Raw genomic sequence first — 115228 nt, 5'->3', positions numbered from 1 at the left:
ATGGAAGAAGCAATTCTTAAAGATGGAAATAGGAGAGAAAAGGCTGAGCTGTGCCAAATGACACAAGAAGTGGACTGAAAATCAGTGGCGACAGGTCTGATGGAGGGATGAATCCTCCCCAGAGCCCGGACCTCAACATTGTTCAAGCAGTCTGAATCGTCTTAAGAGAGAACAGAATAAAAGCAGCCAACATCCAAAAGAAGAGTCCTTCGAGAAGCCTGTGGAGAACTATGACAAGAAATAAAGAAATGACAAGAAAACTTGTCTAAGAGGGTTCAGACTGTGATTAAGAATAATGGTTTCAAGCTCACTGGGATTGAACAAACTCTGTTTTTTATACAAAATTTCCATCTATGCTTGCAATAAGCATTTCAATTCATCGCTGCCGCTGTGCAGTCAGTTAGCATTTCAAATACATCATAAGATTTGCTCTGTTTGACATTGTAGTATTCTTTTTTTTTTCAGGGTGAACAAAAGGTGATTGTTAGAAGGAGGACAGGAAAACAACATTTTCAAGCTTAAGTGTTCCTGGAAGACTCTTCCTGCTATTTCAAGGCAAGGAGCCAATATTTGTACTGTCCCATTACAGGCAGGAAAGTGTGACCCAAGTATGGTTCGTGTTGTATTTTATATGAAAGCAGTGTCCTATTGGGTCAGTTTATAAAATAAAATGCACCATGCTATAACCTATGTGGTTATATTTGTTGTTTAAGTGTGTGTGTGCAGTGTGTGTACAACCTTAACTATCCCTTAAACATAATCTCAAAAGTCCGAGCAGCCGTCAGTCAGGTCTGGTGAGGACTTCCCCTCAGCTGTCAAATGGTGGGTGGGGTAGGAGTGTGCAAAGAACAGGTAGACTGCTACTTCATCACATCCATTTTTGTCAAAACCTTCCTACCGACTTAAAGGTCCGACATACACGCGCAGAGGGGGTGTGTACAGTGAGCATCGCCAGGCTGCTCTCGGACGCACGTACACACCAGCAGGGACCGCGCTCCATCAGAAAAGCGCCCATGATGCGAGGCTGCTCCAGCCGACCTAAGATCCCACAGAACCAGGGCAAGGCGGGTAAGACGCGTCGCTTTCTCTGCTCTGCAGTCCCGAGCGATTTACGAGTCGAAACTGTGCTCATTTCAACCGGATGATAGGAAGCGAGAGGGGCAGGTAGTGCAGCCCATTTAAAGGCACAAACAAGACTCCGTGTGCTCACCTTTACCCCACAAAACAACCAGAGACGACAGCCGTCGCTGTTTATAGTAAGCAGCATCATTCCCAGCAGCAACTCAGTGCTGTAACACAGAGGATGAAGGGGCGGGCGGATGTTTTGGCCGCTCGGTGACAGTAATCAACAGTTAAACTGGATGAAATCTCGGGGTGTGGAGTGCAGCTGACCGCTGTTTATATTGTAATCATCCAAACAAAGATCCCGATGGACGTGTTGCAGGCTTTAATGGGTTGTGGTTTTTTTAGGGCTGTTTTATGGCTGTAACAGCTCACACTGAGCTGCTGTGATGTGATACCCAACAGTTGTGTCTTATTGAACACCGATCTTGTGATTCGTTGCCAAAACGGGTCTTTCATCGTTGTAAATGCCGATTTTAAAAGCGAAGAATAATGCTATCATAGACTTCTATATTGGGAAGTGACTTTTCCGGCTAAAGGCAGCTAGCTGCAATCAGAGCCAGGCAGGCAGCTGTTGGTGGGAGGAGGAGGAGCTCTGTCCTGTTTCCTGTTCGTGTTCTGGTGTAAAGTATTTAAGACATTTAATGTAGCCTGCTTTGTATGAAATCAGACATCTGACTCACGCCACACTGAGCAGATAAGCTTAGCTGTCTGTAGGTGTCCTGTTTTTTTTTTGGCCAGACCAGTTTTATTCAGGTTACTCTGATTAGGTCATCAAATGGCAGGATATCAACCAAACAACTTGTAGGCTACAGCTGGGACACAGGATCAGCAAAGTCTGCACTGCAGTGTGCTGACATTTCCCTGCTAAAAATCTGAAAATGTATCCTAAGTATGAGTTACTAGGCCTGTGTGTGTGTGTGTGTGTGTGTGTGTGTGTGTGTGTGTGTGTGTGTGTGTGTGTGTGTGTGTGTGTGTGTGTGTGTGTGTGTGTGAGAGAGTGGACCTGATGAACCTGACATGTATAACAGTCTACGAGCAGTGTGGGAATTTGAGAGTGGAAGCTATTAAATTAGAAAACCTCCATCTCACCAAATTTAGGTCATGGGCCTTGTCGCTCCATCACCAAGACGGACTCCGAGCTTAATATAATCTGTGCTTCAGAAAGTGAATCAACAGATGAACAGATAGGCCGACTAACCTGAATATGTGTGTGTGGCTTTTAAAATTCTGCCTACAACGTTCGGAACTGGACATAACGTGTTACGGACAGCTTTGCAGTAAGTGCCTCGTTGTTCAGGTTAAAATCTTCCGTTTTATGGTCACTCTGGTGTGTATTAATCTGTGCAGTTGTCTCAGTTGACGACGTTACACTGAAAGATATTGCCTGAGATGGACAGAATGTGAGAACCACTACTTAAAACAAACTCTCTGACACCATACGAACAACAAAAAAGGGATCATAGTTACTGCATGTGTACGAAATACCTAACTTACTGCAAGGTTGTTGAGGTACATTGCAATACCATGTTTCATGCAGTGATGGTTCGCAAGTCCGAGGTCAACTGACCTGCAGAGAATAGGAAAGACGGGGTGCAATGCTGCCATCTCATGGACATGGTCAGTGCTTAAAGTGGTAAAAAATGTTAACGCCATTCAAAAACTACCTTACAAAATGCTGCTCGATATCACCTCTATCGTTTATAGTGGAACAATAAGTGTTTTTCACTTAATCATCCATCTTCCTGCGAACAGTCATCACAGTTTCAGTCAAGTTTCTCAATTCTAATGAAACGGTGAGTCGGCGTACACAATAAAAAGGGAGGTGAAGTCATAATTCTTGTCAATATTTACCTCTCTGCTATTCTTCTGCTCTGTGATAATGCCTGTTGTTTTGGGCTGATTTTGAAACCGGCAGAAACCCTGAAAAGAAGCATGTTTGTACGTATTCTTTTCACACTTAACACTTATCTTCTTAACCAGCGCCACATCTTTAAGGAGTTGTTGACAAAGAGCTGTTTGCAGTAATTCAGCCAGGGTATCTGAACTTTTTTTTTTTTTTAGGTTAAAAACCACAAACTCATTGTGGCATCAGGCCTTAAGCAATACCAGGAAACCACAGTGCTAAGATAACATTATGTCAAACATGATGCAGGGTTTCTGCAATCCAGAAAACGTAGTTTCTTAAAAAGGCCGTGCCCACAATCACTGATGTTTTGAGTTGCTGATTGGACCTGTCCTGGCGTTAAGGGTGGGTAAAGCAAAGTCAAAAACAGCACTTTTACCAAGTTCAGTCAACCCTAAAGATTCTTTAAGATTCCTCCAAACCCCCCGCCATCTTAACAGAACTTCCCACTCCTTACAGCACATCAAGGGTTGCTCCACCTCTGAATGGCAACATTTTTAGAGAAAAGGAGAACTCAATAGAGCTTGAAAGTCCCGCCCCCTTTTTTGCTTTTTTTTCCTACTTCCGTCGTCCCCATGGGACCTCATGCCTGGATCTATTGACATGGGCAGGATGATGTCTTCTGTTCCCAGTCATTATATGCCTTTTTACAGTACACGCATGATGTTCTGGGGTTAAATATGGATGAGTTCATGCAAAAACATTGCCGATTTGTCGTAGGAGTGCCTGGTTAAACGTTGTAAAAAAAAGTTAGGGTAAAAAGACTACATTGCGTCGCATATGCTACGTCACTGATCATATTTCCCACCATGGACGAAGCCAGACATATCACCACCAGCATAGCAGAAGCTCTCCACGTGCCCCGACTGGTAGTGGTTCTCTCCTCGGCTCACAAGTTTTCGTTCGCCCTCGAAAAACTGAGTGAAACTGGCCAACGACAGCGCCATGATTGCTCTTCTTCTTCCACTCCTCCGCGCGCCCAAACGTGATGACGTTTATTTTCCGTGCCAAACGCTACATGCTGTAGTTCGAGAAATGCTCAGAAAAATAACTTGACAATGAAGCACTTATGCCCGCTAAACTGTTACGCTACTGGTATGAAAAAATATTAAAAAATGTCCTACACAACATATGTGAAATGCAAGACTCAATTCCATCAAGCGCAAAAAATAGTTTTATTCCGTCATGGCTCCGTCATTGACTTGAATGTCAAATTATTACACTTCCGTGGTCCCGAGGGGAGGAAGTTGAATGACGTCAAGGAGGCGGGACTTTCAAGCTCTATACTTCAACATACTTTACTCCGAGATGGGAAGGTGCTTACTGCTCATTCAAAGTAATCTGCAGAGTGCACTTGAGAGGACCAAAATGATATGGTTTGACATGAAAGCTGTGGATTTAGTGTGCAAATGTCTGCTGTGCAATCTCCATATTTATATGCATGTTTTTTTCCTCCTCTCTTGTCTGATGCTACAGGTGTTTTACAGTCATGTGTACAAGGAAAGTACCTACGGTTTAAATGAAAAGCTTTTACATATCAGGACATATTTAAAAAATCATTGACAACACACAACATATTACGCTATTTCATTATGTATTGAAATAAATGTAAGCCATAATGCAGAAGCAGTGTGTTAAAAGCTAAGTCCACCCTTCCTGCTTCCATAGGAATTAAGAATATATGTCGGCAACACACGTGTACATATACATGAACGATTAATGAACAAGGAAGCTATTAAAATGATAAACGCTACAAACTAAAGAGTAGACATCAAGGCATTACACTGTTTACTTGTCAAATCCTTGTAACAGTCGTGAACAGGTGTAGCAATGGGGTGGACATCCCAGCAGGTTCATTCCAAGGTCAGACTCATAGAAACTGAAAAAATACCAAAGAGCTACATCTGACAGTCTACAGGCCTCAGTTAGCATGTAAAAAGTTACAGTCCATGACAAGATAAAGAGGAAAAAAGTATGGCTTTGTAAGGTGCTGACAGCAAAAAGATTTTATAGTTGAATCCGGGCAATCCACAAGTCTTCTGTCAAAATGTACAGCAGCTATAGACCCTTGCTGCAATCGGCCTGGTCCTTTAAAAAAGAGACCTCAAGACCGATGAGACCAAAGTGGACATATTTGGTCAAAATCAAGGTCATCATATCAGCACAAACTGTACCAACTGTGAAATACTTTGGTGTATCGCTGATGATTTGGGTTTGTTTTGTCAATCACACGACCTGGAGACTCGCAAACTCCTCTGTATACTAAAGTGTTTTAGAGCCAAATGTGAGGCCATCTGTCCGACAGGACAATGATCCCAAACACAGCAGCAAATCTACAACAGAATGGCAGGTGTTGCAGTGACCCAGTTAAAGTCAGGACCTTAACCTGATTAAAAGTGTTAAGACCTGAAGTGAACTGTGCATATATAAATGCATAAACAATCGCCAACATACCTCATTGAACTGTAGCAGCATTGTAAAGAAGAACAGGCAAAAATTCTTCCACAGCAATATAAGAGATTGATTATGTCATTCAGAAAATACAGTGGTTTGCAACTCCCCCGTCCCCTCCGGCATCTTTCCTATTTTTTTGCTTTGCAACCTGTAATTTAAATGGATTCTTAAGAGGATTTTATAATAAAAAAAAAACAACAATGTCCAAACAAAGTTAAATGTAAGGAATGTACCAATAAAAAGGTCAGAGACAGAGTTGTGGGAAAGTATAAATAGGGTTGGGTTTTAAAAAAATATATCCCAAACTTGTGAAATCCCACAGAGCAATGATGCATCCATCATTACAAAATTAAACGAATGTGTCAACTTTCTTTGAACAGCAACAAAATTGCAATGTTTGAGGCAAATCCAACACATCTCATCACCCCAAGATAACCACCCCCACAGGGAAGCATAGTAGTTGCAGCATCATGCTGTGTGGATGTTTTTCCCTGGCAGGGAGAGGGAAACTGGTCAGAACTGAGGGACTTTTGAATGTTGCTAAATACAAGGAAGTTCTTTAGGAAAACCCGTTGTAGTCTTCCAGAGGTTTGAGTCACCTTCAGCAGAGCAATGACCCTAAGCACGATGCCAAAGCAACACTCAAATGATTTGAAGGGAAACGTTAAAACGTGTTGGAATGGCCTACACCAAGTCCAGACCTCAATTTTCATGAGAATCTGTGGCATGACTTAAAGGTTGTTGTACTGTATTGCTGTGCGCTGGCTGTACACCAGGAGAATACTGACCAGAGCCGGCCCAAGGCATATGCCAACTACGCGGTCGCTTAGGGCCCCCACGCCACCAGGGGGCCCGAGAGCAATTTTGAATTTAATTTTGATTACAACTTTATTTTTCTGTAAGATAATGTGAATGTCATTTGATTCTATTTTGTATTTGGATTTTGAACATTTTGCACATCATTGCACATCTGAAAGGAATTAAACTATTTAACGTGTTTACTATAAATGCAGTCTCCAGCCTGCTGATGTTACTTTCAAATAGTTAAATTAATGAGTCATACTTATACATCACTCTTTATGTAGAAGTTAATTAAACCATATTTATGAGTTTGCTGACACCTGTATAATGTAAGATGATTACAAATAATGCTAATGATTGTGGGTCCGTTACACACATAACAGTGTAGCCTATGGAATAATGAGGCATCTGGAGCTGAGGTGATGGTAGGGGGCCCCCAAATGAAATTCTGCTTAAGGCCCCATAAAGGCTTGGGCCGGCCCTGATACTGACTAATAATTGCCTGCTGCGACATTTCTGAGTCCATTAAAATTGCACGTCGCTGTTTATTTTAGATGAACCAACGCCTACTTTTAAGGGGGTAATTATCTGGGGCTTTCGGGTTAGGTTCTCTGTCACATTTACCGGGGTTTTTATGAACCTTATTCATTGCGGAGCGACGAATACGTTCCCAGCTGTCGAGCAGAAAACGTGTTGCGCCTCTACTGCGGACGTTACGCTCGCTCGTTGGTTTCCATCGTGGCCGGAGCAGAGCACGTGACAAAGGCACGAAGAGACAAGAGACAGCGAGCACGAGCTCGAGCGGCCAGTGAGCGGGCCAGCTGTCTCCGCGCAGATGAAACACCGGTCACCTTCAGAGCAGCATCACGGGAAACTTCCCCGTGTCGGTGTCCCCGCTGCGGCTGCCTCCACCTCGCAGCGAGACGGAATGGAGGAGAAAACACCGTCAAATCTGCGGGAACTCACCCAAAACCCTCTGAAGAAGATATGGATGCCGTACAAAAATGGCCTTCCCGAAAAACACATTTCTCAAAGAAAGGGTGCGTACAACGACATGGCAACGGTTGCTAGCGTCGGTTTGTTGCTGTGTCATACCTGTTGTTAAGGAAGTATTGCTTTTATTGAATGACTTCATCTGAGTTTATTGGCCAGCCCTAAGACAACCTGTTATTTGACTTGAATAATTAAGGCGACGTTGATCCGTGTTTGATGTTGCTAGCTTACGTTTCTGCGGTTGAAAGCGCAGGGTGCCCAGTTGGCAGAGTTTAGATGTCTTGCTGCTGCTGCTGCCATCAGGTTCGCGCGATTACGTAAGCATTCACATGACGAGTGCGTTGCAGATGAAGGCTTCTCGCATCGGGGAGAAAAGACTGGCATCAGGCTGCCTATCTCGTTGTTACTTTATGCCAAGTCAAACACCATTTGTAGGTAAACATGAATTGTGTCCCTGCAGTCATGCGACTGATTCACAGCGCTGACGCTTTTCCACCTGTCTCCTCACTGTGTCCTGACGGGCATATGGCTAAACACCTGTAGGGTGGAGTGACGCACTGAACAGGTTTGGACGACTGTTTGACAAAAACAAAAGCAAGATTTCAGGGAAGCAGTTCGAGAAGAATTCCTCTCAACACGGTGTCATCAGGTGAACAGATGCACAAACCCTGGCAGCTGTCCTGCTCTCTGACCGTTTTTATGTCTGCGCATGTGTGTGGAAACATGTCTGATTACTCGGTTTCACAACTCCTCTCTGACACTTTCTGAAATCGCGGTGACCTCTGCTCCTCAATCTGCTCTGATAAGGATAATCTAGGGCTAACATTAGATCTTTTATTTTAGTCGTGTCAAATAAAGTGGAGATGGAGTCCCTTTTTCTTTTAACAGCGGTGAAGAAAATGATCGAAAACTGACTCTTTGCAAAAAAAGAGGCTTTTTTTTGCTCTTTTTTTTCCCCCTTTTCATTCCAGTATGTATGACCAACTGCCCCACCCTGATCGTGACGGTGGGCCTTCCTGCCAGAGGAAAGACTTACATCTCCAAGAAGCTGACTCGCTATCTCAACTGGATCGGAGTGCCCACCAGAGGTATAACTCCTCAGGATCGGCGGCCTGTGTAGACTTCCTTACCGAACAGTTCAAGAGAAAGGAGGTGATTTGAAGTCTTTTTTTTCTGTCCTACAGAGTTCAACGTGGGACAGTACAGAAGAGAATTTGTGAAGATTTACAAGTCCTTTGAGTTCTTCAGTCCAGACAACGAGGAGGGGTTAAAGATCAGACGGTATGAGCGAGTTGACGCCGTGAGAATTGATCTAGAAAGCAACTATGTGATATTAACGGAGGTCATTTGCAATTTGTGCAGGCAGTGTGCTTCAGCAGCGCTGAACGATGTGCGACAGTACCTCACAGAGGAAGGCGGCCAAGTTGCTGTAGGTTGAGTCTTTCCGTTGGCAAAAAATGTTTCATGCAGTTCAAACGTGGTGTGAAATTCCTCAAGGCTTGTCCGTCGTTGTTTATGTAGGTGTTTGATGCCACAAACACCACCAGAGAAAGAAGGGAGACCATCATCCAGTTTGCTGAGCAGAATGGTTTCAAGGTAACGTGTTGGGTCACAGTTCTGAGGACGCCGCCGTTGTTTGGCGCCACACGGAGTCTGAGTCGTTCTCTTTGTGCCGTCTCTCAGGTGTTCTTTGTGGAGTCTGTGTGTGAAGACCCTGATGTCATACAGGAAAATATAGTGGTGAGTTGCTGTGTTGTTGTTGTTGTTGTTGTTTTTTCTTAAAGGGATATTTCGCCTCTTTTGACATGAAGCTGTATGACATCCCATATTAGCAACATCATTTATGAACATTGACTTACCCCCTGCTGCGTCCTGTGAGCAGAGTTCCAGCCTCGTTTTGGTGTTGATGAAGGTAGTCCGGCTAGTTGGAGGGGGTTTAAAAAATAAAGCGTCTTGCTTCTCAAAACAATATGTGTTCAAAAGAGTAATACATTTGCATCACAAAATCGTTAGCCAGAAAAAGTCAGTCCTCACGATCGCTTGGCGCTATTTTTGCCTCCCTTCTTATCACTGCGTTCAGCCACCTAGCGATAGCTGCACCTGTTACGGTGTTTACTGCTCGGAAGCAGGGGACTGCTCGGTCTGCACTTCGGTCTGCACAGCCCGTAGTGATACCAAGGGAGAGAGAAATAGCGCCAACCGATTGTGAGGTCCGACTTTTTTTCTTGAACGATTTTGTGACGCAAATGTATTACTCTTTTGAACGCATATTGTTTTGATAAGCAAGACGCTTTATTTTTTAAACCCCAGCCAACTAGCCGGACTACCTTCGTCAACGCCAAAACTCAGCTGGAACTCGGCTCACAGGACGCAGCGGGGGGTAAGTCAATGTTCATAAATGATATTGCTAATATGGGATGTCATACAGCTTCATGTCAAAAGAGGCGAACTATCCCTTTAAGTTGTTTTGTGTCAGGGGGAAGTTTAACCTTTGCCAGCGTTGTGCTCACTCTTTGGCCTGTTTCCGTGTTTAGCAAGTGAAGCTGTGCAGCCCCGACTACACGAACTGTAACACAGAAGAGGCAGTGGAGGATTTCATGAAGAGGATCAAGTGTTATGAAAACTCCTACGAGACGCTGGATGAGGTTCTGGACAGGTGGGGCTGAAATTGGTGTGGTGGGTTAAATCCTCAGCTGTGAAAGGGGTTATGACATTTTCTTTGCCCTGCTTACAAGATGTTGAACCCGGGTCTTACTGCATGTATCGTCTACTCTCAGGGACCTTTCCTACATTAAAATCATGGACGTGGGTCAGCGCTACTTGGTCAATAGAGTGTTGGACCACATCCAGAGCCGGATTGTCTATTACCTCATGAACATCCACATCACGCCGCGGTCAATTTACCTGTGTCGTCATGGAGAGAGCGAGCTTAATGTCAAGGGTCGAATCGGAGGAGACTCTGGTCTCACGCCGAGGGGCAAAGAGGTGCAACAAACTGCCAAAAAACAAACAAATGATGCGTCTGCAGAACGTAAAAAGACAACTTAACTCCTTTTTTCCTCCGTGCAGTTTGGTAAGAAACTAAACCAGTTCATCGAGACGCAGGAAATTAGTGACCTAAAGGTGTGGACGAGTCAGATGAAGAGAACCATCCAGACAGCCGAGGCTCTGAATGTCCCCTACGAACAGTGGAAAGTCCTCAATGAGATCGATGCTGTGAGCAGTGTTTGTTGGCTTCCAGTTCCTTGTGTTTACCATTTCTTTGTGCGGCGTTAACAGTTTGACCAGTGAATGTGATGTCTTTCAGGGTGACTGTGAAGAGATGATGTATGAGGAGATCCAGGGAAATTATCCTCTGGAGTTTGCCCTCAGGGACCAGGACAAATACCGCTATCGGTACCCCAAAGGAGAGGTCAGTGGCAAAACGTTGTCCTCACTGCATGTGTCGTTTAATGATGTGATGTTGTTAATATTCTTTGGTGAATATGATGACCCGTTCTGTCATTTTTCTCATGTACATGACCACAAACCCGCTATTTAACTGAATCCAGATGGCCGCTGGCCACTCATTCTGCTAATGAGACTCTCTCAGGCAGCTTTGGCCGAACACTAGATCTCGGTAAACAAAGGCATCACTTTAGTTTTTATGTCTGTGTACGTGCCAAGTATATAGGCTCAGGCTGTTTACTGTGGGCCTGAAAGCCCGCTGGTGTGCTCTCACCTTTCCTTCATCCCATTACGACTCCATTCATTTCACACAGGAAGATGGATTTGGGCATTAGTCGGCTGCCCGGTCGGCCAGTGCTGATGTGACGCTTTGGGGCGTGTACTTAAAATCTAGACAACCTGAACGGATTTTTCCCATTTGCCAAAATGTCGTTCTGTTTACCTGTGAACAAAAGTTAAGGTAGCATTTTACAGACTGTATTAATCTATTTACTTATCGTAGCACTCTGCTTGCCATCTGTCTGATTTTCGTCGTCTTGTCGCACTCAGTCGTATGAGGACCTGGTGCAGCGGTTGGAGCCGGTCATCATGGAGTTGGAGAGGCAAGAAAACGTGCTGGTCATCTGTCACCAAGCTGTCATGCGCTGTCTGTTGGCTTACTTTTTGGACAAAACAGCAGGTCGGTGCTTTCAGTGAACGTTGAGAAACCTAAGTTACAGAAGGCACAATGCCCCTTAGGACACATGCAGAGATCCACACAGACATACAATAAATAGTATTGTGGGAAATGAGCTCAATTCATTTGGTACAGGGAATAAGTTGTGGGACAACGGCAGTTTTCTTGGAGATTAAACAGTGATTTACCCCAAATTAACAGTTCATTATAAATCGCTGCTCAAACGTTTTAGGAAAAAAGACCCATCCTACAAGCATCTGCTCAGTCTCGCATTTATTTTTATTAAAACCTGAATCATTATATTATGATGGATTGAATGCTGGTCAGCATTCACCTCTGATCATTATCTGAAACATGATACGCAATCTCATGATACGCAATTTCAGGGCAGGGTGCCAGGTAGTGACATAGGGTGTCAGGGTAATAAAGTATTTACGCCTTTTTTTCACTGCGTGGCCCTAACGACAGCTCCAGAAATCTCTGTCTGTGAACACAGTCCACCGTGCGGTCCACACAGGCAGGTTAAAGCCCTAAGGCTCTTTCACTGTGTAAAGAAAAAAACTACATTTGGCGCGACATTAAACGTAAAACATGATAAAGAAGCCCCAGGACTGTTGAGCAGCTAGAATCCTTTATGACAGCAGTCCTCTCCCAAACGAGCAGCAACTGGTCTCCTCAGTTCCCAGAAGTTTACAGGCTGGTGTTAAAAGAAGAAGGGGTGCTGCACAATGGGAAACGGGGCCCTGTTTTAACTGTCCCATTCCTTTATCCACACAGTGGAGCTGCCGTACCTGAAGTGCCCGCTTCACACGGTGCTGAAGCTAACGCCGGTGGCCTACGGTAGGACCAATCCTTCAGTCGCTGTTTTAATGTGAAAATTAACTCTACATCTGTTTAAAAAAAAAGATTTAAAAAAAATAACTCTCCGGCCTGACGAACAATTGAAACAAACATGTCTCAACAGGCTGTAAAGTGGAGTCCATCAGCCTAGACGTGGTTGCAGTCAACACACACAGAGAAAAACCAGAGGTGGGTACGAGCGGTCGTGTTGAGGTTGGGTGCAGGTGCTGAACTATTCTGAAGGCCAGGTTTTCAGACATGGCTTAAACAGCAACAGTTGCTTCACACAGTCATTAAACATTGGATACGTGTACTGTTCATGATCAACACAACGTGATGTTGACTCACCATTATCGTAAAACCTCTTAGCTTATAAATCAAAGGCTATAAATGATGATTAGAAATATGCATGCAATGGTTTCTGCTAACACACAACTAGCTTGCGACTGAGATAAAGCCCTCAAACCGTGCGAGAAACACACTTTAAGAAACTTGAGAAAGTCTTTGTGTTTGTGCCGTGGCTTTCATGTCTCCCTTGTGTTTTGATTCCTCCTCCTCTTTGTCTGTTTTTCATCGAACAGAACGTAGAAGTGACACGGATGTCAGAGGAGGCTTTGCTTACTGTGCCAGCTCACCAATGAGGCAGTTACTCCTCCCCAACACTCTCTCTCCCCTGTCTTAACCTTCATTACACACTAAGAACCCTTCAGACGCACAATGTACATCGAAATTCTTTAAATCTCTCCCCACTCTTCTTGTCTGTTGTATTTCTTCCACGTGTATCTTAAGGCATGCTGATGGTGGTAATTGACTGGAATCCAGTTTCTTAATATTGATTATTAATCCTGTTACGGATCTTGTCGCGCACGTTCTTCCATTTTTGGAGAACGAATGAAATGCAAATGAAGGTCTTTTTAAGCTGATGATGCACTCCCGACTGTGAAGCAATGAAGCTCCAGCACTTTTTCTGCACAAGCATTGATCAACTCTTGATTTCTTAGCAATATTGTCTTTAGAACCGATTTTAACCGTGTTCATTTTTACCAGTGTCTCATCACGTACTGTTTTCATTGGTAGGAGTCAGGACACTCTAATCTGAACTTCACAGCACTGCACAGCAGATCAGAGTTGTGCTTTGCCCCCCCTCCCACTAAATCAACTGTTTAGTTTTTTTAGGATGTGCACCACTGTTTAATGGTGACCCCTTGAGGTACAGTTATACGCTGTTTTGTTTTTGTTTGTCACAGTGTGAAGGCTGACGGTTCATGTCAATGCTAAAGAGTTCAAAGAAACATATTTCTGTTCACTGTTTCTAAATAAACTCCACTCAAACACTTCACGAATCCTCACCACACTCTCTTTGTGCTTCATTTTAGAAAGTTTGGCATGAGCGTTGCTAATAATGACATACGTTTGCAAACCTTGAAATCTGTCTGAAAGCTCGTGGAGATCTGGGAAAGTCGTATCTTTAGATCAAATGTTCTGGGCTGTGCCCTTCCTGCTTTACTCTGCTGTGCAAACTGAAGACTCCGATATTTCATGTTCATTCATATGCAAAGATTTGACTGGGATGAATGCAGCCATTCATCAGCGTGGACAAACTGTTCACTTGTGTCTGGCACAGATTCCTGTCTGCCTCCAGGGAAAGTGATCACAAAGTTTATGCTTCTTACAAGCTGGGAGCTTGGTGAGAAAGTGTAAATAATTGGACTGGAAGCGATGACGATTTAAAAATAAGTTACAAAGGCCTTTTGTAACAAGTGTGCTGTAAGCAGTTGGGGACATTTTTCTATGGATCAAACACACTTCCACAAAGATGGATCGTAATTGACTTACTGGCAGTTAGTTCATTCATTAATTTTTTATTATTTTTTGACTCCTTACAAATGCAAAAGCCATCTGACAGCTGCGTTCCTCCTTCCAGAACGTGAACATCCATCGTACGGCTGAAGACGCGCTGCAGACCGTCCCTCCTCACCTCTGATGCCTGCGTTGGAGCTCGGTGACCCTGAACTTTGGACCTGCAACTTCGGCCTCCCGCACGTGACGGACTCCCGTGGATTTCAACCCTCGTCAGTCTTCACCTGCCTGATCGCACCCGTGACCGTGTGGGGGACGTGCCCATCTTTTCTAAAGGATTTCAAGGAGCTGAGCCCGAACACGGACGTCTGGGCCTTGGTGTTCACGCCTGAAAAGCTTCACACTGCGATACCCAGCTTAGCTGGTCCACATTATCTTTGATTCAAACCGTTCTCTTGCACAGAGGGGGTTTAAAACACTTGGCTCACGGTGGATTTGTGTTTAATTATTATTTTTACTCATTGTGGTTTCATTGTGTCATTACTGTGCAGCAGCAGGATTAAGGCTACTGTAATACGTTCTGTGGCTCAAATAATCGGGATTTTTCTGCTGCATTGTACAATCATTTCACGTGAAGGTGTCTCCAGTAATAATGTGCAATTAGTAGGTTTCAAACCTGCTCTGAAAGCAAAGCTCACCATTGTAACTATGGTGACTGAGTGGATGGACTGGGCAATTATTAATAGCTGTTCCACAGTGAGCAGTCGCTAAAACGTTAAACAGTTTGTTCTCTCCAGCTTCTGTGCAGTATGTGGTGGGTGTATGTACTGTTGTTGTTGCCCCTGTCAGTATAAACACAGACCGCACCATTTTGTGAAGCAATACGTTAGAAATCCAAAAATAAGGAGCATTAACTCAGAGTTGATTGTGTCGCTTGTGACTTAAAAATGTATGTTTCAGCTCTACTGTAATAAAGATGTTATTTTTCTAAACCCATCCAGTCATTGCCACTATCTCACTCATTTTTCCACAGTTGATTAAATCTGACAATTATTTCCTCAGTTATTCAACAGTTGGGTGTAAAAAAAGAAAAAAAAGGAAGCACTTTCCTTTACTTCCTTTCCTCAGCTGACATCCATAAATCTTGTTTAACCAACTGCTGAACAAATAATTTAGCGCATATATATATATATATATAAATAAAAATAAAAGCACACTTCGGAACAGAGAGAGTGTATTTAAGGCAGTTTTGTTAAAAAAAAAAGAGAACAGTAATTTCAATGAGATGCAGTGGCTCTAATATACTTGAGGTGGGTAAGCTTAAATCAGGCTGCCTGCTTGACTGTAGATGGTTTCTAGGAGCCTTTTTTTTGAAGCCTTAATTATACAGAGTTCCCAGAAATGAAGACGTCCAGGTGACTAAGATGAAAATATGGTAAATATTTAACATATTTATATTTCTGAGAAGAGGCTGATCAAACTAAAAAGGAAAAATTTAAAAAAAGACAGGAGTTACCGTATGTGTTTAACCTGAGAGTTTGTAATCCTGTGGCAAAACGCTGATTATAAAAAAATAAAATAAAACAAATCACACTGCATTCAAAAATATGTGATATTATCAAATAAAGTCTTTCCCCCGCAGATGAGTTTTCATACGAATCATTCGATTGGCTTTGAAAATCTGAGAGCTCAGTGTTCACACGCTGTCTACCACACTTCCCCTTCCTCAAATCAACTACGTGACGAGAGGTAATGACCTAAGTGCCGTCTAAAACCAACTTCCTCACAAAGAGCAAATCCATATATAGGTGCAGCAGCGCTCCGCGGCGGCACCATAAATGGTGCTTCTTCTTTTAATCCCAACACTCGAGTATAAACAAGTGACTTTTATTCTCTTTCACCATTTTTTTTTCTTACATGTGTTACTGTGGCGCCTTTACAGACAGCTCCTGCTCCACGTGATTTAATGCCACACAGATTACTTCCTCAAACAATGTACGTCCTGGACAGACAAATTGTGGAGACGAATTTGAAACAGTGACAGAACATACAGACTCACGTACACGAAATACAAAAAAAAAAGAAATCTGGTCATTTTATTTGCAACACACCCCTCAGTGCCCCTGTATTCATGGATATCAACTTGATTAATACTTTAAGGACCCGCCTTTGTTTGGGGATTTGTTCAGAGTGGCTGAAAATGAAACTGGTAAATATTTCATTATATACATGACTTGATATTCATGAGTACAGGGAAATACTTGAGATCGGGCGCAAAGGGGCTTCAGATTGGTCAGTTGCCTCTCATCTCCTTGCTGATTGGCTGCTCACTCCTTTAGTTCTCCACTTACACGCCGTTTGGCCCTCAGAGTTTTCCAAGGCTTGTACGAGACCAAGGACGCCGCCATCATCAGAACTGCGGAGAGGACGGGAACAAATTATTATCAGCCCATCAATTTGCACACAATCAGGTGAAATCCTACCGCCAAACAGCATTCGAGCAGCGAAGGCGTCGCTTACGTTCTTGAGGAATTCTTCGGCAACGATACGGGCCCTGGCGTTAACAGACAGTTTCATCTCGCTGATCTCCTTGTCGATCTCCTCCATGAAGTGGATGACGAAGTCCACCAGCTTGTGTTTGTACATCTGCTCCGTGTGGAAGTTGGTGATCAAGAAGCTAATATCGTATCCCTGCACAGACAAAGCATCACTTGTGTAATCACATTCAAGGGAATGCATGTTGTAATTGTTCCGGTGTTTTGTGTTTGTATCCGATTTCCAGAACATTTACACGTTAACATCCTTATTAGCCACTTAAAAAAAGGTTGCACTGTTCTTCATTTGCTGATCAATTCCCCCCCTGTTGCCAGCTGCTTATATATATATATATATATATATATATATATATATATATATAATATATATATATAGTATATATACTACAACCCAGATGACCTCGCCCCACGACATTCCTCACCTCTACTGGTTTCCTCCTCAGAATGAAGAAGTTCTCTGCCCTCATCATCATGAAGCGCATGAACTTGTGGCAAAGGATCTTCTCGATCTCATCGGCCTACGGTCAGTCGCCAACAACAGAAGTTTTTTTTTTTTAATGTGTATGAGATTGGATATGAAATTGTGAACAGAAAAAAGAAACCACGGTGCGCTTACTGACCTGCTTGACTGCAATGCTGACTCTGACAGAGTTGATGGACCCCTCGATGAGAACCTTCTCCTTGTCATTACGGCTGATCACCACTGGCTGAAGCAGCAGCTCCTTACTGCTCCTGTAACCACAAACAGCAACCCCGGATGAGTTCGGCTTACTCCCGACATTCTCACTGCATTGGGCAGACACCTGCAGACAGGCTACAGCGAGCCCCCTCCAGCGAATTTGAGAGCTTTGCCCGTGCTTGTGTCATTTTTCTTCCCTCCCATACTTTCTTGTGCAGGTCTGCGCAGGCCCCAACTTGTGCAAGAGCAGCAGACGATAAACAGGAGGAAGGAAAGAATGCTGACAGCCACCGAGGCTGGTAAGGGTCCAGTGCCACTGAGACATACCTGACCTCCACCTCTGGCTTGTTGTGACGCTCCACCACCTGAGAGGAAAAGTTCTCCAGACAGACGGCCGCCTGCAAGGTGGCCCTCACAGCATTCAAGTAGGGGCGCAGAGTCGCTGTCTGAGGACAAATGACAGGAGATCAGTGTTTTTGGGTGAACCCTTCTGCGGGCAGGGTTACAGGGTGTTGAGATTTGTGATGTAGATCAGGGCGCAAACAAAGTGAACCTGCCAGCTTAGGGAGGGTGACCTATGAGGTCAGGTTTGACAAGTATCCAAAACCAGCTGTAAGCTTGCTGTTGCTCATATTGCAGATAAATCACATACTCGTCTTTACTAAGTCAATTGACTATTTCTCCAACAAAGCAAATTATCAGTAATTTCAAACACATTCATTTAGCTACGAGTTCATTCCGGTTTGAATTCACTACTTTTGTTTGAAACAGAGACTGGAGCTTGTCAAAAAAATTAATAATAATCACCGATGCTAAGCCTCGTCACAGTGTCAAAAATATACGGTGCTTTTCCGCCGACAAATGCCCGAGTTTTTGGTGGGGTTACATGGGACAGTAATAAGCAGAAAGGGGTCGACAGGAAAAGACAGCTCAGCCCAAATCACTCTACTTTCTGCATACCGTTTCAATGATGCGCGCTGCCTCATTTAACTGCAGCCAACCGTCAACACACTCAAAAGCTCGGCGCTAGCTAGCTAGCTAATCTTGCCTCGAGTAAATTCATACTTCGTTAGGATAAATAGTTAAATGATAAAACATAAAAAATACATTTAGTGCAGGAGACTTACCATTTTGTGCTGTACAAGACGGAAGTTCCTCAGCCACGCCTGGGACGACTCTTCCGTAAATCCTACATAGTCTACAACAGCTAGGGTGTGTTTGTTTTTCTTACCTCTTCCTTTCACGATATTGGTACGTTTAGAACGCGCACCTCATTCTTGCGATTGTTCATATGACTCCGCCCGGGTGGAAATTATATTCAACAAAACGAGTGCATCCCTGGGCGCGCCCATTCCTCTTTGCTAAGAGGGGACATGTTGCACAGTGGCCGTCCGATCAGCTGTTATTTTGAGTTTTTAAAATCTTTATTCGAGCTCAAATGTAACTTATAAGTTTGTGACAGGTGTATGATATTCTATATGGTTAAAAACAAATCTAGAGGAAAATTATGAGGGTATTTGATACAAACCTTGATTAAAAAAATGGTTTGTTCCGACTATACCACTGTAGCCTCAACTGTCGATAACGTAATACTTGCTACGTTTATATTGTTGTGTTTTACCTTGCAATATAACCTATTAATGTTTCAAATGGACTTATAGAAAAAGTTACGCCCATTATATATTTGTTGTCCCAAAGAGGTGATAACATAATTTAAAGGTGCTACAGATATTCCTCTCAGCACAATGGTTTTTTCCATCATGGATACCTTTCACTGACGGTAAATATAGCTGCTTTTAAACGTTAAAATTAAGGTTTAAATGCCCAGAGTGTGTTACTTTGAGCCCTCGGAGCTTTTTCTTAATAAAAACCTGTATGTACAATGTTAATACTCAAGTGGCTGCTGTCAGAAATAAAGAGTAATTTGAGGCAGTTCGGGCCCAGCGCCGCTTGAACGTGAGTCGAGTGCGTGCGCTCGTGCGTCTGTACGTGCTCCGGATTGATCTTTTTAATGTGTGTGATCTACAGCTGGACTCCCCTGCATGCAAGTCTGATGATCTCTAAACAGTTACTCTGTCTATCCATTAGTATCGGTTTAATCAGGTGCTCACAGCTGCCCGGCTCAGAGCATCATGAGCGAGCTAAAGGACTGCCCCCCGCTTAAATACTACGACTTCAAGCCCGTCGAGCATGTCAAGCTGTGTCCCCGCTACACTGCTGTGCTGGGCCGCTCAGAAGACGATGGCATCGGCATCGAAGAGCTGGACACCCTTCAGCTGGAGCTGGAGACACTCCTGTCTTCAGCCAGCCGGCGCCTCCGAGCCCTGGAGGAGCAGAGGCAGGTAGGAGAAAGTCTCTACTTATTTAATTTCCAATCTGTGGAATCGGGTGTCAGATTAGATCAGCTGATTAGAATTTAGTGAATACTAAATTAAAACACTTGCTTGAAAAAAAGCGACCAGTGCTGCTTACTGCCTTGCCGACTTTCTTCTGTCCTCCATCTCAGATCCTCACAGATTGGCAAGACAAGAAGGGAGACAAGCGCTTCTTGAAACTTGGTAAAGACCCAGACCCTGCCGCCTCATCCCGTCATAAGCAAAAGAAGCCAAAATTGGATAGCAAGGGAGGACACAGGCCAGGCCCAGGTCCCGGGAGACCAAAACCCCAAAACCTGCCACCAAAAGTTCAAGAGTATGAATTTACAGATGATCCCCAAGATATTCCCCGGACTCCGAAAAACGATGCTCCCAACAGGTCAGCAACAACCGCTCCACATGACAGCATCACTTTGTTGTTGTTGTTGTTGTTTCTGCTGTAATTAAGTGATGCGCTATTCATGCAATCATCTTTAGTCAGGCTGCTCTGAGACGTGCTGTAATGGGAAATATAACACGACGTGCCTCAGCCTCCTTTTTGTGCTTCATTAACGTATTCAAAATGTTTTCAGATTCTGGGCATCAGTGGAACCGTATTGTGCTGATATCACAAATGAAGAGATACGACTCCTTGAGGAGCTTCTGAAACCTCCAGAGGATGAAGCCGAGTATTTCAAAGTATGGCCTTCAAAGTCATGTACTCCTGGTTCACTCAGGCCAACTGCAGAGTCGATTGAAGAGGTGGAGCGGGATGCATCTCTCAGTGCTGTTTGTGTTAACTTTAGATTCCGGCGTTGGGGAAACACTACTCACAGCGGTGGGCTCAAGAGGATCTCCTGGAGGAGCAGAGGGAGGGAGCTCGAGCCAACGACAAAAAGAAGAGCCTCATGGGAGGACCGCTGTCAGAGCTGGATGCAAAAGGTGAGGGAAAGACAACACCCTGCAGCTGGAAATGACTGCGCATGAACTTGTCTGCCTTTGGTCTCACCGTGCCAGACTGGAGACGCAACAGAATCGTGAACCTATTTTGATTTATATGTTGCATGTAGATGTGGACTCGCTGCTGAAGAAGTCAGAATCCCAACATGAATCCCCTGAAGATGGCTGTCCCTTTGGTCCTCTCACGCAGCGTCTGCTGCAGGCCCTCGTCGAGGTCGGGCTCACATTTTTTTTTTTAAGTGGCTTCTAATATAAATATTCATATATGATGAGATTTTTTTTATTTCTGTTTTCTTCCAGGAGAACATTATATCCCCCATGGAGGATTCTCCTATACCAGACATTTCAGGAAAGGATGCTAATGATGGTGCTGGGACCTCTCCTCGAAGCCAAGGAAAAGCTTTTAGGTGTAGTATGTTTTTCACGTCGAATAGATTTGTAGGATATCCAAAAAAAAGCAACACCAGTTCTCTGTATAGGATGGCAAACTGCTATTCTCAGACATTTGTTTAAAACAAACTCCAACTTCCATGCGGACCACAGTGTCTGTGTCAGGATGACAGCCAGAACTATTCAGTCTGTGTTTGGGTTATTGAGGGTTATTGCCTGTTCACTGTTCATGTGGTGACAGTGTGGATGTCTGGTTTAGCAGGAAGAGGGACAGAAAAACTAAACAAGATGGCAAATGAAAAGTCCCAGTATGTAGTGTGGATTCAGTTCTGCTAAGAGAAACACAAGTTGATGACAACAATAATGTCATATTTACATGGAGAGTTAAAGAGAGCACAGTGAGGAAAGGTGCATCATGGACCTATAGCAGCATAACTAAGGGATGTTTCATGATCACCTGAGCCATTCTCTAACTATAAGCTCTATCAAATAGGAAGGTTTTGAGCCTTATCTTAATGGTAGAGATAATGTCTGCATCCTGAACCCAAACTAGCTGATGGTTCCAGAGAGAGGGGCCTGATGAATGAAGGCTGTGCCTCCCATTCTACTTTTAGAAACTCTGGGAACCACAAGTAAACCTGCAGTCTAAGTGCTCTGTTGGAAAAATATCCAACTATGAGATCTAAGATATGATGGAGCCTGTTCCTGAAGAGCTTTATTTGTGAAGAGAAGGATTTAAAATTCTGTGCTGAATTCATTAGGAAGCCAATGAAGAGAAGCTAAAAGAGGAGAAAAATGATCTCTCCTGTTAGATCTCATCAGAACTCTGGCTGCAGCATTTTGGATCAACTGAAGGCTTTTCAGAGTATTTGTGGGACAGCCCAATAGTAAAGAATTCCAGTAGTCCAATCTTGACATAACAAATGCACGGAGCAGTTTTTCTGCATCACTCTGAGACAAGATGTTCCTAATTTTGGCAATATTACAAAGGTGAAAGAATGCAGTCCCAGAAACCTGTTTTGTATGCGAGTCAAAGAACGACGTCAACACTGCTGAGTGTTAAAGGAATTCATGGCTCAACAGAGCTCGGATTGCTATTGCGTGTTTCCACTAGCCCGCCGTACCTGCAACCGGGTAGATTTTCCGTATCACCTCAGCCCTGGTTCCAAGCGGGCCGAAGCGTTCCTAAAACGTGACGTCAGCCGACTGCCTTCCACTGATTGGCCGATGAGTGTCGTCACTTTTCAATACTGTTTTGTCTGGCGGCCAGGAGTCTTCTCTGGCTCTCTTCTCTTGCCCTCTGTGCGACAAAAAGCCACAGGGTGAGCAGCAACACGAGCGCCTCCATGTCCTCCATGCTATCCTCCTCGTATGTTGTTGTTGTTCTGGTCGCGCAGCCGTGTTACGACGACCCCGCCCACGTCGAAGAGGCACGAAGTTGTAAATGGAAACGCAACCAAACCGAGCCGTGCCGAGCCGTGCCGAGCTAGTGGAAAAGCGCCTTTAGTCAGCGTGGGTACAGTGCCGAAAAGAAACCCGGGATTGTTCGTATTCTCTCATTCTGGATGTTGACCCTTGCAGGGTTGGTTGTTTTAACATTTTGTCCTGATTTGCTGACAAGGCAGTTCAAAACCGCTGAGATTGGATCTAAAACAGATCAACTTAATCAGTCTACATATCAGAATGTATTTAACCAGTAAAACAAATTTCATTTTGATTTGACCTGATATTGAGATGATTCCTACATTATTATGCTACAGCGTCAGAACTACGAGATCCTCTTGAATATCAAGTTAAAGCCATAATGTGTAATATTTCACGTTGTCTATTAACAAATTTGAGTCTTATCATTCACAAGTATTACCTCAATCGTTATTAATTACCTCCATCACAAAAGTGCAGTGTTCTTATATTCTTTATATTCAGCATGCGAATGTACATAAGAGTGTTACACCCCAATGGATGTCGCCATGTTTCTCCGCCATTTTTAAACTACGGGATTTGTAGAAGGACATGTCATCAGCTTCGCATTTTCCGTTTACACATTGGAAACGGAAAATGCGAAGCTGATGACATGTCCTTCTACAAATCCCGTAGTTTTAAAATGGCGGAGCGACATGGAGACATTCATTGTCTGTGAAATATTACACATTATAGCTTTAAACGTTTAAAAGCTTAGTGCTCAGAGCCTGATGAGGACAGCCTGGCTTAACAAAGAAAGATCATAACCATCACCGTGGTGCTCGTTATCTGATGGAGGTTTAAGTTTCATCAAGCCAGCCAACACTAAGAAGGCCTGGCTGCGTTAAACTTGGTTCGAAATGAACCCTTCTGGGTGGCACATTTTGTTGTTGATAAAATTGCAATCCAGAACCTTCCAAGATTCTCCCAGAGGAGGCACAGCTGGACAAAAATTGCAAGCAATCATCAAAATGCTCAATTATCAAATCAACCATTTATAACCTCTGTCAAGGCATCACAACGGACACCTTGTCTGCCCGACACAGTGGGGAGTTGTTTGTAGATTGTCGGCCTCTTCCCTTTGACTTTATTACACAACTGGAACCTCACGCAGCAGCAGCAGGAATAATGCAGTCTCCAACGACGCTGCAGCAGCATCTTAATGTATTATTTACACCTTCTGAAAGGTCATCTGGATTTTCTGCAGCCAAATTAAAATGTGTTTCTGTGAAGAAAAAAAAAACCGGTTACAGTTTTACAGTGAAAAATAAATGTAAACAGAACACTCGCACTCAGGATGACTCCAGCACCTACTGAATTTTCTGATATTTCAAATGGATTATTACAGAAAATCTTCCATTTTGCTGCGTGAATGATATTGGTGGCGCTCGCATCACTTTGCTCATCTAAACTTGCATGTTACTGTTTGCTCATATTTGATTTTAGACACCATCCACATACTTTTTTTCTTCTTTCCATCCCCAGTGTTCCTCACACGCGCTCCTTGGAGGCACGGATCAAAGAGGAGCTGATAGCTCAGGGGCTGCTGGATTCTGAGGAGCGACCTGGACAAGGAGGAGACTCTGAGGACGAGGTCCTTGCTGAGCTGCAGAAACGACAAGCAGAACTCAAAGCCTTGAGTGCCCACAACAGAGCCAGGAAGCAGGAGCTGCTCCGGTGAGGACTCACGTTTACGGCCACAGTAAACTCTGTCTGTGGAAGTTTCTTGAAAAGCAAATTACACGAAACTAATGGCGTGCTGTTCTCTCACAGATTGGCAAAGGAAGAAATGCGCAAGCAGGAATTAAGGCAGAGAGTGAGGGTGGCTGACAATGAGGTGATGGAGGGATTTCGGCGGATCATGGCTGCCAGGCAGAAGAAACGCACTCCAACTAAGAAGGAGAAAGATCAGGCGTGGAAAGCTCTGAAGGAGAGGGAAAGCATCCTCAAGTTATTAGATGGATAAAGGACAAAGGTCTCCGCAAGGGTCTTTTTCCACATTTTAATCCTAAAAAAAAAAAAAAAATTGTTGGAAGAATGACTCTTTCCCCACACTCTGACAGCGACTGTCCTGCAGTCAGGGCAGGAGTTTATGTGTCGTAGTTTATGTGGCTTGTACAGTAAAGACTCATTTGATCAGTAACCAGTAACCAGTGTGCATTTCTTTCTTCTTTTTTTTTACTCCTTTAGTTTTTTTTTTTTTTTATCTCTGTTGAATTTTGATGTTGATCTTTTTATTTGTTTACCATTCGTAATGTCATGACAACAATGTATAGCTGTTGGAATAAATCAGTACAACTTAATATTTTCTTGTTGATGGGCAAATTAGAGGAGTATGCATTTGCTGCGGTCTACAGTGCTCACAACGAGTCCGCCTGGAGAAACACAGGCAGACTGATGCTACTTATTCAAGTGTAATAAAAGCAATCTTTGTCGCTCTTTTTACGGGGTTATTGTTTATTTCCCACATCGGCATCTGCAGGAAAACATCTTTGTTTCATTTTACTCAAATCGGCAGCCCATTTAGGTGAATGGCTTTTCTTTAAGTTGGGAGCAGTGCTCAACCAGCCGCAGTCACCATGGTAATGTTGCACCAAATGTGTCGGCTTCCCATTCGGGAATTGTTTACAACCATGACAACCATGAGTGAAGAGGTGCTACGTGCATAGGCGCTCATAACACCAGGAGCACTGAAAATGAGTTATTACAGTGTTATATCTTGAACATTTATATCTCAAACAGAAAGAAACAAAAGCTTCCTTAACGTTGTCTATGTGTATGTTTTTTTGGTTGGAATTCAACAAAGGATTCAAAATCTCCAATATGATGAGCCACAAACAAGCGTGCAAAAAAAACTTAAACCTGACAGTGGACTAAAATGGGTCAAGTTCTTCTGATTAAACGACGGTCAACCAATTTCACTTTTCATTTATAGGCAGTACACTTGTGTTATAATGTCACTAATGTTACATCAAAAGGAGTCCATTTCAAGAGAGACGACCCCTTGTGACACATTTTACACCCATTTTATCTGTTTGATCATCTACTTTCTTTTTCCTTATTCAGTTGCATCGCCTGTTTCCGTTTCCCAAAATCTGGATGGAGGCTTTTTTTCACCGTCTCTTGCAGGGAAATAAGAAAAATTAATCTGTAGAAAGCATCCCAACTCCTGTCACAGCTTCCTCCTTTAACACTAGGTGGCAGGCATCGCATTCAGACCGACCAGGCAGACAAAAGTTTGCATTGCTGATGGCCTGTGGTTGACATTATCCTGACACAATGTCTGTCATTGTGGCGTGTGCGGTGTGTGTCCAGTCTTCACTTGAAGATATCTTGACTGATATCCTGATCCCAGGATAAAGCCAGAGACTCTGTGTCTCAATGTGAGCAGCTGTGTATCAGGGGTCACTAGGTTCATCTCGTGGAGTGACAGAGCGGCGCAGTAATCCAGGGGGGTTTTCACAACAGACAATAGTCAGAGACGGTGCTTCCTGACCAAACTGTAACATGGGCACAGCAGCAACTAGGGTCCCACAAATGACTTGATGGGATAGAGAACTGAGCAGATATGGCCAGTCTATGTTGAAGTTTTATCAACCTTCTATTAGGCCTGAGAGTAGTTACATAAGGCTTTCCCAGGACTTGTAAGTGATAACTTTTATAACTTGTTCCATTGTTCATAGTTGCCCTCTTTGTGCCAATAAAAAAAAGAAAAATGAATGAAGATAAAAATAACTTTTTGTGACTCAGTCAGAAGGATTTGTCATCAAAGAAATGTTTTCAAACTGCAATGTACAGGGAGGGTGCCACAGGATCGTCATTACTTAGAAAATATCCATCATACGTCCTACTTTGGTAGTTATTCGCTTTTTCTTTACTCAGCTACTAGTGAGATGTGACTACTGTCCTGTAGAAACCACATTTACTTGCTTGGTCTGTCCAGTCCTAATCATGTCAGTTTCTTCTGACTCAGCTGACACTACAGCATTGAAACTGTCCTTAAAATCGTTTTAAAATGATCATCAATATGTTCAAAGTTGATGTCAAACATTATTGACACAATATATTTCATGTCTTGGGGCCACAACGAGTCCAGCTTCTTGTTTGTATTTTAAACAGAGGAGTGTACACAGTCAACAGGTTTCTCAGGGGCGTGCCAGCTTTTCATTGTGCTACGTTTACATGCAAGGGGGTTGGAGTTTTGCCATTTTTTTTCCTTCTATTTCATGATTTCATTCAGCAGCTTATGACAAAGACAAGTATCGACAAAAATTGTCGGTCTCATTATTTGCATGTTTGGTATAATGGTGTGTGTGTGTGTGTGTGTGCATGTGTGTATGTCTTGTTGGTGAAATGGCAAGGCCCTTGGTGGAACATGACTGAATCCGCAATAATACAGAGCCATGTTTTCAGAGAAATGGTACGCAGATAAAATACAAAAGCTCACGTTCTGGGTCCTTGAGCACAGCTCACAGTTTGCAGCCAGGCTGGAGGCACCAACAAAGGCCCGATCATCATTTAAAACTGCCCCTTAGCTTGAGCCGGTGTCCTTTACGCAAATTCATAATGCTATCAGCCCATGTGTATGAAAGCTTTTAATAACATGCAGACCTATTGAGGCCTTCTCACAGGTGAACAAGAGGCTGAATAGACGGCTGTGGCGGCCCCTCGAGGCTGGGTGTATCTCTCAGGGCTTTTGTTGCATTTGTTGTCATTAGACCTAAACTGAAGGGCAGGTGGGTTTTGTGTTGATACACAGCTCATACATGCTCAATGATGCTTGCCAGCTGTTTGCGCATCTCATATTGAGCTGTCTTTTTAAAGGCGGGCCACACTCCCTTTTGACAACCAGGGTGGTGCGTCCCCGAGGCTCTGGGCATGTGTGAGGCTTCCAGCTTCACTTGGTCACGTAACTCTCTCCTCTCCCTGTGTGAAATTCAGCTACATGGTGAGCTTCTTCACCCCTCTCTGTCATGGCCTGTAAACCTTTATGGCTGTTTGAAGAAGAGGGCTCTCCACCGGAGGGTTTGGGTAAATAGATTGAGTATTCTGGCGCAAGCTGCTCAGTTGCTCCGTGTCACACAAATAGAGTGTAAATACAGTGCTGTCATGTAAAGAGACTGTGTTTATGTGCACACATGCTCACTTATCCGTGCTATCTGTCCAGATCAGTGGGGGGGCTCTCTGTCCATTGCTTCTTTGTTTTGCCACTGTGAACGAGAAATGTTTCTTTCTCTGGGGCTCTCCTACTCCACCTCCGTCCCTGCGTTCCTGAGCTAGAAATGAGCCTGGAAAGAGTGTCTCACACACGCACTCAAACACACAGAGACACAAGGAGACACACATCAGGGCAAAGGGATTTAACATAAATCTGTTCAAGCTTTCATGCTGAATTGGAAATGCGTGTGTATTCGAGATACAGACAGAGGTTGAGACAGCTGCTGCGCCCCGCCAGTCCACTGAGAAGAGCCTCTGTCCTGCCAGGCCACGCCTCGGCTCTCCTCCTGCACAGAGGACTATTGTCTTCAGAGCTGCTTGCACCGCTCTGATGTCATGGTTTGTCCTTCTCCAGTGGGCTGCCGCTGCTGTTGTGGTAGAACTAGACAGACCTTTTAGCCAAAAGTCAGAAACACAAACAACTGGATGGGTGTATGGTGCAGCAGTGTCGAGCACCACGCAGAGCACAAAACACCCCAGTACTCTCACCTTTTTGACCCATCCTTCAGCTTTGCCTGGTTTGAATCTTATTTGATTCCCATTTGCATGGCAGTTGATGTGTTTCTTGTGCAGCTTCTGAATTTGACAGCTCATATGCAAAGCGACCTCTCCTGGCTCATTCAGCTCCACCTGTCTGGGCTTTGCTCATTGGTGAGGTACACATGGAGGTTCCTTTTTCAACCTTTTCATGGCTCCCTCAGACTCTTTCATATATGATACTCTCAATGAGATACAGTCAACCTATTCAATTACAGTATAGGACTCAACAATTCCAATCAGACAAGACTTTTACATAAATTATTCATCATTACGAGTCACAAGGAAAATTTCTGACAGTGAGGAAAAGGTTTTGATTAGAACCGTATATTAATTGATAAGGTGAGTGATACCTGAGACTCAATTCTAACCTTCAGTTTTTATTTGTGACACAAACCACCTTGGTGCAAGTTAAAATGTCTCCAAATATCTAAACAAGTATTACCATGGATGACTGTTTCTCGCTAAATGTATGGATCTGTTGACTTGTTTTTGTGGCATATTGTCAACAACTGCTGATTTGGTGGCTTTTGCCAACAACTTTTATTTATTTAGATGCTCTGATTATAAACTGTAATGACTGTAGTGATTCCCTGATCTTACACCGTCAGTTTTTCAAACAGATTTTTTTTTCAGATTTCCTAATTTCACTTTCAGTCATTTCAGATCTTTCATTAAAAGACTGAAAATGTTGGAGGCCCAAGGTGGTGGACCTAGTTGAATAATTACAGCAAAAGATTAGATTGTTAGCACAGTCACATCAGCTTTTATCTTAATGGACTGCGGTGCCTAAAAGTAGACTCAAAGAGATGCTCCCATGACCGGGGTTGGATCAAATTACTTTGAGGCTTAGTCACTCACTGAAAACATATTACATCGCAACTTTTGCAATTCATAAAGTGAATTATCAAATTAGAAAGATGGTAATCTAATTTGGAATACTTTCTCACTTTGCACTACGAAAACTGACACAGACACCGTGAAACAATTCAGACACCAACGGCATTTTACACATTCAGCATTTACATGTGGTTCAATCAAATTACTCTCACAAAAAAAGTGAAGGCCTGGCACAAACTGCGCTGATGTTTTACTGTGTGTCTTTCTTTTCTGTAAATTTTTATTGCTGGCCACATGGAGAAATGTGCGTCCAACACAAGAGCAATGAAAATAAGTAGGAATGAATCTTTTTCCTCCCAAAACATCATTAAAAAAAGAACAAGTTAACTAAATAACAATACCGACTACATGAAATACTGAAATGTATACAGACAAGAGTTTATATGGAAAGAATGAGAATGGGCAAAAATATCAGCAGGTGGACTTTATTATTCTTTTTGTGGTAAATTGCACTTTTTTAAACATGTAATTAGTCTGAATATTGTTGCTTATTTTTTGTAATCTGATTACGCCATCCTCATTACATGTAATTCATTATTACCAGAGTGACATATTCTTTGTAATGTCGTCTTAGGTTAGGGATAGAAGTGACTATATGTGTATATATAGGTATTAGATTAGATTAGATTAGATAACTTTTATTGGTACTCAAAGGTAGATTTGGTTTGCAGTCAAGTGAGCTTCACTCATACAAAACATTCAGAACATTTAGGACACACATAACATACAAGCAACCCACAATAAACATTTAGACAATACCAAAAGAAGCCAAGTGCATCCTATTAAAAAGACATGGAGTCACATGAAGTGACAGGGGTAATAAATAAAAGTAGATTGATAAATATGTGATAAAGGTATATAACTATATGATAAGAGGCAATTATGGGATTGATAAGTACATAGTAAAATAAGGTAACTGTGTAGGACAATAAAAATATGATAAAAACATGATCAAATACAGAAAATCACAGTCTGTGCTTGGAGCTATTAATTTCTCTTATTGCAGATGGGACAAAGCTTCCTCTAAAGCGTTTTGTTCTGCAGGCAGGTTGGCTATATCTATGACCAGAGGGCAGGAGCTGGAACTCTTTATATAGTGGGTGGGAGACATCTTGTAAGATGGAGTCAGCTATCCTCCGCAACTGTCTATTGTAGAGGGCTTCAGGGCTAAGCTGTGGCTCTCCAATGAGCCTGCTGGACCACTTCACTATTTGGTTGAGGGAGTTTCTGTTTTTCAAGGACAGATTGTTGTACCAGCACACCAAGCAAAAGGATAAAATGGATTCAATAAAAGCACGATAAAAGAGAGTAAGTAATGTTCGGTCAACATGAAAATAGGACAGTTTTCTTAGACAGTGCAGACGTTGGTTGGCCTTTTTAAAAACAGTTTCGCAATTTGCCTCAAAAGTGAGCTTGTTGTCAATAGTGGTGCCAAGGTACTTATATTTGTCCACAGTCTCCACACTCTGGCCATTAATTTCTGTGGGCATCTGGGTCTGGGGGTGCTTCCTGAAGTCAATAATCATATCATATATATATGCCTGGTCCATGAAAAGCCTCCATCTAAAGCTATTGTGTGCAGGAACATTTTCTCTGATTCCCCTCTGTATGTAGCCAGCTTCCTGAGTGCTGCTACAATGCCTTTTGTGTTTGAATAGAAGCCTGAAAATCACCAGGATATAAGTAAAATAAGACAGAAGGAGACAGATGGATATGAGTGGGTCTTGCTAGAGGGCTGCTTGCACAGCAGAGGCCAAAGCTCTTGAGAAATATGCTTTGCTTTGGAAACAAGGCCTGATAGCAGAGGGATGTAGACCGAACCTATATGGAAGTATATTTGCACACATATCCACACATTTAATTCAACAGTTACGCTAGCCCAGCTTCATTATGCAATAGTTTTACTGAAGTGGGAGGAGCTGGAAGGTTGGGGTCACTTGGCTGCTAGTCTTCCCTGCATGGGTGACAATCACAAACCTTTTCTATGACTTTTCTCCATGCTGAAGGATTGTGGACGAAACTTAGCCAGCAGAAATGGAGGGGACCCAATGAAAAAGACTTGTCACACCACCCACCACTTCTCTGTCAGCTTCCCTCCATTTCTCTTTCGTTTCCTCTCCTCTGTGATTATCAGTGAGATCATTATCAGGCTCACACTACCCTCACCGTGATGGAGAGGAGGGGCTCCCTCCCACATGGCTTCAGTGAGAGATTTCCAACAGCAGTGCACAGGAGGAGGGAGTAGAAAAGCAAAGACAAGAGGCCCAGTAAAGTCAATCTAAATATAGAGGCAGCAGAGCCTTTTTTCCTGTGTCCTTATAAAGAGCTGCTGATGAATCCAGGCGGACTATCCTCCCCGCTGTGCCGAGTGCTGATCACCCACCACCCCCCTCCCACCTCTCAGTATTGGGAACATGACTGTTGCTGCATGGAAACACACACAAACACACTGGGCGATATCGTTTTACGAGGGGGCTCAGTCAGTTTTTTTCTTTGCAGAAGAGGGCAAATCACGTTTGGTGGAACATACTAAAATAGGAGAGGGCCGAGGAAACCTTCAGAAAGAAATTATGGGAGTAATGAGTGCCTTGGGGATGTTCCCGTGCTGGAGATTATAAAAGAAGGTTCAGACGAGCAGTTGGCCAAAAATATCTCAGAGGATGGATTTTACATTTCATTTTATATCATCACAATCTCCATCCCCTCTCCAAATATTGCCCCTATTTGGCTCTTACCCATAGTCATTAAGTTTTCTGAAGTTGTTCCCAAGACTTAATACAGTATTCCGGGGAAATCTTCCTGCACTGATGTAGGCACCACACACACTTGTGCCAGTATGACAGAACAAGAGCTAAAGGTGGCCCAGTACAGGGTTGAGACAGGAAGAAACTGTTTGTCTAAGGGGAACACAATCCATCACCTAAGCTGCACATGTTGTTTTTATACTTGTACAAAGTGATAACTGCACGTCCAGTCATTCAGACATTTATAAGCCTTGTTGGAAGCCTGTGCGTGTCAGGCTCTGAGATGATAAATGACTGTTTTTAGACCATTGATAGCACTTCTGCGTGCTTATCTTTAATCAAATAAGTTTTTTTTTAGCCTGTCCAGTGTTTTCCACCGCTCTAGTCTGTCAGTGTCCTCACGCGTTCACTATCAACTTTTCCTGATGCAGGAACAACTCCATGAATGACAGCTGAGGTGCAATGTCTTCTCTCATTAAATCATGCAGTTGAGAGGGGCCATAGAATTAAATTGGGCGAGGAAGAGGGACAGGTCATTATTTTGTTATCTTAAAGATATTTAAGTCAAGTCAGCCAAGCAGGGGAGTACTGGGATACATGTGATGGAGCTTTGTCCTTGAAAAACATGACCACATTCTGAATGCTGCAGAGAATTTAGTGGGTTTGTGAGTCTATCTTCATTGTGAAAATGTCCAACAGCCTAATTCTTAGTGAAGGCAGCCTGTCAACTTCAGGTTGTGCTTCAGCTTCTTTTTGCTTGGCCGTATCTCTGGGCTCTTGAAAACATGTACATCGGGACTATCCAGGTAGGTTTAAGTTCAGGAATATGGTGACAATTGGGAACTTCAGATTAAATTTGTTAAGTTTTTCTGCCGTTTGCTTCGGTTCCACATAGGCTTTGCTGTGTCTCTGCTGACTGTTTGCAAAAAATGATCCCGTGGACATGTCTCAGGGATCTATATGTTTCTCCATCGGTCTGCATAACATTTCACAATCTGTTTTTCTCCTCTTTTAAAAGAGAGAAAGAGGCTCTCTGCTCCTCCTAACATGAGGCAACACTTTGACATTACACAAATACTTGACATCTGAAAATGAAACAATAAGCCTTCAAAATAATGACTTGGACTTGAAAAATCCACATAGGAATAATGATTAGGCTAAGAGAATCCTTTTCAACCTTTATGCCTGAGCTGCAGCCATCAGTAAGCCTCCATTCTGTTTCGGACAAGGCAAGTTGCTTTCAAACCTCAACTTTAGGCTAAATTACTTCATTATACATGTCTTGACCCGGTCTCTACAGGAGAAACACAAACAGTTTAATTTTTGACATAGATGTTTACCGGCATCTGTGCGCAGCAGAGAGGAGGTACTTTTCACAGCTGTTCTCATCTGCAAGTGTTGACACCAAAGGTTCAAAAGTCAAAGATGGGAAAAACTGATCACTTGTGCTTGACAATCCTCTTTTTTTTTTTACACCTGTTGCTAACTGCCCCCTGTGGTGTGAGGCCACACACTTGGAAATGTGGACACTTGCCAAACATCCACACAAATTCACACACAAAACTTGTGGCTCAGCTGAGCCTGTGCGCCAAATAATAATGTCAGACTTTCTTATGTAAGAGCATCTCTTCTTTTATATGAGAGGGTAAATGGCCATGATTTGTGCATGGCCACACACTTGTGAAAAGCTGAAATAGATTGATCTGTGTGTGTAAGGGTGAAAAACAGACCAGGACCATGTCAGTTTGTGGTCATGAAACCCCCCACTGAGAGGGGAAGCTCAGCTGTCAGTGGCTGTCAGGCGCTGGGCCTCTCTGTCTCCCTTTATTTGCTGCCCCTGCTGTAGTAAACCTCAACCCCCTTCTCTTTCCTTGTTGCCCTTCCTCCTCTTCTCTGCCCTCCAGCAGCAGCAAGCTCAGTTTGAGGTCGAGGTGCTGCTCATTAGAGCAAGCATGTTGGCCAGAGATAAGGAAATATGACACAAAATCAGTCAACAACACCCCTGAAAGCTGAAAGTATTGTGAACACACACAAATATACAGCAAACAAGTGTTAGAAATATGGTGGCTAAAGGTCAAACAATTTAGTCTGCTGAAAAATGTCTAGAGATTATTGCAATTTTATAATATGCACAGTTTTGACCTGGCCTCAGTTCTGGATTTAGCATCTCTCTTGCCCTCATGCACTCCCGAGTGGGTGTTGGGGGGCGGGTTATCCATGCGACATAAGCTGCTCCCATGCAGAACGACACAGAGTAAACAACTTCTCTCTGCAAAGCTTTCTTCATGTTTGGTGAGGGGGGAAATGTTTGTGCGCTCATGCCTACGCTGCCACACTGGTTTGGTGTGAAACAGACACGAGGGCAGGATGTGAGGCTGGGAGTATCTGTGACCCCGTCAGCCCGGCTTTCTGTTGTGACATATGGAGGTGCGATCAAGTGGTGGTTGTCTGTGCTAGTTATGTACAAGGTGGGGGAACTTGGATGCAGAGAGGTTAGATGTGGAGTATTAGACCTATCAAACTAACAGAAGACTCCGAGGACACATAAACTAAAATAAGATATTCAAGAATACCCAAAGTTATATTAGCTCAATCATCTCATTTGTGTCATGGTCCCTTCAGTACCTGCTGTTTTAATTTCACTGTCTCATCAATGCACTCTTCACTCCTATGTACTATGAGAGGCTTCACCCACAAGTATGAGTCTTGTATAAGCCTATCTCCTCTGGCTCATCTCATTATCACCAACCTTAGTGGAAATGCCAGCAGGAGCTGGAGGTGCGAGAGTGGCATGCAGGGCTGTTGAACAGCAGCTGATGGGTTACAGGCCGCCTGTCGGATTCTGACTGCCAGGCCCCCGAAAACTCACACTGATCCACAAATACCTCAGTCTCTATTGTGCCCAGACTCCACAGCTCTGGTTGAACAATTTCCAGTCCTACTATGCTCCCCACACCTTACACTGTCCAGGTAGCCTGTCATCCCTTAGCACCAATAAAATAGAGCAAGAGCAACATTCCCAAGTTTAAGAGAGCTGTTCTCTCCTTTTGATGCACTCAAAGTTTGTTTTGGGTATTCCAACTTTTATGTACGATTGTGGTCACGCAAGGTTATTAGCTTCACTTTAAAGTTTCAGTACATAAGAAAGAAAACCTGAAAACCAAGAATACCCCGACAAAACTAGAAGATCTAATCAAAACGTGACATCAATCCCAGAAGCCAAATGACAGAACACAAACTGAAACTCAGCAAAACCCACAGACCATGACATAGAATGCCAAAGGTCTGGGGAGCGTGTTGGCTGCATAAACACCACAAGTTTATCATTGTCCACTTGAAATAAGTGGACAAGGCATTCCCTGAAAACATCTGGATGGCAGCAATAGTTACTCCAAAACCTGTATGTTTGTTATGCATATGTAGTGCCTCCACAGACGTGCAGGTTAGCCACTAAACCAGTAATGCACCCAAACACCATCACAGATGCTGCATCCTGAACTATACTCTGATAAAAAGCAAGATGGTCCCTCTGCTCTTTGGCCGGAAAGACTGACTTTGAAATTATGATTAAAGAAATAAATAAAAATGCACTGAAGATCACAGAGGATAAATGTTAAGTTTTAACCTGGTTTTCTAGTTCTTCTGTGTCATGTAATGATGTCGTGTGCCAAAGGTGATGAAATTCTCACCTTCTTTGCAATTTACTGCTGAGAAATTAAAATTGTCCAACTAGTTGTCGACAAACGTTCACAGAGTGGTAGACACCTCCGTATCTATACTTATGCAAGAGTCAGCCTCTCTTGTTTTTTAACCTGCAACCTACACCCCTCACTTGGCCAAAACAGCAGTTCCACAAAGACAAATGCACATGTTTGTGTAGATGACAAAGGTCTATTGGTTTAAGGCTCTGCTATGCGCCCAGTCTTACTTGCTGAATCAGCTGAATTCTTCCAAATAATCAAATTGGTAAAGGCTATACGCAACTTTTCAGTGTGTTGAACTGTGGTCAATCCTCATTTCCTTGTATCACTTCATCTTCGGATCTTCGTTCAGGATTGGGGCATCTGTTAAACCCATAAACTGCCTTTTACGGTTTTTTTCTCTTTTCCGGCAACATCAGCTAATGTTGCTCTGAGCACCTGTTCTCTTTGTTGATCACACCATAACTTTGGGTCTGGCACACAAGCAATGCTCATACAACAATGAACAAACCAGGATGCAACAATGCTTTTCACCAGTTTTGTTTCACCTCAACTTAGGCAGTCTCATATCTGACTATTCTGATTCTTTCAGTCCCTAAATATGACTCTCTCCGCACTCGCCATCCGTGTTATCTGAACAGGTTGGCGGGACACAAAAAGGCCACAGGAGACAGCCTGTGATGAGTGTTTGGAAGTCTGGTAACTTCTAACGAGAGGCAGGATAAATATAGTCTGTAGCTGAAGCTTATCTGACGCCACAGCACCAACACTCCCCAGGCCTGGGCAGGCCCACTGGGGGCTGGACTCTGATGTGGCTCTCAGACACAGGAGGCTCTATTGGCAGGAGAAGTCAGGTGTAACACGCTTGGCTTTAATTTTAGGGGAAATGTATCAGGGGAAGATTTGCATGAAGTGATATACATGTTTGATTACGTCATACCCTCTGCAAAGCTCTTACTTTCTATTTTCAGATCTGACTTTACTCTGGTGATGAGAAGAGAAGGATTCATCATGTTTTCATTCTCCAGAGTATCGCCTTTCTGTAGAGCCCAAGATGTTTATTTGGACCCTTCATTTGTGAAACTGTTACAGAATGAAATTATGTTTTTTCATGTCGAAGATTTGTAAAAAATGGTCTGGGGCTAGAGACTGGATGTGATGTTTGGTAGTAATAAAGCAATTATTGATAGAAAATGAAAATCTAATCTCTATTCATACAGTTACTTATTAAAGACATGCTGATTTTGATAAACATTGCTAAAACTAGGGATAATGAGTTTATTTCAACTCCTGACAATAATGATATTTATGTACATTGTGATAATCATTACATTGAAAAGAAAAAACAAACTCCCTTTTTGTTGTTTCCTGATTTAAGGAATTATTTTAGATCACTGTAACACATATATGTCAAACTCAAGGCCCGCGGGCCAAATGTGGCCCGCCACGTCTTTTTATGTGGCCCACGAGAGCTTAAAAGGTCTGATTGAAGTCAAATACGTGCAGTGACCAAAAACTACATTTCCCACAATGCATGCCGATTATGTTACAAGCAAAGTGACGGTCCCCCGCCACTGGACTGCAATGTTTCCAAATCGATGCGATTTTTCCCAACAAGTGGAATTGAGAAATACAAATGATGATGTGGCGGTTGTCAAAGCGTACGATCTACGTCCGCATTCTGAGACCAAACGCGGAGCTGAGTGTGCCAACATTAGGCCTCAAGAAAAACGACAAACTGCCCAAGAATTAAAAGGCAAACTGCGATCGAATGTGTTCGCGAAAGCCACAACCAAAAACAATGCGGCAGTAAAAGCTAGCTTTGTTTGATATTTCAAGTTTTGAACAAAGTAAATGTCATAACTTGTGTTTGACGTTATTTTTCTTTATTCAATTGGATAGTTTGATTGTTGATTGATGGAGTGATGTGGCTTTCATTACCTGACAAATAAAACGGATTTATGATAAAATAACAGAGCAACAAGCAAACATATTTTTTTTTTACATCTATGCAAATATATATGCAATATTTGTAACTTGAATAAGTCATAAATTAAGAGTTATTTAACATTAAGGAGTAGTTACATTTATAAGTTACATCTGGCCCTTTTGAGGGCAACGATTATGCTGATGTGGCCCTCGGTGAAAATGAGTGTGACACCCCTGCTGTAACACTTCCAAAAGTTCATTATGCAACCAAAAACACTTTTCTTGCATTACGCAAGTGTTCATGGCATGAAAACAAGAGGTTATCTTCATCAGGTTGTAATTAAAGTTGAGCTGCGGTCTGATAAGGAGGGACTGCTTTCACAACAGTTCTGAGGAATCCCTGGTCGTCAGAGTTACACGACAGAGTGAGAAGCGTGCGGGGAGTGAGATTTGACTGTGCCTACTTTGTATGTGCATGTGAAAGAGAGACGGAGGGGGAGAGGCCGAGAGAGACCTTATGGTGACTCAGCATAAACAGGGTCTGCTGGTCTGGCGCGACCTCGTTCATCACGCTGACACGCTCTTCTGTTTCTGCCCTGTGATTCACAAGGAGAATGTGAGGAAGAGGGAAAGAGCAGCGGGTGAGGAGAAACAGGACAGGACAGCGAGCACTGAGGCGGAGTGAAGTTGTTAGGTAGCTTAAAAAAGGCAAAAATTACAAGCTGTACAAACAAAAGTTGTACAAACAAACGTGAAAGAGAGATCACACGCAAAGAGCGGGGGGTTGGGGGGTGAGAAAGCGAGAGATAAACAGTGACAATGCGAGGAGAAGAGAGGAGGACCAGAGCCGCCTCACTTCTGTAACAACCAGTAAACACAGCAACAGCACAGACATCCATTCTGCTGAGCTCAAGTGTTTGAAAATCTGTGGCCTGATTCAGCTTTATAAACGGCAACGCGTCCTTTGAGTTGACATGTCCGAACACACAGCACGGCTTCCATCAAGCTTTTCTTCTTACTTGCTCGCTGTAAAGCCAAGTCGGCTTCTTCTGCACTCAAACACACTTCGTCACATTTCAATTTGTAAAAAAAAAAAAAAGCAACCACACTGCCGTGAGAATCCTACCACGGTCACACTAAGCTGTGACCCGTTACAGAGAAACCACAGCCGTAAAATATTTCACAAAAAGCACATTAAGATGCCAGAATTTAGCTCAAAGTGCTGCTGTGTCTGGGCCTAACAGAGCTGCAGCTATGGATGTTTACTAGCTTTCAAATTCTGTGGACCCCTTTTAGACAAAGCCTGGAAAACCCACCACTCACTTAAACTTAATTCCTTTATCGAGTTGCATTTAATTCCTGTTTGTTAACAATAATTGATTTTTGATCCAATAGCAAGATGGCCAACAGCCATATTTACGTAGATGACACATTTTCATTGGTTTCTTGGGCAAACAACAGACATTTGTGTCCGAAGTTCCACTTTTGATAACCCGATAGCAACGAGTAGCTTGTTTATACCCACCCTGATGGAAGAATGACAGAAAACAGCTCAGTACTCTGTGTGTGAAAGGATTTGAATATAAACAATGAAATGAAACGCACTGAAAAGGTGGGTTAAAGGGCAGTGTGGCCGTGTAATTAAGTTGGAAAAAAATCCTGAAGTAAATAAAGTCTTAATGAACTTAAATCAAAGAAAACCAACACAAAAAACCTTCTGCTGAATTCAAGGCTACACTGTAAATCATCACTTGGTGGATGAATTATACCCTGAGAGCAGACAAAAAGATAATGGGTTGTTGTTCATTACAACCTCGTCTGAATCGTGTTCTCTACGCTGAATGTACGGTTTGGAGAAATGTCATCAGAAGCTGATGTAAGCACAGACATGTGAAGACACTTCTGGAAAAACACAGCCAGCCAAGCTTGTTTAACAAAGTGTGTGTGTGGGGTGGGGTGGGGGGGCAACATGGCTTCAAACCACTTTTATGAACTTGTTTCTCCTTTAAACACAAAAGTCCCTGCAAGGGAAAGAGAGAAAGTGTGCTGGCTAAGGGAACACCCAGCACCCCTGGCAGGTGGTGGTGCTGTGGCTTGATAACAAGTGGGCCCCCCCCCCCCTCCTCCGTGCTGGATCTGACGGCACACACAACCACGATAACAAACACATAACTGCACCCGGTAACCTCACAGTTTTAACAGCATCGCCACAGCAGGATATGCATTTCAGTCTCTTCAGTGACATTGCAGTAAACACGCACCGTAGAGACACGAATGAATCATCATTCATTGACTGAAGGAAGACGTCAGGAGGCATCTTTACATACAAATTATTTTTATTTATTCATTTTTTTTGTATGGCTTGTTTGGAAGGGATGTAAAAGACATTCTTGTTGAAAAAAAAAAAAATAATAATAAAAATTCTAAAGAATTCCCAATGAAACCAGTCAAATATCTTCAACTGAGCCAAATCTACCCACTGGTAACGGCATGAAAAACAAAACATATGCAACACTTGTGTATCTGCAGCAGTGACTCCAAGTCTAATGACATCAGTGCCACAACGACAGTGAAAGTAACAAAAAAAAAAGAAGAGCTATTATAACTTAGTACCTTTTATAAATACCTACATATAAATATTGTAATTGTACATGAATGTCCTTTCGAGAGCAACAGTTTATGACAATCTCAGTGAAGGAAAAAGAACAAAAACAAAACACTGGTGTTTGAGCTCAGTGTCCGCTACCTTTTCGATGTTGATATACAAAGCTCCTGGTTCCCACATACTGCTTATGATTATCTACATCCATCTGTACTAATCAAACCCCAGGTCGGTCAGATCAATGCAGCTGTTGAAAAACAGTCAGGGCTCTGCTCTCTGCACATGGCTCTGTGGTGGAGGGGCACTTGAAAAATCTGGAGACTCCGAAAAATGTTTTTTTTTTTTTTTTTTTCCTTTTTAAAAATAAGGCCTCTTGAATTAACAGAATAATAATAAAAAAAAGAAAAGAAAAGAAAAACAGAAAAAAAAAAAAAAAGTGTTGTCCTGGAACTTTCACAGTCTTACACGGAAACTTTCGATTTCGTCTCCGAGGTGAAATCCCTCGTCTTCGTGTGTGGAGCCGAACGCTGGAGATTTGTTCATGAGGCAGGTTGCTGCCTCGGAGCAGAGACACGGAAATGCTGGGAAGTCCGCTGCATGTCTCCCTAATCCCCAACCATCCCAATACGACTGTCCCTCAGTGTCCTAAAGCAGCAGCGTCCAACGTGTCCAACCCAGATAGTTCAGATTGGAAGGACAGGTGTCCCAGACAGCCCGACACATTACTATGTACCATGGACATGCATAACTTCCATTGATTGAGCCAAAAACATGCAAACATCGATAGTAATGGCATACAAACAAACAATGACATTAATACAATAATAATGGACAATAAAAATAATAATAACGATGATAATAAAAAAAATGAAGTGTCAGCTTCTGGAAGCCCTTGGAAGCGACCACATACTGAATGCTGTTTAGCTTCCTAACCTGAACTCCAACAGTCCTCCCACCCCTTTTACCAATGAGCAAACAGCCCATCCTGATCATATAGTGCAATAGTCCCACCCTTTTTATTTTATTTTTTCCTGAAAGCTGCTTTTAAAAAACAGCAGGGTCACCCTCTGGGGCATTTGACTATCCTCTGTCCCAAGGTCCACGACCACGAACCCCCCCCCCCTCCCAATCCTCCCTCTCATCCTGCTGCACCAGCACTGCTGCCTCCTTTCTGCTCCTTTCCCCGCTCACTGCATGCGGTCCGGCTGGATGTGCTGCTGCGGGGCGTAGTGCAGGAAGGCTGGGGCCGGGCCGGTGGCCGAGGGGAGGTTAGGGTGTACGGTGGCCGGGGCTGTGGCAGCCGCGGGCGGGCCAGCGGTGGCAGTGGGGCTGGTGGCGTAACTGTAGCTCAGGAAGCTAGCTGGGGACGCTGCATAAGGATACTGCTGCTCGAATGCAGCCTGGGCATACTGGCTGTAGGCTGCGCTGTAGTCCAGGTAAGGGCTGCTGCTGACAGAGCTGGAAACCTGAGTGGGCAGCACCAGGCTGGGCTGCACAAATGCTTGTGGGTAGATGTACTGCTGGGCCAATCTGCACACACACACACAAAGAATGACAGGGGTTAGACAGAGGGGCTGCAGCACCAGAGCAGAGAAATCCCAGGGCCTGGCTTCTGTCGTTTACATTGCTCCCAGAGGGCGTGTGTGTGTGTGCGAATATAAACTCTGTAGGTATTCTGAATTTAGGAGTCCCCCATGGATATCCACTGTTATTACATGTATTTATATATACATATTATAAGACCAAGTAGACAAAAGGCAGATGAGGTTTTGAGACGAAGATGACTCAACCCTCTGTCTGTGTCAGTTAGTAAAACCTACAAAACCTGTTAGGTAGGGCCTCCTGCATTAGACGGGGGGGTGGGGTGATAGAGACAGCCGTTACTGGCAGGTTTTCAAGCTTAGACATCAACAGTGTTTTAACAGCTGCCACTCTTCACACACACAAAAAGGGGAAGTTCGTGAACGGAGTGCAGAAGTTGCAATCTCCCTAGTTCTCAGTGTCTGGCACACTGAATCTCACGGGTGATGATGCTGGATAGAGGCGGCAATGGTGGCAGGGGAGCTCATCAGAGCTCTACCAGGCCCCGTGAGCCAACTCACATGGAGCTGATGAGGGATGTGTGGGGGTGGGGACTGCACAGGGTTTACTTTATCCACAAAGAAAAGAGGTAGATTTAAGGTAAATGTTTTATTCAGGATGTGAAGTACATATTCTGAATTTGTGAGGGATGGTTGTGTCAGATGGCAAGAGTCCACTGTCCCCTCACCACATACATATATAAATCCATATCCCTTGATACAACAATCTTGGAGAAACACACACACACACAAACCAAACAGACAAAGGCAAAAATAGTAACAACAAATGTCACACCAACTTACACATTTCAGCTGCATATCAGTGCTGATAAAAATCCTCTCATGGACTGTTTCGCAATGTCAGTACACCCCCCCCCCCCCAAATATTTGGTCCATTAGAAGATTGATAGAAGATTATAAAAAAATAAAAAAGCAATTAAATCAAAGCAAAGCATGCATGGACAGGGTTGTCATCACACTGAATATACATTGGTACTATATATGTATATACACACACACACACACACACCCTCTTCAATGTCCCTTTCCCCACCCCTTCCAACACACACCAGTAGCCACTGCAAACCCAAAACCATGCCATAAAAGGGAAAGAGTCACACCGCAATCAGCATAACTTCTTCAGTTCATATCACACAAAAAGGGAAAACAAAAAAGATAAGGCACTCCAGTCCATCACAGCACACTGCACTGCACTCTCAAGCCGTCACTGGCACCTTGGAGAGAGGCTGGCTGAGGGAAGGAGGAGGGGGGTGGCCACACTTTTTTCCTGTCATACCCCTCTAGTCTCGTACAACGGGCATCGTCTGCTCCTCTGCTGGTGCACTGGTCAGCTGGCAGCAGAGGCCAAGGTTGCATAAAGGGTGGACAGGAGGATGGAATGGCAGTGATTATTTATCAGCATTAACATTAAATTCCACCTGTGTCATTATGTCACTGAAGGGTGATGTTTGGGAGAAAAAAAAAAAATGCATGTCCTGAAATCCATACAACCAGGAAAACTAAAATGGTCAAGCCTGTGATGTGATACTCAGAGTGACATAAATGTATTTTAGACTATGCTAAATGACAATGAAGGGAAAATAAAGTCACTGTCCAAAACAACAGGGGCTTCTGAGAAGCAAGAGCCAATGAAGGCACCATCCGTGATCTACACTCTGCCCTCACAGTACCATAGAACTACTTACAAAGAGGCATTCAACCTCCTACACAGCCCTCAAACATGACCATACATTAATACTGCGGGGCTTGTGCGCTTTCACTCGCATGTATAATGAGTCTGCCTTCTTTATGGCTTTGGCAGTGTGTAGCTGCCGGCAACCTTCTTTAGGTACAGTGGAGTAGAAAGGAGAGACAAGCCGTTTGTGGATTATCGTGCAGAGGCATGAAGAGGTCAGAGGCATGTTCAGCTTTTTTTCAGGAGTTAGAAAGAAAAAAAAAAAAAAAGAAGGGATCGGGACAAAGACAAGTTGAGGATAGCAGAGTCCCGAGGCCACAGCGATGCCAAGCGAACTGGCAGGAGGAATGTGGATGACAGCCAGAAGATCTTTGGTCAGCTGGTTTTGTGCTGACGGCCAGCCAGCATGTTTGACATAGAGCCACTCTGAATGACAGGCTGAGACACCAGAGAGACAGGTCTACCAGAAAATACTAGATGCCGGCACACATCACAAATTCCAGCTGGAGAATTCGTCATTAACGAAGGTCACATAATGAGCCACTGTGAAAAGCCTGAGTGATATCACACCAAGCAGTTAAATATTTCTGCGCGATAACACAAGTGACCTTCAGTGCATGACTCAATACGACACAAAGTGTGAAAACAGACAAGACCGGAGTGGGTGGGGGAATTAAACACCTTACACTACTTAGGAGGACTTGATTTTCCTTTCTTCCCTTACAGAGCAGCGATGGTCCTTTAAAAGCTGCAGAGGGGACAAAGGTGTTTTGTTTAACACCTGTAGAGGCGAGTTTCCTAGGGAGCACTCTGCCTCATTAAGCATCAGGGCTAGAAACCCCCCCTCCGTGCTCCAAATCTCACGGAGGTGTCAGTTTTCAGAGACTCAATCTGACACAGTGGCAGGACTGGAAGGGGAGAAATTACGGTAAAATTAAAAACCGAATTTAAAAAAAAAAAAAAGAGGCGGTGAAAGCAACAGGATGGTGTGAACGGGTTGAAGGATGAAATGGGATGAATCTGCAAGCACACCAACAACTCCTCCCGTCCCCATTAAAAACAATGTTCATGGCATCAGTGACACCCCCCCCCCCTTGCCCTCGCGGCCCACAGCTTGTGCTGACCACAGCTATACACACACACACACACACATCCCAACCAGGCACGACCCTGCTACACGTACTGCCACAGTACGGTTCAAATCCTTCTTCCAACCACGTCTTTCTCGCACCATATGTCGTCAAGGGGTTTGGGGGTGGGGTGTGATGAAAGAAAGACCACTTGCACGCTCTGCATCTTAGGGAGGACTGCCTCTGTCACCCGGCGCACAGAAGAGCCTCGGAGACGGGAGGACAGGTGTCCGTGTGCCTTGTTATGTCTCAGGGGTGGTGGTCATGGGAGATTAAGAGGGCGTAAAAGACCGTGATACGAGCCAGCACCTGTCAGGCACATGCCGCACACTTTAAACCTTCAAGGTTTTCGTATCGTTAAGGCTCACTGGTGGCAGGAGGTGGACATGGAAGGGGCTTTCCTGCATCGTCCTCAGGTCCATGATGGGACATGTCCCCTGTGGAGCCCGGGATTCTGAGATCTCACAGAAAGGTTAATGAGCAATCCATGTTGGCTTAAAGGAGTTTTTTTTTTTTTTTTTTTTTAACCTGGACCTTATTTATGGCATAAAATACATTCATCTACTCAACGATAACAGTTTGGGGAAAGTCGGCGATATTTAGATCACCTGAGATCTGCGTATATCCATATAACGGGAGAGAACAGGGCATTGACAATACAGCCTCTAAATAAGGCATTATCTGTCTTTATTTCACCAATACTTTAATCTAACTGAACGGGTACTGTTTCACTGTTAGCTCATGGCTGACATGTTGTTATCCGGGTTCCATAGGGGGGCTTATAGGAAGCTTTCTACACATGCATCTAGTGGGATGACTTCATTGATGCGCGAAGCTGCAGCACAGCTTATTTACTGTCCTCCAAGTGTTAATCGAATTTTAATTGAAATTTTGTTGCTCTCACTGAGGACTGCCATGGCATTTCTTCTTCCTTGAAAAAGAAATCGCCCACATCAATTGAAATAAACACAAAAACGGTGCTAATGCCCAACATTCAAAGCCAAATAGTGATTAAACACAAAAATATTCAGTTTACAGTTATACTAATGCGGGGAAAAGAAAAAAAAGCATGAAGATCTACACCTAAAAAGCTATTTTAGCCAACTCTGGACATTTGGTTTGATAAAGTACTCTCAACAATAATACTAAGTCTCTTAAGAGCTAACGGACAAAGTTGTTAATAATTGACTTTTTGTTGACGAATTAAGCAATTAAAGAACCAGCAGGACCAGTGAACCCAGATGGAAGATAGTATTCACAATGAAAAGGCCCAGAAGCAAATGTTAAGATCTTATCTAAATAAAGAATAAATAAAACGTATACATATATATATAAAAAAAAAAAAAAGATTAAAAAAAACAGAAAGCAGGGATTTGCAAATCTCACAAAGATGTTATTTACGATACAACATAGAAAATACTTGGAAGCGAGACATCTCACTGTTCCATGAAAAATATGATCTTGAATTGAATTTAATAAAATAAAAAAAAAAAAGGTTGGGATAGAAAAAATTTTTTTTAAGAAAAGATAAGCCAGAAAGAAACAGAGGAACATAATGCAATTAATTAGGTTAAGTGCAAACAGGTAGGTAACATGATCGAGTATAAAAAGAGCACCTTAGAGTGGCAGAGGAAGTGAAACCAGCTACAATTCTAAAGTAGCAGCAAGACTTTATGTTTGTACGTTTATGACTACCGTCAGTCCAAACCTGTTCCTACTGGCACTTTATCAACTTAACTACACTCGTCTTTTGGTTGTTTTTATTCTCCTCTACATCTCTATGGTTATGCATGTAAAATGTGAACAGCCCCGAGCTGTAGCTTGAAGCGTGATATCTGAGAGCTGCGGGGGGGTGGGTGTCCATAACTGTTAAACGCTCGTTAGCTGGCCAGCAGACCATAGCTCTTCGTCACCAAGACCGCCGTTTCTACAACACAGCCGCTCAGGCAGGTAAAAGAGTCGAGAGGCCTCTGACAGACGTTAACATGCGAGTCACACATTCACCTCTCGAGCGCAACTCTATTACCACAGATATGTGAACCATCTCCCAGCCCGACAAGACTGAAATATGCTAATAGAGCTCTAGTGGAGTTGCATGTGGACACAGAAACTGACATGAACTTTCCAGAGGCCTGTTTGTCATGAAATAGTAGCCCAGTGGAGCTTCACATACAGCGTAATAGAGGAGAACATAACAAGCGCCCACTCCCGCTCACTTACCCATACTGCCTCTGGATGAGTGCTGGGTGAATGGGCTGTACTCCGATGGATATGCCTGAAAGATAGGAGGCTGGCTGTCAGACACACACATACACACAAATCCGCATTTACAGAGGAGGACCAGAGAACAATGCACAGAGGGCATGGAGACACAGAGGCAGAGCCTGTTTCCAACCTACTGTGGAAAAACTATTTCAAATGTGCAACAGCGGTAAAAACATGTATGCAGCTGGGAAACAATGTTATTTGGCATGAAAATTAAAAAAGAAAGAAAAACAAAGTGTGTTCATAGACACGGGTGGAAGCTCACCGGTCTGTATGCTGCGAGGCTTGGCACCTAGATAAGCCAGGTTGACGTTGGCCTTCCTGCCGTCGATAATGGGGTTGGGATCCTTACAGGCTCTCTCTGCTGCTCCTCGGTCCGTCATGGTCACCTGGCGACGCAGAAACGTCAAGCAATGAAATATTTTTTCCTTATTTTACAGGTGACATCATAGCTGCAGTCCGTTACACAGGAAAAGCAGAACAAAACCAAAACAAACATGAAACGGGTCTCAGTCCGTTGGTCTTATCATAAAAGTCCCTCTACAGGCTTTCCTCTGTTATGGTCCCGTTTCTCTCAACAAGAGGGGAAACTACAAACAAAGCACAATGATAAGCTTTGAAAAATCGCCCACAGCAGCAATACCCGGCCTCTCGACTGCCACTCAGCCATGGGCAGAGTTGCTGAAATATGGATCTGGGCAACAAGGAGCTTATCCAATTAGGGACAAAATAAGGAGATTGGTATTAGTCCACCCCACCCCACCCCCTTCACCCTCCTGGCATTAGACGAGCCCGTCTGTTTTGGTTGCCATATTCTGCCATCTCAGTCACCTCTGCAAGTGGACCCAGCAGTGAATGTAGGCCACGGCGTGCATCGCTTGTGAGGACACTTTTTTCCTTCTTTTTTTAGGAAAAAAAAAAAAAGCTGTGTCTCTTCATAGTGGAAGGACCCGGAACAAAGCCCACTCCAGGGCTAGTGTTGTGAACACACAGGAAGGAATCAGGCTGTGTTTACACTGAAGAGCCCTGCTGTGAAGGGGTTCTACTAATCCACCTCTGAAGTGTGGTTTAAAAAAAAAAAAAAAAAAAAGGTGTGTTCAGCTTTGGGGCCCCTCCCTCTCTGAATGCGACTCAAGCAAACCAGAATGTGCAGGTTGCCTCATGCTACACAAGAAACAGTGGGCTGAGTAATAAAGTGCTGATCACTTCACTATCACAGGTATTATCCCTGGGAAGCACCCACATCGCTGTGAGCCTGTTCAACCTGAAACTCCAGCCTCAACACGAGGCCGTTCAAGACCCGCCAGACTCACAGGACAGCTTTTCCTCTGACTTCATGCGCTTATGTGCAAGACACACAAAGCAGTTGTCGTACAACTGTGCCTGTAGAGCTAAACATGCAGCCATAACAGTTTTCCATTCCTTCTTTGGCTTGATAGGACGTTAGAGCTGATGTGTCTCTCCAAAGTTCTGGTAAATATTTGCATTTCCTGCGCTGCTTCTGTTCTTTGTGTCTTTATCTGCCAGGATTAGTCACTTATTAATGTAGATTTAAAGTGAGCATCAAAAACATTCTTGGAGATCCCCCCCTAACCACCACCAAATAATCCAAGTTATTAGTTAGGAGAAGGGGCCAAAGATAAAGTACAAGTAAACCCCCCTCTGCCACTCTCTCCATGAGCAGAGATAACAAAGCAGTTTACCTGTGATAAACAATTACAATCAAGGGTAACAGAAAACAAAAAAAAAAGTCAAACAGGATAGCCAGTTAGCTGATGCTGGAATGTCTCTCTGGAGCCAAAATGTGATGTAAATCATGTGTTCTGATCCCTGACAATGAAGGGCAGGGTGTGCAAGGTCAACCTCCCCATTGCTCCATAATAACCATATAAAGCAAGCAAGGAGTTCAGACTGCCCCCCCCCCCCCAACCACACACACACAAGCTGGGACAGCTCAGGAGTGAGTGAGGGGGAGACTTCACCGTATGGGTGTTAAGGGGGGTGGACATCAGACATATGTTGAAATATAATCTTCTTAGTTACCCATCAACTTGTGTGATCCTCATTAAGCTAAAATAACAGCCAGTCAGGCAAAAAACAGAGATGCTGTACAATTACGCGTTTAAGCCTCAGTGGGGGGGATTACCTTTGACATAAGCATGAATGACTACATTAAATAAAATAAAAAAATAAAAGAGTCAAGGCACGTTTTAGAGCCAATAGCCGAGAATTAAGCTGCACGGCGGAAAACGCAAGCAGTGCATGAGGGGCTTGCTCATACTTACAAAGCCGTATCCCCTGGATTTGCCGGTCTGTCTGTCCGTTATCACCACAGCCTCGTCAATGTCCCCAAAAGCTTCGAAGTATTTTCTCAGAGAGGCGTCGTTCGTGTGGTACGGCAGCCCGCCGACAAAGATCTTGGTAAAAGTGGTGTCTTTCTGAAGCGTTGTGGGGTGCATGACTTCCAGTGATCCGTTCGTGTACTGATGCAGAAGCATTTAGTCAGCCGGAGAGAAGACCGAGGCACACTGAACACTCAACTAAGCGCTTTAACAAACTCCCGGCATCTGTAAACCACAACTTAAATCTCTTATCTGTAGTTTCCTTGAGTTATTTTGTCCTTTGGCTAAAGTTACAGCAACCTGACGACACCGGCAACTCACGTCGCGTGAATTCCTCCGCTCGCCACCAAACCTGGTCGCGTCTTAGCTGCTCTACTAAAATGTGACTCGAGGATTTATAGAGGAGAACCTAGGCTCCGCCCCGATGTAACTATTGACCAATCAGTGCGGACTTCTGGTACAGAAGTGGTGAGCGGCTCCTCCCATTGGCCCACCCCCCTCACGGCGCTTTACTGCACCTGCTTTTGTCTTTTTCAACACAAAGAAACAGCCGTACTGTACTGAAGAGCCACATGGTTGACTAAAAACAACGGTATATGGTAAAGTAATTCTGTCTGATTCGTGCTTGTTATATTCTTAACTGACAATTATACTGAAACAAAAAGACGACTGAAATCACAGCCTTGTAAATACACACTCTACTCTCTAACCGGTAACCACATGTTGAGGAACAATCACATGATACTGCCTTTTTTTCTTTTCTTCTTCTTTTAAATCTTAAAAACTCCCACAGGGAGATTACAAGCCTACAAGTAATTTGTGGTTTTCAATCTTAGGAAGGTAGCACCGGAAAACTATTCAATTAAAAGTCCGGACAAGTGCATTACAGTAGAGTGTACCACATAAAAGTAATAAAGCAGAATCCTGTGTTCCTTTATGAATCAGACAGGCTAAGGCAAGTGTAAAATGACATCATACTAAGCACAAACTGGAGTAAGTGTAAAGACTATTCACAAGTTCTTGTTTTGGTCCTGCCAGCAACAGGTTATTCTTTACAGTAAACATATTGCTCAATGCCAGATGTGTCTACATGTTCACATTGTTTTTAGATGGGCTCCATGCAGTGGACTGATTCAAAGGTCTGCAGCCAGGCACATCCTGATAATGAACCTTGGTGCTGCTGGACTAAACAGTTGAGATACCAATGTCGCCCTTAGAGGGCCCGGTGAACCGTGGCAGCAGCGTATCTTCCCGCCCTCGGTGCTTTGGAGTTCCACTGCTAAGTACCCAGGGTCAGGCTGACAGTGAGGTGAGACTCTAATGACCTCAATAAAAAGGCATTTAATTCACACCTTCTCCTCTATGAACTGGTTCACACATGGCCTTTGTAGCAACCTTTGCCACCTTATTCATATCCTTTTGAACCCCACCACACACCTTTTCACCTGTGTTTCCCTGTTAAGATGGACTGGATGAAGAATGACTTTGATCCCATTTGTCCTGCTGAGCTTTCTAGACTCTGCTCCTGGTCTAGTCTGAAAGAGCAGAATGATCTACTGCCAGGCAAAATGCTCCACCTGCTGGTTAGTTTCCATTAAAGCAGACCGACTGGAGGAGTCACAGAAGCACAGATGTTGTTCAGAGTTTAAATTTATGATTCTAAAGTCAAGAGACCTACAAGGAAAAATAAACAGCTGAAATATGAGATAAGTGTTCGTAGGAGATGTTTTTGCATGCACAATACAGTTCTGTAAATCTGGGTTGACTGTAAACCTTCCTCCCTTAAGATGGAATAAACAATGTCACGTCTAAGAGTATGCACTTATTTATTTTACATCCCAGTTTCTTCATGGAGCTATACCATTAGTAACAGCAAACCACAAGAAAATGACGAGCCTTTGGAAAGGTGTATGATAAAAAACAAACAAACAAAAAAAGAACTAGACACAAAAATAATCCAAACATCAAGATGAATCACAAAAAAGCCCTCCCTTTCTGTGATGACCTCTAAGACCAACTGTCATGCAGCTGTCATCAACGGCAGGTTGGGCAGGCCCCTTTGATTGGTCCATGCACAGTGCGCAGCGCCATGGCATTGGTCCGGGTGTTTGCCGAATGGAAGGAGTCTGTCTCGAGCGCATACACACACACTAAAGCAGCAGGTCTTCCGCATTTCCTCACAAGAGATGCGACTTGGCACGATGAATCTGGAGACAGGAGGGAGCAGTCAGTAACAAAGCTTCAAGGTTTTGTTTCTTTATTTCTCAGTGTCCCTTTTTGCACAGCAGTCGAAAAAGCAGTGCTTACAAATCAATGGCTGAATCGCGCAGTTCATTGATTTCCTATAAGTAATATTCTACTCATTGTCCATAATTAAAAAAATAACGTAAGCTTTAAATACGTTCTCATGCCGCTGAATATGTTACAAAGTCTCTCTACTAATCACACAGCAGACTTCCTCTCCTATATTCCTGATTTAACAGGTGCAAAGGCTGCTTGTACACGTCATTCCAGCAGAAACCACAAAAGCCTTTAACAAACTTCTAACAAGTCTGTGTCCAACTACTGCCATACAGCAGATTAGGTGAAAGGGTACGTGGCAGTGCTGAGATTTGAATCGCGTCATTATCCTCACTGCCTACAATCCTTCATTCCCTCTAAAGTCCCCAGAGACGGTCACAGGGGGATTGAGGAAATGGGGCAGCCCCATCCGATGACCACGGTCTCCAGGGCAACGGACAGTGACTGCCCTTCTCTCACCATTTCTTGTTCCGAGGCTTCAGCTCCTCGGCAGCGTTCCTCAGAAAGATGTAGTTCTTCTTCTGCGGGTTGTAGTACTCGTGCCCCTGAAGGACGCAGGGTTCAAAATCAAACGACTTCGTAAACAAGCACGGTAAACACATGCGGTGACTTTCGTTCCTCGTACCTTCGACCAGTCGTAACTGGAAGCATACGCAAAGATGTTGCCGTTGTGGTTGAAGCAGCAAGCTGTAATGGGCTGGTCGAGCTGCTCCGAGGTCTTCAACTTAGTGCGGGCGTCTTTGTCCCAGAAGCTGAACCGCCCATCTGAGCCCACAGTGGCCAGTGTGCCATGGACAGGATGGAAGGAGATGGCGTTCACCTGATGGGAGGAGAAAATAAGATGGAAAAAGGTTGGTTAGTATAACACAGTAAGATATATTGGAAAGATCTGTGAAAAGACACACAATGACACTAATAGAACTGTTGTGAATAATGGTAGAGATCATAAATCAGACTGAAATATAACATGAAGTCACGCCTTCATTCAAAGGATAACAAGTGACATTATGCTGACTGGAACCAAGAATGCGAACTGTTGGTCACATTACTGAGAGAAAACATTTAGATGTTTGGCGCACACATCTCCTCCGTATACGATCATTGATACATGGGATCAGATGCAATTAATTTCAAACAGAGTAATTTGCAGTCTGATAAAGAACTTCACATTTCTTCAACAAGGATAGACATTTTCCATTATACATAAAAACAAGCAATTTTTATAAATGTGGCACTGGTTGTAGGAGTTAAAATAGATATATTTATTAAAAGACCAGGAAATCACAGCATTTTGGTAAACTCACAGCACAGGGGAAATAAATGCTTTTGATTGTCCTCATTTCACTTTGATCTTTATTTTTATATTCAGGTCTAAAACACACTTGTTGGCTAGGTAAGGTCTATTTGATATCTGTTAGCAACTACTCTCAACCACTGTGGAAGTTTGTAAAGCTTTAGCAATAAAAGAGGGCAATAAATGCTGTGTTTACCTTTAATTTCTGCAGAGTTGTGGCTTAGTTCTTTTTACTTTTGTTGTTGCTGTTGTGCTGCCGCAGCACTTGATCTATATTCGACCGACTTTTATTCACTGTGCCTTCCTTCTTATAAAACTCAGAGGTTTTCCAGGCGTGTATCATGGTGCACTGTGAACTGCGTCCCAGTTGGTCTTTTGTAGAGATCCTCTGCATTAACCTCACCATCAGGGACCTCCTACAATTTCCCTTTGGGATAAATAAAGCATTTTTTCTTTTCATTTTCATCTCCCTGCTAGATCTGAGCAAAGGCATCCAGCGAGAGGGCGGACTGATGTGCTGTTTAAATACTGTCCAGACTTTGCTGACTCAGCGGTGTAACTAACATTTATTCTGATGTTGACACAAATCTCACTTCGACTGTGTAGTACTTGCTCAAAAACCTGATTCGACGTGATATTAGAGGTAGAATCAGGGCACTGACTAGTTTAATGATATAATACATTTAACCCAGGGGTTTGCGCAGGATTTCTTTAATGTTAATAATTGGTTAATCTTTGGGCTTTTTATTGCTGTAAGTCAAATCTTTTTTAATGGCACAAACTACACATTTCTTTTAGAACTGAACAACTTACAGCATAGATGTCCTGTGGAGTGGTTGTGTTGGTTCCATTGGATCTGTGGCACTTGAAGGTGAAGTTGTCTTTGGCTCTGAAAAGAATCATGGAACACATTCATAACCTCACTTTCCTAAGCGAACTAAAAGGAAGAACATTTTTAACAATAATCCAAAAGCATCTGCCGATCACCAAATAGCAGTGGATAAACTCACGGGTTGGGAGGATTGATGTAGTGGATCGCCACTCGGCCCTCAATGCTTCCAAGTGCAAAACCTGTAGGTTTGTTCTGCTTGTCCTTAAATATGGCAACACAGCGGTGCTGTGGGATTAGAGCAGGGCAATACATGGGTTATATAGCATGGGCACCGAGTCACAGATTAAATAAATCTGGTTTAAATAAAACCAAAACAGTGAATAAGATGATGCATTTACAACTTAACACGTGGGAGGGGATAAAAAGAAAATGATTCGAGGGAGAAAAACTCACCTGATGTTTGAGAGGAGAGTCTATTCTGCGAAACTCAGAAGGCTGGTTCTCCAGCTGGTACACTATAAGGCCTCTCTCAGCTGTGGCAACCACTGCCATAGGGTACACCTTTAGGAAGGGGAAAAATGACAAAAGCATTCAGTTTAGGGCTGTCAAATTTACTCAAAAATTACGTTAGTTTGCGCATTATGTCAATGACGCATCCGGGGTGCGTTACGTCCGCTGCACCTGGGGGCTTTCAATCAGCCCGACGATGACAGCGTTACGTCAATAACAGGACAAACTAATACAACGAGACACAACTACGTGTATGGGTAGTTTATTTAAGTTTAAACATATTTGACAACATATTACCTACACAACAATAAGTGAATGAACTAATGGCCAAGACCGCAGACCTCACTCTCGTCGAATGATAAGCTAAGTGTTGCTGACATAGCTTGCATACGACTTTGTCTCGAGGCTTTTTCCAGCAACCGACCAAAATCCGAAGTATTTCCAGACAGGGCTTTTCATATTTTTGGGGGTTAAAATCACTTTCTCTTCATCAAGTTGGGCTCTGAACTTTCTGCCATCTTCACTTAAGTCAACTTTCATCAGTGACGCTGTGCCAGACAGTGTGCCCACTCGCAAAGCAGACAGCTGAGCCGCGGCTGCGCGGATGTGTGTTTTTCCACATTTGATTATTAATTTTCACCTCCGAATGTCTGTTTTTAAAACCTATTCGAATTTAGAATATTCTTTGACAGCCCTAATTCAGGTAGCATTAAATAATCGACTATGCAACTGCTAAAATGAATGCTGTATTTGTGAAGAGGTACTTACGACATCTGCACAGTAGCATCTCTCTGGCATCTGCAGAGACATCATGGGATTCGGAGAGCGCGTGTCCCAGAACTAAAGAGAAAAACAGAAAGGCTGTCATTTTTCCCCAGTGTTTACAGCAGAACTTTATACTGATATGTGAAATGCTTGTGACTAAATGCAGGCGTCTGTATGAAACAGCAACAACATGTTGAAGCTGTGGAGTCCCGTCTCAGGAAACTATAAACCTTGATGTAGTCATTTTGAAATCTGAGAAGAATTTAAATTCATGGTTCCGTCACTCAAACTGGGATTTCTGGATTATGCTTCGTAGTCTTGTCCTACTCAGATTTTCAATGTTTACAATCCAAACGGATGTATTTTCAAGCATTTAAAGACAAACGCCATACCTTCAGTGTTTTATCCCAACTGCCAGTCATGATGCAGCTGTAATTCGGGGCTTTTATCCAGTGGATTGCTTTAATTGGACCATCGTGCTGCAAAGAGAAAGGATGGGAGGTCTGAGATGACGCTGACTCATGATAAATACGCAGCTGATCTGGAGGGAGTCCGTTCCAACCTGTGCAATCTGCATTGCTTGATTGCTGTTAAGATCCCACATCTTGGCTGTCTTGTCACACGAAGCGGTGAAGACTTTACTCCCATCCTAGTTAAGAAGAATATAAAGTTTTGGTTGTTTTTCTGTAACCTGACAGACAGCATCTAATCTACAGCTACTTTGAATGATGCGACCTACATCGCTCCAGCAGGCATCCAGCACTGGGCCTGTGTGCATCTGTTGGGCTTTCGGGACAGTCTGTCCATTGTCCTGCACCTCCCAACACCGGACCTGAAATCAGATGACAAAACAGAGTGAAACTGTGAAAATGTGTGCGTACACTACACCGCGGCCCCGGATAACTGGGTGTAAAATAGAATTAAAGACAGGGAAATGCCATTTCCATTCTGCCAGCATCACAACAGCATGGCTCTGTGATAAAGCCGTCAAAACTGTCACCAGTTGAAAATGTTTGGAGCTTTCTGCCGACAAATACCAAAAAAGAAACTCTGAAAACAGTCATGCATCTCTAAAACCTGTCATCCCTTTCCATTCCGACAGTGGTAACCACTCCTTTGCCTTTTTTTGTTCAACCTTTTTCTGAGAATCAATTTTAAAGGAGCCTATATATTTCAGTTCAATCTCAATTTTCATTTACTTTTTTTGTTTTCAATCTTAATATTTCAAATTCAGCATTTGCTGAGTTGTTCAGTTAAATAAAGGGTTTACAGATTTAGCTTTTTAAAAAATTTTTTTTTACATTTTGTGCAAAGTCTAAACTTTTTTCTTCTGACAGGACCGTTGTACTACGTACATCCATCATTACCACTGGATAAATAACTCACGTCGTTAGCCCAGGATCCTGCTATAAGGAAGTTTCCTGGCATGGTGTTGGGGCTGAAAGCCAGACAGCTGATGCTGTCATCTGGAGGTGAAGTCACTTCAACATCCTGTGGGATCATGTCAAACGAATACAACGATCAGAAACGTTTAAGCCAACACTACAATTCAAATAAGCCCCATTATTTGATTTCCCCCTTCAGTCTTTCGTGTACCTTCATAGGATTATGGCTGTCTGTTGTTGCGTTTCCAAAGACACCAGTTCCTCCCGCTCCAAAACCCGAGTTTGTTCCAAACAAACTCATGGCGCATGAAGGTTCCTTCTAATAGGGTGCACTACAGAGAAGAGAAAAATGATGCATTTCTGATGAAAAGAGACCATAAAGAGGACTGTCGGTTTCGAAAACATTTTATACACACCAGCAACATTTAACATTTAAATCGTACAAAAGATTACCCCCCAAATATGGATATGAAGGTGTAAACTAGCTTTCAGCACCAACCGTAACACTAAACAACGCCATTTACGCGCAATTCGATAACGTGTTTTACTTAAAAAGCCTTAAATGTGATAAATGGGCTGTTTAACTGCGCGTCATATCTCAAATAGATATTTTATTGAATGAACTCGAACAATTGCATGGGTTAGATAATAAATAGGACTAAATTGTTTCAGATAGCTAACGTTAGCAAAATCGGACTCAAGCCTCTTGACTGAAAACATCTAAACACCAAGCGTTACGGCTGCACCGCCTCGAAACTAAATGGATATACATACCCAAAACACGTCTGACTAACGCTGAAAGCTCACAGCGTTAAAGTGACAGAATTACTATATCGCACTGAAAAAGTGTGGCGCTTGTTTCACGAAGTGTGTCTGTCGCAGACTGATGACGTCTTCTTCTTCCCCTTATTGTGGGTTTATTGGTGGTTAGAAATCTAGCTGAAAGAGGCATTAGCGCCACCACCTGGAATGGAGTGTGAAGTGGGGAATGCGCGGGAAAAAACTAAGGAAAAAGAAAATGGAATATGTGTTTTTGTGTTTTTGCATTTGGCAGACCGCTTTTATCCAAAGCGACTTATATATGATATGTAATGATAATAATGGATTAAAAGACCTTAAAATTCATTGTGTTATTCTGTCTTTTATAACTAAATGAGGTTCCTTCTCTTTAGATTTGATTTTCTGAAATAAAGTCTGAATGAAGTATCTTCAACAGATTAGTTGGCGAGTCGGGCACATATTCCACTTGGGTGCTTGAATTATGCATTATGATGTGTAATGATCAGAAAATAAATCCTCAATCACCATCCAGTTCCTTGTGTAATGCATCTTGACTTGCATGACCCATTCTCAACTGAGTGATACTATTTTCTTTCTATTTTTTTACTTCCCTCTCCACTAAGTAACAACAGGCTTTTGTATAACGATGTGTTCAAGTTTTACTGCTATCCCATCATTCCTGCTTCTTGAGAAACCTTGCTCTTTGGTGTTTGCCTCCCCAGAATATCGACTTGCTCATCCCCCCTCACACCAGCATGAGCAAGAACTCAGCAGGAGTGAGTAAGTGCTGTGAACCCTTGATTATCATCATGTAGACAAGATGAGGAATATTTCATTTCACTATCCTGTTCTAAATGATCTTCTGCCAGATCTCAAACACTCAAACGGGTGTTCAGTTTACTCCAACACAAGGGCCAGGTGGACTAATGCGGCCCAGGTTTCAACACAGTGTGTCACAGCGTTTGCCCGTGTAGTGCAACATCCAGGATCAGATTAACCTCTTAGATAATGTGGATACCTATTTCTGTTACATAAAGTAGAATCACCTCATACACAATTATATTTCACCTATTACAGCTTTGAATTCAGAGAGAAGCACTAAAATGAAAATACAGATCAGTCTAGATAAAAAAAAAAAAAAAAGAAGTCTGAAGCCCCCCTTTGCCGCAGAGTGCAAATCATTCGGCTGTTATTTGAATGATGTTACAGACGTAAAAAAGTGAGAAACACCTTGTAGGTTTTTTTTTTCTAGAGGCCGGGGGAAGTATTTATAATGTGTATTGTACAATTTGTTGGCTATATGTAAATTTTGAGTGTTAGCCTTTAAAATGTACTGAATTATTTGTATGGAAAAGCGATATCGCATGGAAACCCTCATCTTAAGTAGAAGTAGAAGTGGTTCTTTTTTCATTTCCAGCCTAATATTTGAATCCTGCAGCAGTAAAGATAAGTAAAAAAATTAGAAAACATTTTCTAACTAAGCCTGGGGCACCGGTGTTTTTTTTTAGCTGTAGTTTCTGTTGTGCATTTGATCAAAACTTTAGCAGAAATTGTTCCTTAAAATTTTCAATCTTGGTCCAGAGAGAGTTAAATGCCTTACACCAGGGTGCACCATTGGCAAGCAGAACACCTCCCAACCCTCTGAAAAATAACTCTAACCTCTTAGTCACTGCTGCCTCAGCTTTAATTGGGGCCACCTGTTGAAGAAGCTTGAATACAAAATAAAAATCACGTTGTCCATTAATCAGGACAGGTATATTAGATAAGGACGTCTTGTGGTGCAGGGTCAACATGAAGCCTTTAGTTTTTATAGTACTGTATAGGAAATCCTAAAAACCTGCTTTCAGTGTTGCATCGTTGTAGTTCCATTGGGAGAAGAAAAAAATCGGATAAACTGCACTGGTTTTTAAAGCAAATTAATGCAATGTGGTCTTTGAGTTGGATTAAGAGATACAGTAGCCTACATCCCGTTATTTTAAAGTTGCAAACAAACATACAAACAAGAACCTTGTGAGGTATGTAACTAAGTGACTAAGTATGAATCTTCTGATTACATGGTGATGTGAGTGGAGTCAGTTTATAGACACGTTTAACTGTTTCTAATTAGAAGAAAAGTCCCGAGACAGACTCTTTCCAGACGTCTACCTCCAGATTATTTCTGAAAAATAAAAAGCTACAGAAAAAGCTCTGCTGAAAACACAGAGCATGTTTCATTTTTAGAAACAAATCTGGATTCATACATTATACAGACACCAAATGAGCTGGGTGAAGCCACTCGGGATACGTTTTTGTGAAAAAAAAATAGAAAAAATACAAAGAACAACATTCAAATCACTTTACAACTACATATTTCTTTATTTCCTGTTCATCTGCAGTGTTTGTGTGTGCACAGAGAGTGAAATTCATTTTCTACTAATCTGTGCTCAAATAATATTTCGAGTGATTGTCACTGAGCACGAACCTACCAGCTTAAATGGTCACTATTACAGGAGTGATAAGATTTACAAATGTTTGTGGCTGACTTGAAGGACTCTTGAAGTTTGTGTGAGTCTGCAGGGATGAGTCATGTAAAGTAGCCCGGGCTGTGATAAACATCTTTAAGCATCTGATGTGCGCTGCCAACAGGTTTTTCATTTCCAAAAAAAAAGTTGGAATGCTTTGCAAAATGTCGCTAAAACAGAATGCAGTGATTTGCTAAATGCATCGACCGATATTTCATTCACGATAAACCATAGACAGCTTGTCAAATTTTAAGGCAAAACATTTTACTGTTATGTGAAAAACATTAGTTCATCTTGAATTTGATGTCTGCAACACGTCTCAAAAATGTTGGGACAGGACCATGTTTCCCGACTGTTGTCCTATAACAACAGTCGGCAAACATCTGGGAACTGAAGAGACCAGTTGTTGGACCTTAAAGGGAGGTGTGTTGCCCCATCCTTGTCTGATATAAGATTCAAGCTGCTCAACAGTCCTGGGTCTTCTTTGCCATGTTTTGTGTTTCATAATTACATATTTGGTTTAGTATTGTGTTTTTGGAATATGGAAGGCCTTCAGTGTCTATGTGATCTAGACGGGAGCAGATGTTGCTCTCAAACATGTTTTTGCCTTTCAACACTGATGAAGCCTTTTCAGATGTGCAAGTTACCAATCCCATAGGCACCCAAACACACCCTCAGAACCATCAGGGATGAATGGCTTTTGAACTGAGCGCTGATAACAAGCTGGATGATCCCTCTCCTCTTTAGTCCAGAGACTACAGTGTCAATGATTTCAAACGAGACTGTCAAATTTCGACTTGTGTGACCACAGAACAGTTTCCCACTTTGCTTCAGTCCATTTCAAATGAGCTTTGACTCAGAGAAGATGCCATCATTTCTGAATCGTGTTCACATGTGGCTTATTCTTTGCATGTTAGGGCTTTAACCTGCATTTATGGATGGCACAGTGAACCTCTGAAAGTGTCCTGAGCCCATGCAGGGATTTCCATGACACAATCAAGCCTGTTTTTTATGCTGTTTTTGCCTGAGGACTCAAAGATCCTTCGTCCAATATTGACTTTCGGTTTCCAGATTCTCTGAATCTCTTCATGATTCCATGTTTTGTATGTTGAGGAACATCGGTTTGAAATTTTTCCACAATTTGTAGACCTGCTTTTTATTTTTACACAGATTACTGAACCTCTGCCATCTGTAGTTCTAAAAACACCCTCACCCTCTAATGTGTGCCTTTTACATGAGCTGACAATTTTCATGAAATAGCAAAGTGTCTCACTTATTTGTTTAGATTTCCAAATAAGTCTGTCATTGTCTTTTTTTGGAGTCTTTTTGTGGATGGATTGATATATTAAACACTCCAGGGATTCCATTTAAGAGAAAATGTGTGGAATTTAAGAAAGGTTTTTAGGTGCTGATCCAGTCACCACTCCCCTCGATCCTGAGGTAAACACGTAGATAATCTTTACCTGAATGCTGAACTCTTACGACTTTGTCATTCATCACCTGCCCCCATCCCCATCAGCTCTATTAGAGCAGTCATGGCTTTGCGCTGTGCTTTGCACATTGTTGCAGTGATTCTTTCGCATGTCCCGTCACGTATGGATTGCTGCTGATCACTCAGCCATTAGGGTGGGCCCGACTTTATTGTTTCACTTCAAAGGATTTTTTTTGTGTGTGCTGAGAAGGGGTTTATGGGATTTCCATCTTTACCTTTAGACTGATCATTTGGTGTTTGATTACCTCCATGCGCGGGGCTATGAGGCACAGTGACAAATAAATTGTGGCCTAAACTGTGTTGTGAGTTAAAAACAAAAGATTAGATTTAGACGTCTGAGGACTGGAGGAACATGGGGTGAACACAAGAGATGCTGGTGAAGACCATCATACTTTTGGTCTTTAAGATCTTTCATCAATGTCAAACAAAGGATTACAGTTGAGTTTGAAGGTTCACACCGATCCACTTTATAACCAAGATACTTCACTTAGTGCCTATAAACTCATTCTATTTTTTCCTTACACTCACACGTTGTCCCGGTCCTTTCCTTTCCTTCATGGTTTATCCCATCAACCGTTCCTGCCCCTCCCCTGACAAAGCGCCTCAATGATTCTCTTTTCCCATGTTGCCATTAAGAGGAGCTGAATCACGCCAAGACTGTGTGCAAAGGCAAATGATGAATGAATGACATTCGGCGCTCATAGTGGGAGGCGTGCCTTAGTTTTCTGCACATGTTCGAAGTGTGTTTTTGAAGGACCCGCACCCCTGGTCTGATTTTTTTCACCAGTTAGACCCGCGCGTAAAACTGGGGTAAAAATGGCAACAAAAGCAGTGGCGACGATTGCGTTCCTGCTGTCTTGGGGTTACTGCGCGCTGGCCACGCGGGTTTCCTTCTCCAACTTCTCAGTGGAGAACGAGGTGCGATCCAGCTTCATCCAGCGGCGGCTGCGGAACCAGGAGCGCAGAGAAATGCAACGAGAGATCCTCTCCATCCTGGGGCTTCCCCACCGTCCGCGGCCGCACGCGCACACCAAGCACGACGCTGCCCCGATGTTCATGTTGGACCTGTATAATGCCATGTCCACAGACGCGGAACCGCAAAGATATTCCTATTATAAAGCAGTTTTACCCACGCCGGGCTCCGCCACGGTGACCCCACATGACAGCAGTTTCCTCGATGACGCAGACACGGTGATGAGCTTTGTCAACCTCAGTGAGTAGTCATTCTGACTTTAAAAAGTTGTTGTATCAGGCTATTATAGTTGATAATCAGTGTTTATTTTCTAAATTGTAACTCACCATTTACCATGCACCAGAGACTGTTGTATAATATCTTCATTCTTTTGTTGCTTTTTTTTTTTTTTATTAATCATTTAGTCGAGCTCACAAGTAGTTTAAACTTTGTTATCAAAGTGAATCAATTCAATTCAATCAACTGAATCAATTCAAAGACAACTTCCATACAGTGATATTGCAACCAAGCGCCGGTTTCAGTATCCTCTTGGAGGCCAATATGTCTGACATTTTGGCTTTTGGGTCACTTTCTTCACTTTAAATCGGGCTTTATGTATTCCAAGCCGAGCTGTATATATTAGGACAACATGCATCCAATTTCTCTCGAATCTCTTTAAAGCTCCTTTAGTTTTGGCTTTAGCGCGGTTTTATTATGCATGAGAAGAAATTGAACAGGGATTTCTAAGCCACTGAGGAATTTGAGACTGTAAGAGAGCATGAATTTAAGTCAAAGAGCCCCTCTTAGCAGTTTATTGCTGTTGTGATCTCTGTTAGTGCAGGTGGAGGTACGTGCAGTCCTGCTCCAATGTTTACAGGACTGCTTGGAGGACAGTGGGTGTTGGGGATCACTCTGACGTTTTTGAGTTTCTTGAAGTCAAATCCTGCTTTGTTTCCCTTGGAGATCTTGGGAAAGCTCGATATGACTGTGGGGAAACTGCAGGCAGCGTGGTGCCGGTGCCCGTGGCTACATCAAAAAGCATGTCCTGCCTCAAGGCCTCGACTGGGGCTCAGCAGTCAAAACAAAGAAAACGTAGTACTTTCTTCCTGTTGGATTTTTTGTCACTGAGAATAAACTAAATGTAATGTTTCAGTCAGCACATAAACGCAGCACATTGTAAGAATATCTTAAACACATCAAGTAATGTCCAGTGTCTTGAATCCGAAACAGAGAGTCTTCAGCCAATGAGAGTTTCTTAAAATCAGAGGCATATTTAAGCAGTTTCATCTTTGATTTTAAAGATTAGGGAGGAATAAAAAGGCAAGATGCATGGCTATTATTTACTCTTTCAAGCCCACTGTGGCCTCCTGGGCTGAGGAGAGCCAGAGTGTTTTGCTCAGGCTCCCACATTTTGCTGGAGTGACTCTTTCTTGGTGGTCTTTTGACAATTGTTTCAAGACCGAACTGGATTATGGTATTTCCCTGCCAAAGACCACAGCTTCCAATGTGAAAGGCAGCTGCTGTGGCTCAGTTTAATCTTTTTCAGTAACTTCAAGTAAAATAATCATGTTACTGGGATACATATAGTGATTGAATCCTGTGACAAGCAATCCTACAAACATATCCATCCTCATCAACACCGACATATTGTCGGGCAATGCAGTGTTTACCGCTGCAGTGTTTATGCAGCATGGCTCCTGTTTTTTCTTCTCACTGGCAGAGATGGAGAAAAAAAAGCAGAAATGAGCAATAATGTCTAAGGCTTTTGCAAAGCTATCTCCTAACAGAAAGAGTAACCACGCTGGTGAAGAACAAGGGGATTATCTTGTTTGTGAGAAAAAGCAAGAAGAAATGTCCTGGTCCTGCTAAGCTGATCTGGAAAGGGGATCATGCTAAGCAATTCTTTTGCTTTGCCAGAAAATCTCATCGAGCTTCTCTTTATTTATGCATTCACCAGCAAAGTAATTGCTGGGTTTTCACTCCTCTTTTAGATGGTGTGTTTTTAAGGGTGTAAACTATATTGTCGAACTTGCCAACAAAAGCGGATATTCGTGGATCTGGGAAGATGAGTGATTTACCTCTACCTCTTAATTTAAAATGTACATGCTTCAAATTAATAGAAGATTCAGTCACACACATCAAGATCTGTATTGCTTTTTTAACAACTTTTAATTCTTTTTTAGTGATACATCTTCAAACCTCCAACGTTGATATGTTGGAAAAATAGGCTTACTATAAAATTACCATAAGTTAATGATAGCTCTGTGGCTGTGTGGCCCTGCAGTGTCGGGAGTAATCTGTAGTGTTGAAATTTCTCCCAGAGGGAAGTTTGCATATCTGAGGTCTGATCTGTGCAGCTAATGGTCCCAAACGTAAACACACCAAGTCCTTACAAGCAATTATTGCTTTTATAAAATCACCCCTCGTTCCCTTCCAGCATTTAATTGCGGTCAAACAAATGACTAGCTGGGTTCAGAATGCAGTGCTCTTAATGCAAGTGGCATGTGTGTGTGTTTTGAGTGTTTTAAGAGGATTGTGAGTCACTGTGTGTAAGCTCTGTGGTACTATGAAAAACGGCTCCAGTATCAGGACCCTGTGAGGATGGGTGTTTGAGCTCTGAAACAACATTAGACCATCAGTGGGAGCACAGGATGATGTCATGGTGTGTGTCAGCACACGGTTTAAGCTTCAGGTGGCTAATCGCTGCTCCGCTCTGCACACCTTCTGAAGCGACCTCCAGTTCTCTTTCCAACGGCGAGCCCATTGACTGCTGTAAAAACATGACACTGGAGAGCCTCAGGAAGCTTTGGGGTCTTTCTGACCACCGTTTTTCTGGAAACTATGTGGGCTGGAGGGTTTAAGCCGGCTCGGGATAGGCGGAAACCTCGCAGTGTCACCAGCTACTGCCGTTCCACTTTCTCCTCTGCAATCAGAAGGAAATCACTGGATGGTGATGCATTGCAAAATGATCATAGATGTGTGGTGGGTACCAGACTCTCTCAGGCAGTAAAGGCGCACATGAATTTGTGTGGCTCTCTCTACTTTATGGGAGTGTGTTTGTAGAAGTGCACTGGCTGCTGTGGTTTTCCGGGCTGTGCCTTAACAGGCCTTTTCTTGTGGTCCGCACATGTGTGCAATTTAAACAGGGAACCAAAGTGAGCCATGAATGTGTTTTTTCCTTCACCACAGTGGCATGCATGGTGAACTTTACTTAAATGTGTTTAGATCACTCATGGAAGCAGAATTGTTCCTATTTCTGACAAAGTGCCTCTGAGCGGCGGGCAGAGGAGCACACATCAGAAGATGACTTAAATCAACAGTTTTGACACATATTGCAACCACTGACTGGTTTCCCATCTGATTGTACAAAGCAATTCTCCTTTTTCATGTGTGCATTCATTTACTCATGATATTCAGAGGGAGTTTTTACTGTCTGTGTCAGTTGAGGGGAAACCTGTCAACCCTTTATCATGATAGTATCGCTATCAGGGGACATATGACGGGATCATCTATTTTGAAGTATATCACTGCCACATTTGTTATTCAGGTTTGTTTAACAATAACCTATCGTGTCTGTCTGTCTTCCTCTGATAGTTAATCAAGATCAAGACCTTTTGTTCCAGCCGCACGTGCGAGAATTTCGATTTGACATTTCCCGTATTCCAGAGGGAGAGGCCATCACAGCAGCAGAGTTCAGAGTTTACAAAGATTTCATCCAGGAGCGCATTGAGAATGAAACCATCAGAGTCAGTGTCTACCAGGTCCTGCAGGAGAATTCTCAAAGGTAAAAGTGTTTCCTGTTATTTAAAGGGATAGTTCGCCTCTTTTGACATGAAGCTGTATGACATCCCATACTAGCAATATCGAGCATGAACATCGACTTAAGGTAGTCCGGCTAGTTGGCTGGGGCTACAAAAATAAAGCGTTTTGCTTCTCAAAACAATATGCGTTCAAAAGAGTAATACATATGCATCACAAAATCGAAGTCAGACTTCACAATCGCTTGGTGCTATTTTCTCTCCCTTCGTATCACTGCGTGCTGCCGCCTGCCTACTCTTTTGAACGCATATTGTTTTGAGAAGCCAAACGCTTTATTTTTGTGCCCACAGCCAACTAGCCGGACTACCTTCGTCAACACCAAAACGAGGCTGGAACTCGGCTCGCAGGACACAGCGGGGGGTAAGAAAATGTTCATGTACGATATTGCTAGTATGGGATGTCATACAGCTTCATGTCAAAAGAGGCGAACTATCCCTTTAAGTTTTCTTTGTTGGTTACTACTTCTGCTCACCATGATCATGTCAGGTAAGTTCTTTTTTATTAATGTTGAATAACCTCTGGTTTAGTGGTGGTTTCCTGAACATCAGTCCACATTTCCATAGTTTTTGTTAACAGAACTACTGTACACAGTAACCATTTTTTCCAAAAAATTTAATTACGTACAGCAGATGATGGCAGGTTAAAAATCTTTGATTGCTGAACCTCTCACAACTCTTACAACTTAACTTCTTAGGGACTCTGCCCCTCTTAGGTGTTCTTTTGTATACCTGATCATGTTACTGAGCTCTAGGGAATGGACCTGATTAGTTACATGCTGTAGTACCACTTACACGCTCCAGCCTTTTGTTGCCCCGTTTCCAACTTCCTTGAGACATGTTGCTGCCATCAGATTTAAGTTGAGCTAATTTTTCTTTCATGAAATAGTAAAAAAGTCTCAATTTTGCTAATTTGATATTTTTGGGATGTTTTATTGTGAATGAAAAATTGTTTTATGATATTTGAAAACTATTGTATTGGTCTTATTTCCTTTTTAATCTGCATTTCAACTTTTTTGGAATTGGGGTTGTACTTTCATACTAACTTCGAGGCAATTTCTGATCCATTTTGACTTTGTAAAAGTCGCCAAACCATCACTTGACATTTGTGTGCATTTTTTTTTACTTAAATGATCCCTAGACTTGACTAAGCTTTTTGTTTCTTGATAGACTGAAATTTCAGTAGTTAATTTTGGGAATCCTGTGACATTCTGTTCATGCCATCTTAATAAGAGCAGTTTCTGTCCTTCGCCAACACAGAGTTGTGATAACAGACTGGCAAGGAGACAGAACCGTTTGTTTCCCTGTCTGTTAGTTAACATGATTATGCAAAACAACAAAAATAAAAAAAGAGGTGAAGTGAATTAGTGCTCTCCCACAGCGAGCTGTGAAGTTTGCAGGCATTTCCTGTATCCTGCCATCTTTTTGTGATTTTTATCTCTACTTTCAACATGGGGCAGCTCAAGCTTCGTAAAGGGGGTCATTTTCCCATCATCAATAGGAGAGATACTCATATCTTATGTATGCAGTGGTTGAGCAGAGCTGATCTTCCTGCAGATGGAAGACTACTAATAAAAAACAACAAAAAGAAAAAAAGTCAGAATAAAAAAACCTAGACCAAATTTAATTGAACTTGGTGGAGTTGTATGTGGCAGCCCTAATTAAATCTCATTTCCCTCCATTATATTGATATGCCATTAGTAAACTGAACATTATATTGATATGCCATTAGTAAACTGAACATTAAAATGATTTTACCATCCAAATCATGTAAATTTGCAAATCTTTATACATGATCATAATCTTAATGTGACTCATGTGGTGGACATGCACACACGTTATTTCAGCAGATGTGAGTGTCACCACCAACACTGTTTACACAGTTATTAGTGTTAATTATAGAAATACAGAGGTGTTCTCCGGAGTGGTTTACTCAGCTCAGTCAGAACAGGACAGTCCCCAGGAGGCCTGCAATTTTATCACTCAGCTCTCACCAAAAATAACACCAAACCCTCATGATGTCACTCTTTCTATTACACATGCAGTTATTCCTGTTTCTGTCTGTCTGACACTGTCTAGCACTGTGTTTTGTTTTCCAGCTTCTGTGTTGACTTCTTTTTTTTCAAAATTTATGTGAATGGACAGCTTAACGGAGACTTCACACATTATCGTCTTCTCGACAAATTAAAGCTCAGCCACCCAGCCGCTTGATTCAGCTTTGCTGGGGGGTAGAGAGGGAGTTATTTTTTCTGGGGGGGGGGGGGGTGTTACATGGCAGTTATAGTGTTACTTCCCAAGACACCAAGAAACTGAACAGTGCTGCAGAGTCAAATTTATCTGTAGATCAATCAGTTCTTTAAAAAACTTATTTTTAAAGATTATTTAGTTGACACAGTTTTCTTAGGTCCTACTGAAATGTCTGTGACATTTTGGGGATTGAATTGGAGGATTGAATCTGTGTTTTTTTCTTTTCTTTTAATAATAAAACTAATTTAATATGTTTAAATACCCCTGAGCTTTGCTTTAGTGCTCTGTGTCATGGCTAACAGAAAATATATAACTTTACATCAGTGTGTTCATTGGTTTTAGGTTATTTTTGAGTGATTGAAACGCAAGTTATAACCTTGTGGTTATCAACTTAAGTCTCATTTCAGAGTCACTTGCTCAAGTGTTTGGTCAGTTTTTGTAAATTTCACACCAAAATCTTGGAAGTTTGCAGCCTTTAAACAGGTTCACTGCTAGTTTGCAATACATGGTACTGTAACATATGCAATGTAAATTATGTTCTCACACACTCCACATTTAAATCCGTCAAAAATGCAGATATATATATTAAAAAGAACTGACATTATTATATGTAAACTAAACATTTTTTATTGAGCCTATTCGTTAATCTCATATACTGTGATACATAAAACATTCCTGTAACATTAACCGACATTGTCGCTTGACATTTTTTGTGGTCTTTGTGAGCGTCTTCAACACACATTCACATGTATGCTTGTGTTTGTGCTGGTTTTCATTTTTTCCCAAGTTACAGCGAATGCCTTATGATTTGAATATGTTTGGTGGAGATAAAGAAGGTGGCTGAATATTTAAACTCTTAGCTTTGAGTTTGACATAGAAATACATTGCAAATATGAGTGGCCGACTAGATATATTATTTAAATCTTGGCAGGCCCAAACAAAGTGATAGGGTTAATTGTATTCATGTATTTTTTGTTGGCAGTTCCTACTTTGGGCAAGATATTCTCTAGAGGCCCTCTTTACTTGGAACCAAGAACTATGAACGAAAACGGTGAAATATGTAGAAAGAACAGTATAAAATCAAAGACGTTTCCATTTGATTTCAGTGGGACTGGCAGCAACACCGTCATGGATGGTGAATATAAGATGCTTTATTATGAGTTATGATAGTTTAGAAACAGCTTGAGGATAAAATTAATTTAGGTTAAGTTGCAAGCTCTTGTTAGTAACTGTCATTGACTATTTGTAAAATTCACTCCCAGCACTGAAATATGTCAGGAACACAAATAAATAGTTATACAAGGTTTCTGCCTGATGGGGCTTCTTTTAAAATGTATTCCTCCTCTTTGTCACACTCAGTGGCACATTTTCTGTAAGATAATATATATCAGAACTGAACAATCTCACATTTCATTATGGTTAGATGGGTTGGCTTGATTAACTGGAAAAGCAAATTTAAGGTAGTCGTGTCATGTTATGAGAACAGTGTAGATGTTTAGAAGCAGATGATGAAACATGCTCTGATTAACTACAGCACTAACGAAGAATAAAGCACACTTTGATCTAATATCTTGCTTAATTGCTTAAAAAGCCAGGTGATGGTCAGTAGGCCTGTTTAACTACTTTTATTATACTGTCTGAATTAGCATTATTAGCATTTTTCAGAGAAAACATAGCTTTCTATAAAAAGGGGTCATGTGCAGCCAGTTGGTTTTGGAGCGGTGAGTCTGACGATGGTGCTAAGGGCAACACCATTGTCATGCAGACACACGATGGCCCCTCCACAGACGAGCAGGCAGCAGCACAAAAGGCAGACGTCTCTGACGTCTGTAAACAAACTAATTGTCTTTGAAATCTGCCCTCAAGACGACACGCAGTACGATTTTCTAAAGGAATGTTCAGAATAGGGCTGCTGTGATAAAGCTCACAGCAGGATTTGGGTTCAGAGCGTTAACTGTCAATGGACAATTACCATCAGAATGCAAAGTCGAAGTGGCTAAAGGTTAGACTTCAGATAAAAATAAGTTGCTTCACTAGAAATACTCAGCATCACTTGTTCTTACTGAAGTCGAAGCGCACAGACACAGACGTCAGTGTTAGATATAAGCAGAGACGTTATTTTTGTTCATTTCATTCTCACTGTGGCGGTGCACATTGCCATAACAACATAAATTCAATTAAAATTCAATTAAAATTTTATTTATATAGCACATTAAAACAACCTCAGCTGACCAAAGTGCTTCACAACAGCAACTGCATCACAAGAGAGTCATCAATAAAAGCAATAAGAATGACTTCCATCAGAGATAAAAATAAAATTTGAGATAAAATTAGCAATAAAATAAAACAACTTGTTCTAATACTGCACCGTAAGTATTGCAGGACCACACATGTAGTTTTGCTCTTTGTAGCTGTCCAAACATCTATTTTATATAATTTGCCCAACGCATACCACATTTCTTTACGTTGTGTTCAGACTTTTCAGTGGGCCGGTTGTTTCAATCAATTTCACTAAGAAATGACATCAACGTCCCCCCCCCAAAAAAGAGCTCAGCCACCCACTGTGGCAGTCTGTAGTAATATTAAAGTGTGGAAACTTGTCGAGAGTGATGTGTCACTGATGTGTCAACAAGTTTACTCCATTGTAAACACAGTTTTGACACTTGCTCTTAACCCTGACATCTGTTGAACTTATTTACATTCTATCCTTGCCCCAGTGAAGTGGAGCTGCTGCTGCTGGACCAGCGGGACGTTTGGGATTCAGAGGAGGGCTGGCTGGTCTTTGAGCTGTTCTCTACAAGTACCCTCTGGTTGGTCAGTCCTGAGCAGAGCCTCAGCCTGCAGCTGGTCCTCGAGGACAGCCGTGGTCAGTAATGGTTACACTTTGTAATAAGGGTGAAAATTGTATGCTTATGTAATGCTTAGTTCTTGCAGGACTCATTAGGCGCATTCCCACTGTAGGAACCTTTGGTAGTTCTAATAACCTTTTAAGGAACGGGGACGTTTTTTCCCGCATTCGGACATACAGGAACTCGGGACCACGGCCCTCAGTTCTAAGAACAATTTTAGCTCCTTCTCCTCAGCTGGGTCTTTTCTGGGTTCTGTAGGAACACATCTGACGGAGGTGTTTGGTGGTCGGTAGCTACGCCCCTTGTCATGTTGTCACGGCTGAAATGTTTACTCATACCACACAGACACAACCGGCGCGTGTTTAATAAGTTAAACTTACACATCGTTTCCTTTGTCTGCGGCGCTCTGCTCTCCTTCCTTCAAGAAACGAAGAAGTATGGCCTGCACTTAATTCTTCGTCTCCTGACTCTCTCTGTGAGCTCTTCCAGCCTCGATGTTAGACGCCCGATGGGATCGTCCATGATTAATATCACCATCATGCAGACCATGAACACGGTGGCCTCCCCGCTCTCCATATTAGCTTCTTTGTGGTGTTTTTTTCTTCTCTCCTTACTTGTCAAGGGTTTTGTTTTGTTGTTGAATGTGCCCCGGGGAAGGGCAGTTATTAGAACGAAATTCGAGGTGGACCGTTCTTAGAACTGTTCTGTCCGAATGCGGCTTTTGTGATTTAAAGTATACTATAATTCAGGATATATCATGATATATCAATGTATGTTAATTGATTGTTACTTGATACATTAATCTATATGCTTATCATTAATTGGTTAGCTTATCTGTACCTGTTCTTATACATACAAAATTTGAGGCTAATTTGTCACCCCATACCCAGAGTACCTCAGTTTATTTAATAGGCCTGTGGTGCTTCTATTGATCAGCGGGGGATAGAGAAATTTTTGTCTGATTTCTCTGAAAAGAATTCAAATTTTAATTTATAACAACAGGTATAGTTCTTCTTAAAGATAAACTCATCAAAGAAATTCAAACGGAAATTAATATTTGTGGAAACCAGCCAATTTGGTGGGGTTAAAATAACCATTGTTCATTAATAATGGTTGTCTACCCCGTAGGCCGGAGGAGGAACCCCGGGCTCGCTGGGCTTGTGACGGGAACTGGGCCTAAGGACAAGCAGCCCTTCCTCGTTGTCTTCTTCAAAGCCAAGGAGGTGCGATTCCGCAGCGTACGCTCAGCCCAAGGACATAAGGGGCGGCAGTCCAACCGCTCCAAACCACAGAGGACTGTCCAAGATGCACTGAAGGCAGTGGAATATGCAACAGGTGCCCGAGGCTTCAAATCCTTTTTAATTATCTCTGTCACCTTTTAGCATCTAATCCTTTATGTGTTTGCATACTGTCACTTTCAGATAACCTTGGATTTACTAAAGAGGGATGTAAGAAGCACGAGCTGTATGTCAGTTTCAGAGATTTGGGATGGCAGGTACTCTTTAGAAATTGAATAGTATTTTTGTATGTATTCTCTCAGAAGTGACGGTTAACTGATTCTTTGCTTGTGGTTGTCTTCTTACAGGACTGGATTATAGCACCAGAGGGTTATGCAGCATATTACTGTGAGGGAGAGTGCGCCTTCCCCCTCAACTCCTACATGAACGCCACCAATCACGCTATTGTGCAAACTCTGGTAAGCCCCAAACAGTCCCTGATCAAAGGCACTTTCACTGCATCCTCCACATTCTCTGTTGGTTTATTTGTACTTCCTCTGACCACAGGTGCACTTTGTTAACCCAGAGACAGTGCCCAAGCCCTGCTGCTCCCCCACACAGCTCCATGGCATTTCAGTGCTGTACTTTGACGACAGCTCCAACGTCATCCTGAAGAAGTACCGCAACATGGTGGTCAGAGCCTGTGGCTGCCACTGACGGCTCTTACTCTCTTCTGTGAGATCTGAACAACTAGAGGGACGCAGAAGAAAGTCACAAGTAGAGTAATCAGAGACAAGAGATGATTGACTGTCTGGTCACCAGAGAGCTCTTGCCGCAGTGCAGGCTTTAATCTAGGTTTATTATGACCCACAGCTGAGCAAGCCTAAACCCCTACCACAGCCCAGTTAAAACTGCTGGCCATAGAGAAGGACTGAACAAAGGATTTTAGTTTTTTTTTTTACTATGAACAAAAAAAGTTAATTGAAAAAAATTGGAGTTGTAGCAGTTACTCCAATAGCTAAAACCAAAATTTGATGTCTACAAACCTGAAGCAACAAGTAAAAAAAACAAAGTCTCCTGTTTGCTGAGATGATATCATGTGCAACACTTGTGCAACTGAGAATTTCAGAATATAAGATGTTTCCTGTCTGGTAATGTGCATTCAATATCAGATTTCACACAAAATTTCAGAGCCCCAGCTTCCTTTTGAACCAGTGCTTTTTAGCTGTTGGAACATCTGGATGAACTTAGATGGACCTGGTTGGATATAAGACATCTGGCGGCTAATATGTTGGAATACAGTGAAAAATAACAGAGTTTGATAACAGTGTGTGTGATTCACAACCCTGGCGGTAGGGCCTAGTTTCTGTGCAAAGACTTATTTAGACTAATATATTGCCACATGAGACAAAGGATGGAACTCGAAAAGATATCTGTGATTCCTCCTCAGAAAGGGGTGGACATCGGGCATGCACTGTCACTGTTACTACTGCTGCCCTGCTTTGCTCTGCTGTCAAAGAGAGGCCGGGATTTTATTCGGTTACATCAAAGATGATAATCAAATGTAAACTGTCAAAAAGGCACACGAAACAAGTGGGATGTCTTTAATTTAATAGTGGGCTGAACAATGGCATTGTTATCACCTTTGGCCCATAAATGAGCCTTAAAGCAAGTTTCACACAGGATATATTTGTTTTTGTATCCTTCATCATGACCGGATCTGTGAACTGTACTGACAGTAGCTGGGTTTCCATTCAAATGTGCTGTAAAACATAAATTAATTTTCATACAATTAGCAAAATAAAATGTGAATATTTCTATCCACCGCTTTTGTTACTTTTAAGCATTCGTTCTTCAAAGTAAGCTTCAAAGTAAGCTTCAAAGTAAGCTTCAAAGTAAGCTGGGGGTGTTTAAGCAGAGGAAAATGGTACAACAACATGACGTAAAAAATTGAAATTTAAACCTTAGATAAAGGATAACAAAAACAAAGGGAAGCCTGATAATATATAGTACAGTGAACAGTGTGAACTGAAAATGTGCTTTTTGGAAGTGATCTGGTGACAGCAATATGGGCATTCATAAGTATTTATTCTCTGAACTTGTTTTTATTCAACTTAGCCACATTTCCATTGTATAATAAATACGTTTCCAGCTTTTCCAAAGCATTATAACTGCTTTTTTTTCTTTTTGGCAATACCCAACTTCAAGTTATTCCACTCAGATGTTTTCATGTACAAATTGAAAATATGTCTAGAAACAGCTGATGGAAACGCAACTAATGACATCATAGTTTAAGTCACATAATCTGCTTTTCGATTTCATTCTGTTAAATTGAATGTGAACTGTGTAAAATGAGGAGCAAATCATGTCAGCTTACATCACCGTTGATTCACATTCATAGTATGATGTGAATAGGGAAATGTGAATGCAAACAGTAAAAATAAAAGTTTTTAAAGAAAAAACTACCTCTAGGTGTTTTTAGGTGCCTTTAGGTGTTTTTTTTCTGGTAAGAAGAACTGATATGCGTTCCATGGCATGTCAGGTGCGCCACCTTACCTGATATGTGTTTGACCTGGAAAAGATTGAAATGACAGTACTCACCATCCGTTTTCTGGGCTGAGCCAGCAATACACTGACTATCCCAGGAGTGAAATATTATCCCAGATATTTCCAGAGATTAAAGTAGTTTTGAAGACAAGCTTTTTTCATTTTCCTCTCATGGATGTCCACCACATTTATTGTTGTTTTTTTTTCTTCTCAAGATTTGTTGCTGATTAGGTTAACTACTTCTTCTACTGAATTATAACCATTAGCAACGTAGCCTATGCCGCCCACCACCCTCTTGTTGACCTTTTTTTACAGCTTTTTAAAAGATTGTTTTAAATTTGTGACTTGTCTCTGTACCTCAATCATAGATCTTTCTTAAAACAGAGGAACATAGGTTTCAACGGTATAAAAAGCAAAGCATATATACAATTAATGCATAAAACAAGGCATTCACACTGACACTGCCTTAGAAACTAGGTGTTTCCAACATATAACATCACATCCCACGCAGTTAACAACACAGATTATATCTGTAGATAGAGGTAGAAGCATACAAACAACAGTTTCCATACAATAAGTTCCTTTCTACAGGGTAAAATAACTCTTACATAATACTAGACAGAAGAGCAATAAACTTTATGCAGTGAAAAGACCTGAGGCAGTATTTTGATGTGCTCTTTATGGAATGTGGACTGATAGTCAGAATTGCAAGAAACAACATGAATACTCACTTTGAAACTACAACTCAACGTTCTTTGAACCTACAGGATTTCCCTTAAATGTCATCGAAGCAGCTCTTCGTGTCAACATTAATTCACACTTTGGTTCTCCACTCTTTCACAACATTTCAGATTACCAGTAAGCATGTGTTTTATCATCCGGGCTGAATTGTGACACAACTATATTGTCTGTGTGAGAACCCTGGCTAACCCAGACAAATGCAACATATGGAGAGTCAAGATTACTGTAGCTTTGCTCTTTAACTTTTTAAGATACAAATCAAAACAGTCGAGCACAGAGAGACTTTACAGGAGGTAGAAAGAAAGCATATAAACTGATTACAGCACAGCTTAAAAGAGACAAGCAAGGCCTCTACCTATAAAACAGTATCTTGTGCAAGTAGTTCCCAATACCCTCAGCTCAAGGGGCTGAGTAGTGTCTCTTGCGGGCTGACTCTGCCCCCATCCTCTGGCCCCCTGTTAGCTGTTTCAGCTCCAGGGCAACCTGGGTGCATGGGGCAGTTTGTGCCTTCAGGGGCTCACATCCTCCGTCTGACTTCTCGGTTGAGGTTTTTGGCCCCAGAGATGCTGACAGAGGAGGTTCGGGAGCTGAGATGGGTGTGAGAGCCAAGCAGACATCCCCCACGCTTAGCTGGCGGCACTGCAGGCCACAGAGACGGGCAGTCCTCTGAGGGCTGCAGGAGGACCAGCCCTGCCCGCGCACAAAGAATGGGTACTCCACATACACATCCACCAACTCCTGGAGGAGAGAAAAGCATTCACTCACATGAGTAGGACGCTGAAAGACGCCTGCTCGCTATAGATGGAGGGTGTTCTAATTTGCAGAATGTGTTTATGCTGTAATTTGATGGTAATTACACAAATATAATTATGGAAGTGGTTAAAGTTTCAGCTTGCACCAACATGGCAGGTTTTGTGTGGCCTAACTGTCCTTTTTCCAAAACAAAAAAATATTAGAGTATTACATTGTATGATGCATCTTTGATATGACCCAAATGTAGCATATAGGATACGGTGTGTGATAGGATTCACAGCTATTTGTGTGAAGGCTACTGTGAACAATAACACCACAGTGTGTGATTTCATCACCTGCGACTGCTGATCATGAAGCAGGATGAGGAGGCGGGAGACAGAGGAGGAGTGAGCAGCGGGGGAGATACTCTGCACCATGCAGCAGCTCAGGCGCAGGTCTGGACAAGCTAGGGAGCCAAGTAGGAAGTCCTCAGTCTGCAGGTGCTCCACCTTTCTCAGCCGTCCGTCTCTGAGCTCAATCAGAGAACCTGCCACAAAGTGAGGGAGAAGCCAGGGGAAGCAGTTAGGAGACACAGAGGGAGATGAGGCATGCTCAGGACAGGGGACAGCAGGAAGTCTTGATGTCTCTTCTGTTGTGGAGGTGCATGTGCCATTTGAGTTATATGGGGAAACTCGATTTAGGGATTGTCCAGACACGGAGACGGCTTTTGTTAATTTGTGCAATGAGTCATGTTGCCAAGTAATGTCTTCATGTGAAGGGTGGGGTAGACACGTGCCCAGTAATGGAGGACTTGCTTTTTCAACCCTGGGTAAATGGTCGGCTTTTATATCTCCTCTCCTCACATATGGACCTTTATGCTTGCCATAGCTCTGCCTCTCTGGATTCCAACCCTTGTCTCTTAATGTCTTAATCTTCTCCAAGCCTCCTCTTCCTCTGTGGAAACCTTCAGCGACCAGAGAGACAGCGTTGAATCTGGAGGCGTAGTGTGGATGGCCTGGCTGGAGAGCTTGTGTGCCGAACAAGTGGTTTTTGTGCTGGTGGTGGTGGGAAAAGTCCCACCCTGAGGGCAGTGCGGAAATTTCTCTACACTCTGCCCAACCATGATGCTCTTTGAAAGCAGAGGGGATATACTGTTTGGGCCAGGTAGGAGTATGTGTCTGCATCCAGGGCTGGTACAACGCAGGGAACCGTCTTGGTACAGGTCGAAATGGGCCCGTGTGTTTAGTCTTAGACTCGTTTTGGCTCTTGTATGGGAATGGCGCCTTGAAATGTGCTGCATCACACTGCTGCTGCTTCTGTAGCTCCTGCTGCTGCGGTGAGCTTGGTCTTTGGTCTCTCTTTTTAAATGGGAGGCTATCCCTGTCTGGGACCAGAACCGGGTTGGTTGTGAAGCTCATTGCCTCAAGCTGGCTGTCACTCTCACCAGCACAGCATGGCCTCCTGCAGAAGTACAGGTGATGTTGAGATTGTGTGACTCAGACTCCATTAGTCTCTTGGCAACTCTTGTACATTCAAGGTCATGATGATCTGAGAAGTCGAAGAAACAAACATCAATGCATTTAATAAGGTGTCAAGCAAGAGAAGATAATTAAATTCCCTACATAGAACCTTTCTCATCGTCCCTCATTTTAAGATTTAGAAAGAACTTTTCCTTTCCCCTGTGAAAGTATCACGTGGTTAGATCTCTGCTTGAAAATATCCTCATGACATCTCAACAATAACTTTGCCATCAGCTTCAAATTACACCCTTCCAACCATCAATTGCTTTACTGACAGGGTTTATTTTGATGGACATCCACCAGTTCCTTTGTTTGAAAAAAGTTACTATGGTTACAAAGTACTGCTCAGTGTGGTTGGTAAAGACATGAGTGTGATGAGAACATGGCAGAGTAATATATTGGTGGTGGGTGTAAAGTAAGAGGTCAGATCTTAACATGATTCACATCCTTTGTGGTTAGTAAAGTCTCTCAGTAAAGGTTTCATCACATTTTCCATGAAAAACTTACAACAAAAACATGTGTATGTTGAATGACTAAAGAACTGCATAGTGATGGACACACAAACTCAGGCTGCATCTTTCTTGTCAGACTAGAATCTCCAACACCACACGCTACGTAAACCCATTAATCTTCTTGCATGCACAGGAGTGAGTCAGTTCACTGAGATGGGAAGAATAAACGCACCTTGTAGACACGTTTTTTTTAATTTTCTTTACACAAAGTAATTCAGGTGAGTAAAAGCTGCAGGCAGCTGTCAGTGCAAAGCTCATCTCATTATGTCATCATCATAGCTAAGTATAGATGCTGAATGGACCTCTTTAACTCTTCCAGGACAGACTCGCCTTTCAGCTCTATTAGGTGTGTGTGTGTGTGTGTGTGTGTGTGTGTGTGTGTGTGTGTGTGTGTGTGTGTGTGTGTGCGCACGCGTGTGTGTGTGGAATCAACATCATCACATAGACATTCCTGACACAGACCCTGCATTACACCATTAGACATAATGTGACAAGTATTTGTCAGTCTGCAGTGTGAATGTAAATGCATTCAAATGGCTTTGCGGTGTGCGCTACACACTCACTGAGCCCTACACAGGTATGGACACATCATGACTCAAATAGGCCTATGATGTAAGGCTTCTCCATTTTTTACTAACCATAAGAGGTGATCATGACCACTACAGCTTGCTTATCTAAGGAAATGACATGTATACACAGCAGTGTTTAGTGTGTTAGGTGCCATCATGTAAATGCTAATCTGCATTCAGGATATGATTATTTGCATATCAGCATTGACAATATTGCACTTACTTTGATGTTTCTTTTTATAAAGCTGCACTGCAACATAACCAAGTTTAACCACTTGTTCTGAACCACAAAGCAAGATCTCAAAACACATGCATTCAAACCACATCTCACTACTGGCTCTCTTATAGAGAACAAAATATGTATAGATTTCTCTACACATAAATCTGAAAATCATCTGGTTTTACTTACTTGTTCCTCTTTTAATCCTTGTGTGTCTCTATGTGCATCCATCTTCATACAAAATGTCCATCAATGTTCACAACATGAAGACAGAAATCCCTCACAAACACACCTGTCTGGCTTGTGTCTTCACAGGTAAAAAAGCAGAATAGGATGAGCAGAGGCATCCACACAAGCTCACACACAGACATACACTCCTCTTTCTCTCCACTCTTCTGCTCTCTTTTCCTCCTTTCTCTCTCCCCTCCTACTCGCTTTTATATTTTACACTCCCACTCTGCTCAGTCAGTCAGTCAGTCAGTCAGTCAGTCAGTCCTGTTAACCTTTCTCAGACAGATTCGATCTCTCCTCCTTTTGCTTTCTCTCTCTCAGTCACTCTCATTTGAATTTGCTCACTCTGTGTTTGCTACCGAGTGGCACTTTCAACCCCTTCTCCATTGGTAATCAAGCTCCTTTTCCTCAGACCATCTTCCACACATGCTCTCCTTCACTCCGTAGCTCTCGGCTGTACAGTGTATAATTAGAGATGAGACTGCTGTGCAAACACTCAGCTGATGGTAGGCGTATGACTGCCCGATGGCTTTGGCGTTGGGCCCGGCATATGGAGAGTGGGAAACCATTGTTTTGGACTAGCTTGGACGCACACATACACAAGCCAGGGAAAGTAAAGACACTAGAAACGTCAAATACTGCTGGTAGTAGGACTGCTGATGGCCTTGACCTGCTTTTTATTCCTCCCACTGTTTCTCAGGTCCTGCTTTTCTCACTTTGGTGGGCAAATGGGAATTAATAATGTTTCATGCCATATGAGCGAGAGGCCAAACTCAATGACTGCCATTAAACAGCTTAGGACAAGAATACTCAAAGGTCAACATCAAGTACCGATGCCAAACCTGCTGCACAAAAAACAGGCCTTTCATGGTTGTGCAGGAAGCAATCTCCGTTGTTTCATCTCACACAAGAAAGAGGACATGGCTTTTGCTCCATGGCTGCCTCAGCAGCACAGCAGCCTAGGTCTCAGCCATTGATTTTGCAGGGCCTCAGCAGGTGAACCCCCCCAGTCATGAGAAAACCTACGCATGATTTAGTATGTGGTGAAGAGGATTTCTCACTTTGACTCACATCGCGCTTCCTCTGCCCACTCTCTTTCTCTGTGTCTCTCTCTCTTTTGCTACGGTTTTTTTATCCGCTGATGAGCACACAAACAGACAAAGGTTCACGGCATATTAAAAGGTTGTGTTGCATGTTGTTGCTGTGATTAACCTATTTAGGCTAAACCACAATCACCACTGACATTTCCAAAGAGCTTGTTTTTATTGATAGAAATCGCCAGTCACTCCCACCACTTCCCAACCGCTACATACAGCTTGAGATTGCAGTTTCACTTTGCAGCTTGGCACAGGGAGATTTCACTAGTGAATCTTTCCATTCTTATGTAGAGGTGGGTAAAGGTTTGTTGTTCTCACGTCTGCCAAGAACATAGAAAGAAATATAAAACATACATTTTCAGTCATTCTGAAAATTAATTTGCCTACACGTTTATTTATATATGTATATATATATATCTTGATGTGGAAATTTTTTTAGCCCTTGACTCTTTAAAATACCTCCTCTAAATGCTTTATTTTGGGGAAAAAAATGTGATGTAATGCTGCTTTGTAAGTCTTTTTGTGTGCGTGAGTGTGTGTGCGTGAGTGTGTGTGTGTGTGTGTGTGTGTGTGTGTGTAGTCTTGATAGGAGAAATTGGAACCAACATCTGTTGTCCACTAGATGGTGTCTGGGACACACAAGTTATCTGATATTACTTGTGATGGCTTTTCCTGAATGTATCATGTGCATATGAGTTTTTCACTACAATAAATCATTATTAGAAAGAAATTGAAAGACGTGCACTAATTAAAACTGCTTTAAAAAATAAAATAAATCTTAAGCCTCTTTATTTAGTTTCTAAAAAGATCATTAATTATCACACTTTTAGGTTTCACCTTTGAAGACCATCAATGTGTCTGTGAATTTAAAACTTAATAAAGTGCAGGGCAGAAAATATTCATGAGTCATGATGTCGACAGTTCTAAGTCTGACATTGTATCATTTTTGACTCATCACTTGACCTTGAGGGTGAAATATACAAGAGGGGGTTTAAAGAAAAAAGAAAAGAATGGACAGAGAGGGAAGAGGTGGGGAAGTAAGGAGACAAAAATAACAAAAGCATGTGTCTGTTCCTCTTTGGTATTTTCCACTTTGTTACATAAAATCCCTCCTTTCGTCCTCTTACTCCCTTCCTTGATGTCCTCCAGCTCCTCCCTCCTCTCTGTCATTGGTCAGCTCCACAGAGCCACAAACTTGTTCTGCTTTCATCCAATGCACTCAGACTCCACTGGGGGGAAAGAAAGAGAGGAAGTAGAGAAAAACAGCGGCCGGGTGCATGTCAGTATCACTCGCTCTGGACCAGTTGGAGTGAGAAGAGGAGGTGGGAGATGCTCATCAGGCTCTTTGCTGAACTCTCACAGAGCTCACCGGCCACAGCACACGCTTATCACCTCTGACTGACTTACTGTATCTGTTTCTGACAACTCTCCAGCATCATGAGTTCCTCATCAGCCAATCTTCACAGCAAGCGTCTACCCTGTAAGTGACTTTAAAACTTCTGGACAGAAGCTGTTAGTTAAGGTGGATATTTTGACATATTTTAAGTTTGCTCTATTAATGGTCCTCTTACGTTTAAAAGTAGAGCAGGACCCAAGAGAGAATATAAACTGCCCATATTTCTCAGAAGTATGGAACACACACAAGAGACTGAAAATTTAAGGCAAACGTGTGTGTGTTTGTGTGTGTGGTTTCAACTTTTGTGGGTTTCTGGTGTGCAGTGAGGCAGCTGAGGTAAGCCCCATCCACTCCCACCACCTGCCTGTCTTTAATCTGCATGCTTCATCTTTTGATGAGACAGAATTTGTTTTATGAAGAAATCAATTCAAGTTTCAAAGTCCAGCAACTTAAGTAAAGTCACAAATGAGCATTTTCTGACAGCATCTTTGCATTTTAAACATTTTGTTTTTACAAATAAAGAAATTAATGTTAATGTCTATCACATTGAGGGATGAGATGTGTATTTGTATATGTGTGTGTGTGTCATGTATAATGTGAAATCTGGTGTGACAGCTCCCCCGATGTGTTGAATAGCAGTCGTTGTGCTGATGTTGTCTGCAGTGACTGGACAAAGTGCTGTCCGAGCCAAAAATTGGACAGGAATGTCAACTCATCACCCTGAGTCATGTTCACTAATACCAAATGAATAGGTCACACACTCTTTGCACAGGAATAGGGATGCATTCCCACATATACACACACTCACACCCAAACAGAGGCAGGGTTGGATTGGGGCCAAAGCACAGCTCAAGACAAAGATCTCTTATTTCTAATGGTATTGCGGCTGCAGATCTCATCAGAGTCGACCGTTTCAGAGACAGACCAACCCAGATATGACCTGAAATCGAATTAGTCCCACTGAGTTCAGTGATTTCACGAGGCTAAAAAGGATCAGGGCCAGGGCTCCAGAGAAGACGTTCCCCATCTGTTGCCATACCTCGGACTGTGTAGTCCGCTTTATCATGTTTTGATTATTGTGGGAATGTGCCAGAGAGAGCCACTGTGTCGTGGAGGGAGGGATTGGCCAGCTGTTTAGAGCATTTTACAGTTTAGAAGGTGAGGAAGGAATTGTCTCTGCTCTTAATGTTTTCCCAGTAAAGTCTTGTTGGACATGACCCAGATATTAAAGAGGAAGTAAAAGCTGCTTAATAACCAAATTAGAGGGATAGAAATCCTTCTCATGTGCTGTCTTTATCTTTGAAAGATCACACATGCAATGCATTTGTCCACAAAACTTAGTGGTGTCACAGTCCACTATTAAAAGTTGTGAAATGGCAGTGAGTCCCAAGCCTGTTGTTTTCTGCAGAGTTGCATCCATGTGACATGGCGTCAAATCACAAACTGTGACTAGTAAAACCTTAATTTTCTAATCGTGTATGTTTTTCTGACCCTAACGATTCGCAAGTGGAGTATAGTAGAAAAGTGAGTGGACTGTGGAAGGGTGTGGGATGAGTGCTGGACTCTCCAGCATGGAAGTCAGCTGACTAACACCTCCCACTACACCTCCACCCTCCTTCAAAATATTTGTGGCCAGTTCAACAGTGTTTAACGTGTACATCTATGCTATGCTGGAAGTAGCAAGATGTAAAGCATCAATATCTTCACGTTGTAAGACGCAACATGCACCTCTGTCGCAGAATTAGAAAGGAACATTTTTCTTTTTTAGCATTATTGTGTCATGAGATCAAGTGTTAGCATGGTTAACACGATGTTGATGTGTGAAGTACTGTTACTCAAATGTAACATTTCATTATTAATAGCCAAGGCAAATGGGAATTTGTCTTAAGTTTCAAGCGTCAGTCTAAGAGTGGTGAGGATATTTAGGTTTAGACACAGTTGGTGGACCAAACCAAAAACAGGCTCTCTGTAACACTGACAAACATTTGTTTACTGAACTCCTGAAACCCATAAAATGAATACAGTTTTTAGTAATAAACTGTGCAATTACTGATTCCTGAAACTGCATAAATTACAACTTTATTTTTTTGCGGCGGATCTCACGACTTAAACACGCCTCACCAGATGATTTGTTTTGTAGAATTATCTGGAAAATCCTGCACAGAGAACATTGGAAAAAATGCTTGCACTTACAGCAAAAAAACCCAACAAAAACTTGGCTGGTGATTATATGAAGCATCTGTCTGTCAAACTGACAAATGCCCTTAATCCAGGCAGAACTATGCAGAAGCCACCATTGCTGACCCTAGTATAGGACGCTGGTTGCTCCAAACCTTTGTAGTTCAGCCACAAACGGATAGCTAGAAGCTTGTGAAAATGTTTTATCTTGTCTTTGGGATTTTGTGAATCTCACATGGCTCAGTTGCTTCGTAGCCAATTGTAACCTCAGCATCCTTGAAAGTCTGGCTGCAGACCTGCAGATGTACATTTTGAATCCACACTCACATGGTTTATGGCGTGTTCTATTTGATTTCCGAGTTCCAAGTTGAAAATATCAACTGAAACGCCCCATCTTGTTGGATTTTGTACTCAGAAAGTTGTAAGAACCTCACCAGCCCTGACTTCAAAATTCAATGGGGCTGCAGCACACCAAAAAAAATGCTGATAGCCGCAGTAATAAACTGTTTATTAGCACATCTATAGTTTGTGTCTTGTAAAATCAGCCGGACAAATTGTAAATGTGTCCAACCTCTATCATGTCAGTACAGTGTTTGTACATGCAAAATAAAGCACGGTGCACTGCTATCAGCTTGTTTTGGCAGTGTTAGCTTGCCTGGTCAGTGAGCCAAACAAGGAACGTATTTTACTGGTTTTCAATTCATCATTGCCAGCTCAGTTTTGAGTTCTGAGGCAAATACAATCCAATATTTTTTACTGTATAGTTTCAGTTCAGATCTTGTTGATAAATGGGACTTACACTAACCTTTTGTAGCTGTGATCTGTTCCCAAGAAAGCCACAGACACAACAAAGTAAAGACGTGCTAATAATAAATGCCACAATGAGGATTACAGGGATTGATACTTACCAATGTGAGACAAACTCAGAATAGTGCAAGTGCTCGGATTATTCTGTTGCAAACAATGTCTGGAGTGTCATGTGGGTGCTTCCAACTAATTGCGTGAGTGTGTGGCTTTAGTTGACAGCCATGTATAGACGACTGCATAAGCTTCCCATAAATTCAACAGTTTAAGCAGGCTGCTCTTAGATGCCTGCGGTGTTCAGAGCCCACAAACAGACACAACAGCACTTTATCTTATAATCTCTCCTTCTAGATATGCAGCACATATTAATCTGTTTGGCCAATTACTGGTGTGACGGGATGAGATGTTGTTTTCATCATCGTGAAAACAATGATGCATACTTTGTATATAGTATTGTCCTATGGTTATTGTAAAAGAAATCACGTGTGGTTCACATTCTCTGCTATAGTAAATCATAATAACGCTGCACTAAGTCTTCAGCAGCTCAAATCTCCCCTGCTCCAGTCTCAACAAACAGAGGAGAAATGTCTGCGAGACTGTTTGGTTTAACCAAACATTCCTCTCATTCTCTTAGCTGAGATTAAAACGGCCTCAAACTCCCCCACAAATGTGAGGGGAGGCTCTGAGGCTTTGTGGATGTGGAAGTGATTGCCATGAGAGACATCACTACAAGAGGATTTAATAAGGCAAGAGCAGTTTATTTGTTCGTCTGTCCTACACAAAGGGGATGTACTCAGTTAACCCTCCTCTGGAAAATCATCAGATTAAAAAAGGTGAAGACACATTCCAACCTCAGCTAGATCCTCTCACAGCCTCTTGGTATGCACTTTGCTTCTTTTAACAAACGGAGCAAACTCATTGATGTTGTTCTCTGATATAGGGGTGCAGAGATTTAAGCATTACTGGCTGGTTGTATTGGTAAAATAATAGAGAGTAATTGTACCTGGTCCTCATTAATAACCACTCTGTATGAGGATTTGTCGGCGTAGAGAAAAATAAGGGTCAGTACTTAGTCATCTGGTAAAGCCTATTGTATTAATCAGAACTCATGGCAGTCTGCCGTTGGGTCTATGGAGGGCAATGGGACAGGACACTGACCTATAAACAGTCCTATTGTCAGTCAGGCAACAGGGGAGGAAGGAGAGGGTTAACATGATGTCATTGTTATTGGACGGTGCTGGACACTGCTTTGTCCCAGCAAAAAACAGATCTAACATGCAAATAGAAACACACACGTTTGTGGCTACTGAAATATAGACCAAACACCCATCAACAGCTGTCATGAATAATTCACAGACCTTGCAACTTGAGCCCATTAAGAGCCAGATCTTGGAGGAGACAAAGAAAGTGACAAAAAAAAACAAAAATAAAAGTGAGAAAACAGAGCAGCTGCATTGAGGCTAAGATGTTGGTATCAGTTTTGCAACTCTGATCAGCTGTCTGCTTCACTTCAGTTCAAGGTATGTAAAATAAAAAAGACACATGCATATTTTTAGTCCTTATACACCAAACAGTGGGAGATGTAATATCACAAAGACTATCAGTATGTGGTCCAGATGCCTTTCTTGGGTCCTGTGTCAATTCTACAGACATCCCTTTCAAGTACTGTTCATCTGTTGTATATACTTTTCAGGCCTGACACTTGTCCAGTTTCCTCACATTTTTTTTAAGGACACACTGCACACCATTCTGAGATATGTCAAGTTTTCAGCTAGCTCTTTGGGAATTACTTTGTCTGTGCAAAAACATGATTTAATGTCGTCAAACTGTGTAATATTTGGCATTTCTTTTCATAAATCAGTGTAAAGCCACTGTTGGAGCTGGATAAAACCTCTACATCCTTGGTTCTGTGTTTATAGCTTCCTCCTCTCCACTCTCTCTTGTTGCAGTCAGGAATCTGTCCATATGAAGTCAAATCTGTCTCATCAGGAAAGGGGAGCCAATCTATTCACTGTGGCTTCGCCAAAAACAAGTGTTACCTCTGGTGTGCCCTAGTTTAGAAAAGTCAGCATTTTCGGCCAGCTCGCTCAGAGGTAACAGGCGATCGTGCATTATTCTATCTGTATTGAGACAGACAGTAAAGAAGAATGGCTTCCCGAATAACTAAAATAGATAATAATGAAATTAAACGTATTATCAGATGAATGCAGACATAGAAAGAAATCTATTTAAAAGTTCTCCAGAGTAACGCTGTCTATTCTCAGTTAACAACAAACCTTTATTTATTAATCTAGTTTGATTCATCTTTTAAATGTGACTACATTAATTTTTACATTAATTCACAGACTTATTGTTCATTTAGTTTAACAGCAAATGATTAAAACCCACATTTAATAGCTTTTTGTGAGGAGTTTGGAATTTCTTTATTTATTGCTGTGATTGCTCATTTCCATATTTGTATATGAATACACATTTCTGTTTCTCTCTTGTACTGTCTGCTGTGAGACGTCCCACATAGAAAAACAAAGAAGTGTGAGTCGGGTATTTTCCTAATATTTTCATTTCAGTCTCCACTTTCAGTCTAATGTGAGTATAGGATGGGGCAACACATGGTGGTATGCACCACTACAAGAGCTATTTGAACAGGGATGACTTCATCCATTTGTGTAAGGAAACCACTTCCCAGAAAATGCCTCGGCTTGGATGGAACCAAGCTGGGTGTCTGGGAAAACTCCTCTATAATTAAAGCAGAGGAGGGGGTGATAATTCCCACTGGACTTTCTGTTTAACTGTTTACTGTGAGGTTTTGGCTCATGCAGCTTTGACGACCAAAAAGACAACTGGATCTTCTTGAGAAGCCTTTTTTTTTGCTCTGTGTTGCCTTGACCTTCCTGTTCTCTGACACAGGGGAACCTGGCTATGTGAGCTCACATGTTCGTCTTGCTCAGAGGTGGGCTAATGGCAGCCTGTGGGTGACATTGAACCCTCCTATTCCTTCATTTAGCTCTTGGATCAATGTGTTGTTGTCACTGTTAGTGCAGTTGGTGCTTCTAAACTGGGATATAAGAGGCCGATCCTTGAAAACGTGACAGAGGAAAAGAGACACGTGGCATACAAACACTAAACTCATACAAAAAATGACCTGGTTTCTTTTTTTTTCATTTATGTACGTGTACTGGAAAATGTGCCGTGAGTAGATGAGATTTTGTCAAACATAACAGAGGACTGAATGATCTGTTAATATAGTGGGACGATAGATTGTATTTATTAAATGCTTTACTGAGGTCTCTTGAGAGGTCTGCCATGAGCTTGCATGGAAATGTCCCGAAAGCACAATCCGGACTGTTGGGAATCCACACAACACATGTAGACATCCCTACATATCTTATTGACCATTCTGAGGACAGTTTTTTTCAGTTTTCAGTTGTTTTTTTTTAAAGGCAAATTATCTGTATGTAACAAAGTAAAGGCTGAGATGAGTTCTAGTTTCGCCCTCCTAAATCAATAATGATTCCTTGAAACTGGCATCATGTGTAAGTGGTGCAGGCCACTCTCCTCTACATCTCTGTTTTTGTGTGTCCCTGAAAGAGGGCTTTCTCTAACTGTTGCCTCAGTGGAGGATCTGGCTTTGTCTTTATGTGGGGAGGCAGAGTGGCACGCAAGCATATCCGGCCTGCTCAATCTTCAGCAAACTTTCTGTCTGTTTCAGTCATTTTGCATGTCCAGCTGGCCCTGAGCTCTGACCTTTGGCCCTCTCCTCCTCAAATCCCAGGGTAATGGAGAGGAAGTAAGGGAGATAGAAAGAAAGAAAGAAAGAAAGAAAGAAAGAAAGAAAGAAAGAAAGAAAGAAAGAAAGAAAGAAAGAAAGAGGTCAAACTCATGCCTCAAGGTCATAATTCACTCCATTCCCTCACTTCAGACATCTTGTGCCATGTAACTAAAGACTGTGAGGGCTGCAGCACACTGGACATGTAATCCTATCAGCAGCGGACACTGTGGGCAAACTTTTCTTTTGACAGAAGATTTTCCCATGTGAGCAGTTGTGCTAATCAGAGGTCGCAGAGGTTGTCTGTGGGCAGGAAAGCCATTTAGATTGAAGTTATCCAGTGGAGAAAAAAATCCCGGAAAATCAATGTGAAGATATACATCTGCAGCTAACCTTTTGCTCCCCATGAGCCTCAGCCTTAAGGAAGAAACAATCAATGCTGTGATCAATCAGTGTTTACCTGAGTGGGGAAAAAAACCCCTCCCGGATAATTATTTGAACCCGAAGATGAAAATCCAGAGCAGGCCTGTTATTTCACTGCTGTCTGCTTTGCTTTCTAAGGAAAAGTGAATAGTTCTTCATGGTTGTCTGGTATGATGTCATCAGCTGGTCACGTGAAACATGAGATTCTTCTCACTTAAACACACATCAAACAGGCATCTCTTGATTGTGAATGACGTATTGCTTTGTCAGCGCTGCTCCCTGTGGCTTCTTGAGGATCTGAGGACAATAGCATTTGTGATTGTGTAACAGTGCAAAAAGACGAGAGCATCACGGACTCCAAAACCCAGACAGTCCTGTTGAAAAGACAAAATTTGTAAATACACTGGCCTCCTCAGGCTAAAAACCTCTGTAATGTAAAACAGGCAAGAAAGGGCATTTGTACTGCAGTGTGCTCTGTTTCAGTCTCTGCAATCTAAACAGCATATTTCTAGATAGATTCCCGTCCAACGCTGTTAATAAGAATAGCAGTAGTGATACACCCTTTTGCTGCGGAGAAACTTTCCAGGGTTCAAGAACATAAAATATCTGCGTGTGCTTGGTCTCACATTTCCAACAGCTGACTCATATTGGGAACTTACTGGCAAAAGGAGAGAAACTGGATCATCAGTATTCTCAGAATCTTATGCTGTCTCTGAAACAAGAAACACAGAAAAACACTGATACTCATATGGCCCAAAATATACGTGTTATAGACTAAGTGATAAGTCAGGCTGTGCAACATTACCAATATTAGGGCCCTCATATGCTAAGCGTCGTTTGTGGATGTTTGACAAAGTACTGTTAAGTTTTTAAAGGTTATCAAGGCATACAAGATATACCATATCTGTTGATATAATTAGGAAAAGACAAAAGTGAGAAAAAAATCAAAACACATTTTAAGTTTTGATCTAGTTCAGTTGCATAATAAGAAAGAACTACATAACGGTAATCACTTGACCGAGGTTCTGAAGGCACTGTGAGCAGGATGTCTGGGTTTGGATTGTCCTCCCCCTTTCTTCCCTCTAAAGCTCTCTGTCTGGTCCCAGAGCTAGCACAGTCCCTGTCCACAGGCAGTCAAACATGGCTGAGTTGAGCTGCTGTGACAGGCTCTTGCCTGGACATGACTTAGGGGAGACACTGCACTGATGCAGCATTCCAAAGAAGGCAACCTGTTGTTAGTTTTAGACCAACTCTGCAGTTGTCTGGTTTCGAAAGATGTCATATTTGCATCGCCTATGCTGTATTTGTACCTCATTGTGAGGACATCATGGAAGGTTAACCGCAAAAGTCTCTTCATATTGTCACAGACAATTGAAATGGCAATGAAATTAACCTTACCTGCAGGGAAACATCCTGACCTGAAGGCCCTCCTATTCTCCACCAATCACTGGTGTATTTATAGAACTGCTGTGACAGCTACCCTCAACACCAGCAGATAATCTGCACTTTGGTCCCAGTTTAGACAAGTCTTGAAAGCCTCATCCAATTAGCTCAATCCCTGTTTACAGGTTGTAGCCATTCGAAACTCAAACACTGCTTTAATGACAGCAAAACATATAGAATCTGAGTAAACTGGCTTATTGGAACATTTTTCAGTGCATCCTAAGCGTATCCTTTTTTGAAAATAACTTTATTTTGAAACAAGTTTGTATTCATGCTACATGATTGATGAGAAAAATTTCATGTGTTCAGAATAGCCTTTTCCCCCAGTTGTCATCTTTTGTAGTAACAGCATTTACATGTGATTGGGTTAGATCATATTAACCAGCAGTCATTTAGATAAAAACAAAACAACAACTATGTCCTGCAACTCATCAGCCTTTGTGTTTGGTGCGTTTCTCATTCATTTTCTTTATATTCAGGGAAATTGTGCAAACTGCCTAGAGATCAAAAGTTATATCTCCAGCCTTATATTGAAGCTCAGTTTCCTTCACTGTCACGGGCCCTGCTACAGGTCACGCCTCTTCTTACTTGCACTGGCGTTGCACTCAGCTGTATTACAATAATGCTGATGAGGGGGAAAATGGGATCGCATGGTGTCTCAAACAGGATTAACTAAGCAAGAGAACTGACAGCTCCCCCCTGCATAGCAATCTTAAGATCAGCGCTGATTTAGTAAATGTACAGGCTGGCACGGGGTGGCTGTTTGGAAAGTTTGAGAGTTCGATAAAGCTGCAGCTCTTGTTTTATCACGAAAAGACATGTATCAATGGAATTAGTAACTCTGAAAGGAAAGTATATTGGATGAATAGCACAAGATGCAGTTGTTAACTCTATTAAGTGTGATGCAAATGACTTCTTTGTCATGCAGATAAAAAGGAGACATCCATCTTATTGTACATCTCACTTACAGCTCAATGTCTCCCCCTTCTGGCTACCAACACATGACCCCTGTGGGCCTCCAAGATGAGTTTCATGCTACACATTTTACAACAGAAGGATGATCTCACAAGCACACCTACACTCCTAGTGGAAAAACTAGTTTATGAATTCCCCTTTATGGTGCATTCAGTCTTAAATGCTCGATAGCCTCAAGCCCTCTTGTAGCAGGTATCCGTTTCAGCTGACCTCCTGTCCTTCTGCTTACAATTCTAGCGGAGAGCGAGCGCAGCCAGAGGCTTGCAGATATGGATGCAGCACAGCAGCTCAAGTTCAGAGACAGACAACGTTTCTTTGAGGAGGTTTTCCAGCATGACGTGGACGTCTACTTGTCTTCTGCGCACCTTTGTATCAGAGACTACAAGAGACGTGAGTTGGACAATGTAGGTAGCATGTTTCTGTAGACACGTGCACGGTCATGTACAAATGATGTCATTGCTGTTCTTCTCTTTGCAGCTCCTATTGGTAGTGTCTCCTCTATGGAGGTAAATGTGGACCTGCTGGACGACATGGAGCTGATAGAGATCTCTGATCAAGAGGGACTGGATGTCTTCTTCAGCTCTGTGGAAGAAGACGGTACCTCCCCACTGCCAGGTATGGAAACTGGACATGGAGTGAAGTTCAACTAAAATACTCCACAGTGAACCTCTAACAGAGTTTTTTTTTTGTGACCTGCAACCTAAGGAAACAACAACAACAATGAGGAGGCCCTCAGTAATGGACTCTTCCGGCATGTCCTGGAGACTCTTGACAGCAAGTCTCGCATGTCCTCCACATCTTCAGATTCTTCCTGTGACAGCCAGACCACCAATGCCAACAGGGCAGACACCCCTCTGGGAGGATCAGATGACGAGGAGACACAAAATGGCACAGTCAAGCGGAGAGCTGCATCCCCAGAGAGAGGAGAGCTGAAAAGTCAGAACCTGTCTTCATATGATATGCAATCCCCACAGTAGAGCTCCACCTGCAGCTCAGTAGTAAACACCTCAGCAAAGAGAAAGGAGGGAACTTTGAGTTGAGACTCATTAAGCTGCAACTGGTTTCCACAAATGGGTTATTGTCACCACTTCCAAACCATCTGCTAAGTGATTTTTTAATTGTAATTTGTATGCTTCAGAGGTCAAGGCCATGGACTGTAGAAATGTTAATTAGTTAGTTAGATTTGTTTTCAAGATTTTGGCCCCAAAGGCTGTGAAATTAGTTTTTTTTTTTGTTTAACAGTAAAGCAATACGTAGGATAAAAACAACTTTGTTTATTTTTCAAAAGATTGTCTCTGATTAATAAGTATGTGTTTTTTAAATCAACACATTGTTCTGCCAATGCAAAGTTCTCAGTTTTCTACCCCTAATTTCAACTTGTGTCTTATATTAACAATAAAGGAAGAGAGAAAAATGTTTGCTTTTGTTGCGTTCATAAAACATTTCCAAGCCTTTTGGAGGAATGTGCTCACCCTTTTAGATACCAACTTGAGAATAATGCTATGGGGGAAAGTCACGGATGCTTAAATGAAATACACAAGGGTAGCCTAGCGCAAGAGCTCATTAAAAGCAACAAACAATTTGACATTATGAGACTGTATCATGACCACCGGGATAGGCTCCAGCCCCCCCTGTGACCCGACCAACGGATTAAGCGGATATAGAAAATGGATGGATGGATGGATGGAGACTGTATCATCAGAATCAAATACTGAGAAGGTGAAGAGATAACCTGTACTCATCAGACTTTTTGCTAGTGTCATGACTGTTTTGCAGAAACATGTCAAATGTCAGTAAAACTAGATCACAGTAACCATTGTTCAGTTGAAAGAGCTTATCTGTACACCGTGACGTATAGAGGGGCGTAAATAACAAGATGCCTGAACAGACACACTCATATGTACATGCTGTCCCTGTAATTATTACACTTATGTTTGTGGGTGTGGAACCTAAGGGGCAGGGTATTGTATGTGGGGGAAAAATCCAGTCCTCACACACTCTGAGCTGGAGTTACTGAACAAGCATCATGCTCTTCTTCCTCCTGGTATGTAGCAACACTTTTTTTTCTAACTCTTTCTGCTTTTACTTTAAAATGTATGCTTTTACTTTGCTGTTTGTTTATACATATCAATTTACAATCAAATCTAGCATTTTTTTGTGTGTGTATGAATCTCTTTTTTTCAGGTTCTTTTGATTGAGATTCAGACAAAATGGTTTCTTAAACTGTATATAATTGATGTTATGGTTTTTGAGATCATTCTATGAAAATCTATCGCAAATTTCCATTGAAAACGTTCATGTTTGCTGTCACTCAAATACGCAAAGAAATAATGTTTTCTTTAAAAAAATGCCTTTGTGTATGTGTCATGGGAACTGGTTCATCGACTACGGAACAAAAAGGTCCTTTACATGTTCATTCCCCAGTGTACAAAGGACATAAATTATGAACTGTCAGTCTGTGGCCACAAACAAAAATTCCTACACTGCACAGTTACGTGCTTCATGTGGAAATTGTGCACTTAAGGTTTGGCTGGCTGTTTGTCTTTCAGGTTTATTATCTGACAACTCCGACATGCTCTGAGCTGCTTAGCCGTAATAGGAGGTCTTGGATTATCGACTCCTTCGAGATTGAAGAGGGACATCTGGGACCGTTCCCCTATGCTTTGGGCAAGGTGAGAAAATCAAACTGATCCGAGATTGTCTGACGGAATGTGTAATTCCATCATAAAACAGTAGCCTACTGTGCAAACGTCTGAGTCACCTTGAGTAATTTGTTTATATATTGCTGGGAAAAAGGTAAAATAGGTGAAGCAGTTTATTGAAAAAAATGGAATTATATAAGGGAAGAACAGGAGTTTGTAGAACTATAACAAGCTTAAAAGTCAGTGTTTGGTATGATGACCTTTATTCTACAGCATAACCTGGATCATACTAGGCAAGCTTGTGATTTCTGAAATTAATTCTAGTAATTATTTTCCAGGCTTCTCAATGGACATTCCAAAGCCCCTTTTTAGATAAGGGCTCCGTTTTGTTCTGTTTTCTGTTACGATGATCTCACACTGCTTCAGTACTGTTTGAGATTGACTTCTTGACAGCCACCCATTAATAACTGTGTGGGAATCAAAGAGTTATTAGCTATGTTGGAGCAAGATACTATATTCCACAGTTAGAGCAGGAAAAAGCTTCTACATCCTCAGCTTCCTGTTATAAAAAAACATCTGCTAACATCTGTCATCTCTACCTAGATGTAGATATTTATGTAAACTGATGTGTTGCAAATGAATATCGCACTGGGACTGTTACAGGTAAATATTGACCGCAAATATCAAGTATACTTTGAATTGTTTGGCGAAGGAGTGGACGAAGAGCCAAAGGGAGTCCTGTCCATTGAAAAGGATTCTGGCACCCTGTATGTTCACAGGGCTCTGGACTATGAGCAGAAGACAATGCTCAAGGTTAGACTCAACACATGTTACACATCAGCATCTGACACTGCTCAAGACAAAAGTGTTGATTTTAGAAATCTTTGATTTTGAGTTGTTAATGGAAGTATATCAAACACAGAGGAACAGATTAAACAGCCAATTACTAAAGATACAAATTGAATGCTGATTTGTTTTATTGCACCTTATATTATACTTAAGATGAGAATATATCTGAATGCACATTATTTAAACTTTATGCTAAAATCAGTTTTGTCCTCAATTTTTGTCAACAATTTCATCAAGTAGGCCTACATTTCCTGATTATGAGACTAACTTTGCATGATATCCTCTTATCTGTAGCTAAGATTTGAAGCCAAAAAGACAGATTTATCAACTGACACTAAATTAGGAATTGAGATTTCGATACTGGACATCAATGACAATCCCCCACGCTTTGAGAGGAATCTGTATGAAATCACTGTTAATGAGGATAACAGACAAGGTAAGAAAAAAAGACAAGCCTCCTCTTTTTAACCGAGTTTTAATATTGTTTATCAAGCACAGTCCTTTCTTTGTGTCATTATTTCCCAACAGGCTCTCATCTCTTGACTGTGCTGGCTCATGACAGAGACCAGAGAGGAACACCAAACTCGACTTTCCACTACGAAATCAAATCTGTATCTCCAAACCTTCCAGACACTGAATTCTTAATCGAGAAGTCTGGAGCAATGTCATTTAAAGGATGTTTGGATCATGAGGCAAGACACACTTTTGGCGTCTGCTAAAAAACAGCTTAGAACCTATTAAACATGTCCATTAGACGTTTTTTTATGTATCAGCCATCAGTGATATGACTGAGGACTTGTGCTTCATGTATTTTGAGACCCATTGAAAGTCTCAGAAGGCAAGAACTTTATGGTGTCCAGCACCAACCAATCCTAACTTCTTATGGGCTGCTCATTTAAATATGTTGCGAGGAACAGACAGATGAAAATACAAATTAGCAAGCTAAATAGAATTTGGTAAAGGTTAGGTAGAGACAAGGCTGAGCTAAAAGGTGTAGCACTCAAAGAGCTAGATAGGATTTGGAACTGGGATAACCTGGGAGCTGGAAGAGTAAACACAGCAGAAGTAAGGGCCAACAAAAAAGTCACGGCACCCTGTGAGCCAGCTCAAAGCCAAGGACAAAAATTAGCTTTGCATGCGACAGGGCTAACCCAGCACTCCCACAGGCTCCTGATGTGAGCGAGCTTTTAAATGGCTCACATGGCTCAAAGAAGAGCAGCAGCTTCTTACTTGGCCTTGCCTCTGCTGTGTGCTGTTAATCCTGAAAACCGTGCTACCTCTGGGAATGCTGAGCAAACTAGCAGCTATCAGTTAGCCTGGCTCCTGGAATCAGCTGCACCTGAATTGTTGAAAACATAGAAAGTAAATTCATTATTCCATATGCTTATGACCTACACCAATATTAGATTTGGTGATTGCTTCACAGGAACAGGGAAGGCAGATTAGCAAATTCACAGATCCCGATTCATCCCCACTCAGTGAAGAAGAAGATATAGTCATATATCCCAAGCAATTATGATGGCATGAGAGATTTTTTTCTTGTGGATGCACAATTTTGAGGTACAGAGATAAGTTTTTATATAATTTATTACTGCCAGTGTGGGCCTTTTGAAGTAGTGAATGTGTTCTGTTCAGCTTGATCTTGATCACCTGACCAGGGAAATATTATCTGACGTGGTATGTATGTGCACGCCCATAAAGTTTTTTTTAAAAGTATTCACAAAGACTTAACTAAATTGACATGGACAGTGATTTTAACGATTGTTAGTGTTGGCAACTAGAATTGATCAAAATTGTAAGATTGATTTAAAATGATCAAGCTGCTTTGGAGGGAAATGGATTATTTTCTTAATGTAACAGTCTTCGTTTGCTTGTATTAAGGTGGCCAAAATGTTTACGGTGCTGGTAGAGGCCAAAGACCACGGCAAGGTGGTCAGATTGTCCAGTTCAACCACGGTTGTCATTCATGTCCAGGATGGTAACAACCACCTTCCCATCATCAGCGGTCAAACAGTAGGCAACCACCTTGGCTTTATAACTCAGCAGCATCCCATTTAACTATTTTCCATCAGGACTTTGTTCTGTGAAACGGCTTTGCTTGGTGCCATTTTGAGAACCAAACCACACGTCAACAGCTCCAAAAACCCCAAAAAGCTATAATAGGTTGGATTAGATTTTTCACAGAGAGGTCTCTCACTGTTTCTGATTTTGCGGACATCAACAGTTTCAAATATTGCATGTGGTGGTGCTGGTGCTGGTGCTGTGGTCAACACAAGTTGACACCACTTAATCTGACACTTTTGATAATCTCCATCAACACACAAAGACATTTTTGTACTTATTTGCACATTTTAATAATCTCTACACCCTAAAATTAAACAACAGGGCACCGGCAAAGTGAAGGAAAATCAATCGGGGTCCTCTCCTCTGCGGTTACACGTGACTGACAAAGACACGGTAAACAGCAGGGCATGGAGAGCCAGATACACCATACACGGTGACAAGGGGAGGCACTTCAAGATAGAGACAGACCCAGAAACCAATGACGGAATCCTGACAGTAGTAAAAGTAAGCGGTGTGTGAGCTGCATATTTACATTACAGCAACACCGACCTAATCTGACATGTAATATGTTTTACATCCCAATTGACAACATTCAAATGTTGAATGTTGTATAATTTCAGCCTATAGACTTTGAGGATGGGGCACGGAGGGAGCTGTCAATCTCTGTGGAAAATGAGATGCCATATTTCTCCTGTAAAGTGAAGGAGAAGACGTCCTCAGGTCTCTGGGAAGTTGACACCAGAGAAGGTCACCATCCTGGTGGTGTGGGTCAGCCTCAATCTATCAGTGTCATCATTGAGGTAGAGGACACCAACGACCGCCCAGAATTCAGGGCGATTGTCAAAGCGGCCACGTTGGAGGAGAACGCACCTGTAGGAACCTGGGTGGAGAAAGTGGTCGCTCAGGACTCAGACACTGATTTTGTGTAAACTCAATATTTTATCCAACATGTTTAAGCTCCAATCTAGACCCTCGTATGTTGTAATCAAGTTAATAATATTTATCTGCAGATACAAAGTGGGAAGTGATCCTGCAGGCTGGGTCACAGTTGACCCCCACACTGGGGATATCACCACAATTAAGACACCTGATAGAGAATCTCCTCATGTTGTTGATGGCCTCTATACAATCTTGCTGCATGCAGTTGATGATGGTAAACGCACACACTGGTATTTCTCTAGTAAAATCTGACAGTTATTGTAGTAAAAGGTGAAATTATTCTTTTGATTTCCGGACAGGTAAGCCACCCATGACAGGCACAGCTACACTGCAGCTCCATGTGACTGACCAGAACGACAACGTGCCGCAGCCAGCAGCGGACTATGTGGATATCTGTGTGTCTGACGGCCCAAACACTGCCAATATCACGGCCTTTGACCCAGATGGAAATCCATTCAGTGGGCCTTTCAAGTTTGAATTGTTGGGGAATGTTGAAGGAAAATGGAAACTGAATCCCAGATATGGTAGAAATGGCTATGCAATGCAGAAATAAAAAAAAAAAAAAAAAAAAAGTTTTATTTATTTATTTACAGGAAAACACCAGAATCACAAATGTAAATAATTTTATTGCGACAGGTTTCACAGCTGGTTTGGTGAAGGAGCCCGGTGTGTTCGTTGGTTTACACACAATTGACCTCAAGATTTCTGACACGCAGGGAATGTACGGCGTTTACAACCTCAGTGTGGTCGTGTGTGACTGCTCTGCGACACCCAACTGCCGCAGTCGCACAGATACCACATCAAAAGTTGCCCATGGCGCTGTAGGCATGGTGTTGGCTTCGTTAAGTTTGTTTTTATGTAAGAAAGACTCAGCTTTTTTTTTTTAATTTGTATTGGAATACAGCATGAGAAATATTGGAGTTCTTATTACCTCAATTATGTTTTACAGTACTGCTGCTGCTGGCTGTTGTCATCTCCTGCAAAGAAGAGTTCACCACTTTGCAGACTGAAGAGTCCCTTGGAGGAACCCTCCTCGCATCAAATTCTGAGACACCAGGAACAGACTGCAAGGTTACAGCTTCAAAAGTTTTTCAAACAAAAGTGACCCATTTTAAGAAATAAGTGATCATTACCCTTTGTTGTAAAAGGTACGAGAAGGTATTGTGGCAGCATCTGCTTATGAGAAGCACTATGGTCCATCCAACTGGCAGAGTCACCACAATGTGATGCAAAACAAGTTTTCAAAGGTGGGTTACAGATTAAGCTGAAAGGAGAAAGAAAAAAAAGTGTGCTGTGAACAGATGGCACTTTAGTTCAACCGATTTTTTTTGTCGTTCTAGGGTATGAAGCAATACTCCAGCAAACATTTAGGGGACAGACAGAAAAGTTCTACTTACCTATTCAGCAACAGCTGGAATCAGGTAATATGCACCCAGTGAGAGGCAACATGTCATTACTGAACATGCCATTTATTTTTGCTTCCCCCACCCAATCCTCAGACATTGACTTCTCCAGTAGCCAACGGCCACATCCACCAGGTAAACTTGTTAGAACAGTTGACCTTGTGTTGCTTTGACAAACAAGCTGAAGACAATTACTTTTCCTTTTTACAGTTTGAAGACATGTGCACAATGAATCTCTTTAACACAGAGAATTCAAGCTATGCAACAGGTGCAGCCCTTCCATCCCTGTTTCTTAAGGTTAGTAAGTGCGTCTTGTCATGTGCACACTGCAGAACCCCCCCCTCAACAAATGCATGTATGAGCTTAAAACACGAGCACTGCCTTTACACTTGCTTCAATGTTTTCTGCTCCATCTACAGAAGCTCTCTTTTCTCAAAGAGACAGAAGATTTGCTGGATTATAAGCCTCATCTCTATGAAGAGGAGGGGGACTCCGACAACCTCTCAGAGCTCGAGTGCATCACCATTCCTGACGAAGATTATGATTCAGAAATATTCAAAAGGGTGCTGGCAGACTTGGGCCCACACTTCAAGCAACTGGCTTCCATTTGCAAGCCACCAAAAAGACAACAGGCAATATGTAGGCAACATGACATTTAATAGCAACTGTTACATGGTCTCCAGTTTGTTTTTACAAGAATGGTGAAAGAAAAAAAAGAAAAAATAAAGTAGCCATTCATTTTTTTAAGCATATGGCCCTCCATAACAGTTGAGTACACAAGTCAATACATTTACCAAGAAAAACAAAAAGGGCATGTCTGGGCTGTTCAGACAGTCCATACTCATGTTTCCAGACCAATCAATGAAAAATTTGTTTAGCACACAGCTGCTGGATTAAAAAGAAATTGCTCTCCCATCGTATGTAAAGGATCCAAACTTTAGTATTCTCCTGTATGCACATTTGAGATTTAAGAAAAAAAAAAAAAAAAAAAAAAAGGGGGGAGTCCTTTTTCTTTAAAGTACAAAACTACAATATTTACAGAAGCATTAAAGAAGAATCCATCACACTCGCCCACTACCAATTTTAGGGAGGGCTCGCTGCTCAGTGGTGATTGGCACTTTGCGTCCACGGCCCCTCAATCCTCTGCCCCTCAGGAAGCGCCCAGGCACTCCAAATGTTTCTATATTCAGCTTTTTCTCCTCTGCCCAAGTGGTTCTCCTGAGGCCACATTGGGAGGAGAAAAAAAACAAAAAACAAAACTGAATACAATGCATAACTTAACAAAGATGTGATGAAGACCAAACAAATATGAATAAAGGTCACCTGGGCTTCAGATCTGCAGAGATGTTGTCAAAGAAGCATTTGGCTTTGTCGTAGTACTTTTCTGCAAGGGTTTCCTCTTCTTGCATAACTGGGCTGTCCTGGGTCTCTGGCGAGTCCACCTTCTCTCCTGTAGAAGTGTTCAGAGTAGCGCACGTTAATGTTTGCAGCTTCTAGGCGACAGTGAACCAACGGTGCGATTTAAACATACCTACGACCTCCTCCTTTGTAAAGTCATCTCTGAACTGAGCATTTGCAGTTTCAAAATCAAAATCTGACTCAAACTCCAAAGTTGTTGCCTTGGAGTCTTTTGCAAGAAGTTGGCCTCTACTTCTGGTCCTGGACCTGCGATTTCCTGCGAACGGACACCCGGAAAAAGTTCAAATGAAAATGGAAATGAGTTCAGAGAAAATCTAGAAGCAGCTTCAGCTAATGTTGATCTCTGATCATTACATTTGTCAACAGAATAGACCCAAACACACTGAAAATGTGCATTTAATACCTTGTTTTTGCCTTCTTTTCTGTTTCTCAGCATTTTGTCCTTGAAACTTTGCTGCAGATGGTTGTGATGTCTGACCTAAACACATGTTTAATAAAATACAGCTGTCACCTCCCCCAAATGTGAAAAAAAAAAAAAAAAAAAAAAAAAAAAAAAAAAAAAGCAATGATTAACAATAACTGAAGTCTGCTTACGAGTGGGCATGTTTTCCTTCTCAAGCCGAGAACCATCCTGAGCAGAGTGCTGGATGGGACGTTCAAGTTGTCTGCTCTGTGGCTGGGTTAAGGTCTTTCCCCTCCTCTGTGGGGCCGAAGGCACGGTTTGGACGGCCTGCTCCACCATCGGGGCTCTTCTGGCTGGGGCGTGAAGTCCTGGTACTGAGGCAAAAAGAACATGGTAAACTTCAATTGTCTGCAAGTGCATGTTGGACGATGACAGCATTTATACAACTGAGCAATCAGACATCCAAAAGACCATCATCTGTACTTAAGCCCAGTGCAGCGTTGTACTGCTGGTTGAGTAGAGAATTGGCAGCAAGCTGGTTAAAGGTGGGCATCATTTCTCTGTACGAACTCCAGCGTGGATGATAAGCAGCAGAGGAGCCAATGGATGACTAAAATGACAACAATGAAGACAGGGGAATTTAGTTATTTTGTTAGAAGAGATGAGTAGAGAAATATATGAGAGGAGTAAAAGTTTTGACTATACCTGAACAATGGCAGGGTCACGAGGCAGCCCATGGTGTGGCTTTGGAGGTTCAGAAACGGTAATATCTTTGATATCACTTCCTCTGAAAATAATATATTCATAAATTTCATCTTTGGGTGGAACTGGCCTGTCGGCGTGCCGGTCCTCTGTCCCGTAGGATTTCACTGGTGGAATTAAAAAAAAAAAAGAAAAAGCCAGCCAGTTATTTAACCCCCAGCAAACTGTTCAGAATTAATCTCGGAACGAGAGCTGGAAGAAAAAAAAGAATCCAACCTACCTTTAGCTAAAGCAACCGTGGACCTTTCTGTGTCCACGGAAGACAATATTCCCTCATAACGGATCTGTGCCTTGGATATCAAACTTATTTTACTGCCGATATAAGGGGTTCCTGCTCCGGAACTCATATTAGCAGTGAATATAACTGAAAAGCAGCAGCTAAATTACAACCAAGTAATCCACGGAACACAAACATTAACTAATCAGTGTGTGCACAATTAGTTGGCACCTGTGTACTTTATAGGACTTACGCACCGCCGCGCAGCTGACTGAATCACCTGCGCTTTAATCAGTGTTGGCTTGGTTAGGTAGTCAGCGTACACCGCGGGGGAGAAAAGCAAGTCTACAGGTGGTATCGAGAGGTCGAAGTTTCTTTACACTATGTCTTCATAACACAGTATTACGTAGAGATGTATTCTACCCATAACCACACAAATTATAGCATAAACATACAATATAAATGCGCATGAAGTCAAATCTAACACAAAAAATGATAGAAAATCAAACAACACCGAACCTTAGGGTCTTGAAGACAATTTATTTTGTGTCAAAGATAAACATGTTCCATTACGAAAACTTCCAAATATCAAGTCATTTCAAACTTCCTTTATCTTTTTTTAAATTTTTTTTTATTGCTTATTAGTTTTTGGACAAATGCTCATAAAAATTGACACGTGCCTATTTCTTTACAAGTATATTACTAATTTAAAAAATAAAAGCAAAACACACGTTTCCAGCATATACTGTAGGCCTACATGGACTCCTCAGTTTGGACTCTGGTAATTCATAAAGCCTATTAGGATAAGGATAATCATTTTCTAACATTAACAAAAATAAAAATATTATTTTTAGTATTGATTCCTGTCAGCTCACGAAGTAGACTACAGCAACAAATCCCATGACTGACGGAACAAGGCATTTCCTCTCTAAGGGTGGGGCGTCCTTAAACGTCTGTCCACAACAGTAACTTCGCTTGGCTGCAGCCATCTTGCCCTGTGCTTCGAGTGTCAATAAACTCTAAAATTTGATTAGAAAATCTGCAGCAAACCACGATATTATTCCACTAAAGGTCAGAGGACAGGATTCAGAAACTGAATAGTTATCGTACAAGCAAAAACACAAAAGAGAAGATGAAAGGTTTGACGACAACATTATCGCCCCGGTGTGATGTTCTACCCTCCTAAGCATCCCGTGGAATGACAGCTGAAGCCATTGGTACCGCCTTTTACCATCTGGAACAGCCAATCACAGTTCGCAGAAATCCCCAGTTGGGGACGTTTAGCTGTTGTGCGCATGCGCACGTCAATCGGTAAGTACCTCAGTTTTCACAAGCTCGCAGGAGTGCGAAGATGGCGGTTGGCCCCGGCCCGCTGGGTGAACTCTTTTTACTGACAGGGGTGAATAAAGCGGTAGTTAGTCATCCTGCGCGGTCTGTAGAGTCACTGCTATCGTTCTTGTCTCACAACAACCATTGGGGTAGGCACGAAGCAGCCGGTATTTACATTGTTGTAGTTCCGCGACAAGGGGGTAGCTCGAGCTAATGTCCAGCTGGGACTTGGTCCAGACGATTGCTAAAGCAGGTACGCTGTAACTACTAATGTTGTTTTCCTCTTTATCTCTCCGAGTACACCCGAAAAGCAAGTTGCGGAGTTGACAAAGAAAAACCGTAGATGTGCCATAGTCTTGTCCCATCACATTCAAGCTCGTGTGTTCTTCTTGTTGAACAAGTTGAAGTGCAGGGGGTCTCCACATAACAAGCTCCCCATGGTTCAGCTATGGACGCACCGACGGCCAGCACCGACTCCACCACGGGCCACGAGCCAGGCAAAACACTTGTTGTCAATGATGGTGTAACTTTTCTCTCTAATCATTCGGGGAAAGTAGGCTCATACTCGGTGCAGACTTTTAATGGGAGCAAAACTATGAACTCTCACAATTCAGGAAGCGCTGCCCCTCTCGAGGGGGCGACTGTGACAAGTGGCACAGCTGTCAACAGTGGACCAGTGTTGTCCAAAGGGCTGGTCAGTGCTACAATGTCCCCTCCGTCAAACAGTGTAATTCAGACGTCGCTCATGAACTCGGGGAGTGTTGTTGCCGCAGCTCAGTCAGTGAGCCAGGCAACAGGACCCGCTGTAACACTATTCAGGCCGTCTATGCAAACCGCCGGGTCGGGTGCAACTTTGAACGGGAACAATACTGTGAGCCAATCTGTGGCTGTCAATACAACAGATCAGACAGGTATTGGCTTGCAAACTCCGCTGGTAAACAATGGCCAGCCGTGCAATTCTGTGTCTGTCAGCGGAGGCTCTCACGTCATTAAGGCGGAGCCACCTTCAACGATAATACAGTCTGCACCGCAGCCTGCTGGCAACCCCGGTGTAGACAGTGCACCCAGACCCCCTGCGATGGCTGCTGGCGGGACCCGAGCCCTGACACCTCAGATGTTGGCTCCAAGACTCCCCCAGACCTCCCCAGGACAGCCTAGTGTGCACAACATCCAGTTACCCCCGGGTGAGTGAAGTTAGAAGGTGTGCGTGTGTGTGTGTGTGTTTGACACTCCTGGCTGATTGACCAACTTTATTTAGGTCTTGATCAATAATTGGAAAAATAAACAGACAAATCATGCAATTACATTTTTTTTTTCAAAGTCCAGATCAAGTGAGTTTTACACTCACTATAAATATACCCATATTTTGTAGATGGCTCATCACAAAACCAATCATCTGTTATTTTCTTAAGGGAATGTACGATATTAAGTGGTCGCCTTTCCTCCACCTGTTGGCTTTACAATATATGGCCGTTATTTAGAAAAAAATATTGGTTTTGACGGCACCTCTTTCGAGCAGTTTAGAGCTATTGTCGATACAACGACGTAGTCTCATTTCAGTATAATGGTCTCTCACTTTCTGACCTGCTTCAGGGATGGTGCTCGTGCGCAGTGACAGTGGACAGCTGCTGATGATTCCCCAGCAGGCTCTTGCTCAAATGCAAGCCCAGGCACAGGGAGGCATGGCACCTCGGACAGCTGCGCCAACAAATGTAGTTCCAGGCCAGGTAAGTTCTCTGCGTTTGTCCCGGAAAAGGGTAACACCTGCAACACTTACGTCTCACCTTCTGTTTGTATTTGCACTTGTGTTTGCACTTCTCGAGTAAACTGTTGTATTTATGGGACTAAGCAAGTGGATAAATGGAAAGCAGCTCAGTTGCATATCATCACGTTGAACTGTCTGTCTTAATTCATGAATATTTTGAATTCATCGTATACAATAAATGTCTTTTTTTTTCTGGTGAGATTAAATCGAGTGTTGCTCATCATGTTTTATCTTGTGCTTCTTCTCAGGCTCCTGGAAGCACAATCATCAGTAGGCAAGTGCCTCCCAGCACCATAATACGACAAGGCGGTCCAGCCACGACGCCACTCACTGCAACCACCACTCTCCACAGAGCTCCTTTCCTACAGGTCCGTTGATGTCGGTGTGCTTCTGATATTGTTCATTAGGAGTACTGCACAGTATGTATAGCATCAGGGAGCGTCTGTCTAAAGCAGACAGGAGGCAGGTGCAAAAAGAATGTTGCTTTTTGTTTACTGCACATAAAGCCTGTAGGATGAGGCTCTATGGCGCCTGTTTGTGGTCGTGTCAGTACTACATGTATTTGAACTTATACACAAAAATATAATCAAGCGAGTGAAAAGCAGCATACAGCTCTGCAGAAAATCCTTTTACCTACCAGAATGCACACTCCCTCGCAGTAAATGATCTGGAAGATTAGATACACTTGCCCGGTGAGCTACATTCACACGTTGTCTCACTTGGCGATCTTAGAGGCATGTTACCAGGGAGCTGGCTGCCAAATGTCTGCATAAAGCAAACGATGCGGGCATTTACTTTCTCACATGCAGCCACCCCAGAACAGTTCTGGAAAATGTCAGAGCTGCCATGCATGTGTGAAAACAAGCAAAAGTGCATCTTTTTTTGGTTAAAGACATGAATATAAAAGAAAGTTGGTTAACTTACAGACGATTCCACTGATTATTTTAGAAATGCAGTGCCAAAACTGCTGCGTAGTTCTTCAAACACCGTTCAATGAATTGTACACTTTTATTTTTATTTGGAACGTTGGGGAAAAAAATCCGAGGCTCTTACTCTTTACTGCAGATGTTTGGTTCAGACTATTGTGGTGGAAATTTTAGTAAATTTTAGTAAGGTACATTATAAGGCACAGAGTCAGTTATTTTCTGAGGAGATAAGATGCTTTTAATGATATCTTGCAAGAGAGAACAACACAGTACAGAGTACAGAGCTGCTCTGACCACTTGGGCAAAAACAATTCAGTTATAATACAGATTATTATGTAATCGCTCCTTTGATATGTTCAAGCGTTTTTATCTATTTTCCCTCCCTTCCTGCAGCCAAGGCTACCGTAACATCTTTCCCACCATCCTCCTTAAAGTTGTTTAATCATATAGCGAGCACACAATGCCCTCATTGAAAGGAAGAGAGAAAAACAGTTTGGTGTCTTGCAGGAGGTTATTACAGTTTTTACACAGGAACACTCAATACAATGCATATAGTAATGAATTTTCCCTTACACTATGAAGCATTTCTTAATTTTTCTTAATTTTGTCATTTCAATGTCAAAATGTAAGCTGAGTAAAATCCACAAAACGTTCACATTACAAACATGAAACAACAAATGTGCCACGCATTCCTATTTATTCACGTATAAACCCGTTGGGTCACACTCGCACAAACACTTCAAAAAACACTTACTTGTTTGAAATTAAATGAACACAGAATGATGAGTATTGGATCGTAGATCTTTTTCCAAGTCTCTTCCATCCTCTATGAAGTTCTTTTGGATAAGGAGCACCCAGCTTACATTCTGGATGAGGAGTGCATTAAGTTCTATTTGTATACGAGCAAAAGCCACACTGCCCTCTAAGGACTTGAAGCAGTTTAATCATCTAAGCTTGTTTTGATTTAGTCTTTTTCTTCTCTCCCAGAGCTCAGTTGGAGCCACAGTACCAGGAATGACTCCGAGGACACTCAGCCAAACAGCTGGGACCACAGTTACCTCGGTAACACTGAGCAAAGTAAGTCGCCTTACCCTGAGGGCTCAGATTGAACTGGGTGGCTGGGTACGCTGTGGAGTTCATGATGCTCCAAGTATTGCGTCGAATTCAGTTGACTAACGCAGCACAGTAAAATAAGGCAAACCGTGTCGTTACGTATCCCGTGTCTTTGCACAAACGAGACTTGAATTTGTTTCTAATCTCAACCTTTTATTTTTCGGACAGGAGACGATGGAGAATGTGAAAAAATGTAAGAACTTCCTGTCTACACTGATCAAGCTGGCATCCAGTGGGAGACAGTCCACAGAGACCGCAGCTAGTGTGAGAGAGCTGGTCAAGGACCTGCTGGTGAGTGAGCCTAACAGCAGGAGAGGCACTCGTTCACGCTTACATGACACCAGAAGAAATGGTGAAAGAACTTCTAGACTGTTGCTCTGCTCTAATAAAATCCTTATTTTAGAATCGGAGCATCAGCCGACAAAATCACCATTCAAGTAACTTAAAGACAACGTCTGTGCTGGGAATTCAGCTGTACTTACATGTACCATGATGTTCCACAAGGAAAGTTAGAAGAATGTTTTCTCACATAGTCCAAAGTGTACACATAGGTCAGAGGAGTCTAATTAAACGCAGACAAATCTTGGAATTAAATTTTCTTTTCTTTTTTTTCTCCAGATGACTACGGTTATAGTTCTGTGCACGTACTGACTGTTTATGATGTGATATTAAAGTGTCAAGTTTTGAAGGTTTCCTGAAGCACTGACAAATGTAAACGCATCCCTGTGAAAATGACAGCTTTTATTCTCAGCTCTTCACCTGTTTTATTAGGAGGGCAAGCTGGAAGCTGAGGAATTCACCAGCAGATTGTACAAAGAGCTCAACTCCTCACCTCAACCGTACCTTGTGCCTTTCCTCAAGGTAAGAAAGCCGCTACTCTATAGTCATGTTTACTCTTTTATCTTTTAGGAAATACCATCAGAATATACAGCTTTTCATGCTCAGGGTGAAAACTTTAACTTTTCGGGGGAATTTTGCAGAGAAGCCTCCCAGCCTTGAGACAGCTCACCCCGGACTCAGCAGCTTTCATCCAGCAGAGTCAGCTTCCCCAGGCAGCCTCAGGTCCAGTCTCCTCCACCTCACCCACCTCCACCACAGTGGTTCTGGGCAGCCCAGCCCCTCGCCTCACATCTCCCATCAGTAGGCCCCAGATCCTGCCAACTGTTAACAAACCAGGACAGACAACCTCAGTGGTAACGATATCTGCTCAACTCAAATATTCAACTTTTTGGTTACATTTATAGATGTGGCCAGTTGTGTTGGTACCCTTGAAATATGTTGATTTGGGGCTCTTGATATGTCAATAAAATGATAAAGCTGTGATATCACTGAGTTCAAGTGATAAGTCTGAACCTTATGATAATATTTCAGGGAGATTATTATCTTTCATTTATTTCCCAAGTTCTTTCCTTGTGATCTGATGCCCCAGGGTATAAGGTGGTTAAAGAAAGCTTAACTCGCTGCACATTGCCATTATTTCACAAATGAAAAATGCTTGTCCTGTGGATGGGAACCTATAACTTTGTTTGAACCATGTCTGCCATTTGGAATTTGATTTATACACATGGAAAAACCTACAATCTAGTGTTGAGGGTTCAACTTTTTCTTCGTAGGTTCTCCACTCTCAGCAGCCAAGAACAATTTTGAGACCTCAGGTACCCCAAACAACAACCCCCATGGTGACACTGAGGAATCAGGCTCCCGGTCGCATTGTGCTGGGACAGCAGCAGCTCCAGCTGAAAGAGCTGCTGCCAGGTGAGATGTCGTTCTTTCTGTTTGTGCGTGTTTATACCTATAAATTTCCATCTGTCTTCATTTTTTATTTTTTTTCCTCTGGCAGTTCCCTTGAGGCCAGAGGTGCCACTTATTTCTAAACAAGGCTCTGCTGCTGCTTTGGGTCAAAAGAACAAGCAGAAAGAGGCGGGTGGCACTTTCAAGTAAGCTCTCCAGTCACCTCTACGGCTCATGTCGTTTTTGATCGTAAGAGCTGGTGTTCGTGTTACTTGGTGGTGGAAAATTAACAATCCGAGCTGCAGGAAAAAAAAAAAGTATATAAATGAACATTTAAAACATCAGTGAAGTTTTTCGCTGCATCTCTGTTGACAGAGATGACGATGACATCAACGACGTGGCCTCCATGGCCGGCGTAAACCTGTCGGAGGAAAGCGCTAATATCCTGGCTACTAATTCTGGACTAGTTGGCGCAGTGATGCATTCCTGTAAGGACGAAGCTTTCTTGTCCTGCGCGATGCTGCAGAGGAGAATGCTGGAGATAGGTGAGACGGTGATCTCATTACTGACCAAAAGCAATCTCTCAGCACGCCGATTTATTGCTCCGTTTCTGCTCCAGGTAGGAGGTATGGAGTCACAGAGCTGGGTGCAGAGGTGGTGAACTACGTCTCCTATGCTACTCAACAGCGACTTCAGAACCTGCTTGAGAAAGTCACCCAAGTCGCCCAGCAGAAAAACAGTTTCAAGGTTTGTTGAAGGATCCAAAAAGTACAATAACGCACTACTTTCCTGCACAATTAGAATCGACATTTGATAGATTGAAGCAGACGAACGATAACTGCTTCTCTCCAGGGCTTGCTTTAAGTCACCCCCTCTGATAAAACCCTCACCTGTGCTGTCAGTGGTTCGTCTCGGGATAACGATGTTGCTACGCTGTCTGTTGGCAGGAGGATGACAACTATGAGCAGAGCAGTGATGTTCGCACTCAGCTGAAGTTCTTTGAGCAGCTGGACCAGTTGGAGAAGCAGAGAAAGGAAGAGCAGGAGAGAGAGATCCTCCTGAAGGCAGCTAAGGTACAGACATCAAAGAGATCCGTCCGACTGTTGCCTGCTCTCACACCGAGTTTGAATAAGTGTTTTGAAAAGTTTCCTATTAGATTGAAGAGTTCATCTTCACAGATGAAGATAAAAAAATAATGAATTCATTTTTTTTAATTTTTTTTAATCTTTCAGATTTAATGGTCACTAAAGGCATAACAACAGTTGGCGTCTTATAGCTTTTTATAATGGAAGTCTCTTTATATTTTGTACAGTTTTTTTGTACAGACAAAAGAATACACCTGTGATCTTTACTCTCTTCGGAGCAAAGATCACTCCGCCAATAGGCACCGTAATAGATGTGTGCTGCATGTGTGTGGCATTTTGGAGGAAATAAACACCAAAACCATGTGACATTAAGTAAAAAGCAATCTATAGATTTTAGTCATCTGAAGTTAACGAGACAAAGCTCAGAATGTGCTCTTATTCTACAATCGTGCTGCTTAAAGGAAGAAGTCTGCTTTTCAAAGCAAAAATCTTCCACACGATTAACCTTTAATAGGTTTCATTGCACACAAATAACTAAAGTCTACAAGCATCTGTGAATTAGACTTTCACTCTTTCATAAAAGTGTTTGACTTTGACCTTTCAGTCTCGAGCTCGGCAGGAGGATCCAGAGCAGCTGCGTCTGAAGCAAAAGGCAAAAGAGGTACGAGGAGAGGTGGAGGACATCCTGCATGTCTCTGTTTCTGGACATTTCTGCACCGTATGTGACTGCTTCATGTCTTGGTTTGTGTGTGCTGTTCAGATGCAGCAGCAGGAGTTGGCTCAGATGAGGCAGAGGGAGGCCAACCTGACTGCTCTGGCAGCCATCGGCCCCCGGAAGAAGAGGAGGAATCTGGACTCTCCATCCTCCTCTGCTTCAGCTGAGGTAACACTGAAGACAATAAATCCTTTCTGCACATTTCCTGCCACCGCACCTGCCGTGTATTCAGGTTATCTCTGCGTGTTTGTTGGTACATTCTAGTGTTGTGACGTTCGCGAACGAGCCGGTTCTTTTGAACGGCTCTTTGATATGAACGAAGGGAGCCGAGTCGCGGCGGTGCGGGAGCCGTTCTATTTCTCGTTCTTTTTTTTCTTTTTTTTTTTACTCATGCGTGTTTCACGCAGCTCCCAGGGGACATCTAGTTGCGGATTCCCCCCACATAGGACAACTACGAGTAGGGGGGGTAGGGCGCAGGCAGCTTGCACGTGCCCTTCACATGAGCAGTGAGTGACTGACACTTCTGTATGGGGGGGAGGCCTTCGTGGCGCGAAAATAAGCGCCTAAGCGGCGCCACACCGACACGCGCACACATAGAATGTGAGGGAAAAGTAATATAGGAATCTAGTCAGAGAGTCAGTCACTCATTGCTCGCAGAAAGGGACAGAAAGGGAAGCAGCCAAATTTGTTTCGAAATGAGCCAGAGAAAGAGGAGCAATATTGGGACCACTTTTCAGCTGAGGGGGATACCAAAGCTAAATGTAACTTATGCATCTTATGTATGATTTCTGCCGCATTCCCAAATGTGTGCAGGACTTTGCGTTTGTGGAGTAACCAGAGACGGTCAAATAGGACTAAGAAAATCTTTTGAGTAACCATGGGTACGAGCGGACATGGCGGAAATTGATTATAAGCCTAAAATACTTAAAAAATATTTTTAAAAAAAGAGCCAAACGAGCCAGTTTTTTGAACGGCTCTTTGAAAGGAACGAGCCATAAAGAGCCGGATCCCCCAAAAGAGCCATAAATCCCATCTCTAGTACATTCGTCCATCAGTCCCATTTAATTTGAACACAAAGTTTATTTGATCCCAAGCTGTCACTGACGGCCCACATCACTCAGAAACCTGCCAGTCATCTGTGCCTGGAAACTACACGATGATGCCTCTCATTGGGTCAGCCTGCACTCATGGAGCTGTCAGCTGACTCTTACGAACATGGATCAAAACAAATTTCGAATCACATTAGTCTCATGCGGTGTTACAGTCATCACAGAATCTCATACTTTCTCATAATTCAATTAAAAAACAACATGTATCTGCTAGCATTTTGTCGCTGGAGCTCAGTGCGGCTCAGTTATATGATGAAGAGACCTGAAAAGGTGTCAAATCTATGGAAGTGCTACACGCAATGAGTCGGTCATGCTGAAGAAGAAGAACTTTTATTTATATAGCACCTTTCACAAATAAAAATCACAAAGTGCTTTACACAGTAAAACAAAATTACAAAGAGAAAACAAGTTCATATATAGATACAAAAAGTGACATCGGGCCAATCAACTAAAAGCCTGTCTAAAGAAGAATGTCTTCAGCTGCTACATATCGTGATATATTTCTTCATGTTGTTTGAGCACACTGGAATTCTTTTAATGAGCTCTCCTGTCTGCCCATGACTGATCAGCGTAATCTGGTTGTTTTTGGATTCTGGGGGCATCTGCACCTATGCAGCCACTGTGCTGCTCCATACTGCTCAACAGTATTTATTCAACAGTTATGGGGGAAAGAGCTCGGGGCTCTTCCACATTTATCATCACACCGCTCCTTTTACGACTGGCAAACGCCCCACACCCAGTCGGCGTGCTCACACTTTGTTTCTCCTTCTCATCACCGTTTGTCATCTGGCAGGGATCAGGAACAGGGGCCTCCGTGTCCGGCGGGCCTGGCTCCTCGGGCTCCAGACCCACACGACAACGCATCACACGTGTCAATCTCAGGGACCTGCTCTTCTGTTTGGAGAACGAGAGATTTACCAGCCGCTCCCATTTCCTCTACAAGGGCTTTCTTAAGTAGGCTTGATGTCAGAGCGGGGAGGAGGAGAGAGGAAAAGAGAAGGGGATGTGTGTGGAGAGACCAAACACTCCCGCCACATAGAACATAAGAGACTCCTTTTAGGTAAAGAAGAGACCATCAATTTGGTACATTTTCAGGTTTTTTTGTTTGTTTTTTACACCTGGAATACAACAGTAGCCATTGTGGAAGGCCTCTCTACCTCCCTCCTCAAATAATGCCTTTTTCCTTTCATTGACCGAATGACCCTTTATTTACCCTGTTCAACTTCTGTTTTTAAGATGGTGCAAAAATGGATCATAAGTTTTATGAGGAAGGTTTCTTTCTTTCTTTGAACAAATGACGTATAGTTGTGCACTGCATTATAGTACAGTTTATTTTCTGAATTTCGAGTGCACAATATGCTTTAAAGCAATGGAAATCTCGTTTTATTAGACCACACATACATTTTTTATTTATTTTTTGACAGCTGAATTGGTTTGAACTCCAAATTGTGTTACGTACTGAGTTGCCTTCCTAACTATGAATAAGCCATACAACCATCCATGAGCAAAAAACCCAGCTGTAAATGATGAAGCCGTAGCTCACTCTCTGTTATCTCTACTACTTTACTTGATTTTTTTTCCACAGTATTTATTTACTAAATTCCAACTTAAATGAATGTTTAGTTATTTATTTAATATTATGCGACACCTCAGTTGTTTCATATTGCTTAAATTTGAAACAAAATGTGCTTTTTACCTGCATATCACGTGTTTAAGATTAGTCATTAGCTTTTCGGAGAGTGAAACTTTTCTTTTTCTATCCTAATCTGTCAAATTTGTTTTTCTTTGAAATTACCTTGGCATTTATCTAAAACTCAAACAGGTTTTTGAAGGCTTCTAACGTCTGTTGCTATACCAAACATTGCTTCTAAGTGAAACTCTATTTTTGTAGCTTCCTGACACACACGTTTTTACTCTTCTAATGGTGACTGACAACAATCGTTGCTTTTAGCTGCTTCTGTTGTAGTGTGCTACTGGACGGCCCTTTAGGTTTTTAATATGTGTGTCTTAAGAAACTGGAGTTTCTTCCTGTATATTTGTAAATGTTTCACCTAAAGTTTTACATACAGTTTTTGTATAGAATTGAGAATTTAAGCATACCACATTAAGGAAATTACATTTTCTCTATTGAAAAGTTGGAATAAATAATGATTTTACAAGAACTCTTCTGTTTGGTGTTTTTAGTAGTTTGTATTGCGCTAGGGGGCAGCATTGCATCATTAGAGCATCTCGGGGTGTGCTGCATGTGGCAGGGAGGCTCCGGACGTGACTTGAGCTGAATTTCTTACACTCTACCTGTGCACAGAAAATTAAACCTAATCCTCCAGCATCTGTAAAGCTGCATGTGGCGCACACTGCGTGTCCCCAGGGTCCATACATGCATCTGTGGAGCACGTCTCCTCTGAGCACATCAGTCAGCTCCCAAAACAAAATGAAATCACGCTACACAGTCTGCTCCCAGACTGTCTGCTTCTTTGTTGGGCTGTCTTGGTTAAGTCTGCCTGCATTATAAGCACACTTGACAGTGCACTGGCAACAGCTGCCACATCAGCTGCTAACATTCACCATAAACCAAAGGCTGGAAATGATTAGACCGCTCTGCCACTGGGATAGTAGCCTGTTACAATGATTTGAGGCAGCTTTTATATCTGTGCTGACCAAAAAGGAACAATATTTGGAGCTGTTGGTGGAGAAATGCCACAGTTTTCTTTTCTTGAATGAAAGTACATCTGGGGGCCACTAGGTGGCAATAGCTAATTTCCCTACTTCATAAGGTTGTTTTGTTGCTGACATACACTCCAACAGCATCTACAGGTCAAACTTAATAACCTCATTGCATTTGGTCGAGTGCAGCATTATGTTTTCCTCTGATCATAACACAGACCACTCTCATTCCCATTTCATGTAAAAAAAAGAAGAAAAAACTAAAAAAATAGCAGTTTGTGTTGTAAATAATGCAAAAGCAAAGCACAACCAGGGAAAAAGCAGGCTTTCGGTTGTGTGAACATCCTCAGCATGGCCTGACGGTCTCTCGCCATGTTTCTGTCTGGTGGCAGTGGTGGTGATTCAGGTAAGGCCTCGCCCCTTGTGTCTCTGCCCAATCTAATATTTTTCCTGGTAATCCTCCTTCCACTCCTCAGCCCTGCTGCTCTTTCAGAGTTAAGTCCACATAAGCTCCCACTTGAGTGCCAGAGGCAGAGCAACAACGGGGATGGTGCGGTTGCCTAGCGACGTCTCGGTGACTGCACCTGAAGGCGTTGGGTAAACACCCTGAGCCTGCCGGAGGGAAGAGGACAGATGTGACATCACAGTTTCCTTCCATGACATTTATTAAAGGGGTCCGTTATTCTTTTTTTTTAAACATTCAGTTTGGTTGTTTCAGCTTTCATCCCGGGTTGATCATTTTTGATGAATCTTAAGCAACTTTAACCGCACGTTAACATATTTATATGTGCAGATTGTGCAGGCTCAGCTCAGATTCCACAATAGGATTTGACCGATTTGATAGTTCCTCTCAGCAGAGCACTCCTCTTGCACTTGTATGATAAGTCTTTAATCTAAAAAAAAAATAAATAAAAAGTC

General features: G+C 42.4%; 11 protein-coding genes across 17 annotated transcripts; 6 read left to right on the top strand and 5 right to left on the bottom strand.

The window, feature by feature from the left end:
• Positions 1 to 840: 840 nt before the first annotated feature.
• Positions 841 to 15035, top strand: pfkfb4a (6-phosphofructo-2-kinase/fructose-2,6-biphosphatase 4a). Of its 5 annotated transcripts, XM_075460377.1 has the most exons (15): positions 7043 to 7323; positions 8248 to 8364; positions 8461 to 8557; positions 8639 to 8705; positions 8798 to 8872; positions 8960 to 9016; positions 9811 to 9932; positions 10054 to 10261; positions 10346 to 10492; positions 10584 to 10688; positions 11273 to 11402; positions 12177 to 12239; positions 12364 to 12428; positions 12821 to 12881; positions 14164 to 15035. In XM_075460377.1, exons 1-14 carry the CDS (start codon positions 7119 to 7121, stop codon positions 12878 to 12880), a joined length of 1518 nt encoding a protein of 505 aa, XP_075316492.1. In that variant the 5' UTR covers positions 7043 to 7118; the 3' UTR covers position 12881; positions 14164 to 15035. The 5 variants fall into 5 exon arrangements, with proteins under 5 accessions (XP_075316493.1, XP_075316494.1, XP_075316492.1 ...); XM_075460378.1 differs by lacking the exons at positions 7043 to 7323; positions 14164 to 15035 and adding an exon at positions 841 to 1068 and having other exon boundaries at positions 12821 to 13578; XM_075460379.1 differs by lacking the exons at positions 7043 to 7323; positions 12821 to 12881 and adding an exon at positions 842 to 1068.
• An 875-nt stretch (positions 15036 to 15910) lies between these two features.
• LOC142376799 (actin-related protein 2/3 complex subunit 4-like) lies at positions 15911 to 18504 on the bottom strand. The gene is made up of 6 exons (XM_075460381.1): positions 18401 to 18504; positions 17601 to 17719; positions 17215 to 17326; positions 17017 to 17112; positions 16560 to 16730; positions 15911 to 16455 (listed from the first exon to the last, which is right to left on the bottom strand). Exons 1-6 carry the CDS (start codon positions 18401 to 18403, stop codon positions 16450 to 16452), a joined length of 507 nt encoding a protein of 168 aa, XP_075316496.1. The 5' UTR covers positions 18404 to 18504; the 3' UTR covers positions 15911 to 16449.
• A 336-nt stretch (positions 18505 to 18840) lies between these two features.
• tada3l (transcriptional adaptor 3 (NGG1 homolog, yeast)-like) lies at positions 18841 to 24879 on the top strand. 2 transcript variants are annotated; one of them, XM_075462028.1, is made up of 9 exons: positions 18841 to 19053; positions 19362 to 19615; positions 19780 to 20027; positions 20221 to 20326; positions 20434 to 20569; positions 20698 to 20801; positions 20888 to 20994; positions 23924 to 24115; positions 24212 to 24879. In XM_075462028.1, exons 2-9 carry the CDS (start codon positions 19406 to 19408, stop codon positions 24402 to 24404), a joined length of 1296 nt encoding a protein of 431 aa, XP_075318143.1. In that variant the 5' UTR covers positions 18841 to 19053; positions 19362 to 19405; the 3' UTR covers positions 24405 to 24879. The 2 variants fall into 2 exon arrangements, with proteins under 2 accessions (XP_075318143.1, XP_075318144.1); XM_075462029.1 differs by lacking the exon at positions 18841 to 19053 and adding an exon at positions 19084 to 19229.
• Positions 24880 to 39784: 14905 nt separating this feature from the next.
• On the bottom strand, positions 39785 to 49476 carry LOC142376797 (RNA-binding protein 38-like). The gene is made up of 4 exons (XM_075460374.1): positions 49025 to 49476; positions 47005 to 47128; positions 46695 to 46749; positions 39785 to 41598 (listed from the first exon to the last, which is right to left on the bottom strand). The coding sequence occupies exons 1-4, from the start codon at positions 49235 to 49237 to the stop codon at positions 41256 to 41258; spliced, it is 735 nt and encodes a 244-aa protein (XP_075316489.1). The 5' UTR covers positions 49238 to 49476; the 3' UTR covers positions 39785 to 41255.
• A 1254-nt stretch (positions 49477 to 50730) lies between these two features.
• On the bottom strand, positions 50731 to 57057 carry rae1 (ribonucleic acid export 1). 2 transcript variants are annotated; one of them, XM_075460373.1, is made up of 13 exons: positions 56943 to 57057; positions 56380 to 56500; positions 56170 to 56274; positions 55523 to 55615; positions 55346 to 55432; positions 55176 to 55262; positions 54787 to 54858; positions 53962 to 54069; positions 53687 to 53793; positions 53490 to 53565; positions 52008 to 52202; positions 51842 to 51927; positions 50731 to 51288 (listed from the first exon to the last, which is right to left on the bottom strand). In XM_075460373.1, coding segments are annotated over exons 2-13 (1107 nt in total). In that variant the 5' UTR covers positions 56470 to 56500; positions 56943 to 57057; the 3' UTR covers positions 50731 to 51287. The 2 variants fall into 2 exon arrangements, with proteins under 2 accessions (XP_075316488.1, XP_075316487.1); XM_075460372.1 differs by lacking the exon at positions 50731 to 51288 and having other exon boundaries at positions 51838 to 51927.
• Positions 57058 to 61757: 4700 nt separating this feature from the next.
• LOC142376795 (bone morphogenetic protein 7-like) lies at positions 61758 to 74454 on the top strand. The gene is made up of 7 exons (XM_075460370.1): positions 61758 to 62154; positions 65488 to 65677; positions 70673 to 70821; positions 71933 to 72139; positions 72226 to 72299; positions 72390 to 72500; positions 72589 to 74454. Exons 1-7 carry the CDS (start codon positions 61758 to 61760, stop codon positions 72736 to 72738), a joined length of 1278 nt encoding a protein of 425 aa, XP_075316485.1. The 3' UTR covers positions 72739 to 74454.
• Positions 73570 to 79301, bottom strand: LOC142376794 (uncharacterized). Its single transcript, XM_075460369.1, has 3 exons — positions 79052 to 79301; positions 76398 to 77589; positions 73570 to 76047 (listed from the first exon to the last, which is right to left on the bottom strand). Exons 2-3 carry the CDS (start codon positions 77457 to 77459, stop codon positions 75709 to 75711), a joined length of 1401 nt encoding a protein of 466 aa, XP_075316484.1. The 5' UTR covers positions 77460 to 77589; positions 79052 to 79301; the 3' UTR covers positions 73570 to 75708.
• Positions 79302 to 81424: 2123 nt separating this feature from the next.
• LOC142377720 (dysbindin domain-containing protein 2-like) lies at positions 81425 to 92579 on the top strand. The gene is made up of 4 exons (XM_075462027.1): positions 81425 to 81670; positions 91413 to 91565; positions 91653 to 91790; positions 91881 to 92579. Exons 1-4 carry the CDS (start codon positions 81628 to 81630, stop codon positions 92150 to 92152), a joined length of 606 nt encoding a protein of 201 aa, XP_075318142.1. The 5' UTR covers positions 81425 to 81627; the 3' UTR covers positions 92153 to 92579.
• A 622-nt stretch (positions 92580 to 93201) lies between these two features.
• Positions 93202 to 99826, top strand: cdh27 (cadherin 27). The gene is made up of 16 exons (XM_075459970.1): positions 93202 to 93219; positions 93725 to 93847; positions 94481 to 94630; positions 94961 to 95102; positions 95195 to 95358; positions 96548 to 96679; positions 97052 to 97234; positions 97351 to 97655; positions 97741 to 97883; positions 97969 to 98193; positions 98306 to 98527; positions 98619 to 98740; positions 98818 to 98916; positions 99010 to 99090; positions 99283 to 99369; positions 99492 to 99826. The coding sequence occupies exons 1-16, from the start codon at positions 93202 to 93204 to the stop codon at positions 99729 to 99731; spliced, it is 2436 nt and encodes an 811-aa protein (XP_075316085.1). The 3' UTR covers positions 99732 to 99826.
• LOC142376793 (protein LSM14 homolog B-like) lies at positions 99705 to 103603 on the bottom strand. Its single transcript, XM_075460368.1, has 8 exons — positions 101877 to 103603; positions 101600 to 101763; positions 101378 to 101504; positions 101086 to 101268; positions 100895 to 100969; positions 100604 to 100747; positions 100396 to 100522; positions 99705 to 100290 (listed from the first exon to the last, which is right to left on the bottom strand). Exons 1-8 carry the CDS (start codon positions 102001 to 102003, stop codon positions 100134 to 100136), a joined length of 1104 nt encoding a protein of 367 aa, XP_075316483.1. The 5' UTR covers positions 102004 to 103603; the 3' UTR covers positions 99705 to 100133.
• taf4a (TAF4A RNA polymerase II, TATA box binding protein (TBP)-associated factor) lies at positions 103105 to 113808 on the top strand. Its single transcript, XM_075460367.1, has 15 exons — positions 103105 to 104386; positions 104796 to 104929; positions 105216 to 105335; positions 106881 to 106970; positions 107175 to 107297; positions 107778 to 107867; positions 107987 to 108199; positions 108620 to 108761; positions 108847 to 108943; positions 109113 to 109282; positions 109357 to 109484; positions 109685 to 109810; positions 110427 to 110483; positions 110583 to 110705; positions 112440 to 113808. Exons 1-15 carry the CDS (start codon positions 103651 to 103653, stop codon positions 112602 to 112604), a joined length of 2514 nt encoding a protein of 837 aa, XP_075316482.1. The 5' UTR covers positions 103105 to 103650; the 3' UTR covers positions 112605 to 113808.
• Positions 113809 to 115228: the final 1420 nt, after the last annotated feature.

The sequence above is a fragment of the Odontesthes bonariensis genome, chromosome 3 (assembly GCF_027942865.1).
Source record: "Odontesthes bonariensis isolate fOdoBon6 chromosome 3, fOdoBon6.hap1, whole genome shotgun sequence".
NCBI lineage: Eukaryota > Metazoa > Chordata > Actinopteri > Atheriniformes > Atherinopsidae > Odontesthes > Odontesthes bonariensis.
This window is presented reverse-complemented; position numbering and strand designations above follow the sequence as displayed.

What these genes read in the sequence shown, in the direction of transcription:
- pfkfb4a (XM_075460376.1), top strand. Translation starts at nt 7,119, where the DNA reads ATGAAACACCGGTCACCTTCAGAGCAGCATCACGGGAAACTTCCCCGT. An exon ending in GATCGGAGTGCCCACCAGAG is followed by an intron (nt 8,365 to 8,460) that starts GTATAACTCCTC and finishes TCTGTCCTACAG; the next exon opens with AGTTCAACGTGGGACAGTAC. An exon ending in AGGAAGGCGGCCAAGTTGCT is followed by an intron (nt 8,706 to 8,797) that starts GTAGGTTGAGTC and finishes TTGTTTATGTAG; the next exon opens with GTGTTTGATGCCACAAACAC.
- LOC142376799 (XM_075460381.1), bottom strand. An exon ending in AAGCCAGAGGTGGAGGTCAG is followed by an intron (nt 17,327 to 17,600) that starts GTATGTCTCAGT and finishes TTGTGGTTACAG; the next exon opens with GAGCAGTAAGGAGCTGCTGC. An exon ending in TCAGCATTGCAGTCAAGCAG is followed by an intron (nt 17,113 to 17,214) that starts GTCAGTAAGCGC and finishes GACTGACCGTAG; the next exon opens with GCCGATGAGATCGAGAAGAT.
- tada3l (XM_075462028.1), top strand. Translation starts at nt 19,406, where the DNA reads ATGAGCGAGCTAAAGGACTGCCCCCCGCTTAAATACTACGACTTCAAG. An exon ending in ATGAAGCCGAGTATTTCAAA is followed by an intron (nt 20,327 to 20,433) that starts GTATGGCCTTCA and finishes TGTTAACTTTAG; the next exon opens with ATTCCGGCGTTGGGGAAACA. An exon ending in TGCTGCAGGCCCTCGTCGAG is followed by an intron (nt 20,802 to 20,887) that starts GTCGGGCTCACA and finishes GTTTTCTTCCAG; the next exon opens with GAGAACATTATATCCCCCAT.
- LOC142376797 (XM_075460374.1), bottom strand. Translation starts at nt 49,237, where the DNA reads ATGCTTCTGCATCAGTACACGAACGGATCACTGGAAGTCATGCACCCC. An exon ending in AATCCAGGGGATACGGCTTT is followed by an intron (nt 47,129 to 49,024) that starts GTAAGTATGAGC and finishes CTGCGTCGCCAG; the next exon opens with GTGACCATGACGGACCGAGG. An exon ending in GCCTCGCAGCATACAGACCG is followed by an intron (nt 46,750 to 47,004) that starts GTGAGCTTCCAC and finishes CCTATCTTTCAG; the next exon opens with GCATATCCATCGGAGTACAG.
- rae1 (XM_075460372.1), bottom strand. Translation starts at nt 56,469, where the DNA reads ATGAGTTTGTTTGGAACAAACTCGGGTTTTGGAGCGGGAGGAACTGGT. An exon ending in AAGCAATGCAGATTGCACAG is followed by an intron (nt 55,263 to 55,345) that starts GTTGGAACGGAC and finishes TTCTCTTTGCAG; the next exon opens with CACGATGGTCCAATTAAAGC. An exon ending in GTTGGGATAAAACACTGAAG is followed by an intron (nt 54,859 to 55,175) that starts GTATGGCGTTTG and finishes TTTTCTCTTTAG; the next exon opens with TTCTGGGACACGCGCTCTCC.
- LOC142376795 (XM_075460370.1), top strand. Translation starts at nt 61,758, where the DNA reads ATGGCAACAAAAGCAGTGGCGACGATTGCGTTCCTGCTGTCTTGGGGT. An exon ending in CTGCAGGAGAATTCTCAAAG is followed by an intron (nt 65,678 to 70,672) that starts GTAAAAGTGTTT and finishes TCCTTGCCCCAG; the next exon opens with TGAAGTGGAGCTGCTGCTGC. An exon ending in GGCAGTGGAATATGCAACAG is followed by an intron (nt 72,140 to 72,225) that starts GTGCCCGAGGCT and finishes TGTCACTTTCAG; the next exon opens with ATAACCTTGGATTTACTAAA.
- LOC142376794 (XM_075460369.1), bottom strand. Translation starts at nt 77,459, where the DNA reads ATGAGCTTCACAACCAACCCGGTTCTGGTCCCAGACAGGGATAGCCTC. An exon ending in TTCATGATCAGCAGTCGCAG is followed by an intron (nt 76,048 to 76,397) that starts GTGATGAAATCA and finishes TCTCTCCTCCAG; the next exon opens with GAGTTGGTGGATGTGTATGT.
- LOC142377720 (XM_075462027.1), top strand. Translation starts at nt 81,628, where the DNA reads ATGAGTTCCTCATCAGCCAATCTTCACAGCAAGCGTCTACCCT. An exon ending in TCACAGCAAGCGTCTACCCT is followed by an intron (nt 81,671 to 91,412) that starts GTAAGTGACTTT and finishes TTACAATTCTAG; the next exon opens with CGGAGAGCGAGCGCAGCCAG. An exon ending in TATCAGAGACTACAAGAGAC is followed by an intron (nt 91,566 to 91,652) that starts GTGAGTTGGACA and finishes TTCTCTTTGCAG; the next exon opens with CTCCTATTGGTAGTGTCTCC.
- cdh27 (XM_075459970.1), top strand. An exon ending in GCTGCATGCAGTTGATGATG is followed by an intron (nt 97,884 to 97,968) that starts GTAAACGCACAC and finishes ATTTCCGGACAG; the next exon opens with GTAAGCCACCCATGACAGGC. An exon ending in TGCAAAACAAGTTTTCAAAG is followed by an intron (nt 98,917 to 99,009) that starts GTGGGTTACAGA and finishes TTGTCGTTCTAG; the next exon opens with GGTATGAAGCAATACTCCAG.
- LOC142376793 (XM_075460368.1), bottom strand. Translation starts at nt 102,003, where the DNA reads ATGAGTTCCGGAGCAGGAACCCCTTATATCGGCAGTAAAATAAGTTTG. An exon ending in CACGGTTGCTTTAGCTAAAG is followed by an intron (nt 101,764 to 101,876) that starts GTAGGTTGGATT and finishes TAATTCCACCAG; the next exon opens with TGAAATCCTACGGGACAGAG. An exon ending in TACAAAGGAGGAGGTCGTAG is followed by an intron (nt 100,523 to 100,603) that starts GTATGTTTAAAT and finishes ACACTTCTACAG; the next exon opens with GAGAGAAGGTGGACTCGCCA.
- taf4a (XM_075460367.1), top strand. Translation starts at nt 103,651, where the DNA reads ATGGACGCACCGACGGCCAGCACCGACTCCACCACGGGCCACGAGCCA. An exon ending in ACAGAGCTCCTTTCCTACAG is followed by an intron (nt 105,336 to 106,880) that starts GTCCGTTGATGT and finishes CTTCTCTCCCAG; the next exon opens with AGCTCAGTTGGAGCCACAGT. An exon ending in CAGGACAGACAACCTCAGTG is followed by an intron (nt 108,200 to 108,619) that starts GTAACGATATCT and finishes TTTTCTTCGTAG; the next exon opens with GTTCTCCACTCTCAGCAGCC.